The sequence below is a fragment of the Tauraco erythrolophus genome, chromosome 6 (genome assembly GCF_009769465.1).
Source record: "Tauraco erythrolophus isolate bTauEry1 chromosome 6, bTauEry1.pri, whole genome shotgun sequence".
NCBI classification, from domain to species: domain Eukaryota; kingdom Metazoa; phylum Chordata; class Aves; order Musophagiformes; family Musophagidae; genus Tauraco; species Tauraco erythrolophus.
In genome coordinates, this window is record NC_141470.1 from 9,330,617 (window position 1) to 9,452,512 (window position 121,896).

General features: G+C 42.4%; 2 protein-coding genes across 3 annotated transcripts; one reads left to right on the plus strand and one right to left on the minus strand.

Moving 5' to 3' along the window:
• The first annotated feature begins 16,132 nt into the window (after positions 1-16,132).
• Positions 16,133-66,741, plus strand: LOC104373015 (uncharacterized). Its single transcript, XM_086612848.1, has 50 exons — positions 16,133-16,205; positions 20,117-20,185; positions 21,105-21,170; positions 21,585-21,846; positions 22,255-22,369; positions 22,978-23,068; positions 24,179-24,288; positions 24,501-24,717; positions 25,645-25,770; positions 26,245-26,362; positions 27,190-27,328; positions 28,407-28,517; positions 29,092-29,161; positions 29,966-30,103; positions 30,188-30,352; positions 30,808-30,902; positions 32,126-32,252; positions 34,086-34,341; positions 35,660-35,712; positions 36,093-36,193; positions 38,132-38,283; positions 38,717-38,855; positions 38,943-39,056; positions 39,571-39,750; positions 41,024-41,263; positions 41,978-42,134; positions 42,420-42,548; positions 42,921-43,047; positions 43,995-44,038; positions 44,127-44,331; positions 45,779-46,352; positions 46,908-46,945; positions 47,264-47,642; positions 48,015-48,541; positions 48,848-50,288; positions 51,045-51,861; positions 54,421-55,249; positions 55,631-56,371; positions 57,689-57,892; positions 58,538-59,133; positions 59,587-59,751; positions 59,961-60,205; positions 61,157-61,331; positions 62,494-62,537; positions 63,074-63,196; positions 63,303-63,401; positions 63,786-63,908; positions 64,247-64,292; positions 64,706-64,817; positions 66,498-66,741. Exons 1-50 carry the CDS (start codon positions 16,133-16,135, stop codon positions 66,739-66,741), a joined length of 11,511 nt encoding a protein of 3,836 aa, XP_086468974.1.
• Positions 66,742-82,036: 15,295 nt separating this feature from the next.
• TOLLIP (toll interacting protein) lies at positions 82,037-117,987 on the minus strand. Of its 2 annotated transcripts, XM_086612975.1 has the most exons (7): positions 117,913-117,987; positions 108,803-108,952; positions 96,999-97,181; positions 94,812-94,964; positions 93,356-93,446; positions 89,400-89,420; positions 82,037-83,685 (listed from the first exon to the last, which is right to left on the minus strand). In XM_086612975.1, the coding sequence occupies exons 1-7, from the start codon at positions 117,943-117,945 to the stop codon at positions 83,471-83,473; spliced, it is 846 nt and encodes a 281-aa protein (XP_086469101.1). In that variant the 5' UTR covers positions 117,946-117,987; the 3' UTR covers positions 82,037-83,470. The 2 variants fall into 2 exon arrangements, with proteins under 2 accessions (XP_086469101.1, XP_086469100.1); XM_086612974.1 differs by lacking the exon at positions 89,400-89,420.
• Between the last annotated feature and the right edge of the window lie 3,909 nt (positions 117,988-121,896).

Consider the following 121,896-nt stretch of genomic DNA (forward strand, 5'->3'; position numbering starts at 1 on the left):
GTTTTATTGGCTCAGCTGGCATAATTGGAAAAATTAGGCAAGCTTTTTGGCACAGAAGCCCTCCAGTGAGCTTCAAAAAAAGATAACTAAATATTTTGTCGTCAGAGAATTATTTCTTGGATAAGTCTACCTAGGGAAGTGGTGAAATCCAGCCAAATCCTACTCTGCTAGCGCATCCAACTGAAGGCAGGATTTGCAGAGTCAGGATAGAATTTGGTGCACAGTCAGCTTCAGGAAAACATTTACATCATTGACACTTGAAGGAAAACCTTGCATTATTGTAGCGATATGTTTAAAGGCTTGCTATCTCCAGGTACTTCTATTCCACTACAGACACTCTAAACAATTAGTGCTACTACTGTAATATATATATGTTGCTAAATGTAAAAGAGACTTGCAGGACTCGCTCCCACCAGCTCTACTGGTGCAACGTTTTTTTTTTTTGCTTCAAGTAGAGCGTACTGTAGTGTTTCATTAACATGTGTCTACACTGCAGACAAAACACATACATATGCAACAACCGTATAGACAAATTCTAAACAAGCAGTCAGTATTTTACGTGTAAAAACATCCCAGCAAGGCTCCTGGGTCTTGAAGGATTGTTCCTAGCAGAAAAGATTGGTTCCTTTGGTATTTACATTGATGTGTTTGAAGTGGTGTTGGTTGCTTGTTTTACTCAACCTGGTTTCATGGCAGGTTGTTTCAGGGTCCTCCATTTTAATCCATGCGTGTGACACCATTAGCTGCTGGTAGCAGACAATGTCCTCCTCCTAACTGGATAAACTGCTTTGCCCTTGAGTTCTGCAAAGGTTGAGACTAGTTGTCATTTTATCCATGATAATAAATCTCCTATTCATTTTGACAAAGACTTAGATGTTTAGCAGGCGTCACACAAACTGAATCCATGCAGAGCAAACAGTCAGACAGAGACTGCCATTGTGGGTGAGTGGCATTACCTTCTGCCTTGCACCTAAAAATGTCCTTGAGGTGTGGTCTTGGCTCTACCCCAACACAATGCACATGCTGACAGACCAGCGCCTTGTAAAATAATTCCTGGTAGATAAAGTAAATTCAAATCAAAAATGTACTCTCTGGTGAAAAGATCAATATAAGTAATCAAGACATTCTGTCTGGAAGCCATGTGAAGGCTACAGGAACACAAAACAAGGACTGGGAGTTTTGGTTGAAAATTTTCTGTAAATATCATGCAAGTAACATTCCTTTATAGGAGGGAATGAGTAGCAAGGAAAGGGCAATCCTACACTGTCTACTCTTTCTCTCTGTTTTTTCTTTTTTTTTTTTCTCCCCTCCATTGTCTGTTGTTTTTTCCTAGTTTTCTGATTGCATTTCATGAAGAACACTTCCTTTTTGGGCTGTGGGGTACTGGTTCTTAGCTGTCAGTCACATTCTCAGGAATTTACGAAACTCTCAACTCATGAATAGCCACGTTGGAACAACTGGGATTACTCATGTCTTTAAAGTCAGATTCCTCTTAATATCCAATTCCATTCGACATACTTATTGGAAAAGGTAGTTTAAGAACATATGCATTTCAGAATAAACTAAATGCTTCCTTTGGTGTTAGTGTTACCCTAACAGCGAAAAACCCACTCACATGGACCAGGACTTTCCTGTGCTAGGCACTATAATACACTACGGTCTGAATCAATTCTTTGAAATATATACATACATGTTTTGCCAAACTAGCTTAGAGCATTTTATTTACATCTCTTTGCATTGTCCTATTATTATTTATCTAGATATTTATTAAGTCACAGTGGTGTTTGTAGTAGAGTGGCATAGAATTACTCTCTGCTGTGCTGTACAAACATGAAATGTGAGAATTCTTAGATAAAAGGTAATATAAAGACACGGAAGAGAGGAGAGAGAACAGTAGTAGGCATCTAAGGTTACCTGTGCTATTTATGAAGCTTAAAGGAAACAGATACGTGCTTGAAAAATGGCATTTTTCTCGTCATTTCTGCAGTAGTGTGGCCCCTGATCTGCTTGTTTTCGGACAGTAGTCACTGTTCCTGGAGTGAACAGCAGTCAACAAACACAGGGGAGGGATCAAAGCTGACTAGAAATTGAAACTTTTCTTAAACTCCAGCAAGCAATGTCATTCAAAGGAGACTCTGAGATACAAGGATGTCCGCGCACCACCTCTAAGACAAATAAAACTCAGAAGCATGACGTCCTTTCCATGACTTGCCCAGAACAATACAGAAAGGAATTCTTTATACCAACTTTTTTAACTCTTTCAGTCACAAAGGCCAGCCAGTATCTTTAGTTGTGTCTAATTCGGTTTACCTCCAAGGTCTGGAGGTGAAAATATTTATATTATCCCATTCATTTTTTAACTTGCTGCCTCACACGCATTCTCAGCTTCCTCACTCAGCCATATGTACCCACTTTCCTCTGCATTCTGTCTCCTTGCTCATTCTTTCTAGCTATTCTCCCTTTATGATCCCCAAGTCCCGCTTTCTTCCTCTCCCTTCTCTCCCAGTCAGTGCTCCACTTTCCATTTCCCCTTGGCTTCTGTAAAAGGAAGCCGTCACACTCGTAGTCCAGTAGCAGCAACAGCAAAGGGCAAAACAAAAAGGGCAGTGAAGTGTTGTGGTTTAGGCTGACCAGCAACTAAACTCCACACAGCCACTCGCTCACTCTCCTCCACTCCCCGGGGATGGGGAAGAGAAATAAAGGGGAAAAGTGAAAGAGACCTGTGGGTTGAGAGAAGAACAATTTAATACTACTACTACTATATGAATATATATGTGTGTGTGTGTGTGCAATGATAAATATACACAAACAAGTGATGCACAGTGTAATTGCTCACCACCCCTTGACCAAGGCCCGTCCTGTCCCGGACTAACGATCCCAAAACAGATAAATCCCTGAAAACAGAGCGAGAGAGAGAGCACTCCAGGAGCAAGAGCCCCAGAAGAGCAAAGGCCCTTCTTTCCAGCTGACCTTCATTTTAATACTGGGCATGGCACTGCATGATATGGAATACTTCATTGGCCAGTTTGACCCTCAATCCGAAGTCTAAGTTCAAATCATAAGGAGACCCATGGACCCTTTGTCCTGCTGTGCTCCCCCCTATCCTGTTGTGCTCCTGCACACTGGCAAGAACGTGGCAACTGAAAAGTCCTTGAGGCCTCAGTGCCAACTATCAACATTCTTCTCAGAGCAAGTCTCAGACTAAAACCAAAACATGGAGCTCTTCTAGCTGCTAAAAAGAAGAGGTAACTCTGTCCCAGCTGAAACCAGGGCAAGAAGCTCATCTGCTGGCAACAGCTGAGCTGCAAGAGAAAGTCATGAAGAAAATGAAATTGGTCAGTCTTCAAGGTGTTTTAACTTCTATTTTAAGTTTGTTTCTTCTCCATACTGACTTCAATCATGATCCATATGCCTTTATAGATCCATTTTCACTTAATAACAACAGCAGCAATGCCACAGAGACAGGGAACCCAAAGGCATCACATCAGGATCCCCTGAGCCACATATTTGTGGAGTATAGGAGGATATTCTTCAGAATTATCACTTTGTTCTTGCTCAGCTCTTTCCTTGACATGCTATGTTGGCCACTGCCACTCATAGGGTATTGGGTTGGATGGACATTTCCTCCCATCTACTGAGGTCATTCTTATACTAAATAAACAGACTGGAAGTAGTTCTTATCTGGGTAAAACCAACACCAGCTTACCTACTGTTCTTGTTTTACATTAGTGTTGGGGGGAAAAACAACTCCAACATATGAGCAAAGCAAGCATGTAATTATCAGAAAGGTCTGATTCTGTTTCCCAGTATCTAGTTTACTTTTCTGCTGAATTACAGAAAGATTAAGAGTTTGATTTGGCATCCATTAAATGCTTTACCACACAATAGAAATACCAGGATCTCTCTGAGCTAAACGTAACACCTTAGGATGGCATCAGCAGTTGTATGAAAAACTTCAATTCTGGTAAATTCTAATGAACAGTGTTTTGCTTTTCAAGTGTAGCCGTCAAGACAACTTGGTTTTTTTAAACAGAAGCAAGATCTCCCCCAAATTCCCTTATGCTGCAACACATTGATTTGTTAAATGATACATCAAGCAATTTATTCTTTTGTTACACTCTGAACAGTTGGATCATTCTGTTTGAAATATTTCCACCTCCTCCTTCCAAAAGTACTTGGCACAAGTAGAGCAAAAGCCTGTAAAATGTCAACTAAACAATTAAATCTTGACAAAGTCATAGCAATTGGAAGGTGGGTCTTAGCATAGAAAATGTTGTATAATCACATCTGTCAGTGCTATAAGGGAAAGATATAAGATAGATTCAGGAACAAATCAAAACTAGAGTCAGACATGTTCTAGCTAATGTATGATATTCAAGATAATAATTCATGTCAGCTTCCACGATTCCACATTATACATTGCTTTGGGATAGGAAGCATTTTGCCCACTTAATAAGACAGCATGGGAAAGGATACAATCATTATCAAAGTATACATATTAAAGGATTAGTAAAATTCGTATGAGCTTCCATAGAAATCTGTTCATTGATTTTTGTAGGAGGTGAATAATGTTTTACATATATTAAATTCTTACCCAGCTGTGAAGAATACAGAATATCTAAGGTTAATCACTAAAATACAAGTGCAAATTCTTAAGTTTTAGTAAATTGTCATAATTCAAGAAAAATATAAATTTTCATATAGCTTTGCCATCAATTTCATTATCTGGATCTCTGGATCACAGAAAAAGTATCCCAAGACAATTCTTTTTCCAATTTCTTCACTAAATCAATTCAGATAATCTTCCTGTAGGTAAGCCCACAGGAACAACTTCCGCACATTCACACTGGAAAGCCATTGAACAAAAAAGATCTGAGCAAAATAATTTTAAAAATACATTTTGGTGTACAACTGACTAAATTACATGCATAAATATACTTACACTCCTTTCTCTTTATGAGCAAACATTAGCTAGAATAGTGACTAATCAGCAGGTACACCCGAAAGAACAACCATGAGAGCTTCCTGACATTCTATTCTATTCTCCTTGGTTTCAAAATATAACATACCAACAGTTTTGCTCCATTCAGAACTTTTACATGGTTTTGATCCACAAATATCCTAGCAAATAATTCTAGAGCCAGGTGTCTTCTTGGGTACAGCTAATGTCTCTGACATACAGAATGAGCTCATTCAGTTCTTTCATGAGTAGTCAGACTGGAAATTCTTTCCCAAAGTCCTACTTGTCTTTGATCTTAATGTGTAAGCATGCTGCTTCTATTAGAAGCAAAGCTGCACAAAATGGGAAAACCCACTGGATTGTCCAGGGTGTATATACAGCATGCTCTGTTGTTGAGACCACCTTAGCCCCCACAATTATGGGGTGTCTGATGCTAATCCAACGATGTTTTACTACCTACAAAAGTACTAAAAGTTTCCCTCTCAGTTGACATCATTATGTTCAAACTGAATAAAATGGAAAAATTCCTTATCAACTTGAAAGGGAGCAGAAAGAAGTCAATTTATCTCTCAAATGTGTAAATTGTGCCTAGAAAGTCCTTCAGTTGGCCAAGTTTGTGGTTTGAAACTTTAAATATTACTTTGATATTATCATTTGAAACGTGACAGAACCACTGTACCAAACTCAGGGCTGCTGTGACACTGACCTGTGAACCACAAAGGATAGACCTAAGGCATTGCATATGCCTCCATGTATGGAAGGACATGGCAGGGCAGATGTCTGGCTTCATCTGAGCATTAGTCCATACAGTCAAAGCAGAAGGTGAAACACTGCTTCCATCCATAGAACAAGAGAGGACTAGTTCCTTTGCTCAGATTAGCACAACCTGAAGGATACTTTAATTCGCTCCTATTGCCAAGATATAACAAAGTCATTGCAGGTGGAAGAGCCCATTCATACTCTATGCAAAGTCTGGGAAAAAAAGTTAGCATTTTTAATTAGCAGTTTTCAATAATTAGGGTTTTTTACTCCAGTAGCAACCAGTATCAAGTTCCTATCATACTAATATGTAAATGTAGAATTTGTTAGTTCCTTCTTGAGATGTTTATGATAAAATCATTTTAGCCAGGCAAAGGATAGAAGGGAAATCAGACACACAGAGGAATTCTACACATTGGGATTCTGCAAGGAAATCATAAAGATGAAAGTAAATCCAAGGACTCCTGACTTTCAGCAGACTGCCACAGCCACTTTTGTAAGAGATTATAGCCCCACCAGATTCCTGTTAATGATCACACTGCTACTTTTATTCCAAAGTAGAGCAAATTTATTTTGATATCTTTTCTAATAACATTTCTTCCAATATACCTCAAGATTCTTACTGTGAATTGTGTCTTACCCACGTTCCTACTCAGACAAAGACAGAAATACCCAACTTTTGTTTCCTAAGTACTTTGAAGTAGTTTGAAACAGTTAAACTACCCTATCAAGAGAAGAGTTGAGAGAGATTAACAGTTTGTTTAAAACACTTCATCTTAATCCTAAGAACTGGGTATATGAATTTAGATATTATGCTCTACATAGAAAATGAGCTACACTATCACAGGACAGTACGGGTATGGGCTACCTTAAGAAAATGTAATGAAAAGATCTGTATTCTCCTTTTTTCATTGTGATGGGAAATTTTAATTACTTCTACATGCAATGCTATTTAATAAGCTACTTTGATATTTACCCATGACTTACATGCTATCAAAAGAACAGAGTTAACAGGTTTGAGTAGTTACTTGAGGGATAATAAGCTGCAACTGGGAATTGTTGTTATCAGAACTGGAAGACACATCTTTATGGAACACAAATGTACTTCTGCTTCTCTAATTTCTCTACTGGTATCTCCTTTTATACAAATATTATACCCCTCTCCTTTTCTCCTTTTCAGAAGGGTGAGACATGCTTCTGTAGCCAGAAACAGTGATAGAGAAGCGGGGCTGCTTCAGGAGGACATGGCAAGCCTGTGTCTAAGGATCTTATTTCCATGAGAAAGCATGAGATGCTCTTGTGTGGAGGGGTTTATGAAGCAATAGGCGGGGTGAATACTGGAGTACTAGGAGGCTCTGTGCTGTCTGTAGGTAACATGGGGATTGAAGAGCTAGGCACAGGAGTGAGGGCTTCTGTAGAGCATGTAGCTGAGGTGCATGGAAACAGAGCAGCAAAATAAAAATAGAGTGGTGGAGAAAATTCACAGCAGCTTGTAGCCCTTCATAACATTGCCTGCTGTTTCTTGACAGAGGACCAACAAGCTCAACAATGAGACGGCAGCAAGATTTTTATTCCCAGGAACTGGTTTTCATATTGTAGGATTGAAACACTTCATACCTTAACCCACAAATGTGAAGAGATCCTATGTGCAGTGACATGAGTTTCATGAAGAGGCTGTGATGGGTAGGTGTTTGGATGATGACCTTCAGGATCTCAGACCACCTCTTCAGCATTGCTTAACCTCCTGTCTTCACTAAGCCACTTTAATACCACACCATCTGCATTTAATTGATGTTCAAGCTTCTTATCTGTAAACAGGGTAGCTGTCATTTGGCTATGACATACAAGAACATAAATGAGACCAGAATCTTGCTCATTATGTTGAAAAAGCTGCAAGAATAGTTTTTACTGCTCTTTGCAATATTTCTACAGATCAGTCAACACCATTATTGAATGCGGTCCTAAAATACAGTTTAGTCTGGATGAAATAAAATTGTTAAAGTTGTGGAGACTTCCTCCTTCTTTACAGATGTATGTCACAGAAATGAGAAGAAATGAAACCTGGTTCATTTCAAATTCTCTTTGGGAATTTGAAACTAGAAGTGAAGAAACAAACCTCCTTACAGTTATCAGGATCATGTCCTTCAACAGTTGCAATATATTCATTACGGTGAACTAGTAGAGCAGCATGCTTGTACGTGCATACACCAAAAGGTTATGATGTGCAAATATTAACTAGAACGGGTAACTTACAGTCTCTCCCAGAGCAAAGCCTGACTTCATGAGATCCATCAACATTGTGCTTTGACTGCCCTTTAAATTCCATATGCAAAACGGCAATTAATTTAAACCAAGTTTGAGTTGCTTTGCGTGGTTTTTTTTTTTGTTTGTAAGGAGCAATACTTAAAATTAAAACCCACTTCAGCCATAAAAGAATAATAGTAATTAATACAGCTCTATTACTCTGAAATCTTTTGCTGCGATTGGAAGCAGTCAAACAGTGCAGTCAAAGAAACATGAAGATTCTTACTGTGAATTGCGTCCTATCTACGTTCATACTCAGACATAAGCAGAAACATCCAGATTTTGTTTCCTAAATACTTTGAATGAATTACAAGTGGTTTGAAACTCCGTTCAACTGCTTACCTACCCAGCATTTGTAGGCAGCACTTTGCTGTCCCACAGTGCTTGCTTGGTCTTAAAATGAAGGATGATGCTTCAGTCTGGAAAGCAGAAGCTTGCTTACCCCTATTCCTGCCTAGCGTCTTTGTCTGATTAGACTGCAGCAAGAGAAGCAACACCAAATTCACATCCATTCTTTGCCTCTCTTATTCTGTTTGCTGGCTGCAGAACATACTCAGAGAGCAGGTGCTCTCTCATCAACAGGCTGAATTGTATTTGAATGGCTAGTCCTTACTAGTGTTTTGACACATAACATACAGAGAGCACTGTAACAGGGTAATACAGCCACAGCTACACAGCTCACAGCCCCTTTCCCCCATGGATATGGCAGCCCTTGTGATGTCTTATGTGAAGGACAATGCCTAGAGATTCAGAAAATGTTACTTTTAGGAAGAATTTGATGGAAGATGACTATATATAGAAAAAGGAATTAAACTAGAACATTGATTCCCTGTCCCTGGGCAGGCAGAAGTGTATTTGACAATCTCATGGTGATTTTTAAACATTGAAGAGAAGCTCTGAAATTGAAATAGGAATGAGTAAGGAAAAAAGGACTGAAACAGAATTAGTAAGAAGGGGAAAAGGCTTACAGGTACTCCTGCAGCATCTAGATGTGCTACAAGAAGACAAGGAGGGCTTGTATCAAGTTCTAGAATCTTCCTCCAAAAAATTTCAAGCTGCAAATATATTATCTATAAAAGGTGTGTTTTTAATTAATGTACCCAAGAATTTGGTAAAACAATAGATCATAAACCACAAAAAAAAAAAGACTAATTTCTATAATTGTCAAAACTTTAGAAAATAATCAAATTCATGATGGATAATCTTGCACAAAAGGGCGATGAAATTTTGGAGCCAGGTTGATCACTGACCTGTGTCGCTGTGGGGGTCATAAGAGTGCCAAGGCAGGGGCAAGGGAGGGAGTGGGCATGTGTAGCCAGTGCAGGGGAAAAGGAGGTAGCGGCAGCTCTGCTTTAGATGGGTTTGAACTTCCTAGGAACCACACCTTAACCAATGTTAAGGAACAAGATACCACAGAGGAGAGCAACAGGAGGAACTGCTGTGCTTGTCTGCACTGACTATTAGCATCAGTCATCCCAAAACAGAGGGACTCTGTTGCACTTGGTATCTCACAACAAAGCTATCTATGTTCAGCTTTTATTTGCGAATTGGGCTATTCCAGGAGTTAGCCTGTGTAAGAGTTTTCTCAACATGTAGATTTGTCTCATACTCTCTATTGATGATGGAGAGGGAAAGAGGGAGCAGAAGAGCCATGAACTGAATTGTTGCACTGTTATTTGTCTGCTCAGGATGGATGCCAGGTAACTTCCATTAATCTGAAGAATAGGACAACCAAGGAGTTAAGGGATGATAAGCTTGTCTCCATAGGCAGAAGACCACCTAAGACTCTAAACTCAGTCATCACTGCAGACAGGAGTTAAACTTAGAGCCTGGTCCCCAAATACAGTCTTCAGACTGAACTACCAATATGGGCATAAACTTAGTCTGTCAAACACTGAGGATATGTGCAGCACTAATAAGCATATTCAAATCGGAACAGTTTTTCATGGAACAGATGCAGAAATGACTCATCAAGTATCACTGAGAAAGCCTCACAATACAAGGAAAAATACATCAAAATGTATTCCACAGCAGATTCTGAAGTTGGCAAAGAAATGCAAGAAAATTTGAGAGCGCTTTGGAAAAAAAAAGAATGCCTAAAACAAGGGGCTACATGAAATTACTGGGGCAGGAGAAATAATTATGCCAAGCTTGTGGAAAAGAAAAACAAAGGAAAAAACGAACTATACCTAAGTCTCCCATCAAGGATTCAAAAGGCCAGATTTGGCTCATGTATGTTACCAGTATCCTCCTGAATAAGCAATTTGTGAGCTGAAGAAAAGATACACAGGCAAGGCAAAAGCACAATAGCATATAGGACAGTGCATTCCAAAGAGATAACAAAGCATCAGTGGCAATATAAATCCAGAAAGGCATATGCAGCACTACGCAGAAAAGGAAAACAAAACTGAAATCCAGCCAGACGATTCAAATGAGAGCTATAAACACCACCCTAACCAAGCAAATACTGAAGGTGAAAGTCTACCAGCTGAGTTTTCAGACAGCATGTACAATAGAAAAGTTATGCTTTCAGCTGAATTAAGTGCACGATGGACCTAACGACATTAAATCTGGTAAAAATTATTTACCCCATACATATATTTTCCCAACTTAAAAAAATAGCATCCAACAATCAAAAATACTGAGATAAGACAAGGCATGGCAGCTTTCTGGAAGCAAAGCTATTAAAAGTTTTTCCAGATGCTTTTAAAGGATGTCAGTTAGATAAAAAAATTATTCAGCCAGTACAGCTGAGTACTGACATAGCTAAAGCTCAGGAGCAAGAATTGCAACAAGAAAGAAGGTGCTGAGCTCACCTAGGTTATATAGCAACCACACAGAAGTCAAGCAAGCTGTGTGCCTAAAAAGAGCTGTGACATTTGAAAACCATGACACTAATGACCGTACTTCATTAGTTCCATCTGAAAGGGGCAGAAGCCATTGTGGTCAAGGTATTAGACGTGAGTTTCATTTACTTTTCTTGCATTTTTCATTTCCCTTAGTTAAGGTGAGCAGAGCAAGACCTCTGCTCCCCCTGCCTGCCAACAGTTTAAGATACCAGTTACAGGCTCCTCTTCCAAATCCTTTAAAACAGAATCAAGAAAAGGGAAGACAGCACAACTGTGCACTTAAGGTCTCACTCTGTAATTAAGGAACTATGACTAACGTCACTGACAAAGGAGACAAATTACTTCATTTCTTCTAACTTTCACTGCTCTTAGCTCTCACTTGTTTTCCATTTAGACAATCTAATCTCCGCAGCCAGTTTTCTTCCATGTTCCACAGTATCTTGCATAACCAGTTCTAAAGTTACTATGACAATCTAAAAAGCGATAACAATCATATACAACACAGAGCTCATCAGCCATTCACTGTAAGAGTTTAACACTCTCTCCACGTGCTTTTCACCACGAGGCTCTGTGCAGTTTTGTTTTCCATGGAGAAACCTCTCTGAGATTTCTCAAGTGGTGTGACATATTATACTAAGCAGATGAACTGCATCATATATTCCAAGAACCAGGGAAAAGAGCCTGTGGCCAGATTGTGTCTGCTATTTTCTTCCACAGTGGCAGTGCACATACTTATTAGAGGGAAGATAACAGCCACTGAAAAAAGGGTGGAGAGTGAGCATGAATCCCCAGATATGGCTGGAAAGCAAAACCCTGGTGAGTCCCCAGTAAACTGATGGGAGGAAAGAATGGTTGAGGCTATCAGAGAAAGGTGAGAAAAGCATGAGCAGGGCAAACCAAGGAGAGCAACTAAACCTCTACAGAGCTAGATGGAAAGAGTGTGCCCGATCCTCTGCTTGAGTTAATGCCAACTTAGTTTACATTAATTGCAGACTGTAATTACAGTATCTTACTTTCCACACCACAATAAATACTCTCTTCTCTGACCAATCCAACATTCATTCATCTTCCCAGTTCACATGGCAAGCAAGGACTTCACAGATCTGAGGCACAATGTAGCTTTACCTGAGTCCCAACTATCTCTGGTTTATCATGCTTGCGAGGAGGCACAAGTTCTCAACACCAGTGGAGCTGTAATTTGAACACAGAAAGCAGACAAATTTTAGTGTCATTAATAGCCTTAATACTACCACTTCCTAACTTCTGAATGCTTGCCTTTGCCAGTCTCATATTACATGCTCTGCTTTCAGGTTGTAATTACAGTATTTATAGTATACATCCACATTTTATCTGGCATTTGAAATTTTACATTAAATTGGTGTAATGAATGTCTCAAATTTTGTCCCTACTTCTACGCAAGAAACCAAGAAGAAAAGGTAGAATTTGAGACATTATATCCATTTTCAGAATTATGGGTCAAATAACACATATATTGGATTTACTGTTACAAGAGGTACTTTTAGTGACCAATCCATTGGCACAGATTTTTGAGACAAGATCAAAATAAGAATCACAATAATATTTGTCAGCCAGATCCTTGGCTGTTGTAATTAATTTCCAATAACATCCTATGAAATGAGCTGGTCTATATCAACTCTACAGATCTATCCTAAATTAATTTCCATGTTATTTGACACTGAGATGTCAAGATAAGCTTCTGGGTTTCACACGGCACAAAAACTGAGAAAAACAGACAAAAATGCAGGAAAGAAACAAAAATGGTTTCAATACCTCCCTGAACATTCCTTCCTGCAAACATGAGTGCTTTATTTTAGTGCCAGGCAATACCAAAACCGTGGTCCCTTAGTGGATTCCTGGTGTACATTAACAATAAAGAAAACTGCTTAAGTTTCTGTTATTAAAATACTTCAAAACTTGCTTCTGGGGGTTCTTTGCCCTCATTCAACTGAGGAGCTTTCTCCCCTCTACCTGCGTAGGTAGGCTTTTTTCAGTGTACCATCTCAGAAACTCAAAAGTCCTCCAATGACTTTTTTTTAATCTACAGGAACCACTTGAAGCAGCCACACACGTGACCAATGAACACGTTTACTTAAACCCTTCTGTTTTTTGTGATACACTCAGCTACAGACATGCTTCCCCCAGCAATCAGTAAAATCTTACAGCCTAACAACTTTCAAAACTTCGTAAGCCATCTAACAGAATGACCTGAACTTCTTCTGTACCTGTTTTGTTATTATGAATTTCACTCACTCCTTGTGATGGAGAGGGAGGAAGAGAAAGAGGCTGTATAGTTGGGCAAGTTGAACTCTAGAAGATCATTTGAATGTCACTGCTCCCTAGAGATCAAAAATTTCAGCCTGAGGAGTAGCAATCATAACAACTCCAGAATATGTAAAGTTTTGAGAAAAATCTTTTGAATAACACCTTCAAATACAACTGGGACAGCCTTCACAACAGCTATACAATACTATACACTGACAAATACATAGTGAAGTATCATATTCAAGTTTGACATGCATTGTTCCAGTCACAAAGAGTTATAAAGAGTGAAAACTAAAACCATCTTAGAAGAAGAAAGAAGTGTTTGATATTAGCGCCCTACTTAATGACAACTCCAGTAAAAGAGACAGGGCAAAGGAAAAAACAGCCTTGACCCCCCCGACACATCTAGTCATCCCAGGTAGAGACACCCTCCTCACCTTCACCTGATGAGTATCAAAAGCACTAATTGCCCCCTCAGAGAACCCCTCCCTTTATCAGTAGTCCCTTGCTCTAGTACACCCAATGGGAAACAAGAAACTCTCTCCAAATGTTTTAAAGTAACATAAGAAGATCCTGGTATTCTGTTGTTCCCCTCATGCAGACATGGGTGTATCCAAGAAGGGAAGGAAGCTCTGCTACTTCTGACTGTCACACGTAGCCCATTGCTAAAGGTATATGCACATTGGTTGCAGAAAGTCTAGTTTGTTGGGTGGCTTGTTTAAATGCTGAAGTTAGTCTAGTGTATATTTATTTAATATAGCTAAATGGCCACGTAAATAAGATATCATTTGCCTTCTCTATGTACAGATGAATTTATATTCATTATGAGTACTGGCACAGAATAAAGCAACGTTCTACGGGCAGGAAATTCAGTCTTTTCTTTTCTCCTGGTCTGCTGAAGCATGAAGATATAACTCTAGGGTGTGTATAGAGCTTACTACTGATTATGAAGATGTAACTTCATTAAACATCCTGGATGCTTTGACGGGGAACATGTTCCATGCTATAGCAGGACAATATGTCAACTTAAGTACCCCAACCTTGCCATAGTAAGCTACCACCAATTTCAGTCCAAAAATCAAACCCAGATAACGCTTCATAAAGGAACTCTTTTTTATTTATTTTATAATACAAATGAGTGAGGATCTAATATATTCAGTGCTAAACAAAAGTGGAAATAAGGGTTGAACTGAAATAAACCAAAAAAGAATGACATTGTTTAGTTCAGTACCACCTGAATGGAATATTGTATTATACTCTCCTATTCTTTTACAGAAGTATTTTTAAATTTGTAACTGCAGAGTTGGATTTTGATAAGAACCCAAGGGAATTAGGCATTCAGCTGTGATCACATTTTACAATAGGACACCCTCTTAACTTTGTCTCCTTCCCCCGCTTCAGCAGAAATGACCAACATCAGTACAGACTGCTGAACTGAATCTTGCCAGACATGCAGAAGATAATACTGTCCCATTTTACACAGAGAAAGTCCCTTCTGCATCTCTACACACCCTAGTACACATCTTTTTTTTTTTCACTTCTTCTCCTGTAGCTCCCCCACCCTCTTGCTAAATCCCCCTCTGAGCAGCGGCTCTCATTCCATTTCTCATGCAGAGGATTTTTTGACCCATCAGCTACCTCCATTCTTGTAAACTGACAGGAGGCTGAAGATGAACTGAGGGCAAATGTTTCGTGTATAACAAGTGCTGGACTGTGGATCGTTTTTTGCAAACTTAGCAGTTTTAAGAGTGGTTTCACTAACTTTGAATATTTTTGTCCATCTTTTACCATATTAAAGTAAGGTCTGTTGACCTTACAAAGAGACAGGAATCTGCCCAGAGCAACTCATCCTACCCATCTCCAATGCCAAGCTGAAAAAAGAAGGACGAAGTCACGCGAAGTAGCAATACTGTCTGTGTTTATTGGAGTATACATTCATTCCTGCTTTTGAAATTATACTCCAGTAGAATTGCAAAAAACTAATGTTCAGGAAAAATAGTATGTCAAACATTTACTGGCAAGCCTTAATAGGCCTGACTCATTGCCTGTTTCTCCAATGCATAGCCCTCATAACTCCATCGATGTGAATGGAATTACAAAGGAATGATACTGAAACAATGTGATCATGGTCGCAGGCCATAATTAACCTTTTTTTTCTCCTACAAAGCTGGTGTAAGGCTGTGTGACTGTCTGCAGTTATTCCTGGTATTTTCTACAAGAAGGCAAAATCAGATTAGGCAGAGAATTGAGAAGTAGATTTTAAGATTTAAGCCCATGTCTAATAAATGTAGGATACAGTCTAAGTGAAACTGCCTTAATGTTCCTCAGATAGAGGCCTAATGCTTCTCAGTGCCACACAGAAGGATTTCCATGGCATACCTTCAGTGTGACCATGTGATAGTGCAGAAACCTTCAAAGTTATTAGTCTGTTCTTTTTACAAGAAGATTAGCTGTCCCAAGAGGCATGGAGTGTTCCTAATGCTGGGTCCCGATGTACGAAATACTCCACACCTCTTCAGACTTCAGATATTAGCGGAGATTTTTGCCAAGGAGCTGCCTGGCATCAGTTAAAGTATTCAAAAACATAGAATAGTTACTTGCATTCCATCTTCACAACTGAAAGCAATACTAAATTAAATTTGTTCCAGGACCTGTTATTTGTGGAGGAGGAGTTATGTTTTATTTGCAATCATGTTATATTTCTTTATTAGACTGAACCTTAACAAAATATGCGTATGTATATGTATATACTCCTCCCAAAATGCAAATACCATTGGTCAGTTTCTGAGGAAGCACAAGCATCCTCTGTTTACCTGCTCATTTGCTAAAATCCCGCAAACTCCACCTTTCTAGGCTCTCTGAATCAATCTGGGACTGAAGCCAAAGCCATCTACTATATAAGACAGACAGAGCACAGGTGAACTACTCCTCCTGACCAACTTTAGACCCAATATCCTTGTGCCAGACTCCCCTCAAGATGGGGTTTGGCAGGGGGATATGGGTACCAGAATGGGCTTTCCTGTTAGCAGTTTGCTGTGTCCATCCAATAGGTAAGAAATTATCTTTTTTATTGGGAAAAGAAAAAATACTGTTTAGATCTAGTAATATATTTTAAACAACTATACTCGTTTTATCATTTCACTTATCAGATGGTTGCATTTAAACAATATACCTATATCTTTTTAAAAAAATTTTCATTAAATATTTAATGTCTATCTCTTAACTGGAATTATTTAATTCAATATTGCCTCAAAATACTGTACATAACTACATGTGGAAGGTAGCCTGAATATCAAATAAAAAAGAACCATTATTCATGTCCTAAAATGTCAGGTTTTCAGTATCTCTTATGCCTTACGAAAGTATTTTATTCCTGCTGCATTTCGTATTAGGATTGATTATGAATGTTAGGTCTTTTATGAAATTTCAAACACTATATTTCCAGTTGCTAGATCAGACCACTGGTCAATCTTTTTCAGTATCTTGTCACCTACCAGGACCTAATACCAGATCCCTCAAGATTTCTTCCAGCTACTTTTGAAAAAAAACCTAGAAGGGAATATTCATGTGGCAATGATTTTCAGTAACTAATTGTACATTGATATTACCCTATACAAAATATTCGTACAAATTACTGGTACTGAGTGTGAGCAGGACTGGAAGATCTATCTGACACATGCAATCCATCATTTGGTATGAGTTTTTTTATCCTATCAATATTATATCCATCAGGGTTGGTCTTAATATGAGTAGCCCTATTAAGTCAATGGAACCACCCAAATTGAAATTACTTGCCTGAGTACAAGCTTGCTAAGTCAGTCCCATTCATATACAATAATTACTGCCCTGTCTGTTGACATCTTTAAATCTTCAGATTGCCTATGTAAATTTATCTTGCATATAATTTTCAAAACATTGACGAGTGCAAATATAATTATAGGCTACTTTGTAGTTTGTGAATTAAACACTAAAACACTGGCAAGTTGTTTTAAGCACAAAATACAAAAGTCACTTAAAGTTTAAGACTACGCTTAGAGTTACACAAAGTCAGTCAAAAGCATCTTCAGCCATTCATTGAACAAGGCAGTTATTTGATAGTGCAATGCTAATCTGATAAATTGCTTTGAAAAACGAGTAGTCGTTAGACATTGTCGAGCAAACTCCTCTCTATTTGAATTGCACTCTGTGGAAAATATTTTCAGATGTTCTGCGTGACTAAAGAATGGCCCAATCTCGTGTTATTTCCACAAACATTCTGTGCCTGACTTTACATTTTGGGTCAGATACTAACTTTTATAATTGATTGTAATGATAATTGCATACGTGGATTGGCAGCTGGATATAGACTTAGCAAGGTGCATCCAGAAATATTCTTAATAATTAGGTCTGTTCCCAAATTGTCAAATAGTGAATTATCTTGATTATTCTCATCACTAAGAGATACTTATTTTTATAATGGTCAACAACGTGGCATTGTGCAATTGCTAAATAAATCAATGCAGCTAGAATTTCCTTGGAAATTATGTATTTGCTAAGTAAACAAAAGTCCCTGCTGTTTCCTTGAGAAAAATTAACAGACCAAAATACATCTATATACTATTCTGCTCTGTTACAAAGGTTCTCATGCTAGAATAAACATTCCATGACTCTGTTTCTGCTGAAATTCCTATAGATGTGTTAGGTGAGAGCAAATTCTGGCCAGTTATTAAGACTTATAGAGGCATTTGTCTCACCTGATCAGCATCAATTTTTCTCATTTGATCAGTATCAATTATAATTATATGAATGCATTTACTTAATGATATTATCTGTGACACACAAAGACTAACAGGAAATGGAAAACGGTTAAACTCTGTCCTAAGTTACTTCTTTGTGCATCACTAGTGGTCTCACATAAAGTTAAATGAGAAAAGAATTAAAAGCTGAAGTCTGAAAGAAACTGCAGACACTTGCAGCAACTTCTAGATATGGTGAGGCTGCCCAAAACCCTCTTCTCCAAAGCCAGGAGTCTCTTGGGGACCTCTTTGGGAGAGAGGACTTGAATCCCTTCAGACAGTCATCTTTCAGCTCTGGGATCAAGTACTCAAGTACTCAATCTGCTTACACAGCAAGAAGTTAAATTAGAAAAATAATTAAAAAAAAAAAAAAATAAAAAAGGTGCTCCTGATACAGCTATTTTTAAGGCAAAGGTAGTTGCCCAGCTTTCATGGGGGTATCCAGGCTGAGTTCTTAAGTGGAGGCAATGCTGAGCAAAGAATGCAAGCACCAAAGGGGACTGGAGTTTCTGACACACCTCTGCCTTCAGCATTTCCCCCTCTTCCACCAGCGCGGCTGCCTGTTCAGTGAGATGGGTGTTATGCACCCAGTTCTGAATCAGTGAACTCTTCCCAAATATTGTATAAGGAAAAAGGGGGCTTAAATTAGGACTAAATTATATAGGCAGTTCCTCTTTGAATGAGAAATTCTCTAGACACCTAGAGTGCTCATTCACATAATCCTGATAAGGATTCAGATATTAGTCATTTCGTCACCTAATCCTTTGGGGATTTAGACTTGGTAAGTTACAGGTACATTATAGGACACATGTATAGGTATAGTCCCTGCCCATGGCAGGGGGGTTGGAACTAGATGATCTTTGAGGTCCTTTCCAACCAAAACCGTTCTATGATTCTATGTTAGTCAACATGTTCCAAGCACAGTTGTCACATAGTGACAGGATTCAGTCCTTCACAAAATAAAGTGGTAGCCATTTTTCTCTTACAGGAAGTGCCTGCCATATTTACTTATAAAAGACAAGAGCTTAAAGCACCAACCTAGGAGCTCGGGGTCAGTCTTTTTCTAGGCATGAAAGAGTTGAGGTCAATATCTGTCATCTCTCAAAAGTCTCTGCCAATACCTCCTCCAGTATGGCATTGCTGGGCCATGCATGGAAAGGAATTAAAAACTTACTTTGTCATGATAGAGAGGAGAACTCATTTGGAAGACAGTTCATGTAGCTTATCCAGTAGCCACTTAACTGGAGGTACAAAAATAATCCTTGAAGCAAGGCACAAGAATAGAATCATAGAATCATAGAAGAGAATAGGACAGTTTTGATGTAGCTGAGTGCCCTCATCATGTGGTCACATGATCATGACCTATTTTTTATCTCCTTTGTCACTGCCCCACTGTTTTCAGCCCCGTGTCTCAGCTTCAGGTGGGGCAGCAAGAACCCTTGGTCAAACTTACAGTATGATGCTTAAGGTTTTCTGGAGAGAAGATGTGAGTTTGAACCATCTAAGAGTGAGAAGAGGAATAGAACAGGAAACCTGGTTCTCTTGGTTACTTCTCCTGGGTTACTGTTCAGGCTGTGGGCCCTTGTATTATCACTTGGAGGTACCTTCTTGCATCCAGCTGTAAAGCAAACCTAGATCCCCGATTCAGGCTTTAGATTTGCTCCAAAAGAAAAGGCCCTATGCTTACACACTGAAGAAACTGGCATATGAACTATCTGCAGCCATTACTGGATCAAGCTCTAAGCTCCTTGTTTCTTTTAACCAGTTCTGTGCCTTTTCTTATTATTACCTAGCTACCACACAGCAATATTAATAAATTACTCTCTTAGATTTCATGAATTCTTCCTGTAATTGTTTCACATATTAGAGAGATTTAGCGCAGCAGTGAAATAAGGGCAGTGATCCAGCCATTAGAATCCCTTGAAGTGAGTTTTAAGGGAAACAAAGAAAGCAGATATACATGAAATGTTATTTGGATTTCAAACTCTTTGTAATAGATAGTCTCTTTCTATAATTACATTTTACCTTTTTTGGGAGTCTGTTTCATCTTTTCCAGTGTGATAAAGGACTCTCCCCTTTGTCTTACAGGGGTGTATCTGAGTCCTTTGATCTTATCTAAAAACTTTGCTCTGAAAGTTCAGATTCAGGACATTGTACTTAATATGCTTTTTACAATTTCTTCACAGGAGCCCAGAATGAAACCCAACAGGAAACAGGAAGCCAATACACTGAGGTTGTTCAGCAGAAACAAAACAGTATGTTCATTTGTACTGTGTATTTGTACTTGTATTTATTTGCTACATCTCTACTAAATAATAAAAATGCCTAAAAAAACTCATTAGCATATTGCTGGTAATGTCAAACAAAGATAATTGTGTATTAACAAGCCTCTATCTCTATAAGACTAGTAGTATCTTTATTAGATACCAATTACTAAACACACACAATATGGGTATTTTGTATAACAATAGGTAACTAAGAAAACAGATGTGTGTTTGTAGAGGCTGTATGTAATATGTATGTTCATGAATATGTATATATAAAATCAAAGTGGAATATATGTGCAGGATGTTTAGTTCCTTAGAAACAAGGAAATGAGACCACTTTGCCAAGCTGGTGTTGGGAAATCAAGATGGCAACCCAACTTCATCAATTTTTACCATGTAAAGATTTGTGATCATCCTGTACAATGGATTCGTGGTCATTTCTAAGGGTTTTCAGCCCCTTAACAGAGAAATATTAAACAGAGAGCAAAGAGGATAATTAAAGTCTTTATTCCCTCCTCAGAAAGACGAGATGGAATGAGGAGGCTACTATGCTACCAGTAACAGGCTTAGTACTGCTTAACCCTTTGTATTGTTCAGTGTGTCTGAAGCCCTCCAATATGCAGAGCAGTGAACTTTTGTCTTTCCTAACACAATACAGAGTTTCGTAAGTGTCAAAAGGTAGAAAATGTAGATCACCACAGCTGAAAGCAATTTCTTATGATTTAACTATCCTGATTTTGAATTTTAGTACACACTTTTAACCTGATCCGTGGCCTGCGTAAAACAAAACAGGCTTAACATTGTTGCCTTTCACCCGGCATATCAACTTTCTAGTCCTTTCTAGGTCAATGTTAGGTGAAAATTTTGGTATCGTTATGCTAGTTTTTGTTTTCTTTCTTCTTTCTATCTTCTGCAACAGTTTCATCTAAGGTGAACATCATCCAGCCAATGCTGACAAATCCACTAATAACACGTAAGTGAAGGAAATGAAATATATTCAATAAGTATTTCATTTTACGGGATGTAGACAGAGGAATCTAATACAAATAGGGAAAGGCACTGGTAAAGAAAGTCACAGATTATTAAGAGGAGAAAGAGGGTGATTAAGAAACATAATATTGAACTGTTATCTTAGCTGAAATGTGGACAACTAATAAAGCTCTAGCTGAACATAACTATAACCATTTATAGGGTATATAAGATGTGTAACAGATATGAGTGAAGAATGAATACAGTTTTATAATGGATAGATGGACAGAAAACAACAAATGGAGGTAGGCAGGCAAAAACTATTCAATGACAAAATGAAGCCTTGGACAAGTTGATTTTCACTATGTTAAGGCTAAGAATTTTAAGTCATTCTTTTACAGCTAGTTTTAATTCACAGCTTCCAATCCTGCTCACAATGGCCGTGTGTGCAGCACATGGGGCAACTTCCACTTCAAGACCTTTGATGGAGAAATATTCTCCTTCCCTGGGCTCTGTAATTACGTTTTTGCATCCCATTGCAATGCTCTCTATGAGGATTTCAACATCCAGATTAGGCGCACGGTGGTGGAAGAGGCTCCAACAATCAACCATATCACTATGGTACTTGAAGGTGTAGTTGCTGAACTAACAAAAAATGGTGTCACGATCAACAGCAACAGGTAAGTTCATTCATAACACTTGTTTGGTAATCATGGACTTTTTTTTCAAACTTACCAAGCATTTTAGTGTATTTGGGGGGAAAAAATTCTGTGTTCTTCAATAAATCTGACAATTTTACCAACATAGACAACGAATAAGTTGCTATTAATTCCTTTCACAGTAAATCAATCCTTTTCTTAAAAATTACGTCAAAAATAAAATTTGGATGAAAAACTCCAAGAGGTTCAATCCAAATTCAGATCCATATTTGATGATGATGGACAATTTTATTTTTTAATTGCTTTTCTTTCCACACAACTGCATTATTTTAGAATCCCTACATATGTTGGATGCCACGAGCCATTTTTTTCCTCTTTTTCAAATATCTGGATCAGAAAATACCTAGTATTCTTTCTGCCTTTTCCTAGAGTTCAACTGCCATACAGCCAATCTGGAATTACGATAGAGAAAAGTAACATGTATGTGAAAGTTGTCAGCAAAATGGGTGTTGTGTTACTGTGGAATGAAGGTGACAGTATCCTGGTAAGAACTGCTTCTGCACCTGTCTACACCTTCAGAGACCAGAGCTAATCTTTGATTAGGCCAGTCCCTACCTGTTTAGGGGGTTACTATTGCCTTCTCATTTCATAATGTTGAGCAATTCTTTCTTAGTAGAGATAGATTTGCAACCCTGTAGTCCTAAAGAAAATTACATGGATTTACGTCTAGCAGACGTCTGCTTAAAATAGGGTGAAAAATAACTTTCATTATATCATTAACTTATTGACATTGTGATAGGGCCTACTTACCCCTTCAAACATAATTTTCTAGAGGAATTTCACTCTCTTGGGACTTCACTTTTCTTCTGGATTTGGTTTTCTTTCTGAAGCATGGAGAGAGACAGACTGAGAGCAATATAGCTATTACAGTGAAAACTTAAGTCTGCATCAATAGCTTGGATTCTGCATTGTAAATCAAATCCAAGCCAATTCTTCATTCTATCCCTCAGGTTTAAATTAGATTGCTAAATAAAATCACACAGATCTGACGAAAAACACTTAGAGGCAGCAGGTGCAGGTGGTGTCAGTGGTCTTGAATATATTTTAGAATGTTTATACTAACTTCTACCAACTGACTGTCCATGGTTTTAGATGGAATTGAATGAAAAATATGCCAATCAGACCTGTGGACTTTGTGGAGACTTCAATGGCCTTCCAATTTACAATGAGTTCTATTCAAACAGTAAGTTTTTAAATAATCAAAATCATTTTCCGGAGCCTCCAACACACTTTTTTTTTTTATATTCTTTTAACTCTAACATCATCAGCATTCCTCTTTCCTTTCCTGTTAAATGATTTACCCAGATGATTCAATCTCTGTTGAAAAATATGTAGTACAGAGATCAGATAATGTGGTTTAATACTTTAAGTACAAATATAGTACTCATTCTAACAACTGATTGCATATTTTTTGTATGCCATGGTTTTATTTACCTAATCAGTTAACCCCATAAAAAGGAGCCAGGTTTTCACCAATAACATAAATAACTGTAGAAATATATTCAATAAAACAAAAGGCATTGTCTAGTCAGTACATTTATTGTTTCAGTTCTGTCTTAAAATTGCTATATCCACATTTGCCTACTGAATTGCATAATCATAGAGTCATAGAATCATAGAATGGTTAGGGTTGGACGGGACCTTAAGGATCATCTAGTTCCAACCCCCCTGCCATGGGCAGAGAAATCCTCCACTACACCAGGTTGCCCAAAGCCTCATCCAACCTGGCCTTGAACACTTCCAGGGATGGGGCATCCCCAACTTCTCTGGGCAACCTGTTCCAGTGCCTCGCCACCCTCAATGTAAAAAATTTCTTCCTTATATCTAATCGAAATCTGCCCTCTTTCAGTTTGAATCCATTGCCCCTTGTCCTATCACTACACGCCCTCGTAAATAGTCCCTCTCCATAATAACAAAGATAATCTTTGTTATCTTCATCATTCTGTCTATTCCCAGCTTGAGCTTCTTCCTAAACCTTGTCTCACAGCAATCTCCATTGTCCAAATCCCTGTTTAGATTCTTTTCTCTCTTCCCTGCATGGACTCAATATAATCTGAAAATAGTTTGTTACCTTTAGGCTGAGAATTGTTTTCTAATGTTTACTTTTTCCAGGGTGTTGTGCAAGGTAAATTGAGGCAGTGATGTAGTGCTTCCTTCGGAAGGGGTGACTTAAGAGAACCAGCTGCCTGGGCCAGTCTTGAACAGAATTCTTGAGAGGAGAAAAAGATAACAGGCAGTTGCATTGAACAAAATAAACAAACCCAAACTTCATTATTAAACTTCTTTTGTACAGATATTAAGATGACAGTCTTGCAGTTTGGGAACATGCAGAAAATGGATGGGCCAACAGAAGACTGTGAAGACCCCACTTCTATCCTGCCAGCTAATTGCACTGATAATTTGGTAAGGATCTTCTGAGTATTCTTTTATTTTTCTTTCAAATTTATCTGTACCCTTGCACAGCTTCAGATGGGTCAACAGGAAAAGCCCTCGGGTGACAGCAACTTAAAGAGGGATCTAAGACTCTATCAAAGAATAATTATACAGAGTAAAAATGCTAGAAAATTGCTCCTTTCTGTTTTCTGGGAGTTGTTTGTGCTTTTTTTTCTCCCAAGGATGACATATGCCAGAAAACATTGACCAGCTCTGCATTTGCAGAGTGTAATGACCTAGTTGATGTTACAGAGTACATTACAGTTTGCCAAGATGACTTGTGCCGCTCTGAAGAGTCTAAAAATGCCTCATGTATCTGTGACACCATTGCCGAATACTCCCGGCAGTGCGCTCATGCTGGTGGGCAGCCTCTGAACTGGAGAACCTCAAAATTGTGCCGTAAGTATCACTAGTGATAGCCTTACCTTATGCTCAGTAACTAACAAACAACAAGCTCTCAAAAGATGCTGAGGACGCATCAGAAATTACAGTCAAGATTGTGTGAAAACTTCAGCAAGAGAGCTAAGACTTTTGATGAAACCGGATTAAACACTACCAAAGACATGGATACTCTAACTGAGAGTCAAAGTGTTATTTAATTAACTGGGACAGTAAATGGAGTAAACAAAGGAAAAAGAAAGAGAAAGAATGAGGAGTACTTGCTTGGTTATATTCCTGCTTCTCTCCTTTTCTCATGGTGGCTACAGAATTTTTTATTCTCAATTATTAACTGATTGGGTCTTCACAGGTGTTTGGCTGGTTAAGCACTGATTTATCTCCTCTTGCATGGTAGTGAGGAGTTTGCATCACTGTAATCTTCATAGAGATTTGCACTGAATTAAGCACATACTAGATGATGCGGTGTAGCTGTTGATAGTGTCGCTAGCACTTGCTCCAGAACAAAAGCCCATGAAGTACTATTTGCCCTTCCAATGGTAACCGAAATATGCAAATATACTAAGATTTAGAAATTTAAGTCTTACATTTCACTAGCAATACAGGTGTTCATGAGAAGGGTAGAAACACTACCCTTCTACTGTTTCTTCAGCAGAAACATAGGCCCTGCTGTCTTTGTGGGGTCATTACCTTGCTGCCCGCTGAAATCCAGTCATTGAGCCAGTTCAGCACCAGACAGTCATGGAAAATACATCTCAACTGTAAAATATGGATCTAGGTGACTAAATTTGCAAATTTTGAGAGCAGGAAGTTGGTCTGTAGTTTAGTGTGGTTTTGCAGCTAGCTGAAAAAATAATACAGATGTTTTCATATACAGTGAACTAGAAATACTTTTGACTGGAAAAAATCTCTCCTCTTTTAAAATTCCAGCCAAGAAGTGTCCTTACAATATGCAGTACCACGAGTGCAACTCCCCCTGTTCTGACACCTGCACCAATCCTGAACGATCTCAGTTTTGTGAAGAACACTGCATGGATGGCTGTTTCTGTCCCCCAGGCAAGTTCTTATGTGCTCACATCTCTGATCTCAACGAACAACAACAGCTGACCTGTAGGATTTAGGCAGGTTCCATGGGGTTTAAGCCTCCTATATTTGCACTTTTCACAGCTGCAAGTGACAAGCATTTTTCATGTCTCAGCTCAGAAAAGATTTCTGAATTAATTGCCAATACATGTGCAATATTCAGAAAGCAGGGAAGCAGAACAGCAAACAGATCAAGACCAGTCTCTCAGCAAGCCACCTGTGTAACAATAAGTCCCTCTTTCATAGCAGGTGGAATTTAAGAACACAAAGGCTGAATCCTTCACTGTGCAAACTGTCATAGTCCTGCTGTCCTCAGCATAGGTATGTCCATTCATGACAGCTGCAAATCTGTCTCTAAGAAGATATTTAGGATTCGTAACAAACAAGCACGGTGTATAGGAAATGCCTCTTTAATTGATCAAGGCTTTTTCTCTTTTTTTAATCTAGGGACTGTATTTGACGACATCAACAATTCTGGCTGCATTCCCTATCAGCAGTGCTCCTGTGTTTACAACGGCAACACCTACGCTACAGGAACTTCTTTTTCAGAGCAGTGCCAATCCTGGTAACCTTTCTTACTTTTCTAACTCACTATTTCCTCTCCTATATTTAAAGAGTTTAATGGTTTATTATATGCAATTGCATCATTGGTAATTGATATGTGTATTTAACTGACCAACGCAGTTCCAAAATACTCCTAAAGAACATTCTTTGGTTTATTTATCGACAGCCTTAACTACCTTTGCACTCTAACTCAAGGTGATCAAAGCAAGGATTTACAATGTTTAGATTTCTCACCAGTCAATTAAAATGCTTCCTCTTTGTTTATTCTGTTCAAACATTTGGACTTCTCTAAGGGAGAACGAAGTTGCAGTCATTTATGTATTTGCAAATATTTGTCTTCTCTGGAGACAGCAAGGGATGACACAATACAACCTTGGTTTCATAATTATTAGTCCTGTGCACTACCACATCTCCTTAGAAAACAGAAAACACTCTGCATCAGCAGTATACATGGGGTTACATTTCTGTGAGTTTCTGATACATTCGCGTAACAGAAATGAAGAGATTTTAGTGCGTCATTGTGCTTTATGTTAGCTGCAAAAAAACAAGCAATCACTCATCCAATACCTGGTGCTGGTGAGTTGACCTGTCCAAAGAAGGAAAACAAACAAACAAGCCAAGAGAATGCATACCAGAGCCATTCCTTTTAATGCGTTGCATCGCGTGTTCACAATGTTTTGGAAAGTTTTAAAACTAGATTTATCGTGTGTCAAACTACAGCTTGAAGGGGAAAACAGCAGCAAAATAGCTGAACCTAACATCACTGTAATTCCTTTTACTCTGGACCACTGTTACTGATTTCAGCTAACTTTATTATCTCTCTTCCAGTACCTGTAATGGAGGCCAGTGGAGTTGCCAAGACATGTCATGCCCAGGAACATGTTCAGTAGAGGGAGGTTCACACATTTCCACATATGATAAAAAACATTACGATCACCATGGAAACTGCACTTACGTCCTTTCCAAGGTGAGAATCAGGTATTACTAGGTCATAAACCCTGGAACACTTATAGAAAGAAAAGATGATCTCAATCAACACTTTCAAAACTTACTTCTTTGACATACAGATGTTAAATTGCCTCTCACTTAGCCAGATGTTTACTAGAACATATGCTGCCATTCAAACAACAATCATCACTTAACTATTTACATGTCATGCAACAGTATGGGATTTACTGGGGAATTTCCAGTCTGTGATGTAGTAATGGCTGAAGAGCATTACCTTTTTTAAAAACTTGCTTAGTCTACATTCTTCAGTGTGATTAATGCAGCTTTCTTACTGAGCTGCATAATTTTTGCAGTGTTATGGTATTATATAGTATTAGGTCAAATGGTGCAAGTCTGAAAAATTACACTAACAGTTCTGGCAAAAAAAAAATTGTTAAGAATAATATTTGTATTTCATTTCTGGGAAGTTTAAATACAGAAAAGCAGTTGATCAATGTTGATCAATGAAGCTTAAATACAGAAAATCAGTTGAAAATCAACTGATACATTTCATTTAGGTTTTGAACATTTTTAAACAGATTTAAAAATAAGTCAAAAGAAATAGAAAAAATAAAAGTGAATTATAATCAAAATATTTAATTACAGCAAGGTACAAGTGAAATGTTTTGATCATTCAGGGGCTTTTTCTGTTCTTTGCTTTCTTTTTTCCCAATTTTCACATTTCAGTTTAAAAAAAAAACCTGCATGTTACTGTTCTGAAAAATATTTTATCTCACATTTTTGTCTAGCATTTATACCAGCTACAGAAAGATGAGAAAGACAGTAGAATTGAATCAAACATTAGGAATAGGCATGAATAAAAACTCTAAATACAGATATTATCAATAAAATGCAAAACCAGATCTTAATTCTCTCATTATTCCTAATCATTACTAAAGGCAAAACTGAATGTGAGGCCAAAGAAGGCCTGAGATTTGGGAGAGTATGGATCTCCTCCAGAAATAGAAATATTTTTTCAGATTTGAGAGAAAATTTTATAGGGAAAGCTTCCGTAATCAGCCTTTCACAAAATAACTGTTGGCTTTTTTTTTTTTCAGCACTGTGAAGATGAAACATTCACCATCCTGGTAGAACTACGCAAATGTGGCAAAACAGACACTGAGACATGCTTAAAGACAGTGGCCCTCAACATAAACAAAGGACAAACTGTAAGAATGCAAAATAATCATGGGAAATGGCTACCAAAATTATGGGGAGCGAAGAGGCCAAGCCTTAGTCAGGGAACTGCATTTCTCTCTCTAATGGTCAGCATATGCAATAAGCACGTATTATTTTTAATCAAGTGAAAATAAATTGGTTTTGTTACAAAAATCAGATCAGCCATAAATTCGGCTTTGTGGAAGTTCATTAAGAAAAACATTGTACTCACAAAATGGAAAAAAGCTATTTTCTTTGCCAATTGGATGGAAAAAACATAAGCTTTTAGGCTAGAAACTAAAAGTATAAGAGTAAGGGATGTAATTCATTACAAAGATGCGTTCAAAGAAATCAAGATGATGTAATTCCCCAAAGAGATAAGAAAGTCTCTTTAAAATTAATTCTGCTGTGGCAGGGAAAATTAGTGAAGTGTACAAAGTGGAAAGAGGGAGGAGGTCAGATCACAAAGAACCATCCTTTTATTTAATGTCTTTTTAATTAATATAATTGGAGTCATCAGCATTATTACTCTTTGCACTGTAGCTATCCTTCATACAGTTGCCTCTTTTTCCTCTTCCTTATCAGCTCATCGAGGTCAAACCTGATGGCAGCGTGTCTGTGAATTCAATCTACACCCAGCTGCCCATCTCAGCAGGTAGTTTTTTCTCTAACAGTCTGTGAGCAATAAGCTCAGAACTTCAACTTCACACCTGTTTGTTTTCTTTAACTATGGAAGATAAAAGGACTGTGAGTTGTTCTGAACCTGAATGTTCACATCTCAGTTCTCTTTGGGATATTTCCTGAGTCACACAAGTGCTTTTGAAGTAGAAGTGGGAAGTTTGGTATCATAAAGAACTGAGAGACAGCACCAGCACAGGCAAGAGTTCAAACAGAAGCAAACAGCATTTACACTCTCCTGATTTGATCGTTGTAAGGTTTAGTTCCTTCTCACTGCCTGAAAGTGAACACAGAAGACATCTGTTACCTCTTCTTTTTTTTTTTCCTTAACTTACCGCCCCTCTGCTCACACTTACTCAGACAAAAATTTGATTTTTACTCTCTTTCTCAGTAACTAATGATTCTATGCAATACCTCTGACTGCCAGATGTGCTTATTTTCCCTCTCTAGCAGAGATAAGGGCTCCAATGTATGCCATACAAGCTTAGAAACAAAAATAGAAGTATTCTTTTTAACACTCAGTGCCATACAGTTTTTCCTTCTTATTAAGGAGTAATCTCCAACTGCTTAATGTTGAGAGAGCAAATAAAGTTAACAACTTGGTAGCTACAAGCAAATTCTGAACTGCAAATGTTGATTTATGTTTCTGATTCATTTTCATAAAGATGGGCTTCATTTCACCTCAGAATTTGCAACAATTGTGATAGAAATTCAAGAATGATGCACTGTTTCCAGCATTTGACCTCATTCAGAAAGTGATCATTCCATTTTTCATCTGTAGCTAATGTCACCGTGTTCAGACCTTCATCATTCTTCATCATCATGCAGACGAACTTTGGCGTCCAGGTTGAAATCCAAATCAAACCCATCATGCAAGTGTTTGTGCGACTGGATCCTGTTTTCAAAGGCCAGACCTGTGGTAAGTGAATAAAACAGAAGAACATCTTGCTTAATGCCTTTTTTCTACTACGAGCAGTATAAACTTTTCAGTGCTTTTCAACAGGTCTCTGTGGAAATTTCAATAATATCCAAACTGATGACTTCAAGGCCATAAGTGGAATAATTGAAGGAACAGCAACAGCATTTGCTAATACGTGGAAAACTCAGGCTTCATGCCCTAATATCCAGCAGAGTTTTAAGAACCCTTGTGCACTCAGCATTGATAATGGTGCGTGCTTCTTCAAATTTTTTCTAGGTTTTTTTTTTTTTGCTTATTGTTAAGGAAAACACATCTGTTGGAAAGTAAAGATAAGAGAATAAAGACCTACACACCTGGTAACAAATAAACAAAATGAAAGCACTAGGGATAAGTAACAAAGTAAATGAAGAGTCATAAAACATGACTGTGTGGTCATTGAAAACAGAGAGGATGTCTAAGCTGACAACTTGGTGTCAGAAGAGTGGATTGCAGGAGTATCTTTGGAAATCTTTCATTCTTCCCCTTCAGCAAGTCCTCTTCTTTGGGTTTAGGAACCTTAGCCCACAAGCTGACTGAAGAAAAGACAGAGGAGGAAGAGATTTGATTTAATTTCATAACTAGCTTCATAGACCGGGGCAGTGTGTTTTTGTGACTAGTGAAATACCAAGAGTAATGTCCATTTGTACTGTTTGTTCTCTTCACAGAAAAATATGCTCAGCATTGGTGTGGACTACTAACTGACAGCAAAGGACCTTTTGCTGATTGTCACTACGCAGTGAATCCCTCTGTTTACCACACGGTACTTTGCTAGACTGTTTTTCCCTTTAGAAATGACAGAAATAGGATTGTTACAATCAGCTATCAGAAAAGGACTGTTCCACACGTGCCTCTGGTCTTATGCAACGCCAATATTTTCATTTCTGTACTGCAGCACTTCCTTCTTTCAACGTGTATTTCTGTTTGTGTTGTAACATTACCTTATTTCAATTGTCAGTCTTGGCTTCAAGATCCTGACTTGCTTGCAAATGAAAAGGCAGTTATTTACTCCCGGACGGATATACATATATAGTAGGAAGTGTATGTAAAGGCATGTCAAATGCTTGTTTGAATATCAGTGAATTGTTGTCTCATCAGCCTTATATCTCATTAACAATTACTTGGCACAGAAAACCAATTAGCTAATTATCATCAATCTGCTATCAATGTGTTGCCAATCTTTCTTCTCACTGAATCACCCAGGCATGGACGCTGGTGAAATGACATGTCTAGGCTGCATACTGAGAATAGAGCTTTGCATGCTACTGTGCAGCAAACTCATAAATATGGTTCAGAGGACCTTGAAACTGTTAAATGTGCAACAGGCTTTAAGACCACTACTTCCCAATAATAACTGCAGACATCGACTGAATTTCCATTACCTTCATTCTCCTCTGCCAGGAAACTTTGACAAAAACTGGAAGGTGATAAGTTATGTTAGTGTTGTCTATGAGTGAGCACATCTGAAGAAGGATAATGCATAAGACCAGAAAGATAACGTACATTTTTTTTTAGATGGACAATATTAAGGAGTGGAGCATCTCCCTTATGAGGAAAGGCTCAGGGAGCTGGGTCTCTTTAGCTTGGAGAAGAGGAGACTGAGGGGGGACCTCATTAATGTTTATAAATATGTAAAGGGTGACTGTCATGAGGATGGAGCCAGGCTCTTCTCACTGGCATCCAATGATAGGACAAGGGGAAATGGATACAAGCTGGAACATAGGAGGTTCCGCTTAAACATGAGGAAGAACTTCTTCCCAGTAAGGGTAACAGAACACTGGAACAGGCTGCCCAGAGAGGTTGTGGAGTCTCCTTCTCTGGAGATGTTCCAAACCCACCTGGACGCATTCATGCGTGATCTGATCTAGGTGGTCCTGCTCCGTCAGGGAGATTGGACTAGATGATCCTTTGAGGTCCCTTCCAATCCCTAACATTCTGTGATTCTGTAATATCACCAGCACTGAGACTTTTTCTTTGCATTCTTAGAACTGCATGTTTGACACATGTAACGGTGAAAATAGTGAGGACAGTCTGTGTGCAGCCCTGTCTTCTTATGTGAGAGCTTGTGTTGCAAAAGGAATCCAGCTTCATGGATGGAGGACTGATGTCTGCTGTAAGTAGTCTTAACTATTCCCTCTCGTAAGAATTCAGGTCAATAAAAACTGCTAATCAGAAATTACTTTACACTGATTTCTAGACAAATATAGCAAGTGTCAAGGAAGGGATTTTGTTAAGTGCAGTCCTGGAAGTAACTAGCAAGAATAAATATGAATAGGTGGAAGACATAGCTTGCTTAGGAAAGAGACTGGTGTTATGGAAATGCCTCCACTTGTTTCCGCGCAACTTTGATTTTCACTATAACTTCATGTATCACAAGATATTGTAGAGAAAATGTGACACATTAGAATAACAGTACTAGTAACACTAACCAGAACATTTGAAAATGAAAGGTCTCTGAAGCTGTATGCTGGGTTCCACTGATCCAGTAGGTCTGTTTTTACCACAAGCAGATATTTAGTGAGACATCTTGTCTCATACTTCAAAAGGTTTAGAAGTCTTGGCCATGAATGGCAGCACTGCATAACACCCTTGTCTCTAAATCAGAGAGACATGGATTTGACGGATGGACCACTCAATGGATAAGGAATTGGCTGGATGGTCGCACTCAAAGAATTACAGTCAATGGCTCGATGTCCAAGTGGAGGCCAGTGACAAGTGTGGTCCTCAGGGGTCGGTATTGGGACTGGTGCTGTTTAACATCTTTGTCAGAGACATGGACAGTGGGATCAAGTGCACCCTCAGCAAGTTTGCTGTATGGTGTGGTTGACACACTGGAGGGAAGGGATGCCATCCAGAGGAAACTTTACATGTTTGAGAGGTGGGCCCATGTGAACCTCATGAAGTTCAACAAGGCCAAATGCCAGGTCCTGCACATGGATTGGGACAATCACAAGTACAAATACAGACTGGGTGGAGAATGGATTTGAGAGCAGCCCTGAGGAGATGGATTTGAGGGTGATGACCAATCAGGTTGGTTGATGAGAAGCTCAACATGAGCCGGCAATGTGCGCTGGCAGCCCAGAAAGCCAACCGTGTCCTGGGCTGTATCAAAAGAATTGTGGCCAGCAGGTTGAGGGAGGTGATTCTGCCCCTCTACTCTGCTCTTGTGAGACCCCACCTGGAATACTGCGTTCAGCTCTGAGGCCCCCAACACAAGAAGGACATGGAGCTGTTGGAGCAAGTCCAGAGGAGAGACACAAATATGATCCGAGGGCTGGAGTACCTCTCCTATGAAGACAGGCTGAGAGAGTGGGGGTTGTTCAGCCTGGACAAGAGAAGACTCCAGGGAGACCTTACAGCAGTCTTCCAGTATCTAAAGAGGGCCTACAAGAAAGCTGGCGAGGGACTTTTTGCAAGGGCATGTAATGATAGGACAAGGGCCAATGGATCTGAACTGAAAGAGGGGAGATTTTGATTAGACACAAGGAAAAAATTTTTCACTCTGAGGATGGTGAGGCACTGGAAGAGGTTGCCCAGAGAAGCTGTGGATGCTCCATCCCTGGAAGTGTTCAAGGCCAGGCTGGATGAGGCTTTGAGCAAACTGATCTAATGGAACGTGTCTCTGCCCATGGCAGGGAGACTGGAACTAGATGATCTTTAAGGTCCCCTCCAACTTAAACCATTCTAGGACTCTATGAAATGGAGGTTTCTTTTCAAAATTTCATTGGAAAAAATATTTTCTTCTTTGCTTCTATCACTCCACAGGTACAGTAGCTTTTCAGGTCTAACTCTGGCAGTATTCAGAAATACATTTATATAAAAGATGCAACATAGGCAGAGGAGTACAGTATTGTTTACATGTTATGTCTACTGCAAATGGTTTCTTTTTTCCTACAAGAAATTATCATCTGGAATTAACAAAGCTATTCTATTTTCCTATCTCAAGCAAAATACACCACCTCATGTCCCAAATCCCTAAGCTACAGCTACAACATCTCTTCCTGTGAACCCACTTGCCGGTCTCTGAGTGAGTCTGATGTCACATGCAACATTAAGTTTGTCCCAGTTGATGGCTGCACGTGCATAAATGGAACCTACATGGATGAGAGTGGCAAATGTGTGCCTGCTAATGAATGCCCCTGCTACTACAGAGGATCTCCCATACCATTTGGAAAAGTTGTCCATGAAAATGGGTTTGCATGGTAAGTGAATCTTTTGAAAATACTCAAGCATTAGTATATGTATTTTCTCATTATAATCTGCCTCATTAAACTAATCTTACCCTGCCTTGCCTAAATTTCAATACAAGGCACTCTCATTTTTTGCAATTTTATTTTCAACTTTTAAGAATGGTACATATTCCCCTGAGCTGGAAGGCAGAGATGAGAAGATGAGTGAAGCCCCCATAATCCAAGGGGAAACGGTTATCAAATTGCTACACCACTTTGACATAAACAGATCTATGGGACTGGATGGGATCCACCCAAGGGTACTGAGGGAGCTGGTAGAAGTGCTCTCTGAGCCACTTTCAATTATTTGTCAGCAGTCCTGACTCACCAGGGAGGTCCTTTTTGGCTGGAGGTTAGCAAATGTGATACTCATCTACAATAAGAGCCAGGAGGATCTGAGGAACAACAGGCCTGTCAGTCTGACCTCAGTCCCAGCAAGGTTATGGAGCAGATCATCATGAAGGCCATCACATGGCACATACAAGACAAACAGGTGAACAGGCCCAGTTAGCATGGGTTTATGAAAGGCAGGTCCTGCTTGACTAAACTGATCTTCTTCTATGACAAGGTGACCCGCTTAGTGGATGAGGGAAAGGCTGTGCAGGTCCAGGCTGACCTGGACTTTAGTAAAGCCATTGACATCATTTCCCACAGCATTCTCCAGGAGAAACTGGCTGCTAAGGGCTTGGACGGGCGTACGCTTTGCTGGGTAAAAACTGGCTGGATAGCCAGGCTCAAAAAGTTGTAGTGAATGGAGTTAAATCCAGTTGGCATCCAGTCACAAGTGGTGTTCCCCAGAGCTCACTACTGGGGCCAGTTCTGTTTAATCTCTTTATCAAGGATCTGGATGAGGGGATCGAGTGCACCCTCAGACAGTTTGCAGATGACACCATGTTGGACATAATGATCTTAAGGGTCTTTTCCAACCTACGTGATTCTATGATAGTTTCCGTTTGATAGAGCAATTTTATTTAGGTGCATTTTCTATTTAATTCTATGATTTTCAAGCATAAAATTATGACAACACCAGCCAGCAGAGATCTTATGAGAAAATAAGTAACAAGCAGAGACATATGCTCTTTTCAAACTATGATTTTTCCTGTTAAGCAGTAATGGATATCATATGAAAGCAGCACTGGTAGTGGTATTAAGGAAAATTCTTTCCTGAGACTGCAAAATAGCACTCTGGAATTCCTCTGAAAATTCTGAAACTTGACAAGAGAGAAATAGTTCTCAGTCCTTAAGCATGGTTTGAGAGAAAAAAAAATACATGTTTTTCCCTCTCTTACAGCACTTGCATCGAGGGAAGACTGAATTGCATTGGAACACCTGATCTAACTCCAGGTAAAAAAAAGTCTTCAAATTATCTTTTTCTCTGTACCAGGTTTTGGACAGAAATAGTTGATAGAATTGATTTTTCTTAACGGATTTTCAAGTAATAGAAGTATTTCTGATTTACTCACAGTTACCATAAAAGGCAGCAGTGAACTCGGATTAATCATAAGACCTCTTTTCATAAAATTCTTTTTTGTGAAATATTTTGATTTTTTTCCTGGTAATTCAGCGCTCTGAAGTGAATCTATTTAGCAGACTGAATAGGGACAGCAATCCCTACTAACTGAAACAGGCAATTTCCAAATAATTTCTAGATGGTTTTAATGGCTACAGCTGTGGGATAAACCCTGTGCCATTTCTCACTGCTCCCACTTCTTTTCTTCCTCTAGTCTGTGAAACCCCCATGGTCTACTTCGACTGTAGAAACATGACTGCAGGAACAAGCGGAGTAGAATGTCAAAAAAGTTGCCAGACTCTGGATATGCATTGTGTAAGTATGTCATGGCTGGATGAAATTATGCTTCTAGGTTTTGTCTGTGCTCGTGGTGCTAAAGTAATTGACCTATCTGATCTACTCCAAATCTACAACACAGATACTTTGTTCCTGTAGCAAAACCCTAAAACCATGTTAGAAAGCATTAACAATGGGACCCTTAGACCAAAATATAATAAAGTAATACCAATTTAATTCATCAGATTAGTGTCTACCTTTCTTCAAACAGTAATTAGTAGTGAAAATACCTAGGGCTTTGCCACACATTTTACTTCCTTAGGAGAAAATTACTGGCTATAAACTGGCTAGGAGAAATCATTCTCTCTCATACCATAACGCAATTGTGAACTTCTTGCACTTCTAACTGTATTACTCCACCTAGGTCCATGGTAGTCACATGCCATTTTGCAAGGAAGTACCATGTAAGATAACAGATTTCAGTTTAACTCAACCAAACTGAAAAAAAAAAAAAAAAAAAAAAATCAAGTTTTCTTCTTTTTAAAGCTCCATTCAACCACAAATCCCCCACTTCAAAGTGCAAGGCTCCTTCAGCTAGCACAGAGCAAGACTTAAGACGCAATGTATTTCCAATTTCCCAGACTCCAGCAGAGGAATCGGGATTGGCACATGTGGCGGTTCAGTCACCATGCGACCGCTCGCTCACTGCTCCGCTCAGTGCGGCCGAGCGGAGAAAAACGTGACAAAATGCCCGAGGGTGAGATGGGAACAGGGAGGGAGCACCCACCGACCGCGGCCCCGGGCACAACAGACTCGGCCTGGGGACAAAACCAATTTATTAACAGTTACTTGAGAGGACAACAAGAAACGAAGCCAGATCTTAAAAACAACACCTCCCCCCTCCCGCCTTTCCTTTCTTCCCGGCTCTACCTCCTGTTCCAGCGGTGCAGCGGGATGGGGATGGGGGACTGCAGGTCAGTTCATCCCATGTTGTTACCGCCGCTCCTTTTCTTAAAGAAGGAGGACTCCTCGCACTCCTTTCCCCTGCTCTAGTGGACTCTTTCCTCACGGGACTGCCCACAGACTTCTCCAACATGAGTCCTTCCCGCAGGATGCGATCCTTGCCCATCACATTGCTCCGGCGCGGGCTTTTCCCGACAGAGTCACGGCGTCGGTTTTCGCACAGACTCCAGACGCGTCTCCGTTTCGATGTCGGTCCCATTCCCTACGCCCTCCCTCAGGCTCAGCCATCTCCGCTCCAGCGCGGGCTCTCCCCGGGCTGCGGCGGGTCTGTGCCCCCCCGAGCCGGTCACGGCTGCGGGGGCCGCTGCCCCTCACGGCGGCCGAGGGCGATCCCGGCTCCGGCACCTCCTCCCGCCCGACCCGCGCTGACCGCGGCCCGCGGGGCCGTTTCTCTCCGCTCTCCGCCCGCTCCGGATCCCTCGGCCCGGCGGCACCGGCACGGGGCGCCCCGAGGCTCTCCCAGCGGCGCCGCCGCGGCCATCTCCAGCCGACCCGCCCGGGGGTGGGGAGGGGCCTCCCCCGCCTCCGCTTCTCCTCACCGCGGGCACAAAAACGCGTTTTCGGGCTCTTTTGTCCCCGTCTTCCGTAGGGCATTCGCAGAGGCGCTGGTGGCTCGACCTGGCCTGAGGGGATGGGGGGTCCGACCTGGGCAGGGACCGGTCCGACTGGCTTTGGAGCCCGGGAAGGGACAGGGGGTGAAGCCCCTCTCCTGCCACCAGAACCGTTCCACATAAACCCATCACAGCATATATAAAACATTTGTCTTTAACAGATTTATATTCTATTAAGTCAATGGCTAATAACTTCCTTTTTGTTCCATTGTGCTGCAAGTACTCTCCCATTTAAGCTGGGCAGCAATACGACCATATAAAGACATTTTATGAGCATTTAATCTTCCTTTTTCTATTGTGATTCTTTCATTCTGAAATTATACCTTCCTCTTGACTTTTCCAGTATAGCGCACAATGTATATCTGGCTGCGTGTGCCCAGCTGGGCTTGTGCTAGATGGGAAAGGTGGTTGTATTCCTGAAGCAGAATGTCCGTGTATTCACAATGAAGCCATGTATCAGCCCGGGGAAAAGATCAACGTTGACTGTAACACCTGGTAAGTATTTCCTCTGAAGTAGCATTCCTGGTTCCATCATTTGCCTTTCCAAAGATCTTAAATAGCACAGCAGTGAGGAAAGATTTGGATTGTACATTTCATCAATTGATGGATCAGTTGGAGTTTTGGATTAAACAGTACGAGCAGGTTTCCTTCTAATGTAGGCGCATAGCCAAAGCACAGAATGGGAGGAAATCTTAGGGACTATAGTGTTCATTAAGCGTTATCCTGTTTTGCAGCTAATGCGTTCAGAGCAGCGGAATGGAACTTTGCTTTAATTCTTTACACAAAAAATGTAAAACTCTGTTTTAACCCCAGAATCAATATAAAATTTACCAGGGATGAGTTGCCAAACAAATACTGAGTTGTTGGGATATGTCTACGAAACACAATGAGTTATTTTATTGTTAAAATGTTTTATTCTCATTCCTAGTGTATGCAAGAATAGGAAGTGGGAATGCACTAAATATCAATGTCTGGGCACTTGTGCTGTTTATGGAGATGGTCATTACAATACCTTTGATGACAAAAGGTTCAGCTTCAATGGAAACTGTGAATACACACTAGTCCAGGTACTGATAATTAGCAATAGTAAATGAGATGTAACCTTGATCGTGTCTACAAAAATAATATATTTAAAAATGTGATTCTCTACCCAGGACCACTGTGGGAAGAGTGGCACAGCCAATGGGACATTCAGGGTTATCACTGAAAATATTCCCTGTGGTAACACTGGGACAACTTGCTCAAAATCTATCAAAGTTTTCTTAGAGGTAAGAAGGATTTGCATATAGACCAGTTTTGTTCTCTATCTGTTTAGGGTTTAGGAGAAGCCTAGATATCCGTTGCTTCAAGGAAGTTGGAAAAATACTATAAAAAGCGAATCAACTTATAAATAAAGCTTAAATCAGATTCAAGATAAAGATTTGGTAGAGCTTCCCAGCTTTCTATCTTTTGCATTTCTCACCCTATCTTATACCTCAGGGAAACAAAATATTGTCCTTATCAGAAATTTAGCCTATCATGTCAGAAGATTATTTTGTTCTACGCAATGTACTTCCTCTATGACTACCAAAACACCTTTTTTTGACCTATGCCATTTAAAATCTTTTTACTACAGTTCAAGGAACGTGAGGTTTGAACTATATAGTTTTGATTTATTACATTTGGATTATTTGTTTCCATTCTATAAACTATTTGTAGTACTCTTAAAAGCAGAAAAACATGTTTAGGAGCACAGCTGCAGCTATCGAGTTGATTTCTAATCACCTTTTGCTCCTGTTTCAGAGCTACGAACTGATACTTAGTGAGGAGCATGTCAGTGTCGTAAAGAGAGGACAAAATGATGAGGTGCCATACACAGTTCGCTATATGGGTATGTACTTGGTAATTGAGACCACAAGTGGACTGATCCTCCTCTGGGACAAGAAAACCAGCATCTTCATCAAGCTCAGCCCTGATTTTAAGGTGCGGAACTAGCAGTTAATTGGTCGTTTACAGTCCAGATTTGGACGAGGTGAGAATTTTGTTGAGACCCTGCCAAGATCTCAAACGGGTGATGTCTCTAGCATTCCTGCAGGACATGCCATGTTGTTTTTCATTCCTCTGGTGCCTCAGGAAGCCATGACATCATCCTGCTGCTGTTCTGAGCTCTGAAGGCAGCTTTCAGTTCCTGTTTGGCCTAACAGAACTTGAGTTGGTAAACTCCATTTTTTGGACTTGACTTCATTAAAATTACCCACTGAACCTTGGAAAAGGTGATTAAAATTACATAGCTACATGTGTAGAAATCAATTGAGTAGTCTCGATCTTGAAAGTAATCCATTGTTTCTGGTTCCTATTGACGCACAAATCAAATTATCATACAAGAACAAGGAAGTAAAATATAATGAGTTAAAGCCTCTTGTAAAATCCTACGATGTATTTTTCAAGCATATATCTACACAAGCGATATTGGAAAATGTATTCATGTTGTCATACTCCTTCTCCTATATTACGATATATAAGTACTAAAATCTGCAGTAAATGAGGAATTTGCTGTCTCGTTGTATACCACAGTGACATTTCAATTAGGCATACAAATTGGGCGTAATTTAGAACTAGAGACACAAATTTATTTCAGTATCGTAGATTCTTTTGCTGCCTCACTCACTGGCACTTTATAAAAATAGTAGTAATATGGAAAGTATGCACCTTAGATTCATAGAGAAAGCATAGCATCTATTGTAGCCTATCACAGTTTTACAGATCCATAAATTTAAAATGAGGGAGATTTCTGGATGTGCAAGGAAAATATAATTTCTTTTTATACCTATGAGCAGTCATAACAATAAAGACTCAATGAGTAGACTATGTGGCTGGACTGGTAGTATTTATGACAGCTTCGTAAGGCTGTTTTTCACATGTACATCTGTTATATAAAACAAGGCTTAAATGAAAACTTAGTCGGCTAACTGTGATTCCTCGTTTCCTTGTTAAAGGCATACTTCAAAAACAGAAGCTTACAATGACGAAGATGGTTTTGTTGTTCAGATTTTAAAAAAAAGAAAAGTCAACAGCAGTGTCCTTCTAGCCTTAGTGGTTGTGTTCTGTTGGTGAGGAAACAAAGGATGAAGATGTTCAGGAATGTTAGACTGGAATGGCACCATTCCAAGAGCTGAATTTCCAGTATTCTTTCAGTCTCAGATGTTGTTTCAAGTTTTCTCACATCCATTATTATTTTATTTACTTTCTTTTGCAGGGTCAGATTTGTGGCCTCTGTGGAAATTATGATGGCAACGGCATCAATGACTTTACTACAAGGAGCCAGTCTGTGGTAGAGAATGTCCTAGAGTTTGGAAACAGTTGGAAAGTTTCCTCTACATGTCCTGACGCTTACAGCATGAAGGACCCATGTTCTACCAACCCTTATCGAAAGTCCTGGTCAGAGAAGCAGTGTAGCATCATCAACAGCAACGTCTTTGCTGCCTGTCACTCTCAGGTATTACCAGGGCAGAAGTTTACTGTGTGAAGACTAGGTCTGTGTGTTATTGAAGCTGCTATCCTCAAATATTTTAACATGCATGCCTAATTCATTAGCATGTTTCACTTTGAATTGTGTCAGGAAAACTCCAGTCTGAATCCCACTCAATGGGACAGATTTATAGTCCCTACCTGTAAGAAATAAAAGGACATCTAGTTCATAGGACAGATTGACCTATTATGAAAAAGTAATAATTTCATCATTACTATGTATTTTCTTGTAGTGTGACTTGAATAAAAATTCTCGTGTGACCACGTACAGAACACAAGCTCAATGAAACAGTAACATAGTAATGAAGTATCAGCATAGCCTCTCTCTGACACTAAATACGTGCCAACAATGCAGGGTAACTGTGCTCTTCCTATTCCCTTAGTTCTTTCCACTGTCGGAGACTTTCATTTTCAAGTGCAGTTGTGTAATATTGCTTGGGAACATGAATCTAATCTTCTGTTAGGATGCAAGTCTAGGTGTCTAAAAATCTGCCAATATGTGCTTTGCGTGTATCATCTGGCATCACCTCTGGTGTTTAACAGTGTATATAAACAAAAGAAAAAGAAATTGCTGATGTAGGCCTTTCTTCTGACAGACTACAGTTTTGAGAAAATTACCCTAGCAAAGCTAAGAAAGAATTTAGAACAGGATGTATAGTATTACATTTCTTTTTAATAACAGATTGAACCAGCAGAATATTACCAAGCATGTGTGACAGATGCTTGTGCATGTGACACTGGAGGAGACTGTGATTGCTTTTGTACAGCTGTAGCTGCCTATGCTCAAGCATGTAGTGAAGTTGGTGTCTGCATAGCCTGGAGAACCCCATCAATCTGTCGTGAGTTTTATGTCCTAAACACTTCTTCTGCAAATGTAGTTAAATGTACAGTTCCTCGCTGATGTCCTTGAAGGCATGCTCTGGGTATCTTACATACGTGCGTCATAACCTCACCGTGTAGACTTCTCACACTAAGCTGTTTTTGACAGTCGGACAATTTCACCTGTTTATTCATGGGTTTCGAGACTGTTCAAGCAGCGTTGCAGGGATATGATGAACAGACATGAGTCAAAAAAAAAATTATTTTTTTTTTCTGAACATGTCCACATTTCTGTTTCTCCTCAGCACTGTTCTGTGATTACTACAATCAACACCAGGAATGTGAATGGCACTATAAGCCTTGTGGAGCCTCCTGTATGAAGACCTGTAGGAACCCAAGTGGAAAATGCCTCCATAATTTGCCAGGTTTAGAAGGTAAAAAGAGCTGCAAGTACCTTTAAGTGGGTACATTTTATTATATGTTTAATGGTCTTTAATTGAGTGTATTTCCCCCATCAGCTGCATTTGCACCATTCAGTTCTCCTCAACATCATTGCATCCACATGAACAAAGGCAGAGTATGGAAATTGGAGCTAAAAACATCTCTAGGACTAAGCCCTTGTGGGTGGGCTCTGCTGATGCTAGTATTCTGCATTACTTCCTAGAATTATTGGGGAAAAAATGAGTAATAAAAATTATGACTATTAAAAACAAGACCTGCAAAAACATTCTGCACAAATAAAACCTTTCTGACTGTATGTCATTCCCACTTTTTCTACCTTTTGTATGCCCTTTTCCTTCCTTCAGGCTGCTACCCTAACTGCCCACCAGACAAGCCATATTTTCATGAGGATCAGATGAAGTGCGTTAGTCTCTGTGACTGTTATGATAATGAAGATGGAAAGATACATAAATGGGATGAATGTCTTTTATGGTAAGACTTAACACACCAGCCTAATCATATACAAGGAAAAATGATCAAAACAGCAGTGGGAAATTGCGTGTTCCTGTTACATGACAGGACTAGTTTATGCTGCCTGTGTAAAAATGATGTCTTAGTATCTAACGCCAGTTTTCTTACTACATTAGTAGTGAGAAGTTCCTATGTGATTTTATGTTCTGTTGAATTTGTTGCTGATTATGTTGTAAATCCTCAGCACAAGGATACAACAAGAACACTAAGTCCTTTGTGACCAGGCTTTCTCTGTTTCCTATTCCTATGGCAGGAGAAATATTATTTCAGGAATACAGATAGCTGATAGGGGTCTACTTCCAAGGACTTTATTACATACTTATACTGCTCGTACTATTTAGACGCTTTCCCTTTTCAGACTGCTTTTTGTACAAAAGCATTCCAAGTGCAAGGAAAGCATTAAGGAGGAAAGAAGAAAGAAAGAAAGAAAGAAAAAGAAAGAAAGAAAGAAAGAAAGAAAGAAAGAAAGAAAGAAAGAAAGAAAGAAAGAAAGAAAGAAAGAAAGAAAGAAAGAAAGAAAGAAAGAAAGAAAGAAAGAAAGAAAGAAAGAAAGAAAGAAAGAAAGAAAGAAAGAAAGAAAGAGAAAGAAAGAGAAAGAAAGAAAGAAAGAAAGAAAGAAAGAAAGAAAGAAAGAGAAAGAAAGAGAGAAAGAAAGAGAGAAAGAGAAATTCTTCCTTAAGATTTCTACCTGTAGCTTTGCATAACATTTCGCTTCACTTCGCTTTATAAGTTTGGGTTTAATATAAAGAAAGATTTTGGAAAACAATTGCAAAAAAGAAGCCAACATGAACTGGACACTCAAGGAATAAACATGAATAAAATATTTTGATGCTAGTATCTGGCAGAAAGATGACTAATAAAAGATGACATAATAAAAAAAAAATGTTTTTTTCTGTTTTGTGTTTCAGTGAGTGCACATCAGAAGGTTTACAGTGCAAGTTCGATGATAAAGGTAAGACAGCTAAGAAGAATTATTAAGAAAATGAAATACTGGATATTATCTTTTCATAGATGCCTGACAATAAACTTCTGAATTACAGCATGCCACTGCATTTATGGAGGGTACAGCTATAAATATGGTGAACTCATCTACAATACCACAGATGGATTTGGGTGGTGTTTCAGTGCAACATGCGACGTCAACGGAACAATAAACAGAAATATCTTTAAATGTGGCATGTTTCCATCAACCCCACCAACTCCATCTACATTTTCTACAAGTCAGTCTGCAACTACTGCTTCAGGATCAACCCCATTTACATTTTCTACAAGTCAGTCTGCAGCTACTGCTTCAGGATCAACCCCGTTTACATTTTCTACAAGTCAGTCTGCAACTACTGCTTCAGGATCAACCCCAATTACATTTCCTACAAGTCAGTCCACAACTACTGCTTCAAGATCAACCCCGATTACATTTCCTACAAGTCAATCTGCAACTACTGCTTCAGGTATGCATGAATACGCTTTAAAATAATTGAAAAATCTGTGGAAGGGAGTGAAAATTGCCTGAAAGGGAGAGCCTTGCATCAATTAATGGCATATAATTTTATTTGAGACCATTGATTTCTGCAGGAGCCACCAATTCATCTGACAGCTTCAGTTGCTAAAGAAGACCGTAATCAAGGATGTAGAAATGAGTACAGCATTTCTTACAAACTCAGCTTCCACTGCTTCACCATGGTTCTTCCAGGGGGAAAAAAATAATAGACCTTATTAATCATTGCACCCTGGAGAATCTCCTCATGTCCCTGCAAACAAAATTAATGCCATTTTTTAAATTACTGACCATATATGCACAAACTGAAGATAAGAAATCTAGTTTGAGAAAATTCTTTGGAACTTCCTAACTGTGTTTAATAACCAAATCGACAGTTTCCTTCTACTCTTGCAGTACATTTCTGCATTATTCCTGCCTTTAAATTATTATAGTGACCACGTAATTCTGAAAAATTGTGAGAAATATTTGCACAAAATTATACAATACTACAGCAAGAACTAAATATTCCACTTTAAGTCTTCTGCTATGTAGCATTCATTTGAAGAAAGTGGTATATATTCCACAAGGTTATATTCGTAATGCTAAGAATATGAAAAGAAATCTATTAAAATAAGTAGAAAATACTTATTCGATCATATATTTCATATATATTGTATATATGTGTACTATATTATAATATAGATATGTTCTATATAATAACATAATATACAATACATATGCCACAAATATATTTTTTAAATTTTATATTTAGGAATATATTACGTGTTACAATATTAAAATAAGTAGAAAAGCCTTCAACCTGTAAAAATATTTCAAAGCCTGTGTGGTATGCAGTTAAGTGTAAATAAGTACAGAGATAATATCGAGGAGAATAAAACCTCCTCTTACTTATACAATGGAAAATGTGAGATCACATTATCCTATTTATTGACATTTCGCATAAAAGATATCTTATTAGATATATTTAGCTGTAATTTTTAATAAATGTCACAAAGTGCCACTAGAAAAACATGAGATCAGAACCTGCATTAGAAATTAAATTCAAGACTGTAACAGCAAGTGCATTAAAATTAAAATACCACATTAACGTATACAGTATCACATACAACACTAAAATGTATGGAATATGAATAATTTTTTCCTGGCACGTCCTTCAATAAAAACAGACAAGACAAATTTTCTCCTCTTAATTACAGAAACGACAACCACACCACCAGTGAAAACTGTATGTGTGAAGAACGTATGTGCATGGTCAGAATGGTATGATAGCACACAGCCTGAAAACAAGACAGAGAGTGGAGACTATGAAACATTCGAAAATCTCAGAAGTGCAGGAAAAAACGTGTGCAAAAACCCAAACGGTGTCCAATGCAGAGCCAAAGAACACCCAGATACAGAAATAAGCAAGCTTAACCAAACATTACAATGCAGTCAAAGCAGGGGATTGATCTGCAATAACAAAGACCAGCAATCTGGGTACTGCTACAATTATGAAATCAGGGTATCATGCTGCAGCTACAAACCATGTTCAGAAATACAAACTACATCACCAAGAACAACAGAAGAACTCACAACAACTACTGTAAAATCAACAACGTTAAACACTCCTGTAAAATCAACATCTTTTACATTACAAACAAAGATAAAACCTACAACAGAAACAAAAGGAACTCAAGCACAAAAAACTGAAGTAACAACTACGTCACCAAAAACCACAGAAAGCACAACTACCCTCATTGTAACATCCTATACGGCAAAGACATCCGAAGTCTCAACAACAACTGCTGCCTCACCAACACAAGGCACAACCATCATCACTACCACCAGGAGGGCCAGCAGCATCAACACCTCTCCCGCTCCGACACAAAGCACAACCACCATTACCACACCAACACCAACAGAGACCACCTCAGCCAGTAGCACCACCAGCACCTCCAGGACCACTGCTGGAAGCACTACATCATCCACAGCCACGTCTGCAACAACAAAAACCTCAACTGTGGCAACAGAAACTCCAACATCACGCACTACTGCGTCCACCCTCATCCAGTCCACAGTGACGACCTCCACTGGCACCACGGTGATCCCCAGTACCACTGCCCCATCAACACAAGGCACAACCATCATCACTACCACCAGCAGGGCCAGCACCACCAACACCTCTCCCCCTCCGACACAAAGCACAACCACCATGACCACACCAACACCAGCCGAGACCACCTCAGCCAGTAGCACCACCAGCACCTCCAGGACCACTGCTGGAAGCACTACATCGTCCACAGCCACGTCTGCAACAACAAAAACCTCAACTGTGGCAACAGAGACTCCAACGTCACGCACTACTGCATCCACCCTCATCCAGTCCACAGTGACGACCTCCACTGGCACCACGGTGATCCCCAGTACCACTGCCCCATCATCACAAGGCACAACCATCATCACTACCACCAGCAGGGCCAGCACCGCCGAGACCTCTCCTTCTTCGACACAAAGCACAACCAACATCACTACCACCAGCAGGGCCAGCACCACCAACACCTCTCCCGCTCCGACAAAAAGCACAACCACCATTACCACACCAACACCAACCGAGACCACCTCAGCCAGTAGCACCACCAGCACCTCCAGGACCACTGCTGGAAGCACCACTTTGTACACAGCCACATCTGCAACAACGAGAACCTCCACTGTGGCAACAGAGACTCCAACATCAAGCAAAACTGCCTCCACCCTCGTCCAGACAACAGTGACAACCTCCACTGGCACCACAGTGGTCCCCAGTACCACTGCCCCACCAACACAAAGCACAACCAACATCACTACCACCAGCAGGGCCAGCAGCACCGAGACCTCTCCCGCTCCAACACAAAGCACAACCACCATTACCACACCAACACCAGCCGAGACCACCTCAGCCAGTAGCACCACCAGCACCTCCAGGACCACTGCTGGAAGCACTACATCGTCCACAGCCACGTCTGCAACAACAAAAACCTCAACTGTGGCAACAGAGACTCCAACGTCACGCACTACTGCATCCACCCTCATCCAGTCCACAGTGACGACCTCCACTGGCACCACGGTGATCCCCAGTACCACTGCCCCATCATCACAAGGCACAACCATCATCACTACCACCAGCAGGGCCAGCACCGCCGAGACCTCTCCTTCTTCGACACAAAGCACAACCAACATCACTACCACCAGCAGGGCCAGCACCACCAACACCTCTCCCGCTCCGACAAAAAGCACAACCGCCATTACCACACCAACACCAACCGAGACCACCTCAGCCAGTAGCACCACCAGCACCTCCAGGACCACTGCTGGAAGCACCACTTTGTACACAGCCACATCTGCAACAACGAGAACCTCCGCTGTGGCAACACAGACTCCAACATCAAGCAAAACTGCCTCCACCCTCATCCAGACAACAGTGACAACCTCCACTGGCACCACAGTGGTCCCCAGTACCACTGCCCCACCAACACAAAGCACAACCATCATCACTACCACCAGCAGGGCCAGCACCACCGAGACCTCTCCTCCTTCGACCCAAAGCACAACCACCATCACCACACCCACAACACCAGCGCCCACCACAGAAACAAACTCTACTGCCACCACCACCAAGATCACCACTAGCTGCCCACGGAAATGTACATGGACACAGTGGTTTGATGTGGATTCACCTAGCCCTGGAAGCCAAAATGGAGACATAGAGACCTTTGCAAAAATCCGAGCCGCAGGGTATACACTGTGCGACGCGCCAGAAGATATCAACTGCCGTGCTATAGATTACCCTAATCGCAGTGCAGAGGACCTGGGACAGATATTTGAGTGCAGCATTGAAACGGGGCTGGTGTGCCAAAACAAGGATCAGATCGCAAAATATCCCATGTGCTTCGACTACGAAATCAGGGTGATGTGCTGTGACCGTAGCAGCTGCTCGACAACATCAGCACCTCCAAGCACCACTGCAGGCTCCTCCACCACAGCTACTGAGCCAGGAACCACCACTCGGTCATCGCACACTCGAACGCCCTCCACTACCTCCACCTTCGTTTACCCAACAGTGACGACCTCCACTGGCACCACAGTGGTCCCCAGTACCGCTGCCCCACCAACACAACCCATCACCATCAACACTACCACCAGCAGGGCCAGCACCACCAACACATCTCCCGCCCCGACACAAAGCACAACCACCATTACCACACTAACACCGATCGAGACCACCTCAGCCAGTAGCACCACCAGCACCTCCAGGACCACAGCTGGAAGCACCACATCGTCCACAGCCACGTCTGCTTCAACAGCAACCTCCACTGTGGCAACACAGACTCATACGTCCTCCATTACTGCGTCCACCCTCCCTCAGCCAACAGTGACGACCTCCACTGGCACCACGGTGATCCCCAGTACCACTGCCCCATCAACAGAAGGCACAACCATCATCACTACCACCAGCAGGGCCAGCAGCACCGAGACCTCTCCCGCTCCAACACAAAGCACAACCACCATTACCACACCAACACCAGCCGAGACCACCTCAGCCAGTAGCACCACCAGCACCTCCAGGACCACTGCTGGAAGCACCATATCGTCCACAGCCACGTCTGCAACAACAAAAACCTCAACTGTGGCAACAGAGACTCCAACATCACGCACTACTGCATCCACCCTCATCCAGTCCACAGTGACGACCTCCACTGGCACCACGGTGATCCCCAGTACCACTGTCCCATCAACACAAGGCACAACCATCATCACTACCACCAGCAGGGCCAGCACCACCAACACCTCTCCCCCTCCGACACAAAGCACAACCACCATGACCACACCAACACCAACCGAGACCACCTCAGCCAGTAGCACCACCAGCACCTCCAGGACCACTGCTGGAAGCACCACTTTGTACACAGCCACATCTGCAACAACGAGAACCTCCACTGTGGCAACAGAGACTCCAACATCAAGCAAAACTGCCTCCACCCTCGTCCAGACAACAGTGACAACCTCCACTGGCACCACAGTGGTCCCCAGTACCACTGCCCCACCAACACAAAGCACAACCAACATCACTACCACCAGCAGGGCCAGCAGCACCGAGACCTCTCCCGCTCCAACACAAAGCACAACCACCATTACCACACCAACACCAGCCGAGACCACCTCAGCCAGTAGCACCACCAGCACCTCCAGGACCACTGCTGGAAGCACTACATCGTCCACAGCCACGTCTGCAACAACAAAAACCTCAACTGTGGCAACAGAGACTCCAACATCACGCACTACTGCATCCACCATCATCCAGTCCACAGTGACGACCTCCACTGGCACCACGGTGATCCCCAGTACCACTGCCCCATCAACACAAGGCACAACCATCATCACTACCACCAGCAGGGCCAGCACCACCAACACCTCTCCCCCTCCGACACAAAGCACAACCACCATGACCACACCAACACCAGCCGAGACCACCTCAGCCAGTAGCACCACCAGCACCTCCAGGACCACTGCTGGAAGCACTACATCGTCCACAGCCACGTCTGCAACAACAAAAACCTCAACTGTGGCAACAGAGACTCCAACGTCACGCACTACTGCATCCACCCTCATCCAGTCCACAGTGACGACCTCCACTGGCACCACGGTGATCCCCAGTACCACTGCCCCATCATCACAAGGCACAACCATCATCACTACCACCAGCAGGGCCAGCACCGCCGAGACCTCTCCTTCTTCGACACAAAGCACAACCAACATCACTACCACCAGCAGGGCCAGCACCACCAACACCTCTCCCGCTCCAACAAAAAGCACAACCACCATTACCACACCAACACCAACCGAGACCACCTCAGCCAGTAGCACCACCAGCACCTCCAGGACCACTGCTGGAAGCACCACTTTGTACACAGCCACATCTGCAACAACGAGAACCTCCACTGTGGCAACAGAGACTCCAACATCAAGCAAAACTGCCTCCACCCTCGTCCAGACAACAGTGACAACCTCCACTGGCACCACAGTGGTCCCCAGTACCACTGCCCCACCAACACAAAGCACAACCAACATCACTACCACCAGCAGGGGCAGCAGCACCGAGACCTCTCCCGCTCCAACACAAAGCACAACCACCATTACCACACCAACACCAGCCGAGACCACCTCAGCCAGTAGCACCACCAGCACCTCCAGGACCACTGCTGGAAGCACTACATCGTCCACAGCCACGTCTGCAACAACAAAAACCTCAACTGTGGCAACAGAGACTCCAACGTCACGCACTACTGCATCCAACCTCATCCAGTCCACAGTGACGACCTCCACTGGCACCACGGTGATCCCCAGTACCACTGCCCCATCATCACAAGGCACAACCATCATCACTACCACCAGCAGGGCCAGCACCGCCGAGACCTCTCCTTCTTCGACACAAAGCACAACCAACATCACTACCACCAGCAGGGCCAGCACCACCAACACCTCTCCCGCTCCGACAAAAAGCACAACCACCATTACCACACCAACACCAACCGAGACCACCTCAGCCAGTAGCACCACCAGCACCTCCAGGACCACTGCTGGAAGCACCACTTTGTACACAGCCACATCTGCAACAACGAGAACCTCCACTGTGGCAACACAGACTCCAACATCAAGCAAAACTGCCTCCACCCTCGTCCAGACAACAGTGACAACCTCCACTGGCACCACAGTGGTCCCCAGTACCACTGCCCCACCAACACAAAGCACAACCATCATCACTACCACCAGCAGGGCCAGCACCACCGAGACCTCTCCTCCTTCGACCCAAAGCACAACCACCATCACCACACCCACAACACCAGCGCCCACCACAGAAACAAACTCTACTGCCACCACCACCAAGATCACCACTAGCTGCCCACGGAAATGTACATGGACACAGTGGTTTGATGTGGATTCACCTAGCCCTGGAAGCCAAAATGGAGACATAGAGACCTTTGCAAAAATCCGAGCCGCAGGGTATACACTGTGCGACGCGCCAGAAGATATCAACTGCCGTGCTATAGATTACCCTAATCGCAGTGCAGAGGACCTGGGACAGATATTTGAGTGCAGCATTGAAACGGGGCTGGTGTGCCAAAACAAGGATCAGATCGCAAAATATCCCATGTGCTTCGACTACGAAATCAGGGTGATGTGCTGTGACCGTAGCAGCTGCTCGACAACATCAGCACCTCCAAGCACCACTGCAGGCTCCTCCACCACAGCTACTGAGCCAGGAACCACCACTCGGTCATCGCACACTCGAACGCCCTCCACTACCTCCACTTTCGTTTACCCAACATTGACGACCTCCACTGGCACCACAGTGGTCCCCAGTACCGCTGCCCCACCAACACAACCCATCACCATCAACACTACCACCAGCAGGGCCAGCACCACCAACACATCTCCCGCCCCGACACAAAGCACAACCACCATTACCACACTAACACCGATCGAGACCACCTCAGCCAGTAGCACCACCAGCACCTCCAGGACCACTGCTGGAAGCACCACATCGTCCACAGCCACGTCTGCTTCAACAGCAACCTCCACTGTGGCAACACAGACTCATACGTCCTCCATTACTGCGTCCACCCTCCCTCAGCCAACAGTGACGACCTCCACTGGCACCACGGTGATCCCCAGTACCACTGCCCCATCAACAGAAGGCACAACCATCATCACTACCACCAGCAGGGCCAGCAGCACCGAGACCTCTCCCGCTCCAACACAAAGCACAACCACCATTACCACACCAACACCAGCCGAGACCACCTCAGCCAGTAGCACCACCAGCACCTCCAGGACCACTGCTGGAAGCACCATATCGTCCACAGCCACGTCTGCAACAACAAAAACCTCAACTGTGGCAACAGAGACTCCAACATCACGCACTACTGCATCCACCATCATCCAGTCCACAGTGACGACCTCCACTGGCACCACGGTGATCCCCAGTACCACTGCCCCATCAACACAAGGCACAACCATCATTACTACCACCAGCAGGGCCAGCACCACCAACACCTCTCCCCCTCCGACACAAAGCACAACCACCATGACCACACCAACACCAGCCGAGACCACCTCAGCCAGTAGCACCACCAGCACCTCCAGGACCACTGCTGGAAGCACTACATTGTCCACAGCCACGTCTGCAATAACAAAAACCTCAACTGTGGCAACAGAGACTCCAACGTCACGCACTACTGCATCCACCCTCATCCAGTCCACAGTGACGACCTCCACTGGCACCACGGTGATCCCCAGTACCACTGCCCCATCAACACAAGGCACAACCATCATCACTACCACCAGCAGGGCCAGCACCACCAACACCTCTCCCCCTCCGACACAAAGCACAACCACCATGACCACACCAACACCAGCCGAGACCACCTCAGCCAGTAGCACCACCAGCACCTCCAGGACCACTGCTGGAAGCACTACATCGTCCACAGCCACGTCTGCAATAACAAAAACCTCAGCTGTGGCAACAGAGACTCCAACGTCACGCACTACTGCATCCACCCTCATCCAGTCCACAGTGACGACCTCCACTGGCACCACGGTGATCCCCAGTACCACTGCCCCATCAACACAAGGCACAACCATCATCACTACCACCAGCAGAGCCAGCACCACGGAGACCTCTCCCCCTCCGACACAAAGCACAACCACCATGACCACACCAACACCAGCCGAGACCACCTCAGCCAGTAGCACCACCAGCACCTCCAGGACCACTGCTGGAAGCACTACATCGTCCACAGCCACGTCTGCAACAACAAAAACCTCAACTGTGGCAACAGAGACTCCAACGTCACGCACTACTGCATCCACCCTCATCCAGTCCACAGTGACGACCTCCACTGGCACCACGGTGATCCCCAGTACCACTGCCCCATCAACACAAGGCACAACCATCATCATTACCACCAGCAGGGCCAGCACCGCCGAGACCTCTCCTTCTTCGACACAAGGCACAACCAACATCACTACCACTAGCAGGGCCAGCACCACCAACACCTCTCCCGCTCCGACACAAAGCACAACGACCATTACCACACCAACACCAACCGAGACCACCTCAGCCAGTAGCACCACCAGCACCTCCAGGACCACTGCTGGAAGCACCACTTTGTACACAGCCACATCTGCAACAACGAGGACCTCCACTGTGGCAACACAGACTCCAACATCAAGCAAAACTGCCTCCACCCTCGTCCAGACAACAGTGACAACCTCCACTGGCACCACAGTGGTCCCCAGTACCACTGCCCCACCAACACAAAGCACAACCATCAACACTACCACCAGCAGGGCCAGCACCACCAACACATCTCCCGCCCCGACACAAAGCACAACCACCATTACCACACTAACACCGATCGAGACCACCTCAGCCAGTAGCACCACCAGCACCTCCAGGACTACTGCTGGAAGCACCACATCGTCCACAGCCACGTCTGCTTCAACAGCAACCTCCACTGTGGCAACACAGACTCATACGTCCTCCATTACTGCGTCCACCCTCCCTCAGCCAACAGTGACGACCTCCACTGGCACCACGGTGATCCCCAGTACCACTGCCCCATCAACAGAAGGCACAACCATCATCACTACCACCAGCAGGGCCAGCAGCACCGAGACCTCTCCCGCTCCAACACAAAGCACAACCACCATTACCACACCAACACCAGCCGAGACCACCTCAGCCAGTAGCACCACCAGCACCTCCAGGACCACTGCTGGAAGCACCATATCGTCCACAGCCACGTCTGCAACAACAAAAACCTCAACTGTGGCAACAGAGACTCCAACATCACGCACTACTGCATCCACCATCATCCAGTCCACAGTGACGACCTCCACTGGCACCACGGTGATCCCCAGTAGCACTGCCCCATCAACACAAGGCACAACCATCATCACTACCACCAGCAGGGCCAGCACCACCAACACCTCTCCCCCTCCGACACAAAGCACAACCACCATGACCACACCAACACCAGCCGAGACCACCTCAGCCAGTAGCACCACCAGCACCTCCAGGACCACTGCTGGAAGCACTACATTGTCCACAGCCACGTCTGCAATAACAAAAACCTCAACTGTGGCAACAGAGACTCCAACGTCACGCACTACTGCATCCACCCTCATCCAGTCCACAGTGACGACCTCCACTGGCACCACGGTGATCCCCAGTACCACTGCCCCATCAACACAAGGCACAACCATCATCACTACCACCAGCAGGGCCAGCACCACCAACACCTCTCCCCCTCCGACACAAAGCACAACCACCATGACCACACCAACACCAGCCGAGACCACCTCAGCCAGTAGCACCACCAGCACCTCCAGGACCACTGCTGGAAGCACTACATCGTCCACAGCCACGTCTGCAATAACAAAAACCTCAACTGTCGCAACAGAGACTCCAACGTCACGCACTACTGCATCCACCCTCATCCAGTCCACAGTGACGACCTCCACTGGCACCACGGTGATCCCCAGTACCACTGCCCCATCAACACAAGGCACAACCATCATCACTACCACCAGCAGAGCCAGCACCACGGAGACCTCTCCCCCTCCGACACAAAGCACAACCACCATGACCACACCAACACCAGCCGAGACCACCTCAGCCAGTAGCACCACCAGCACCTCCAGGACCACTGCTGGAAGCACTACATCGTCCACAGCCACGTCTGCAACAACAAAAACCTCAACTGTGGCAACAGAGACTCCAACGTCACGCACTACTGCATCCACCCTCATCCAGTCCACAGTGACGACCTCCACTGGCACCACGGTGATCCCCAGTACCACTGCCCCATCAACACAAGGCACAACCATCATCATTACCACCAGCAGGGCCAGCACCGCCGAGACCTCTCCTTCTTCGACACAAGGCACAACCAACATCACTACCACTAGCAGGGCCAGCACCACCAACACCTCTCCCGCTCCGACACAAAGCACAACGACCATTACCACACCAACACCAACCGAGACCACCTCAGCCAGTAGCACCACCAGCACCTCCAGGACCACTGCTGGAAGCACCACTTTGTACACAGCCACATCTGCAACAACGAGGACCTCCACTGTGGCAACACAGACTCCAACATCAAGCAAAACTGCCTCCACCCTCGTCCAGACAACAGTGACAACCTCCACTGGCACCACAGTGGTCCCCAGTACCACTGCCCCACCAACACAAAGCACAACCAACATCACTACCACCAGCAGGGCCAGCACCACCGAGACCTCTCCTCCTTCGACCCAAAGCACAACCACCATCACCACACCCACAACACCAGCGCCCACCACAGAAACAAACTCTACTGCCACCACCACCAAGATCACCACTAGCTGCCCACGGAAATGTACATGGACACAGTGGTTTGATGTGGATTCACCTAGCCCTGGAAGCCAAAATGGAGACATAGAGACCTTTGCAAAAATCCGAGCCGCAGGGTATACACTGTGCGACGCGCCAGAAGATATCAACTGCCGTGCTATAGATTACCCTAATCGGAGTGCGGAGGACCTGGGACAGATATTTGAGTGCAGCATTGAAACGGGGCTGGTGTGCCAAAACAACGATCAGATCGCAAAATATCCCATGTGCTTCGACTACGAAATCAGGGTGATGTGCTGTGACCGTAGCAGCTGCTCGACAACATCAGCACCTCCAAGCACCACTGCAGGCTCCTCCACCACAGCTACTGAGCCAGGAACCACCACTCGGTCATCGCACACTCGAACGCCCTCCACTACCTCCACCTTCGTTTACCCAACAGTGACGACCTCCACTGGCACCACAGTGGTCCCCAGTACCGCTGCCCCACCAACACAACCCATCACCATCAACACTACCACCAGCAGGGCCAGCACCACCAACACATCTCCCGCCCCGACACAAAGCACAACCACCATTACCACACTAACACCGATCGAGACCACCTCAGCCAGTAGCACCACCAGCACCTCCAGGACCACTGCTGGAAGCACCACATCGTCCACAGCCACGTCTGCTTCAACAGCAACCTCCACTGTGGCAACACAGACTCATACGTCCTCCATTACTGCGTCCACCCTCCCTCAGCCAACAGTGACGACCTCCACTGGCACCACGGTGATCCCCAGTACCACTGCCCCATCAACAGAAGGCACAACCATCATCACTACCACCAGCAGGGCCAGCAGCACCGAGACCTCTCCCGCTCCAACACAAAGCACAACCACCATTACCACACCAACACCAGCCGAGACCACCTCAGCCAGTAGCACCACCAGCACCTCCAGGACCACTGCTGGAAGCACTACATCGTCCACAGCCACGTCTGCAACAACAAAAACCTCAACTGTGACAACAGAGACTCCAACGTCACGCACTACTGCATCCACCCTCATCCAGTCCACAGTGACGACCTCCACTGGCACCACGGTGATCCCCAGTACCACTGCCCCATCAACACAAGGCACAACCATCATCATTACCACCAGCAGGGCCAGCACCGCCGAGACCTCTCCTTCTTCGACACAAGGCACAACCAACATCACTACCACTAGCAGGGCCAGCGCCACCAACACCTCTCCCACTCCGACACAAAGCACAACCACCATTACCACACCAACACCAACCGAGACCACCTCAGCCAGTAGCACCACCAGCACCTCCAGGACCACTGCTGGAAGCACCACTTCGTACACAGCCACATCTGCAACAACGAGGACCTCCACTGTGGCAACACAGACTCCAACATCAAGCAAAACTGCCTCCACCCTCGTCCAGACAACAGTGACAACCTCCACTGGCACCACAGTGGTCCCCAGTACCACTGCCCCATCAACACAAAGCACAACCAACATCATTACCACCAGCAGGGCCAGCACCACCGAGACCTCTCCCGCTCCAACACAAAGCACAACGACCATTACCACACCAACACCAACCGAGACCACTTCAGCCAGTAGCACCACCAGCACCTCCAGGACCACTGCTGGAAGCACCACTTTGTACACAGCCACATCTGCAACAACGAGAACCTCCACTGTGGCAACACAGACTCCAACATCAAGCAAAACTGCCTCCACCCTCGTCCAGACAACAGTGACAACCTCCACTGGCACCACAGTGGTACCCAGTACCACTGCCCCACCAACACAAAGCACAACCATCATCACTACCACCAGCAGGGCCAGCACCACCGAGACCTCTCCTCCTTCGACCCAAAGCACAACCACCATCACCACACCCACAACACCAGCGCCCACCACAGAAACACACTCTACTGTCAGCACCACCAAGATCACCACTAGCTGCCCACGGAAATGTACTTGGACACAGTGGTTTGACGTGGATTCTCCTAGCCCTGGTAGCCAAAATGGAGACATAGAGACCTTTGCAAAAATCCGAGCTGCAGGGTATACACTGTGCGACGCGCCAGAAGATATCAACTGCCGTGCCATAAATTACCGTAATCGGAGTGCGGAGGACCTGGGACAGATATTTGAGTGCAGCGTTGAAACGGGGCTGGTGTGCCAAAACAAGGATCAGATCGCAAAATATCCCATGTGCTTCGACTACGAAATCAGGGTGATGTGCTGTGACCGTAGCAGCTGCTCAACAACATCAGCCCCTCCAAGCACCACTGCAGGCTCCTCCACCACAGCTACTGAGCCAGGAACCACCACTCGGTCATCGCACACTCCAGCGTCCTCCACTACTACCTCCACCCTCGTTTACCCAACAGTGACGACCTCCACTGGCACCACGGTGATCCCCAGTACCACTGCCCCACCAACACAAGGCACAACCAACATCACTACCACCAGCAGAGCCAGCACCACCAACACCTCTCCTGCTACAGCACAAAGCACAACCACCATTACCACACCAACACCAGTCGAAACCACCTCAGCCAGTAGCACCATCAGCACCTCCAGGATCACTGCTGGAAGTACCACTTCGTCCACAGCCACGTCTGCTTCAACAACAACCTCAACTGTGGCAACACAGACTCATACGTCCTCCATTACTGCGTCCACCCTCCCTCAGCCAACAGTGACGACCTCCACTGGCACCACGGTGATCCCCAGTACCACTGCCCCATCAACACAAGGCACAACCATCATCACTACCACCAGCAGGGCCAGCACCACCAACACCTCTCCCCCTCTGACACAAAGCACAACCACCATTACCACACCAACACCAACCGAGACCACCTCAGCCAGTAGCACCACCAGCACCTCCAGGACCACTGCTGGAAGCACCATATCGTCCACAGCCACGTCTGCTTCAACAGAAACGTCCACTGTGACAAAACGGACTCCAACATCACCTACTGTTGCCTCCAGTGTCTCTCAGTCAGGAATTACAAGCACCTTCGTTAGTACAGATATTCTTCCAACATCTCTTTCTTCTACTGGACCAAGCACTGACACCACTGTTTTTACCACAGTGTTCACTAGCAGAAGCAGCCCAGGTACGTCTACCTGTCAACCAAGGTTACAAACATCTAGTTCAGTGCAAGAACATTAGTACCCTTGTCTTGTCTGTCTTCTTCCATTATCATCCTCATTTCTTCCAAAAGAGAAACCACCTTTTCACCTCTCTGTCCTTCTGCTACTTGTTTCTAAGTTAGTCAACTGAGCGCACCCCAGAGCTTTATATTTCTTATCTTTTGCTCGTGATAGACAGTGGTAGCTTTGAAAGTTTTGAAGACATTAGAGCTGTATGTCACAAGATTTGCTGAATCCCAGACCATATTCAGCATAGATCTAAAAGATTTCCACGATCTCTACCTAGTAGTAGATCAAACATTTCAATGCAATAAAAACGTCCGCCTGTTTTGCTGGAATGTCTAACAGTCCTCTCCAATGTGTCAAAATTATGAGATTGAAATGCTGTAAACTAAAGCATGTCTTTTGCTCAGCAGTAGCTACAAGTGGTACACCACCATCAAGTCATGTTACAACAAGCACTTCTGCAATCTTCAGTTCCTCTCCCAGCGTATCTGTCTCAACAGGAGAAAGTACATATGTTACATCAAGCAGAACAACTCCATGTTTTTGTTATGTGTTTGATAATTTTTTTTCTCCTGGTAAGTGTCTTATTTTATGGTTATAAAAATGCTCATAAGCAACATAACCCCATAATACTTTATTCATTGAAGATAACCACTCAAAATCGTCTAAACATAGAACTTTTTATACACGAATACGCTTTATATTTTCACAGTATTCTCATGGGTTTTTTTTCCCTAAGTATTTTAATGGATCTTTTCATTTCTTCTCCAATTTTCCTCTACAGGAGAAGTGGTATACAACAGAACAGATAAGGCTGGCTGTAATTTTTATGCGCTTTGCAGCAAAGAATGCGAAATCGAACCATTCCAGGGGCCGTGTCCTTCGACAACTCCTTTCACTACAGTCCCCTCAGAAACTACAACACAAGCTGCATCATCCACAGAACCTGTGTCTTCTGTCTCACCAACCACTGCGTCACTCACTACTGCAGTAGAAAGAAACTGTACTGATGTCAATCCTCCACGAAAGGTGGGTCCTCTCATTATTTTTTAATATATCACCATGGCAAAACCACACCAATTTCTGTCCTCTAACAGCCATTTTCCATCAACTTGTATGTATTACAATAACAAAGTTGGTCATGTTACAAATAACGTGATAGCACACAATTCTTCAACCTGGCAGTATCCAGGCTCTTCAGTAATTTGTAGATGGAAAAGCTCATTAATGCCATGTCAGAGATCTTTTTTATTAAAAGTCATTTAAATGTCATGGAATTAAGTAGAATCATAGAATCATAGAATGGTTTGAGTTGGAGGGGACCTCAAAGATCATCTAGTTCCAACCCCCCTGCCATGGGCAGGGACACCCTCCACTACACCCAGGTTGCTCAAAGCCTCATCCAACCTGGCCTTGAACACTTCCAGGGATGAAGCATCTACAACTTCTCTGGGCAACCTGTTCCAGTGCCTCACCACCCTCAGAATGAAATTTTTTTTCTTATATCCAATCAAAATCTACCCTCTTTCAGTTTAAATCCATTACCCCTTGTCCTATCACTACATGGCCTTGTAAAAAGTCCCTCTCCATCTTTCCTGTAGCCCCCCTGGAAGGCTGCTATAAGATCACCCCGAAGCCTTCTCTTCTCCAGGCTGAACAGCCCCAACTCTCTCAGCCTGTCTTCATAAGAGAGGTGCTCCAGCCCTCGGATCATCTTCGTGGCCCTCCTCTGGACTCACTCCAGCAGCTCCATGCCCTTCTTGTGTTGGGAGTAGACCAGCTAGTAGACTAGCTATGAAAGTATTAAAATCTCATTTGTCTACACAGAAGAATATTCTATGATTGTTCTCATCTTGTCTGCTCTTAAGGCCCGAAATAACTCTAATCTGAACTCCCTATCAATTTTGAGAATCTATCTCAAATTGAAACAGAACAAGGGTGAGAGAGCACTTAAGAATAAATCATTTACATGTTTTTCAGCCTGGAGAGAACTGGACAAGTGAATGCCAGGAATGTGTCTGTGACCCTGTCACTGCTACTGTACAATGCCAGCCGCTGCCATGTCGAACAGTTCAGAAACCAATTTGTGACCTAGGATTTGTTCCCATGCCTGTACTACCAGTAAAAGATCCATGTTGTCCTGAATTTGAATGCCGTAAGTATTAAAAATACATTTATAAATAGCAGGATACATACTCTGGTAAATTATATTTGCATGTCTGTTAATATCTAAGCAAGTTTTTCAAGTATCACAATAACAGCAAAAGCTTCCTTAAATTGTTCTGGCTCAGCGAATATGCATCAATTTTTGGCTAAATGTGCATTAGAAGTTTATTTAAAAACAAAATGTCATTTTCAGTGAAGTTTGCTGAGAGAATTAGAATGGGTGGGAGAGCAGGATAATACTTTGAGCTTCCAAGTGGTCTATGTAGCTCAACTATCTCTGTATCTGTAATCATAAAGGTTATTAATGCATTTTATTTAATGTAATTAATGTCATATTGGAGCACATTAACATTAGCCTCACTGTAGCTAAACTAAGGGGCATAAACATAAGAATAAGCCAGCAGAAAGTTTAAGTTTACTACAAAAGCAAGTAACGTGAAGCAATAATACGAAGTGAACTGTAATCAGTAACTGAATTGTCAATGTCTGAGAAATAATAGTTATACTTACACTGATGTTGAATGCTCCTGAAAATTTAAAAATTCATCAGTTATATATGTTTACAGACATATTTTTAATATACATGTATTTTTATACACATATATTTATACAAAAGGAAAAAAAAAAAAAAGCAGCCGTAAATTAAGCCCAAAACAGGAAGGTCAAAACAAAGGAACAGGCAAGTTTGAAATAGTTCTGTGCAAGATATGAATGGGCTCTACCATGTTGTGAAATTATTTATATTACCACGGTAATAATACCTTTTTTCCACTCAGAGTCAATCTTCCATCCAAGCCATGTTCTGAAAGGTCATAAAAAAATCAGTAACAAAGGCACATTTTAAGGGTTCAAAGAGGAAATAATTGATTTAATTTGAAGTGAACCTGATATCAAAAGGGAAAAAAAGGGATTTTCCATGCATAGCTTGAGTTTGAAGCCATTCCTCCTCAACTCTTCCAGCTAATTTCAAAAATGAAACTGTACTTAAATATCCAGCTATACTACATATGAGGCCTAAACATGTAGAGGGGATGGAATTCAAGTTTTCCATAATCTTTGTGTTACTAACAAAGCTTGATAACATCTTGACTTCTCAGGAAGTCTCACAATTTGAGTTTACTTCAGAATTTTTGTTTTGTTTTGTTTTTCAGAACGAATACCTGACATCTGTGTGATTAATGGTACAATGTACAAGGTGAGAATGTTATGCTTGCAGTGGTATATTTCTGGAAGTGAAATGTATACCATTTTGACCAAAACAAGCCTTTGTGAAAGTTCTTTTCCCAGTACATGTTTTTTTCATCTCTAGCCCTTAAATGGAAGGTGGTTTTTTTTCCTAACATCAAAACCAAAATTGTCATAGAAGAGTTCCTTGACACGTAGCATAAAACAAGAGTGTACCATTTTTAGTGATGTACTTTCTTTTTAAACTCCTTCCCACTTCTGGAATTAATGAATTTTGCAAATAAGCTGAAGAATAGCCCAACCTCAACCACTCTTTGAAATAAGCCCAAAGAACCTTCAAAAACAAAGCTAAGATTCATTTAGTTCCCTCCTAATGTGCGCTTTCTTGCAAGACATAAAGCCAAAAACTTCACCTTCAAAGACAGTTGAACAACTCGGTCACGCTTGCGTTTCGGCAGCCTTAATGGTTCTCATCAATGCTTTCAACTCTGCCTATACCTTATATAGAAATTGTTACCATTTGATTTTTTTTTTTCTGTCTTCCAGGCTGGAATGTCAGCAGTAATCGATTCATGTAACAATTGTACCTGCAGTTCTGAGAAAGATCCAGTGACTAAGGCAAATATTGTGCATTGTGAAAGAGTTCAATGTCAAACATCTTGCCCACTGGTGAGTTCAGATTCTCTTAGCCGCCCAGTCAGGCCATGATTGCAAGAAGACTGGAATTCTCTGTCAACAACTCAACATACTTTCTCTTTCATCTCCTTGTGAGTAGGGTCAGCAATATATGACTGGTGATGGAGAGTGCTGTGGGAAGTGTATTGAAGTAGCATGCGTAATCAAACTAAGTAACAACACTGTTCTCGTGCTCAATGTAAGTATTCCCTTCATTTTCAGATCTCTGTCAGCCAATAGAGGTCAGAACAGCTAAGAGTTAACTCATGTCCCCTACTAGTAAAAATCTAATTAATACCGAAATTATTCTGAAAACAACACATCAGATTTCAGTTACTTGAAATTATAAATTCTTGATATTTGTGGTTAACAGGGCAATCGTTTCTAATTTGTGGTCTGAGTGTTCAGATCCAGGATTTAAACTTTCGAGCTAGCCACAGTTTGCAAAATTTTGCTTTTGCCACTTGAAAGAAGTTCAGAAGCATCGGTCTGAAAACTTAATTAGCTCAGACATTTTTGAAGTAATCACACTGTACTTGATCAAAATAAAAAAAAAATGTTTGCTTTTCTTATAAAATCTTAGGTTGATGACATCTTGCAACTTGATAATTGCAGCCATTACAAATGTGAAAAAATTGAAGATCAATTTGTTGCAGTCCAAACTAAAAGAATATGCCCTGAGTACAACCCAGGAGAATGCGATCCTGTAAGTTTTTATCAGTTCTTCATTGATTGAATGCAGTTTCAAGGAACAAGGAGGGGGGCAAGTAAGAATACAACCAATCACTTCCGCTAAAGTCACAGGAATGTCTTAAGAATGAAATTAATCTTGCTCTAACTTTAGTCGTAAGAAAAGGTTAGTATTTTTGCCTGAGGCTACAAGGATTCAAGACTTCTATGGTGGGGACGTTAAGTCACCCATTGTTTCATTCAGTGTTCATCACAGAGGAGCCTTCTGCCCAGTATCAGTAATGCAAACTCACATTCTTACTCACTGTTGCCACCTGTGCATTAATACAAATCCTCCTTTTTACCTTTGCAAAGGATGAAGCAGAGACTACTGCCGATGGCTGCTGCAAAATATGTAAACGTAAGTAATGCTGTGTCCATGTTTTCTGCTCGAAGAGCACTGTATTCAATCTCTAACTGTCTTAGAATGGATGGAAGGATTCTTAATTCCCCCAGTTTTCACTTATTCTATTTATGAAGACCTTGTGTTTCACTGCTTATTCAAAAGGAAAAAGCAGATTTGTTTTCCTGATACTGAATATCCCAAAGCAAACCACCAATGCTCAAGCCTCTCCATTATCTTCCAAAGACACCATACAGCTGAGATCAAAGAATAATAACCTGAAAACTCCAAATACGTTACACAGTATCCTCCCTTGCTGCCACATACTGTGGATTCTCAGACATCATGCACTTTGAAACTGTTTCAGCATTCATTAAGTTCTGATCTAGCAATCTGACCTATGCTTCCCTCCCTCCCCTCTTTTTATGAAGCTGCAAACTGCAAACCTCACACAGAAAAAACTGTGATCCGCTACGATGACTGTGAATCTTCTGAAGCTGTTGAGCTGGCATATTGTGAAGGAACTTGTCCTGGCTCCTCAGTGTAAGTTCCAAAAACTTAATTTAGCATCACTATGGCTTTCTTTATTCATACCGATCTCTCAAGTTAATCAATCGACCAAGGGTACTGAGGGAGCTGGTAGAAGTGCTCACTGAGCCACTTTCAATCAGCAGTCCTGGCTAACCAGGGAGGTCCTAGTTGACTGGGGGTTAGCAAACGTGATGCTCATCTACAATAAGGGCCAGGAGGATCTGAGGAACAACAGGCCTGTCAGTCTGACCTCGGTCCCAGTGAGGTTACGGAGCACATCATCATGAAGGTCATCACATGACATGTACAAGACAAACAAGTGAACAGGCCTAGTCAGCATGGCTTTATGAAAGGCAGGTCCTGCTTGACTAAACTGATCTTCTATGATAGACCTGCTTAGTGGATGAGGGAAAGGCTGTGGAGATTGTTTACCTGGACTTTAGTAAAGCCATTGACACGTTTCCCACAGCATTCTCCAGGAGAAACTGGCTGCTCAGGGATTGGACAGGCGTACACTTTGCTGGATAAAAAACTGTCCTGATGGCTGAGCCCAAAGAGTTGTGGAGAATAGAGTTAAATCAGGTTGGCAGCCAGTCACAAGTGGTGTTCCCCAGAGCTCACTACTGGGGCCAGTTCTGTTTATCAGTGATCTGGATGAGGGAATTGAGTGCACCCTCAGTCAGTTTGCAGATGACACCACGCTGAGTAGGAGTGTTGATCTGTTGGAAGGTAGAAAGGCTCTACAGAGGGATCTGGACAGGCTGGATCGATGGGCTGACACCAATCGAACGAGGTTCAACATGGCTGAGCACTGGGTCCTGCACTTGGGTCACAACACCACCTTGCAATGCTATGGGCTTGGGGAAGGGTGCCTGGAAAGCTGCCTGGCAGAAAAGGACCTGGGAGAGTTGGTCAACAGCCAGCTGAGTATGAGCCAGCAGTGTGCCCAGGTGGCCAAGAAGGCCAATAGCAACCCGGCTTGTGTCAGAAATAGTGTGGCCAGCAGGACTGGGGAAGTGGTTGTCCCTTTATACTTGGCACTGGTGAGGCGGCACCTCAAATACTGTGTGAACTTTTGGGCCCCTCACTACAAGAAAGGCATTGAGGTGCTGGAGTGTGTCCACAAAAGAGCAGTGAAGCTGGTGAAGGGTCTGGAGTACAAGTCTTAATGGGGAACAGCTGAGGGAACTGGGGTTGTTTAGTCTGGAGAAAAGTAAGCTGAGAGGAGACTTGATTGGAGGTTGTGGTGAGGTGAGTGTTGGTCTCTTCTCCCAAGGAGCAAGTGATAGGACAAGATGAAACAGCCTCAAGCTATTTAAAAGACATGTAGATGTGGCACTCAGGGACATGGTTTACTGGTGGACTTGGCAGTGCCAGGTTAATGGTTGGACACAATGATCTTAAGGGTCTTTTCCAACCTACGTGATTCTATGATCCCAGAATAGCAATAAAGGTAATGTGTTTGTAAGATTCCATTGAGTGGAATCAGGCTCGATGAAAGCAAGGACAGTTTCACTATTGAAGTGACAGATAATTAAAATCACATAATAGGTGTGTAGGGGAGGAAGGAAGAGAAGATATTAAAAAAACACTCTCAAACCCCCAACAAACCCCAAAACAAAAGTCACTGGGAGGTTTCAGTGTGTTAGTTTTTGATGAGAAGACATATTTTCTTTTCCTGGTGGAACACAGGTATTCTTTTGAAGCAAATCAGATGCAACAGAACTGCAGCTGCTGCCAGGACTCCAGCAGCCAAACAAAAGAGGTGACCCTGACTTGCCAAAATGGAACAAGCATCAGTTATAACTACATCTACGTGGAACAATGCCAGTGTGTGAATGCATGCAGCTCGGAAACCTCTGCATCGTATGACTCCCAGTCAAAAGAGTCTGCAACATATAGTTCCCAACTGAAAATGAGCAGAAGAAAGAGATGATCATTGGAAAAAGAAAACAGAGACCCTAGAGAAGCTGGAATCATGTTTTCCCCAGAATAACTTGTGCTCCTCCTGTAGCAGATTTTACGTCAGTTTCTATTATCACCTTTTCTCATTTCTTACTTGTAAAAAAAAAAAGTAAAATAATTAAATCTTGGTGTTTTATTTTGAGTTTGTTTCTGGTTTTTTTTAAGTGATACAATATTAAAGGGAAAAATACATGACTGCATAAAAGACCTTTGTGTAAATTATAAAAATATGCAAATATGTTTCCATTCAATCACAAAACTGACATTTTGGGAAAAAAAAGTTTAAGAGGTCTCTAAACATAAAACCAGAAAACATTGGAGCTACATTGCACTTAAGTCTTGTGCCTAGAGAAAGATTTATTGAGTACCATTTTTATGAGCATAACGGTCCTTCCAGGCATCTCAGTGACAGAGAGAAGACTGTTTTCTCGTTCATTTTTTCTCTTATTTGATCAAAAAAACTTTCAGCATTTTTCAGTTTCAGTGGCCGTTCAATACCCATCCTTATTATCTAAATGACAGAGTCCAATGGCATCAGGGAGTTTTCTATCTTAGATGGGCGGTATATTCTCTAGCAGCCTTTGGGAATGAAGACACTCTCAAAATCCTTTTCCTGGATGAAGTTAAATTCCCTCACCCAGGTCGAAATAGCTCTACTCACTAGCATAAAAGGTACAGAGATAAAAAAACCCTCTCATTAGCTCACTCTATTCTAGTTGCCAAGATGGTGGGACAACAGGCAGGCTCCAGTTTGTTTTCCCTGTAATTAGTGGAGAGGTCCAGAAGACAAGTACAAAAAAAGAGGAAAGGAAAACTTTATTCATCACTACCATTTCATGTTCTAGTTCAAAAGATATATGGCTGTGGAAAACAGCATTTGTTTCTTCAGTTGAAGACACAAATCTATATATGAATGAAAGCTTTAACTAGTTGAGGAATACTTAAAGTGAGGTCAATGAACTTAGTAAAATCAGAAAATTCTCCTGCCCATCATTTTAACAATATTCACAAATCAGTTCAGGATATGTTTTTTAAAGCGTGTGTTTGTCTCCTGTGCTACTGAAAAGATTTTGAATGGATTTGCACTAGTCAGAAAATTGGTTGCCTTTTCCCATCGTAGTTCAGCATGTTTACCTGAACTGTTGGGAGCATTTACCTTACCAGTAGCTGTTATAATACAGAGCCTGAAATCTGCCCTGAAGGCTTGGCTGAAAAATAAAGGAGGAACTGTCTGATCAAATAATCACACATTTTATACATGCTTGTTTAGAAGTGAAATTCAATCGTGAATGAAATCAGTAGAGCCTTATGTGTTGGCCTTCACAGGCATGACCTGGTATCATGAGGATTAACCCGTGGGGAGAAGTAGGCAGGTTTGTGAGCTTCACGTTTTACTGCCGAGCTCCATCTCTTGGCTATCTAAGGCTTGAACCACAGCAGGTACGTGGGCTCCAGGCAGGGTTAGCAGCTATGACATCAGAGCGGACAGCTGTGTCCTCCCTGCACCTTCTCTGACCCAGTCATAAGCCACTTGTCACCGGGAACCTGGGCTAAAGCCAGACCAGCTGCGCACCACCAGTTTTACCACTTCTCCACTGCATCCTCAGACCCTCAACACCAGGTATCGCTATGAGGAGACAACCAGACACTTCTGAACTGTCACCAGCGGCTCAAGCAGTTTGACAGCTTCAGCACAGTTTCCCAGGTTTCTGGTTTCCAGAGGGTTTAGCACTTTGGGCATAGCACCATGAAAACAGAGAGAGCCTGATGGGATCTAGAACTGTACTGCAGAGAAAAAACAGCACTGCTGGTGCTAGGAGGCATTCCTAAAGGAAAGGCATTCCCAAGGGAGAGGCATTCCCATAGGCCAGCTGTGATGCAGAGCTAGCAACACCAGTCTAGGCAAACCGCTGCCTGCAGAGCTGGCAGGTCAGGGTGCAGACTGCAAAAACCCAGTAACACTTACGTGACGTATGAAAACCAAACATCTGTGAACACTCCTAAAGTTGGCTTTGAGTTCAGACTGAAGCCAATGACATTTGCCTGCTTTTCCCCCTCCCACCCTAACTCCTCAGTCCTCATATTCCGAGTATTTAGTATCACGTTCACCAGTTACAAACCTTCCCCAACATTTTCTGATGTGCAGGTTTGGCTCAACTATTTTAAGCACTGTATTAAGGTGTTAGCAGTACGTTCCAGTTTGAGTCTTAAGCTGCCCACTACTGGTTATTATTTGCTTCTCTAAAGAAAACTAAACCAGGAACTATTCCCTTAATTCTACCGGAAACATTAAGCCTTGCAGAGTATGTTCACCCATCAGTGATCAATTATATTAGCATCTAGAATTATTTTTTATTTTAAATTCTCAAATTATGGGAGATGTAGAGGCTATTTCTCAAAGCTGAACACCCCATTATTTCCAGGTAGCTGATCAGTTACCTATGAGTCTAATTTGAAGATGCCATCGCAATCCTCAGTGATCATGTACTGCGTTCATGGGAAAAAAAAAAAAATCAGCACCACAATACACTGTTTTGAAGAGATAATCTAGATTAGTGGGTTTTGGGGGGTTTGGGTTGTTTTGGTTTCTTTTCTTCGATAACCAGCCCACTGCAAAACACTAGAAACCACTGAATTTTCTCTGCTCTCCTTAAAATACAGCTTTCAGTTTGGTTGTTTTTGGTTTTTTTAAGGGAAATCTATTTTTATACCTTCTTTCTCTCAAGTCTACACAGAAGAAAACCCAGGGGATCCACACTTTAAGTAAACAGGATTCAGGAGGAGACAAACATGTAGATTTCTCTTTGGAGCAAATGCTATACCATAATTACAAGTCCAAGGAATGTCTAGTAATTACTTTAAAGCAGAAAAATTAGCTATATAGGAAAACACGAAGACATACATTTGTTTGATATACAAGAAGTTACCATTTATGCTAAAATATATCTACCTGCTGTGTACTATATCAAGCTCCTCCGAACTTGAAATGACAAAATGCATGTACGCCTTAATTTTATAGCGAAGTTTCCAAACACGTTAAATGTACACTCATAGCAGCCAAATAGTTCCAGTTCTAGAACTATGGATTAATAAATAATATTTAAAGCAAAAAACAGTATATAATACAAAATGCATCCTGAGCCCTTTCCTGGCATTTCAATGGGGCATCAAATTAATCGGAAAGTTCTTTTTGTCCTATGATATTTACCATAATCAAACATGCTGATGCTTCACTAAAAGTTACCATAGAAAAACTTTTACCCACATCAGGAAATAGAGCACTCATTCTTCTGTTTCACCAACTAACCAATTTCAGGGACTACTGCATTAGAGAACGTTATGTAGTGATATGCATACACACGGTGAAACCACCCAGTTATTGCCTTTTATTGATGTGGTGACATAATGCCTTCTAAACAAAACCGTCGACCTGATTGAGAACCTTAAACAGCTCATCGAATAAAACGTCCCATTGTAAATCAAAACATTTACAGGTTTTACTGTCTGATGATTTAAACTGGGCAAATGTGAAGGTTACGCTGTTGTTCTGTAAAAGTCAGCGTATTTGTGGAACTGTAATACTTAACCACATGAAAGACATTTGTTAAGTTTTAAATTAATATCTATAATATATACCCAGAGTTCATCAGCTGGAGGACAATTTAATATCACTGAACAAACTAAATTGGGTAAGACATCTGTACAATGTTCCCACACAGGGCCCTTTACCTCCCAATCCAAATTAATAACCTGTGCTTGCTCTAGGCTTTCCAAAACAGAGAACACCAACAGCATTCAATTAGGCGGAGGGCTGGAAAACAGCCAAATAGACTAAAAGCAATTTGAAAGATTAGATGAAACCAATTACCCTGTAAACTGGGAAACAATAGCACCAAATTATTTTGGTTAATAAAGAACAGCAGGCCCCTATTTATCAATCTTGCCCTAAGTCTTAAGCATATTTTGAAAAATTTTCATTATATAGAAATACTAAACAACAAAATAAATACTCTTCCCTTTACACTAACATTTCTTTTTCCTCCTCACCGTTCAGTAACTTTTCCTGTTTTCTCTTCTTTTGAAACAGCACCTCCAGGCAGTGATTTAAGGAGCTATTTCATTGATTTTAGCTTCTGGCTTCCTCTGCTGATATTTGATAGCACTTCCCATGTGTTTAATACTTTATGACTACAGAGTTTGATGTGTTGATTCATGTCACCTACTTGTCTCCCAAAAAACACATGGAGTTTCTTCATTGTTAATTTTGCCACTACGCATAACGCAATTCCATCTGTCGAGTGAGCAGAGACTCTGTCTTCTAAGAGGCAACGTGCTTCCTGGGAATGAGTTACACCAGAACAGTTTTATGGATACTTTTACTTCTGTATCTCCTGCTTTCACACTTTCATTTCCTGACCCTCAAGATCATGTTGCCCACAGGAGGATAAGTCGCCGATTTGGCTTATTAGGATCCCCAAGTACTGTGCCAGTAGCTAACAGAAGTTCACTTACCGTAATCCTGAAGATAGGAGGTATGTGTGAAAGGGCTTGCCCGATGTATGACTGTCATACAGAGCCCTGACATTTTCATGATTTTGGGGATCTAGAACTTTATGAGGAGTTGGCTCCAAACTGAAGGACATCTCCTTTCTACACAATGCCAGAAGGCACCATTAAAACATGGTATGCTGACCTTCTTTAAACGACCAATCATACCCCATTTAATTTTGTTACAAAAATCATAGATACACTAGCTTGGAATCTAAAAATTAAGATATTGCAGACCTTGAATCCATTTTTACTTATTCTCTTTCTACAGCCTCTGCCTTTTCCGCTCTAGAGAAGTAAAAGATTCTTAGCTGGATTTTGCCTCCAGTAGAAAAGGACTGAGAATTTCTTTTGCATAAGCTTCCTTCACCCCATACAACCCAACTCACATAATAGCACAAACAAGCATTTTTACTTAAAACATAAAAGCAATAATCAAAGAAACAAAAATACCATGTTCTAACATCTAGTATCACAGCAACTTTGTGGCTGTTTATAGAGACAGTCACAACATTGTCCTTATGGTCATGCTGTTTGCTGACAGCTGACTGTACCACAACACCAAAGCAATTAAGCTCCCCTGATTTTCCCAGCTGCTTTCACTGTTTGTTTTGCTCCCTCCACCGAAGATCCCAGTAATGGATCACCTTCAGTATAAAAATATTCAGATCAGCTCAACAGGCTGAGGCGTTCCTGAGGTACATTTTAGCACTTCTGCTACATCTCAATAGAAGACACAGATCATGTTAAATTCTTTCAAAACATTCACTCGACATGAAGGCTGAGTCCTGGTCCTCGGGTAATAAGGCTCTATATCACATGATTTAAGTCCTGAAGTATGTCAGAAAGTATTTAGCTGCTTTTTGCTTCCGTGTTGTGTGAACATGCTGAAACCTTAAAAGACACACAAATCATCCTTCCATTTCTTTTAAAAAGAAATGTGCTCCAGAGAGGTTATCAGATTTATCTTACTGACTGTTTCAATGGAAGTATTTAAATTTATTGTTTTAAAGTATTCCCATAATACTCTGTGTCATAAAAGAAAAATAAAACCATTATTTCTTTTGGCACCATCCTGCTAAAGTTTTCTTATTGAGACACCCACATTTTAGTAGTTTCAAGAGACCTTTTTCAAACAGGCAAAAATAGCACTTGAAAATATATTATTTAGGATGAAGAGGGAGAGTTCTCAATCCTCCTGCTACAGGCCATGTGCTGATTTTTTAATTTGAGGTGAAAAAAAAAAAAATTATCTCCCTTCACAACAACTTGTTACCAGTACTATAAAAAAAATCCAAACTGGGAACCTTAAAGGATTATTTTCTGTGCCATGACCTCAGTACCAGCTTCTGCCAGCAGCAGCACACAGGTTAGACTAACGGATAACCTATCCCTGATCGTAGGACTTGAATCAAATTGAAACACCCAAGTGAATGTATATTATAGCTTTATATATGTTGCCAATTAACAACTAATGAAATGCAGGGTTGATGAATAAAAGACATCTGAAAATATAACAATAACCGAAAGCCTCTCAACCTCCAGTGCTTACCATGTGACCTGTAATGAAACTGAGCCTGATCTAAACCACTGAATTCAGTAAAAATATTCCTGCTGATATCAGGAGGCTTTGAATCACCTTGCATTTATGGAAAAAGGCAGATAACGTTGTTTAAATTACACTAAGCACCTCGCTGCTCCTGAAACTGCAGCCTGGTTCTTCTGACTGTAGTGACTAGGTTTGCCAGTCAGCTGCCACGAGACAGGGTTTCTTTTAAACACTTCTCACGCTTGTCGAAAGCGTTGCCAATGGCAATTCATTTCTTGCCTGCAGACGCCTCTCTTCGCAAGGTTCAAGTGCATGTCGCAGAACATGGACACTGTCGTGGGTTTTTTGGACTGAGGGTCGAGACAAGAACCGAGAGGGAGCACTCACCAACCATGGTCCCGGGCAAAACATGACTCAGGCTTTCTTCTTAAAACAAAATAATTTATTAACAGTTACTTAACAAGAGACACAAGGGAACAAAACCGGTTACTTGAGAGGAGAAAGAGAAAACAAGGCCCGATCTTAAAACAACGCCTCCCCACCCCCTACTTCCTTCTGTTCCTGGCTCTACGTCCCTCCCGGCGGCGCAAGGGGACAGGGAATGGGGAGTGCAGGTCAGTTCATCCATGTTGTTAACTGCCACTCCTTACTTAAAGGAGGAGGAGCCTTTACAGCATTTTTCCCTTGCTTCGGTGGATCCCCTACTCACGAGGAAAAAAGTCCCCAAACTTTTCCAGCTTAAGTCCTGCCCACAGGATTGCAATCCTTCCCCATGGATTGCACCAGTTCGGGCTTTACCAGTCTCGGCCTCTTAGGGAGCTGCTGCCACTCGCGTCGGCGTGGGTCGTCCCACGGTCTCCAGATGCCTCCACGACCTCGTAGTGCATCCCATGCCCATTATTAACAGTACCTCGTCATGCATCCCCTGCTCCACGACCTCTCCTGAGCTCAGGCATCTCTTCCCCGACGTGGGTTTCTCCACGGGCCACGAGTGGGTCTCTGCTCCGCTGAGTGCACCCTGGCTGCAGGGGGGCTGCCTGCCATCTTCACACCGATTGCAAGGGAAACCTCAGCTCCAGCACATCTCCTCCTGCTCCATCTTGACTGACCTGGTCATTGTGGTTGTTTTCTCTTAGATCTTAATCCCCTCTGGGGGAGCTCGGTCCAGCGGGCACCCCGGGAGCGGGGCGCTTCCCGAGCCCCCCATGCAGCTCCCCCGGCGCCATCTTGAGCACATGGTGCCGGCCCGGGCCCGGGCAGTCGCCCAGCTGAGAGCGAGGGCAGCGCCCTCCTGCTCTCTCCTCGCTCCTGAGCAAAGAGCCCTTTCCCACCTCTTTGTCCCAACTTAAATAGGGCAATTCGCAGAGGCGCCGATTTGGCGCAACCCCCTGGGGGGGATGGGACTCAGATCTGGTGGCACAGGGAGCAAATCCCCTCCCCTGCCACCAGAACACCCCCCCCACACATCAAACTATCACAGACACCTGACTGTTTCTCTCCTCTCTGCAACTAGGCTAAGCGTGTTTTTGCAAGAGAACATACTACTTGCCCCATACTTTAAGATGCAGGTGTGTTTATGGAGAACATCAGTGCTGTGAGATAGCCCGCTCTTGGTATTACACCCAAGAGCGAGGTAACATGCAACAGGAGGACATGGGAAATCCCTTGCTGACTGTGCATACAGAGAGTGTAACAACTCAAAAACGGGGGACACAATGTAAGAACCTCTAAGCTGTATTCGAACCTGCCCTTTGTAATCAGTTAGAAATTTTTATGGTATTCAAGGAGATTCAAACCTACACTTTGTAAAAATAACTCAAGTAGTAATTTTTTTCATAATATTTAGGATATTTGAGATGAAGAAAATTATTGCTGAAAGAAACCTAAATATTTTAACATTTCACCACTGTAGAAAACACTTGAAGTGAAAAGACAAAAAAGTAGCACCCCACTACCCTACCAATCGTTTAAGAGTTTCTCCGTGTTTTCAAACACCATTTGTAAATTGATGGGTGTTTCAAACTTAATACAAATTTCTGTGCCATTAAAACCACACTGTTACAGCCTTTAACGTTTTGTATTTTATTCAGTAGTGCTATGGCTGTGCTGGAACTGCACATCTGCTTTCTGGTGTTCAGTGTTCTTCAATGCCTCACTACCTGCAAACAAACAAATCATTACAAGTGACAATCAAAAAACATAAGACAGGCTGATTAACAACAGACTGGCTACAAAAGGTTTTAAGCTTGGAAATATCTACCAGAACAAGTAGAGTGGTATTTTCATTCTTCAAAATGATAGAAAATGAAATGATCAAGCCCAGATCAGGAGTCACTACAAAAGTCAGCATTGCAAGTTCATTAGAAGTAGGACAAATGTATAAATCAACCTCTTTTTATAAAGCTCAAAACCTAGACACCTGTCCTGAGTTTGGCTGGGATAGAGTTAAGTTTTCACAGGAAAACTAGGGCGGGGCACAGAGCATGGGCAACTGATCCAAATTAGCCAGGGGGCTATTGGATACCATATGACATCATGCTCAGAATATATATTGGGGGAGCTAGCTAGGAAAGGGGCTAGATCAGAGATTCCAGGTTCTGCATGGTGAGCAATCGTACCACCGGTTTCGTATTGGTTTTTTTATTGGTATTATAGTGGTTATCGGTTTGCTTTTTTTGCACTGTCCTATTAAACTGTCATCCCAATTCAACGAGTTTTGCCCTTTTCTTCCAATTTTCTCCTCCCATTCCACCGAGGAGGAGGAGTGAGCAAGCAGCCATCTGATAGCTTAGCTGCCAGCTGGGCTGAACCATGAGAGTCCTTTTTGGTGCCCAACGTGGGGCATGAAGAGTTGGGATAATGACAGATCCCACTGGAGGATGTTAAAATTTGTTATATGAGATTATTGTATTAGTGAAATAGTTGCTGGTCATAACGTTGTTTCATCGTTCTCATGGTGGTTTTCCGCAACTCCTTATATGCCCTGTGTATTCACTGAGGTGCTGTTTATCACGGCTGGGAGAGGGCTCAGGGCTCTCACGGTGCTGTCCTGTGTAACACCCACCGAACGATAAGGCAACAGCGCGGGCTGCGAGGCCGAGCTCGTTGTTTACGTGGTGTTGGCATCATGCCCGTATCTCAAATTTATCAGTAACCACGCCCGACCTATGGGGAAAACAGGGGGGGATACTTTCCTCCGTTTTTTCACCCCCCACTTTCCCATTCAGGCTGATTACAACAGCCTTTGAGGATTTTGAATGTCCTGAGAGAGTTCTCGCCAGTGTGGTTTTATTGCTTTGTCTCCCAGAAGTGTTTCAGGTCCACTTTGGGGTTAAACAATTACTGAAAAATATCACACAGAGATTCACCCTGAGGCTGGATAGTTACAAGTGGCAGGGTGTGTGGGAGAACATGGGCAAATGCCTAGGAAGGTGGGCACCTCCAGTGTTTTGGAACTTCACCCCTGAATCCTAAAAAACTAGTAGAACAGTTGGAAAAAGTATGCCGTCACCCTGGCAATTCCAGGGAGAAACAAGTCAGTGCAATGTGCTGGGGACCGGCCCGTGGGTACCGGGCCCTGTTCAACACTATTCAGTGCCCTCAAAAGGAAGAGAAGATCCCTGGATCTGACGACAAAACAACAGGCACTGTGTCTACTCCAACCCCCGTGACAGGCACTGCGGCTGCAAGCAGAGAACCCACCTGTGCTGGCATCAGTCGCCCCTATACAGAAGAAGTGCACAAAGAAATCAGTTTGCTTAGTGAGGGATGAAGGTGAACCAGGGCCATGGTGAGAACAGGAGGAGGAAGAGGCAGAACCCACACATGAGACAGTAACCACCCCATCCCTATCCCTGAGTGAGCTGTGAGATAAGTGAAAGGATTGCAACTGCCATCCAAATGAGAACATTGTTACCTGCTGGGATAAGAGAGCTGGTAGCTTGAAATTAGAGGGCAGGGAAGCTGGGCAGCTGGGATTCCTGTCTAGGGAAGGGGGCATTGACAAGATGATTGGAAGAAAACCGTGAGCCCTCCAGCCTCTGGAGGTGACTTGTCAAGCATGAAGGAAATGTACCCCTTCCAGGATGATATTACATGTCATCCAGGCAAGTGGACCACCATGGACACTGGTATCCAGTACCTGAGGGATAGCAGTGCTGGAGGGGATTTACAATGATCTGAATAACAAGCAGTTACGCACAGATCCAGATGAAGTCCAGTGCGATCAACCCATGTGGCAGAAACTCCTACAGAGTGCACCAGCACTGCACGCCAACTTGTTGGCAATAATGTCCTGGAGAGAAGGTGAGGAACAAATGGTACTGGACTTGGCTGGTCAACTCTGGCAATATGAAGGAAGTCATTCTTCCTCTCTACCAGCCTGTGTTGCGGCTGTGGAGAAACTGTCCCAGGACTTCCAGCAATTCGAAGAGGATATGTCGCACTCCCCACCTGTGTGGACTCAGATTTCAGCTATTAAAAGTGTCCCCTTGTTCAAAAGGGAGGATATAGAGGGTACACACCGCAGGGTAATCTGTTTATTCCTGCATGAGCACAGAGAGGACATGAGGAAGTGAGATGGAAAACTTACCTTGACCCTAAGGGCATGGGTGCAAGAGTTGAAAGGAAAAACAATCACAAAAGGGGGTTCTTCCAGGAAAAATGCCACTCCAGTTTCCAGCAGGCAGATCCCCAGACAGTACAGAAGGGCTGATCCCATTTCTGATCCTCTTGAAGGGATTTCTAATTCATTTTTACAAAAGGTGAGCAACGAATACTGTAACCAGGACTAGAGGGATCCTGCCTCCAGCCAGGTGCAGGAAAGGGATAACAGGGTTTATTGGACTGTGTGGATTCAATCGCCTGGCACATCAGAGCCACAGGAATATAGGGCTCTAGTGGACACTGGTGCACAGTGCACCCTAATGCCATCGAGCCATAAAGGGACAGAACCCATCTGTATTTCTGGAGTGACAGAGGTTCGCAAGAGCTGACTGTATTGGAAGCTGAAGTGAGTCTAACCAGGAATGAGTGGCAAACACACCGCACTGTGACTGGCCCAGAGGCCTCATGCATCCTGGGCACAGACTGCCTCAGGAGGGGGTATTTCGGGGACCCAAAAGGGTACCGGTGAGTTTTGGTATGGCTGCCGTGGAGTTGGAGGAAACTGAACAGTTGTCTACCTTGCCTGGTCTCTCAGAGGACCCTTCTGTTGTGGGATTGCTGAGGGCTGAAGAACAACAGGTGCCAATTGCTACCACAACGGTGCACCGGCGGCAATATTGCATCAACCAGAACTCTGATCCCATCCATGAGCTGATTTGTCAGCTGGAGAGCCAAGGGGTGATCAGCAAAACTCATTTCCCCTTCCACACTCCCATATGGCCAGTGTGCAAGTCTAATGGAGAAGTGGAGACCAAGAGTAGACTGTCGTGGCCTGAATGAAGTCATGCTGCTGCTGTGCCAGATATGCTGGAACGTCAGTACAAATTGGAGTCAAAGGCAGCCAAGTGTCCTTCTCGATCCCTTTGGCAACAGAGTGCAGGCCACAGTTCGCTTGCACTTGGAGGGGTGCCTAGTGCACACGGAATCGACCGCCCCAGGGATGGAAACACAGCCCTACCATTTGCCATGGACTGATCCAGACTGCACTGGAACAGGGTGAAGCTCCAGAACATCTGCAGTACATCGACGACATCATCGTATGGGGTAACACAGCAGAAAGTTTGAGAAAGGGAAGAAAATAGTTCAAATCCTTCTAAAGGCTGGTTTTGCCATAAAACAACATAAGGTCAAGGGATCTGCACAGGAGATCCAGTTCTTAGGAATAAAATGGCAAGATGGGCGCCATCACATACCAACGGAAGTGATCAACAAAATAGCAGCTATGTCCCCACTGACGAGCGAAAAAGGAACACAAGCCTTCCTAGGCGTTGTGGGGCTTTGGAGGCTGCACACCCAAGTTACAGCCCAATTGTGAGCCCTCTCTATCAAGTGACCTGGAAGAAGAATGATTTTAAATGTAGTCCTGAGCAACAGCAAGACTTTCAATAAATTAAACAGGAGATTGTTCATGTGGTAGCCCTTGGGCCAGCCTGGGCAGAACAAGATGTAAAATGTGCTCTACACTGCAGGGGAGAATGGCCCAACCTGGAGCCTCTGGCAGAAAGCACCAGGGGAGACCTGAGGTCGACCTCTCGGGTTTTGGAGCCAGGGGTTCTAAGTGAATTCTCTGAATGCTCCAAACAGCGGTACTTTCATAGTTCTCCCACACGTGGAAATACAGATGTAGCTAAGTTCAATTTCAACCTACTAGCTTTCCACAAACTCACTTTTATCATCTATATGCAAATTTTACTTCAAAAGTTATGGTATATCATAAGTACAGTCTATTTGTTCTTACAAAATTAATGATGCTTTTTGGCAAGATAGTAAAGAAAATCCTTCTAAAATACAGAGCAGTATGAAAATAGATTAACTTGGGTTTCTAAACGAGCTTCCTGAAAATCTAGGAGAGAAAGCCGAAGTATTCAGCAGGCCATGACTTAACACCGCAGCAGAGAATACTGTCAATATGGGTTTTCATTTTTCCTACTATCATTTTTCCTCGACTATCATTTGTTAAAAAAATTAACTCCAGATAAAAAACACCCTATGGACTGGACACTAAATCCTAAAATCTTAGCTTGATAACACAGACTAGCAGTTGATCAGTGATGACTAAGCATAGCAATGCTGTTAAACTAGAGGACCTCAGAGAGCTTTGCAGTCAATCACAGACATAAAAAGAGATGCTATGTAAGCCAAACCTCTAAAACCCATTTATTAGGTATTAGCAGATAAAGCCAGCTCTTATTGTAGCTAAAATAGCACATAACAAGGTCTATTTCATAACTCTTCACTTAGACACCACTCATCTAGAGTTCTCAATCCCTTCACACACCAGAGCTTTTCCTCCACACCCACACACTGCTCTTCACTCCTCCCTCACTCTCCAACGTTGTCCTTCAAAAAATGCAAGCTCACTACTGCCTCGTTCTGTCCTCTAGACCTGCAATGCTGTAACATTATCTTGAGAAAGTAGCAACTAGAAGAGTTAGAAAAAGGCACCTACCTAGAAATGAATGCTTAAAATACCTTCTGAGCTTTTACTGTACTAGTCCCACCACTTGATCGCTTTAAGAACCAGTGTAACTTGTTAATTAATGTGCGAGACTGAATAAAAGACAGTAACTGATACTTGAATTCTAGGTCAGTCTATAGACAAAGATTCGAATTGCGGTGCTCTCCAACAGAGACAGAATACACTTTCATTTAGAGGATACATTTATTAAATTAGAATGAAAAAGTTAATGTACTTTAGAGTGCAAGAAACACATACGGACACTGGGCCTCAATACAGAGAAACAATGTCTTCAAAATTATTACAGCAAAAAACATCCTCTGCATGGCATTACATATCAACCAAACAATCAAGAACATTTGTAAGGGGAAAAACATTCAGTACCATCAGCAGATGCAAAGAGCAGCAGAGAAGAAAGTAGCAAGGATCTAGCTAGACAAAAAAATGTTCCTACCTGTAGTAAGTTTAGGCTCTTGGCAGGACTCAAGCTAGTACTAAGAGCGCCAACTTCTAGCAGACGCCAGTCTTACACAGCTGGCTTTGGCTCCAAGCTGCCTGAAGCTGGTGAGCAGAAGAGCAGCATCAAACACAGCATTATCCCATTAGCGTCTTGTCAAAAGCTACAATCATAATGAGTGACCATTTGCTTGTTTTAAAATCATGACACAGACTTTCAGTTCCAACACCTTAATTTCACAGACCCTAGAATAACTAAAAACTCCCTGCCTTTTTTGATCTCTCTCCAATTCAAACCTGACAATGAACAGTTTGACTGAGAGGATATGTATGCTGAAAAGCTGAGCAGGCTTACGATCAGTGTTTTGTTCTTTTCAACAAGATAAAGTAGCAAACACATCTTAACATAAGAGTTTCAGCTATAATGCTTAATTAAATCAAGACAAAAAATTCCCAGAATGATATTTAAGTACAGTGAAACATGCTGAAATCCACCTACTGGCATACTGCTCCTATATATATATATATATCTCGTCTTGAACTCGTACATCTACTCTGTTTTGCATCACACTTGCCTAGAACAAACCAAGCAACCTGAAGAACAGGAGCCTCCCTCAGAGGCCCAGGGCCCAGTTTCTAAAGAAACCTGGCTAACCTAACGTTCGCACTTCCCCCTCTGGTGGTTAGGATTGAAAGGTGTTTATTCTGTGCTTGAAATTGAGGTTTAATAGGATGCAGTACAATTTACCAGCCGTTAAGTTGAACCACGATCGCTTGCTTTTATAAAAAGCTGCATTATGGATCCCAACGTTTTAATATAAAAATTTAAATATATACATTTTCCCTGAATTGTTCCATCCCTAGCAATTCATGCCATCTGTGTAAAAGTTAGAGCAAGGGACTCTTCCTGGAGATACCTAAGCATTAAATCCTTACCAAGATTTATCCTTTTGGGTGACAATGTCACAAATCATGGCGCTATAAAGACCAAATGCCTCTACACCTATACAATCACAAAATTTACCATGATTGTAGGGAAGCAGCAAGACCAGTTTCTTGAAGAACACCCGCTTTATTTTAGAAAATAAAAATGTGGTGACTCTACAACTAAAGCACACAGAATCTGTAGCCTTGAATCTCATTATCGAAAAGCCAACTGGAAACTACATAAAGACACTTAAGCTTTCAATAGTAAATTTAATATGATAAGGGACTCATAACAAAAATTCAAATCATATATTATGAAAAGACAGCTTAAGAAGGTCAAAAACTGGGATGATTTTTGGTGCTGTATTTTAAAAGTTTCAGTATCACTTTTAATCATAAAAAAATAAATATACATGCTCTACTGCCAGTGCTACCTAAAGGCTTCTTGAATGGGGGGTGGGGTGGGGGGGTGGGTGGGTGTGGAATTAAAAATCAGCTTTTCAGCAGATAGAAAGGAAAATACTTGAAGCGTGGGCCATGAAACAAAGTACGAGGAAGAAGAGAATAGGGGTCCTTTTTCCCTGTTCCAAACCTGGCTTTAATGTTCTCATGAATCACCCAAGAGCCTAGATTTCAAGTGTACATTCATTCCAACTCTTGAAAATACAAAGGTCTATGGCTATTGTAGAAAATATTTGAAATCAAACATTAAAAAGATAAAACAGCAACATTGCACATCACTGGAAAAATTAACTGGTGCATACTATTTAAAGTGCATTACTTCACCACCTACAAAACAGACACCGCAGAAGTTTAACTGGTGTCTACTGTAAGATTCTGCAGCTCCAAAATGAACTGTTATCTGGAAAAATAACACTAACAATAAATACAAGCAATCTCCAACCTCCTCTGAGGATCAGACTATAACTCGGATATGTTAAATTTTCTCTCACAAAGAATTTATTTTCATCTGCATCAAATAGTAACAATTTAACTACAGCAAGTCTATCAGGTCACTGAGCAACTCATAATGCCATTCGAAGATTTTGAAGCTACTTTTTGTACTTCTCACTTCAGATTACAGAATATAATCCAAAAGTTTTTCCACTAATATAAAGCGATAATTTTGCTGAAATATAGATGTAAAGAAAGAAGCCTTACAACCAGATCATAGATTTCTGCTTTTTTTAATATAAGATAACACCTTAAATAATTGTTTACGGCTTCGTTAATTTACCAGGCATAAAAATCTTTCATTCTGCACTTATCCTTTGAAAAAGCCATAGAAATGCAGAAGTAGCAGCTGGAGTGCAATTAACTCTGGGAGTACACTAGGGCTCAGTCGTGTTCTTTGCTACAGCAATAGATACTGTACGAGTTAGAAGTTACCTGTTAAGATTTTCCAGATACAGAACAACACTATATGGGAGGATAAAGCCCCAAATGCACGTCAGATAACATATTGCTTTGGTGCCCAACGACTAGACTGAATAGAAGATGCTCATTACAAATATCAACAGTGCAATCTAAGAAATTTTAGCTTAATAAATTAATAGTCTTCAATCAGACACAGTTTAATGTATCACAGCAATAACTAAACACCACAGGACAAGGAAAGGGTCTTTCTTTTAATTTCTGGCAGAAATAGGCTGCTTGGTGAAACTAAAATAGTTTAACAAACCAGTTATGTTTAAAAAGCAAACCCTCTCTGGAAAACACCTTTTTTCAATCTCACAAACAGTAGTAAATCCTGTACTGCATAGAGTTACTTCGTAAGAACAAGTTTATGAAAAAGGAGAGAGAAAGAAAAAAAAAAAGCAGCATTACTCCCCACCCATCGGAATACAGCCACACAGGGCATAGCTGAGAGTAAAGATGCTTCAACGCTCTATTGTAGGACATGAGCTAAACTGAGTATGTACAGATCGACAAAGAAAGTGAAAAAGATCCAAGTGTCCAAGGAGAAAAGGGGTATAATCTTTCACACAGGATGCACTAACAGAAAGCTGCTGGGAAATTCTTCCTCTAGCTAAATCCCTGGCTTGGCAAGTAAAAATAAGTGGCATCGAGGACAGGGACTATGCAGGAAGTGGGGATCTATGATTCTTCAGCCATCTGAAGCAAGGAGTTGATAGCTGCATCCTTGTTCCCCCTCTGAGCTTCTAGCACTGAGCGTATTACTTCCTTGTCCATGTTGGGAAACATGTCCTGGATAGATTTCAGGTCCTCTTCATTACACAGGTGCTGAGGGTTGACCGCAGGAGGTGGTATTGCCACTGGTACCATGCCTGGATTACAGACTGCAGGCATCCCTGCAGGCAAAACACAGGAGAAAGACCAAAACATACATGAGTGGAAAAAAGTAAAAATCACTGATTTTAAAGACAAGAAGCGGCTCATGACTCACCCCAACCCACCAACTTCAGCATTTTATTATTTTTTTAACATGTAGTCCAGGAAAAAAAAAAAAAAATAGAGTGCAGAGATTATTCCTAGACTGTTGCAATCAGAATACATTTTTCTGGAAGGGGTTGTCTGCCCAAGTTATGTTCCAGAAGTGGTAAACTATAGTATGGCAACAGGTACAGCTCAAAATTACGTACAACTTGCATTAACCAGGTTTACAGACAAATCATTAACCAAACACTAAGCCCACCACAGAAAGGTGCAGTTGTTTTCTTCCTCCTGCTCCCATCATATTTTAGTTCCTGGTGTATTATGTTGTGATGAAAAGATGGGTTTACATCAGCAATACACGTAACTGATATTTAGAAATTCAATGAATGCAATCTCCATTGCATTCAAAGGAAGCAAAATACTGAGGTCTACTAGGAGACTGGACCACGCTAATAGGCAAATTTTAAGCAAATGTTTTTGCCTCGTTAAAGTTCTGTTCAGTTCAGTCTCCAGTCACAAAATGGCAAAAGAACCATTTCTCTTATGCCTATAGGAGTACACACTGCTTCTCCCTGTCCCTCTGCCAGAGAACAAAATTCATCTCATATTTGTAATTAACTTCTTGTATGTCTCTGTAAAATCAAAGAATTGTCAGTTTATAAAGTTTTAGAAAATGAGTTTTCTAATTCCTGTTAAAAGAAATTACTAGACAAAAGTCCCTTTTTAGCACTTAACAGCTTCCAATAATCAAGCTTAGATCTACTGCTTGGTTTCACGACCATTTTTTTCATAAAACTGAAACCAGGTATAGTATGAGTCTTTTGTTGTCACTTCTGGAAATGGCATATTTTGCTGCTTCTCTGAGTAGCTCCCGACTCCTGATTATCTTAGTCCCACACCTTTGTGTGCCACTTTTCCAGTTCTGCTGTATTGTTTCTGAAGTAGGGCAAGGAGAACTACCTGCATCTAGATGCAAACACGGCACCGCTACATACAGCAGCACAATAAAGTTTTTGTATTTGTTCTCTATTTGCTTTCAAGCATTTTATCCACTGTTTCAAATAATATTCACTTCGTATTTTCATAGAATAGTCCACAGGAATTCAAAGATCTTTGTATGTAGTAATGATCAAGACACCATCACCAAATATGTATTAGTTAAGATTTTTCTTTAAACACAACACTTTCACATCAGCCTTACTATGTGATTTTATTTCCCATTTACTATAATTAGATCCTTCTGCAACTTGCTGCAGTCAGATAAGACTTAGAAAACTGTTAAGAATTTTTGTTTTGACAAATTGTCTATTAGTCTCCCTCCCTTGATTAGTTTTTATAAAATTATGATGCACCCCACCAAAGGCTTCCCTCTGTTAGGAGATGACTCATCACTTATTTTATCCGTTCATCAGCTTTTCAAAATAGCTTTAAACCACAAGAGGACCGTTGTTGTATGAGAATATTATATGACAGGAAGAGTCCTTAGTGAAAACCACTTTAAAAAGGCAGCTGAGGAGGTATTACACGTAGATCACAGTATTCTTACCCACATACTAACACACCTGTAATTTCTAAGGTATGAGCTTTCCCTACGTAACTGTCACCTCCTCCTAAACTTTACCTTAGTTAGCTAACTTTACTTTAGTTAGTTATTTGTTTTAAATCAGCTCATTCTAATCTCCATCAGTTTTAATCAGTTTATGCAACAGGAAAAACAGTTACTTCAGAATTGTTTTTAAAAAAATTTCAGTTTGCTAACCTCCAGTCCTCTGAAAGCAAGACTAATTAAGCAATAGGTTACACACTGCATTTGGTAAAAAAATTCCAACATACAAGACTAGGAGTAAGTGTTATCTTACTTGCATTTTCTCACTGATCATCTTAACAATTAGTGCTAAACTCTGAAATCATAATCTGAGGCTCCTTCTCCATAAAAAGTATTCCTTTCTAAGAAGGACAAAAGGAAACACTTTATTCCTCCCCCTGTTATGGTCTCATATTCCAGCTGGGGTTTTTTTGTACTCCCTTACATATTTATATCTTTACAGTCACTTAATCACCTAAATGATTCTAGGTTTTCTGCTTCTTTAAAATAGTTATCAACTTCTTACACATTTGATCTTTGAAGGCTTCATGATCCAACCTTATTACCAGTTTAGATTTAATACATAATGTAACTCTCTCACATCCCCTCATTTGGGCAGACCTATCAGGTTTTGGTAGAAATCTACCTTACTGTTTTACTGCAGAGATTTTTTTAAGATTCTCCAGGAGTGTTTTTTTTTTAAAAAAAAATTGGCATATTTACTTTGAGCAGCTAACAACTTTTTTTATGTAGTTTTTAGTTCATCCATTTAGCTTTCTTTCTATACAACATATAGAACAATATAAAGCAGGTCTACAACCTCATTTTCAAGTGCGCCTCTTTGCAGCCTCATCTCTCTTAGCATAATGACCAAAGTACTTAAGTGATCAAACATATTGCAACTGTATTCTACTACTTCTATTCAGACTTCATATCTCCTTAAAAAAAGGCAAAGAGCAATTTCAGCACTTACCTTGCCTCTTCAACCTGTAACTATTTAATCAGAAATGTCTATGCTCACTTTAGCTTGTTCAAATATTTTTGCATCCCAGGGATTATCTTTTTTCTACTAGCTTTAACAATGCTCTGTTGAAATTCACACTGAAGGCCGGATCAGCTAAACCCATCTTAACTTACATCAGCTCTGGCTGACAAGTTACTGTAGTCAAATACAGTTTGACTGTATGCATTGCAACCGTCATTTTACCTAATGTACTCTTCGCTATTTCGTTCCTCAACTCGGACTTCTGTCCTGTCTGAAGGGATGCATTACTGAATTGTAAAGACCTCCATACTTACCGGTGTTCTCCAATTTTGATTTTAAAATTCCCCCTGTAGTCATCTAAAGTTTTACTAGAGGCAAACCAGGCAAATGCTTTAAGTCTAATGTACAGGCTGCATCTGTTCGAAAAGGTTCCTGCTGGCAACTAAAGAAATGTCTCTCTCACCATAAATGTATACCTACACACTGGAACTATGTCTCTGTCCAGCCATCTGCATCACACCACTACCAAGGCTATCTATCACCTCTTCCACAACAACCTAAACTTCAGCTCTAGAGCTTCTTGTGACGTTTGGATCATGTTCCTGGAATTCTGTCTGGCAGTATGTTTGAACATATGGCAAATCAAACCATGTGTGCACCCTGGAGACAAACCACTGTGCAGTCCTCACCAACACTACAAAAACACTTTATCCAACAATCGTATCCAGCAGCGTTTCAGACTGCCTCTTCTATAGCTTCAACAAGCCTCAACTCATTCCTCATGCTTCCTACAAACAATCTAGGCATTTGCAAGAAGTGAAAAAAGATGTACAGCCTCAAAACATAAAGTTGCAAAGTATCTGAAAGAACAAAGCAATAGAAATCATGTTTTACTCCTAACACAAGCTTCCTAATGTTCTTCAGTAAGTCATCAGCACCCTAAGATTATCCAACTATCAGCCTAAGTTGCGTAGGAACTGTCCATACGAGAGAACAGTTTAAAATATAAATACAAATGAAACACGAGGCTCGCGTCGACTACCACAGCATCTGACAGCCTACCAATAAAGTTTCAGTGTCTTGTCAGGGTCAAAAAAAAAAAAAAAAAAAAAATCAAGATCACACAGTTTTTCTTACTGCATTCATCAGAACAAGATAATTATGAAGTCAGACATCTGCACAGGCAGTATTCAAGAGGTATTTTCAATCTAAATACTCAATTTTAGAGACAAGAAATTTCTTGATAGTATTTTCAAAATCAATTTTCTCAGCTCTTACAGTTCTAGAATTAGTTTATGCAGTCTACGACTACACTGTATACAAATGGAAGTTTCTATCTCAGTGATTTTTAATACACACCTCCATGATGAATGCTTACTTTTCATGAAACTCAGCATTCAAGCTATACAAATACCAATTTAAAGAGAATCTTGGTTTTTTTTGCTTTGTTCCACACTCAGACTAAAAGCAACCATGATTTCTGATTTACAAAATCGTAAGACTTAAGCATAAACTTAAAGAACTATGCACTAAAATTTAGCAAATATACATCTATATATATTTGCAGTCATTAGAGAAAGTTATAATAAACCTCAAAACTATCAATGTTCAGTAAAAAGCTGCTTTACATATTACGCATATCATTTCACCAACAGGTGAAAACTGAAACTAAGCCACAGTATAATTCACTAGCAATGGAATTGCACATTCCTGTGTTGCTCTCAGATATTGTGTAAGCGTTAAAAAGCAGGAGAATGGAGCACTTTTTTCCGTTCCAGTGAAAAGGCAGTGGCAAACATGCTGGCAAAAGCAGTGACATTCCACCACACGAAACAACACGTACGATAGCAAGTCGATTGCTACAAGCAGCAATGGAAGCACCAAAGCAGAATTCACAGGGTAAATTTTTCTAACTGCACACAAGGCATTACATACTTATTTTATTTTGTGTTCAGTCAAGGACCCTATGTTTAATTTCTTAATGCATCACTATTCTGTCCTGTGCACAGACCCTTTCAGAGTAAACTCAAGAACCTTCTCAGCACAAACTCTTTCACCTAAAGGAAGGAATCAGTGTCACCTTTTTTAAAATACACAAATAGGTCTTGATGACAGTTGCTCCAGAGGAAAAAAAAATAATTACTGCAAAAACATGCATGCCATCATCTCAATTTTTTTAAACATTGCTTCTTTGCAAACTATTAGAAAAGTAAAGCATATGGACCCACAGAAAAATTCAACAATTCCACTGCTCTGAATAAACCAAATATGTTGCGACAGCCACATCAAGTTTTATTTACAGCATCTTTCTGAAATTCAGAGCATCAAGAAACGACATTTTATCTCACAAGGAGTAATTCTAGAATTTTCTGAACATACTTAATTGAAGACCAATGCTTTTATCAAAGTTAAGGATGTCACAATATCTTTGCACAATACAAAATCAAAGTTGTCATAGTAGAGTAAGCCTAAATTGAAGGAAAATCAATTTCCTGTAACGTAATTCGCCTTCTGAGTTTTAGTCAGATGCTTAACTTGACATGGACCTAAAACAGATGTGCATGAAAGACACACTGATGAAAAAAAAAGTGTTATCTTTTTGAAAAAAGGCTTATTTGAAGATTAACAGAAGGCAATTGGCAGGGTGTCTTAATGTCATTGCACAATCGAGTTCTTCACTGTCAAGTTGACAAGAAGTCATGACATTACCTGCTTCTCCCCAAACCTTGCGGCAGGCAGAACAACTGCAAGATTAAAGTTTCTCTTCTAGGAAACCAGTACTATCCCCTAGAATAGCTCACTGGCATACAACGGTTTCAGAAGAATATTGTCATGTTTTATCCATCAACACCATTATCACCAAATGCCTTTAAAGACTTTCCAGTGGGTTAGAGGGGCTTTAACAATTTCCAGGAGAAGCATTAAATTGTTCCATTGTGACATCCAAGTGGCAATACCTTGTGATACAGTCTGCTGTGACAAATAAAGCTTTTTGGATGAGTTCATGCAGACTCTTGAGTCAATGAGGATGAGAGTGAGAAAAGAGCTTGGAAACTTACCCAGAGCAAAGTACTCAAGCCCTAAAGATAGGTGAAAATGAAGGGGAAAGAGGAAAGGAATAAGACATGGGAAAGAAACATTAATCTATTTTTAAAAGGAAATGAATTATTTAGCTCCCAAAGGTGCAAGTTGGATAAACTGAGGCAATTGGGTAAAACCTAAACTACCTAATATCGAAACCTAAAAGCTGCTAGGAGTCAGTCTCCCAACTAATGTGCTACAGTGCTCTGAACAAGTTTCCGAAACGTGCTATTTTCACAGAAGTAACAATTAGAGGAAATGTTTTCAAAATAAGTAAGTCACCAGGTGTTTGCAGCAAGGATTGTATTTTATAGCCCACAAAGGACAACACAAATCCATGGTTTTCTGAACAAATACCAATAATATCACAAGCTAACCCATGAAACTCAATACAGACACATAAAAGAGCAATGTACATATACACACGACTTTGCCTCAATGAAAAATTATATTCTGGACACTGACAGGGTCCTGAAACACGAGTTTTTAACCTACTTTTTACACAGGTGTTAAGTACAGATAGATTTCCTATTTATCCCATGAATTCTTATCTGATAAGAAATATAGTCTGCTTATTGAACCAACTTTTTTTAGCTTACTGTCTTTGATACACAATCAAGAAGATCAGCTTGGACTCTAAGCAACTAGTATACCACAATATTCTACAGCCTAAATTAAGCAATGTTTAGAAAAAGAATCAAGAGGACATGGTAGATAAACTCAACTTTCAGAAAAACAACAGGACTGACAAGTTCAAATTTTCCCAAACCCAATCCATAGATACATCATCTATGACAACTACAGTTTGTAGCCACTAGTGCTACTGTCAGAATTTTTATTTTTACATTAATTAACACAGTGCAAGAATATTCTATGGCTATCTCTGCTGTCATCACAGGTCTATAACCATCAAACGTGGGGAAAAGAGCATTACTTGTGTTGGCATTTTAAGCTTCATCTGTTTACCACAGTGACTTACTGCTTGCCACTACTATTTCCCTCAGCTTGTAGGACAGAGCTAAGTGTGAGAGGAATTAGTTGCTTCGACCTTAATTAGAAGGTTAGTTACATATACTAAGTTTTGAACAGAACTTTTCTGCTACAGAAAAAAGAGCTTGGCCTTCATGACACAGCTAAACTTGATTTAACACCATCTCTCTTTAAATGCAATTCTTTTGGACAGTTAACAAATAACTGTTAAATCATCTGGATAAGCATTTTAGTTCACTCACTGTATTACCATCATAGGTAAGACTTGGATTCTAACAGTCTTTCCCAACAGCAGAATCTCTTCCATTTCAGATGTAATAAACTATTCAGTGCTGCTCTTCCACTCTTCTGAAGGAAACAAGCAGAACTTGCTTATTGACTACGTTCATTTAACTGGATAGGTAAAACCTGAACTAAGAAGATGGGAAGAAGGTAAACACATTCCTGTGGAGTGCACTGACATCCTACACCATTGCCCTTCTTGAAGTAGTCTCAAAAAGAGAGAAAACCCTGTACATTGGTCCAAAGAAAATATACCAACAGAGTTTTCCCAGAATATCTTCAATGAAGTCAGCTGAGCAGGGAAGCTCAGTAGTTTGCATATACCTTTCTGAAAGAGTTTATGGAACCCAGGAGGAGCATCTAGTTCAGTATATAGAAAACATTCTAACAATACTCCATGTCTTCCAACATGCACTACTATTTCTCTTTATAATTTGAATTATTAAGCCATACAATTAAATGTATGAAACAGTAAAAGTATTCTGAAGTCAAGTCACTGTCAAAGCCCAAGCCTAACCATCCATCTAATCATTATGAGTGCGTCATTGATTAGTGAATAGGCAAAAGCTTTAAAACTCAGTGCTTTGAGAAATTTTGATGGTGCCCAGAGAAATTCTAGAACAGCAGACACAAAGCACAGTAATATTAAAAAAACCCCACAAAAATATCAAAAATAGGTCAATGGTGGCTTGTAATAAGTTCAGCACTTATCAAGTCAAGGAAGTACATTCAAGCTTTCCCAGAAGAAAAGAAAAATTCACATCAAGGGGTGGGACTTTACAATGTTCTGAAAATACAAGTCATAGAATCAGGAAGAATTTATAATACAGATTATCACAGCAGTATTAAAACAAACATGCTGGATCTTTGCAGAAAGGCAATGCTCCGACACACAGATCAATAAAATTGTTACATAAAGGCAAATTCTTATATGGTAAAATGTCAGATACTACTATCACTTGCTAAATATTAGTTATTTCTTAACTTGTCCAAGTAGATTTAATAAGTATTACTGAAGATATTCTCAAGATAAAAATAAAATTTACAGAACACCAAGATCTGAACATCAAGATACACCACTGTACTTATTTTGCAACTTTGAAGGTCTAGTATCAGTTTTATCTGTTCAGTTAAATGTCTAGTTTCAATTATACCTGAAACCAGTTTCTTCTTCATTTCTACTGTTTGGCTGGCACAGTAATTTTGCAATACGAATATTCTCATTTTGATCTGTTCAAGAAATTCTATAGCACCTTCTATTACATTAACACATGTACTACTCCAGCTATTGAGGGTTTTTTTAAACCATGTAAGATAACTATGCGTGAAGTTCGCTAACTGCTTCAGTATGTAGGGATGCAACAAGCCTACAAGCAAAAAAGCTATGGCATCTAATTTAAACTCAGAGAAGCTACAGAGCAGTCTGGCTTACCACAATGGACTCACTCACAGTTGAAACTAGTTCATTGGCAAAGCAAGCATGACGTAAATCCTGATAATTAAGCTATAGAGATAAAAGTGCTTTAAACAAAGCAAACTGCATGTTTTCATCAGGCAAGAAAGCAGGTAACCAAACTGTTCCATGTTTTGCTCTACCTTAATTCTATAAAAATGAAACAGGAGGTATGATTCTTTAAGTTATATATCTCGTCTTCCGTTGAGGAGGTTTGTTTTTACAGAGAATGAAATTTTAAATTCAATCAGGAATTGAGTCTTTAAAAAAAAAATAAAGAAAAAAATCTGTTGTGTCAGCCCTTAGCACTGCAATTACATCCCACGCATTCTATCATTCAATGTAAAGAAATTCGAAATATGTAAATTTATACCTTCTTTTCCCTAAAAAGTACATATATTACTGAATAAATGTCCATACAACAAACCGGAGCTTTTAAGAGAGGCAAGTGAAACACACAAAAAACCCCAACTGAACTTTACTTATCAGTTATCTAAGGGGAAATTCAAGCTTATTTACATACTTTAAACTTTTTGTCTTTGATAGAACAATTACAAAACCTAAGTTAACACAACTTTTCACTCAAGTCCAAAACTTACTTTGCCCAGACCAAGAGAACTGACAATACCTGCTTTAGCTCTTCTTGATGTATTTACGGAACTACCTCAGAGCTTCCCAACATTTTCATTCACTGTGCTCACACTTCACGCGGTGTAGCGAGTTTCCAACAAAGTGTCTTCAAAGACCACGGAAGAGTCAATCCCTTTACAGGCTGTTTTAGCTGCAGTTCTGACAGCACAAGTTATTTGGTGCACTTTCTGAACTCTGAACGCATGGACAGCCACCATTTAAATAAGCACATGCTATATTAGAGTGCAGCCTGCTAGATATTTGGTATCCAGTGACCTGACATAAGTCTAAAATAAATGCTCAAAAAGAGAAGCCATCAAGCTACTTGTTCCAACCTGATATTCTAATCCATTTAATCAAACTCATGCAGCTACCTTAAACAAGGTAGAAGACTGAAAACAGATATACAATTAATTCACTCAATCTTCTTCTCCCAAAAATATATCATGGGAAAAGTGGTTAAGGACAAAACCATTTATAGTTTCCTTCATGTTCCAAAAACCAGGAGAAATTTGGCAGTTATTTCTGCAAAACCTTTCATCTGGAAGTTTTAAGAGTCTTCAAGGAGAGAAAACATACCTGCTATAGGCACATATCCAACTCCTTGCTGATACACAGTGGGCATCAGGACCACTGGCTGGGGTTGCATCATCATGGCAGCTGGCAAAGACTTGACACAAAAAGCACAGATTAGAACTACTCAAGAAACAGAAAAAACCTAAGCCAGCAAATAAAACAGTATTTGCAAGCAAATTGTCACACTGCAAATCCATTACAATATGACTATAGTACGTGCTAATTTACAGTATACCAAATGTCTGGCAAATTAACTGAAATACCACCCTTCCAAATGACAATTAAAATTTGCCTGTAAATTAATATAAACACATCATGTCAAACTAGCCTTTTACAACAGTTTGATAAATTTTGTCACTGAAATTTTGTTACTGAAGTAAATTATTTTAAAATATGGGTTTAATCAGCTTTCATGCTTTATTCTTGTGAACTGAATACACAACATATTCATCATAAACGAAATCTTAAAGCAAACCTGAATTTTATTAAAAGCAGTATACTGCTCCTAGAAGCAAGTTTTAGTTCAAATCAATTATTTTTGAGGTAAAGCAGTATTTTAAACAAGATCTCAGTTTAACTCCATTCCCCTTTACTACCAAAATTCCTGTTCAGTTTGATCCTGGAAAATATTAAAAGGTCAGATTCTATGTACAGCACATCCATGGGCAGACAGTTTCAAAGGTTAATTATGATCCCATTTCTCCTAGGGGCAAGAGAACAACTGTTCAGATGTGAGGCAGAATGTGAATTTCAAACAGCAGGGTTGTTCCTAGTTGTGCACTCAACAGCAACTCGGAACTTTTGATGACGAACAAGTGTAGCAGGAAGCATTCAGGGCTGCACATGCTACACGTGCTATCCAACAGCTACTTCAGACAAACGTGGCAGATGAGAAAATAGTCCACAAGCTACTAAATGGACCAGTCTTAGTCAGTTGTTCACAACCAGGAGCACCAAATGAACAAGAGCAAAGTGAAAAACAAAGTCATCAGAAAGGGCACTCAAACTATCCAAGAAAGGTATAAGACAGAGAAGAGTTTCCATTATTTTTGCTTTTAAATTGACATGAATTTCTAAAGATTTAAGGAAAAAGAAATAAGTTATTGCTGGATTACACAAAGCTATTATTACTATTATTAAGTTAGGAATCACAAGGGACTATTTGGCGGAGGATTTCTTTTTTATACTTCTATTAGCACAGGAATAAGCTGCATTTTTGTAATGGTAAGACCAGATAAATAAATACCCATTTACCATCTCACCAAGAAATACTTACCGCCTTATCTAATATTTTTGACTGCTACTCCCAAAGTTAAGTATAATTATTTTGAATGCTAACACACACCAACACGCAGTAAGGTACAACAGAACTACTTCTACTTCAGTCTATAGTATCTCCCTCCCACTACCCAAGAAGCTTCTCTCTCCCCTTCCTCCTCCCACCCTAAAGCTGGCTTACCGTGTACGACATAACCAGATTAATCATTCCTTCCTTGTCATCGCCCTGCCTTCCGCTCAGGCTATACCATTCATCCTCCACATTTCCTTGTTTCAGAGACTCAGGAATTGTAATGTGCGTCCAAGCGATGCGGTCATCCATTGAAAAGGCCCGCTGGAATGTAATTTAAAAAATATTAACAAGCTAATCGTCCTGGAAAAAAATAAAACCTTAAAATTATTCTTGATTAACACTTCCTTCAGTTTTATGCTATTTCATTCTGCCACTTTTATTTTTCAGTTATTCCTTTTGAAACTACTAAAGTGTTGGCAAACATTTCCAACAAGGATGAATGATGCTTTAAGTGGAATTATAGACTGATTGCAGATATTTAGTAATAAGAAATTGAAAACCTGAAGCAGAACATTTCTAGAAATACAACATACTAATATCAGCATAGCCTGTGTGAATCTAGTGACATCGTATCAGAGGCCACGAAATAATATAAACAGCTTCTGTTTACACCACAAGGATAGGCTGTGAATTCCAGTAATTCAGGAGCAGATCCAAGTACTGATCTGCCAACCCTGTTGCAGCAATGAAACAGACACTTCAACCAATCAACTAGGCTACAAAACAGCAGCCAAAAGCCTCACTTGTGTAACGACTACACAGCTGCTGCAGCGTGGAGTTTTACTACACATAGTAAGAGAGGCAGCAATCCACAATGCCACAGGGCATTTTGGTAGCAAAGAGGAGCTTAAACACCACTCAAGATATTTTTGCTTCTGTTCCTTTGCAGGGATCCCTACTAATGCCTCTTATCAGCTACCAAAGGAAAAGTAACAGCTCTGATGTTCTCGAGGAAGAATGAAGCCTCATGCATTGCTGCTCCTGGGATTCCGAAAAATTTTTATCTCCCAGATTGCACAGCTAAGAAACAGCCTTTGGTAGCTGTGATAGTTTGATGTGTGGGGGGGTGTTCTGGTGGCAGGGGAGGGGATTTGCTCCCTGTGCCACCAGATCTGAGTCCCATCCCCCCCGGGGGAGGTTGAGCCAAGGCGGCGCCTCTGCGAATTGCCCTATTTAAGTTGGGACAAAGGGGGCGGGATAGGGGGATTTTTGCTCAGGAGCGAGGAGAGAGAGAGCAGGAGGGCGCTGCCCTCGCTCCCGGCTCCCGGCCGAGCGGCCGCTCGGGCCTGGGCCGGCGCCATGTGCTCAAGATGGCGCCGGGGAGCCGCATGGGGGACTCGGTAAGCGCCCCGCTCCCGGGGTGCCCGCCGGGCCGAGCTCCCCCAGAGAGGATTGATATCTAAGAGAAGACAACCACAACGACCGGGTCAGCAAAGATGGAGCAGGAGGAGGTGTACTGGAGCTGAGGCTTCCCTTGCAAATCGGTGTGAGATGGCAGGCGGCCCCCCTGCAGCCAGGGTGTACTCGGCGGAGCAGCGACCCACTCGTGGCCTGTGGAGAAACCCACGTCGGGAAGAGATGCCTGAGCCCAGGAGAGGTCGTGGAGCAGGGGATGCGCGACCAGGTACTGTTGATAATGGGGCATGGAATGCACGACGAGGTCGTGGAGGCATCTGGAATCCGTGGGACGACCCACGCCGACGCGAGTGGCAGCAGCTCCCTAAGAGGCCGAGACTGGTAAAGCCCGAACTGGTGCGATCCATGGGGAGGATTGCAATCCTGCGGGCAGGACTTACTTTGGAAAAGTTTGGGGACTTTTTCTTTGTGAGTAGGGGATCCACCGAAGCAAGGGAAAAATGGTGTAAAGACTCCTCCTCCTTTAAGAAAGGAGCGGCAGTGAACAACATGGATGAACTGACCTGTACTCCCCCATTCCCTGTCTCCCTGCGCCGCTGGGGGGAAGACAGAGCCAGGAACGAAAGGAAAATAGGGGGTGGGGAGGTGTTGTTTTAAGATCGGGCCTTGTTTTCTCTTTCTCCTCTCAAGTAACCGGTTTCGTTCCCTTGTCTCCTGTTAAGTAACTGTTAATAAATTGTTTTGTTTTATTAAGAAAGCCTGAGTCATGTTTTGCCCGAGACCATGTTTGGTGGGTGCTCCCGCTCGGTTCTTGTCTCGACCCTCAGTCCAAAAAAAAAAACCACGACAGTAGCTCAATCCTGTTTTGCAAGGTTTTTCCCAAACCTCAGTCCAAACAGGAGATGGGGACAGGGGGAAGAAATACATAACAGTTCTGACCTCATCAAAAATCTCTAGATAAAAAGAGTCCACACCGGGCGGAACAGTGCACTGAATAACTTTGTTCCAGCGAGGGTTCTTGGCTCCATTATGTGCTGTTGGAGTTTCATACACAGCATACCCCAGCCGTATTCGACAATACGGATCCATGCGGGTCATTCCGTAGTTCTTTGCCAGTTTTGCCTGGAAAGAAAAGAAAGCCTGTAAGTGTTAATGATGTTGATGTTGTATTTACATCAACTTAAGTAGTTATTTACTATTAGTTCACAAAGAGAATCAAATATTGAACAAAGGATGACATTCAATTATGAAGTAGACAGAAAGAAGAAAGGAAAAAAACAAAAATCAAGAAAAACAGCATTCAGATTAAAACATAAGCCAATGACATCATTAAGTGTTCAGGAGACTGCCGTGGTTTAGCCCGGCCAACAGCTAAGCCATCACACAGCTACTCGCTCACTCCTTCCCCCTTGAAGGGATGGGAGGAGAATCGAAGAAAAAAGGTAAAACTCGTGGGTGGGGACAAGAACAGTTTAACAGGACAGCACAAAGACAGAAGGGACAACACCACCACCACAAATAAGAGAACAATACAAAACGAGTGACAATTGCTTACCACCCAGAACCTGACACCCAGCCCACTCTCCATCTGCAGTGCCCCTGCCCTGGCAAGCTCCTACTGAGCATGACGTCATATGGTGTCGAATATACCCCTGGCAAGTTTGAGTCAGTTTTCCTAGCTGTGTCCCCTCCCACCTTCCCGTGAAAGTTAACCCCATCCCAGTTGAACCCAGGACATTATCCATCTCTTATTCTATACCATCTACATCATGCCCAGATCATACATTTTTCAACTGACCATCACCACTTTTCCTGCCTTTTTTTTATATATATATACACACACACACAGATATCATTCCCTTAGTCTATGAGTCATCACTCCAACACATCCATTGAGTTCATCTAATCCATGACATTGGGGCTCCATCTGCCGTAACAGTCTTTCAGGGCAGGAGAGATGGTGTGCGGTGTTAGGTTGTTGCACACTGCACCCGCGGCTCTCCACTGGTGTATCTGGCATGATCCACGCCCACAGTGCTGCACAGGCAGAAGATGTTAATCTTGAAGAAGCTGCTGGACGCCAGCTGCCGAAGCCAGTTCTAGTTCTATCATCACTGCACTTTGCTCCATTTCATCAAAGTCCATCCTTCATTAATTTGGGTGATTCTTACAGTAATACCATTGATACCCGCAATGATGACACACAGCAGCAGGATTATCTAGCAACTAATGTAATACAATTTAATTCACTGGCTATTCTCTCCCAAAATCAAATCCCCTTGAGGTACACATCAGACTTCTCCAGCCTTCTGCATCACCCACCAAGAGCACCCAGGGCCTTGAGCAAAAGCAATCCCAGGAGTGGATTTGCCTTTGCCTGAGGCAGGACTAACCCAGACCGCCTTCCCCAAGATATTCTTCATGCACACTACAGGGACTCTGTCCCCTTTTACAATATGTGGGAGTTTTGATCGAGCAGGGCCAGCTCAACTGTCAGATCCTCTAGTGTTAACTAGCCAGGTGGCTTTTGCTGAGTTTGTATCTCAGTGTTTCAAAGTTCCACCACCCGTTGCTCTTAGTGTGGTTTTTAGCAGTCCCCTGTATTGTTCAATTTCCCCATGGTGCACGACACGGGACATGATACACCCCCTCAACGCCGTGTTCTTTGGCCCAAGTGTCTATGTGGCTGCTGCACAAACGAGTCCTATTGCCTAACTCAATTCTTTCTGGGGTGCCATGCCACCATAGGACTTGCTTCTCAAGGCCCAGGACAGTGTTTCAGGCGGTGGCATGGGCTGTGTTTCCAGCCATCCAGTTGTTGCTTCTGCCCTTGTGAGCACATGGCGCTTGCCTCGGCAAGTTTGTGGGAGTGCGATATAATCAATCTGCCGGCCTCCCCATATTTATACTTTGACCATTGTCCTCCATGCCAGAAAGGTTTTAAACGCTTGTCTTGCTTGATGGCAGCACGTCTCACACTCATGGATAACCTGTGTAATAGTGTCCATAGTTAGGTCCAACCCTCAATCACAAGCCCATCTGTGTGTTACATCCCTTCCTTCATGGCCTGAGGTATCATGGGCCCAACCAGCTAAACATTTTTGCCCCGTATGTTGCCAGTCCAGATCCACCTGAGCCACTTCAGTCCTAGCAGCCTGGTCTACCTGCTGGTTGTTTTGATGTTCTTCAGGGGCCTGGCTCTTGGGTATGTGACATACCTTCACAACCAGCTTTTCTACCCAGGCAGCGATATCTTGCCACAACGGGGCAGCCCAGACGGGTTTGCTTCTGCACTGCCAGTTGCTCTGCTTCCACTGCTGTAGCCACCCCCACAGGGCATTTGCCACCATCTGTGAGTCAGTGCAGAGACAGAGCACTGGCCACTTTTCTCACTCAGCAATATCTAAAGCCAGCTGGATGGCTTTCACCTCTGCAAACTGACTTGATTCACCTTCTCCTTCAGCAGCTTCTGCGACTCATCACAAAGGACTCCACACAGCAGCTTTCCACCTTCAAGGTTTTCCTACAATGCAGCAGGACGCATCCATGAACAGGGCATATTACTTCTCATTATCTGGTAGTTTATTACACAGTGGAGGCTCTTCAGCACGCGTCACCTCCTCCTCTGTTAACATCTCAAAATCTTTGCCTTCTGGCCAGTTTGTGATCACCTCCAAGATTCCTGGGTGACTGGGGTTTCCTATTCAAGCTGTTTGCGAGATCAGTGCGACCCACTTACTCCAGGTGGCATCAGTTGTGTGATGTGTAGAGCAGACCCTCCCTTTGAACATCCAGCCCAGCACTGGCAGTCGCAGTGCCAGAAGGAACTGTGCTTCAGTGCCAACCACTTCTGAAGCAGCTCGGACTCCATATGCTGCCAATATCTCCTTTTCAGCTGGAGTATAGCAGGTCTTGCATCCTCTATATCCCTGTCTCCAAAACCCGAGAGGTCGACCTCAAGCCTCCCCTGGTGCTTTCTGCCAGAGGCTCCAGGTCAGGCCATTCTCCCCTGCAGTGTAGAGCATTTTTATCACCTCGTCCTGCCCAGACGGGCCCAAAGGCCACTGCATGAACAATCTCCTGGTTAATTTATTGAAAGGCTTGCTGTTTCTCAGAGCCTCATTTAAAGTTGTTGTTCTTCCAGGTCACTTGATAGAGAGAGTGTACAATTAGGCTGAAACTTGGAATATGCATCCTTCCAAAACGCCACAACGTCTAGAAAGGCTTGTGTTCCTTTTTTAGGGATATGACAATGCTCATCAAATCACAGAATGGTTTGGGTTGGAAGGGACCTTTAAAGATCATCAGGTTACAAACCCCCTGCCATGGGCAGGGACACCCTCCACTACACCAGGTTGCTCAAAGCCTCATCCAGCCCAGCCTGGAACACTTCCAGGGATGGGGCACCCACAACTTCTCTGGGCAACCTGTTCCAGTGCCTCACCACTCTCACAGGGAAGAATCTTCTTTCTAGATCTAATTTAAATCTACCCTCTTTCAGTTTAAAACTATCCCTTCTTGTCCTATCACCACATGCCCTCATAAAAGTCCCTCTCCAGCTTTTTGTAGGCCCCCCTTTAGGTACTGGAAGGCTGCTAGAAGATCACTCCAGAGCGTTCTCTTCTCCAGGCTGAAAAACCCCAACTCTCTCAAGCCTGTCTTGATAGGAGAGGTGCTTCAGCCCTCTCATCATCTTCATGGCCTTCTCTGGACGCACTCCAACAGCTCCATGTCCTTCTTGTGTTGGGGACTCCAGAGCTGAATGCAGTATTCCAGGTGGGGTCTCATGAGAGCAGAGCAGAGGGGCAGAATCACCTCCCTCGACCTGCTGGCCACGCTTCTTTGGATGTAGCCCAGGATACGGTTGGCTTTCTGGGTTGCCAGAGCACATTGCCAGCTCATGTTGAGCTTCTTCATCAACCAGCACCCTCAAGCCCTTCTCCTCAGGGCTGCTCTCAATCCATTCTCCATCCAGCCTGTACGTATGCTTGGGATTGCCCTGACCGGTGTGCAGGACCTTGCACTTGGCCTTGTGGAACTTCATGAGGTTCGCACAGGGCCACCTCTCCAACCTGCCAAGGTTCTTCTGCACAGTATTCATTCCCTCCAGCTTGTTGACCACACCACACAGCGTGGTGTTGACAGCAAACTTGCTGAGAGTGGCACTCAATCCCACTGTCCATGTCGCTAAAAAAGATGTTAAACAGCACTGGCCCCATTACCGACCGCTGAGGAACACCACTCATCACTTGGACATCGAGCCGTTGACCGTAACTCTGCATGCGACCATCCAGCCAATTCCTTATCCACTGAGTGGTCCATCCATCAAATCCATGTCTCTCCAGTTTAGAGACAAGGATGTCACACAGGACAGTGTCAATTGCTTTACACAAGTCCAGGTAGATGACATCAGTTGCTCTTCCCTTATCCACCAATGCTGTAACCCCATCACAGAAGGCCACCAAATTTGTCAGGCACCATTTTCCCTTAGTAAAGCCATGTTGGCTGTCACCAATCACCTCCTTTTTTCCCCAAGTGCCTTAGCATAGTTTTCGGGAGCATCTGATCCATGACCTTGCCAGGCACAGAGGTGAGACTTGTGGTTTTCCAGGACTTCCTTTTATCCCTTATTAAAAATGAGGACTATGTTTCACCTTTTCCAGTTGGTAGAGAGGAAGAATGACTTCCTTCGTATTGCCAGAGTTGACCAGCCAAGTCCAGTACCATTTGTTCCTCACCTTCTCTCCAGGACATTACCACCACCAAGTTGGTGTGCAGTGCTGGTGCACTCTGTAGGAGTTTCTGCCACATGGGTTGATCGCACTGGACTTCATCTGGATCTGTGCGTAACTGCTTGTTATTCAGATCATTGTAAATCCCCTCCAGCACTGCTATCCCTCAGGTACTGGATACCACTGTCCATGGTGGTCCACTTGCCTGGATGACATGTAATATCATCCTGGAAGGGGTACATTTCCTTCATGCTTGACAAGTCACCTCCAGAGGCTGGAGGGCTCACGGTTTTCTTCCAATCATCTTGTCAATGCCCCCTTCCCTAGACAGGAATCCCAGCTGCCCAGCTTCCCTGCCCTCTAATTTCAAGCTACCAGCTCTCTTATCCCAGCAGGTAACAATGTTCTCATTTGGATGGCAGCTGCAATCCTTTCACTTATCTCACAGCTCACTCAGGGATAGGGATGGGGTGGTTACTGTCTCATGTGTGGGTTCTGCCTCTTCCTCCTCCTGTTCTCACCATGGCCCTGGTTCACCTTCATCCCTCACTAAGCAAACTGATTTCTTTGTGCACTTCTTCTGTATAGGGGTGACTGATGCCAGCACAGGTGGGTTCTCTGCTTGCAGCTGCAGTGCCTGTCACGGGGGTTGGAGTAGACACCGTGCCTGTTGTTTTGTCGTCAGATCCAGGGATCTTCTCTTCCTTTTGAGGGCACTGAATAGTGTTGAACAGGGCCCGGTACCCATGGGCCGGTCCCCAGCACATTGCACTGACTTGTTTCTCCCTGGAATTGCCAGGGTGACGGCATACTTTTTCCAACTGTTCTACTAGTTTTTTAGGATTCAGGGGTGAAGTTCCAAAACACTGGAGGTGCCCACCTTCCTAGGCATTTGCCCATGTTCTTCCACACACCCTGCCACTCATAACTATCCAGCCTCAGGGTTGATCTCTGTGTGATATTTTTCAGTAATTGTTTAACCCCAAACCGGACCTGAGACACCTTCAGGAGACATAGCAGTAAGAGCACGCTGGGTAGAAGACTCCCAGAATATTCAAAACTCTGAAAGACTACTGTAATTAGTCTGAAGGAGAAAGGGAGGTGAAAAAAAGGGAGGAAGAATCCTCCCCGTCTTCCCCACAGATTGGGCGCGGTTACTAATAAATTTGAGAGGTGGCACCCGGGAACAGGCACGATGACAATGCCTTATGCAAGCACCAGCTTAACCCCGCGACAGCGGTGTTATCGTACTGCAAGTCGGTATTCCACAGAACAGAAAAACGAGAGTCCTGATCCCTCTCCAGAGGTGATGAACAGCACCACGGTGAATACAGAGCATATAAGGATTTACATAAACCATGTGAACAACCAAAACAACGTTATGACCAATGACTGTTTCACTAATAAATGCAATGTATGACAAATTCTGTTTTCATAAGCTCCAGTCAGATCTGCCATTATCTCAACCGTTCAAGCCCCATGTTGGGTGCCAAAAAGGACTGTCGTGGTTTCAACCAGTCAGCAGCTAAGCTATCAGACGGCTGCTCGCTGACTCCTTCCTCCTCGGTGGGATGGGGAGGAGAATCGAAGACAAACGTAAAGCTCGTGCGTTAAGATAGGGACAGTGTAATAGGACAACACAAAGACAGAAGGGATAATAACAATAACATTAATAAAAGAACAATTCAAAATGAGCAAAACAATTGCTCACCACCCGAAACCCAATGCCCACTACAGAGTATGATGTCATATGGTATATCCCCCTGGCTAGTTTGGGTCAGTTTTCATAGCTGTGTCCCTTCTCAGCTTCCCAGGAAAATTAACTCTATCCCAGCCAAACCCAGGACAGAGACCTTGAAAAGGGAACCTCTTTTTAATCCACCTCTTGTGGAAAATACACATCTTTACCATAGCTAAAGTAACTTACTTCATACCAAACTAAAAGATACACGATTGCAAGGAAGTAGTAACAAGTTTAATTTTTGCCTAGGTATGTGCTCTCCAACATACAATCATAAACTTAATGTGATATATAGCCTATCCTCTCTCACTCAAGTACTTTTAAAGGATGAAATACAGAAATCCAGCAACTTCAAGAATATCACACAATACAAAAGCACAAACTGCAAAAGCAGTTCAATTGAGGTAAAATCTAGTAGATCATACTTTTCAAAGTGATTAAAAACTTATTTAATTCCGTATTTGCATTTGATATTACTTAATTCAGTGGACAATTTAAGTTTCACATTACTATAAAGACAGATGCTGTATAGAATCAGGATATATCCAACATACTTTTGCTGTAACATCAGAGGAATAGAACAAAACAAGCTGATGACAGTCCTGAAGGCAACAGTAAGTGCTGTTGCATAGCTATGCCAGCACAGAAATGGGACTTTTTGAACATGCTGTTTCTCTGACCCGTGCTAAGCATCCTACAGTTCTTTTTATAGTAAGACAAGTGACAAAGTATGGTGCCTAGAATGCCTCCCACTTACAGGACATTTAAAGAACTGGAACAGTTGAGGCTTGCATAAAGATTTAGTCACAAAGGCTGTAGCTCTGGCCTGGAAAGCCCCTTTCTCCTTTAGGGCGCATGCTGGTTCAGTAATTCATACCTTACAGCTGATGAGAAAGGTCTCAAACTGTTTCTTGTAAATGTGAGATTAACAATTAAAACAGGAAAGTTGGCACCTAAATTATGCATTCTCTAGACTCTGAAATCTTAAGCAGTTTATCATAAAACTTCACCAAAAAGAGCATATAAATTGCCTGTCTAGTAATTTAAGAGGACACAATCAACTGTGCTTAGACAAAATTACCACCATTCCTATACGTCTGCAAGAAAAAAAGTGCAGTAAATTACCTTACTAAAAACATTTCCTTATCTTCCACCAGTCTCTTAGTAACAGAACTAAGGCACACTTTTCTACAGACTTTATCAACACATATTTAAATACAAAAGAGTTTAACTAGCTTTTCATGTTCCACAGGTTAACTATGCCATGGTAAGTCTCCCATCCAGAATGCTACAGGCCTCAATACGCAACCAAGATTCCCACAGCATTCTTGCACAGACTCCCAGACAGGTACAGGAGACCATCTCTTGGGACACCACAGGGTTGTACTGCCATTCAGAGGGACCCTGACAGGCTGGAGAAGTGCACAGACAGGAATCTCAAAGTTCAACAAAAGAAAACGCAACGTTCTGCCCCTGAGGAGAAATAACCACATGAACGACCATAGGGTGTGGGCCAACTGGCTGGAGAACAACTTCGCAGAGAAGGATCCAGGGGTCCTGGTGGACACCAAGTTGAAAATAAGCCAGCAATGCACACTTGCAGCAAAGGCAGATAAAGAAAGATGATCCCTTCTACTCAGCACTGGGAAGACCGTATCTGGACTACTGTTCTCTTTAGTTCTGGGCTCTCCAGTACAAGACATGGTCATACTTGAACAAGCCCAGTAAAGGGCCACTAACACAACTAAGGGTTTTGCAGAATCACAGAATAGCTGAGGTTGGATGGGACCTCTAGAGATTGTCTAGTCCAAGCTCCCCGCTTAAAGCAAGATCAAATGCTCAGGCAAGTTCTGAGTGTCCCAATGCATGGAAGCACCACAATCCCTTTGGGAAACCTGTTCTGATGTCTGACAACTCTCACAGTAAAAAGGTTTTTCATATATTTCAGCAGAGTCTGCTGTATTTCAATTTGTGCTCACTGTGCCTCTTGTATTTACTCTAGATAGCACTGAGAAAAGCCCCAGTGTCTTCTTCATAAACACCTGCTGGCAGGGACTACTTGTTGATAAGATTCCCACAAAGACTGTTCCCCAGGTCTCCCAGCCTTTCCTCGTATATAACATCCTCCTCAATCCTTGATTAAGGGACTGGCCTGGGCAAGGGTAGGTGTTGGATGAGGTTTGGACTAAAACTCCAGAGGTTCCCTCTAACCTCCACTATCCTGTGATTCTATAACAAGTAGCTACTTACAGACATGGCATCAAGAACAGCCATTAGGTTTTATTCTTCAAGCAAGATAATTTTTTTTTCTTCTCTGCACAAGTACCTAAAAATAAACACAGGCTGTACCTTCTCGAATATTGTATTCGAGAAGTCGTGGCGGTCTGGCGAGGTCCCCGATGACTGGAAGAGAGGGAACATAACCCCCATTTTTAAAAAGGGGAACAAGGAGGACCCGGGCAACTACCGACCGGTCAGCCTCACCTCTGTGCCTGGCAAGGTCATGGAGCAGATTCTCCTGGGAACCATGCTAAGGCACATGGAGAGCAAGGAGGTGGTTGGTGACAGCCAACATGGCTTCACCAAAGGCAGATCGTGCCTGACCAACTTGGTGGCCTTTTACGATGGGGTGACAGCATCGGTGGAGAAGGGTCGACCAATGGATGTCATCTACCTGGACTTGTGCAAAGCTTTTGACACTGTCCCGCACGACATTCTTCTCTCTAAATTAGAGAGTCATGGGTTTGATGGATGGACCACTCGGTGGATAAGGAATTGGCTCAATGGCCGCACTCAGAGAGTAGTGGTCAACGGCTCAATGTCCAAGTGGAGACCGGTCACAAGTGGCATCCCTCAGGGGTCCGTGTTGGGCCCGGCCCTCTTCAACATCTTTGTCGGTGACGTGGACAGTGGCATGGAGTGCACCCTCAGCAAGTTCGCCGATGACACCAAGCTGTGTGGTGCCGTCGACACGCTGGAAGGGAGGGATGCCATCCAGAGGGACCTTGACAGGCTGGAGAGGTGGGCCCGTACCAACCTCATGAAGTTTAACCAGGCCAAATGCAAGGTCCTACATCTGGGTCGTGGCAATCCCAGGCATAAATACAGACTGGGTGGTGATTGGATCGAGAGCAGCCCTGAGGAGAAGGACTTGGGAGTACTGGTGGACGAGAAGCTCAATATGAGCCGGCAATGTGCTCTTGCGGCCCAGAAGGCCAACCGCGTCCTGGGCTGCATCAAGAGCAGCGTGGCCAGCAGGTCGAGGGAGGTGATTCTCCCCCTCTACTCTGCCCTCGTGAGACCTCACTTAGAGTACTGCGTCCAGTTCTGGAGTCCCCAACATAAGAAGGACATGGACCAGTTGGAGAGGGTCCAGAGGAGGGCCACGAAGATGATAAGAGGGCTGGAGCACCTTTCCTATGAGAACAGGCTGAAAGAGTTGGGGCTCTTCAGCCTGGAGAAGAGGAGGCTCCGGGGTGACCTTATAGCGGTCTTCCAGTACCTCAAGGGGGCCTACAGGAAAGATGGGGAGAGGCTGTTCAGGAGGGCCAGTTATGATAGGACAAGGGGTAATGGTTTTAAAATAGAGGGAAGTAGGTTCAGGTTGGATATTAGGAAAAAATTTTTTACTATGAGAGTGGTGGAACACTGGAACAGGTTGCCCAGAGAGGTGGTGGATGCTCCATCCCTGGAGACGTTCAAGGCCAGGTTGGACAAGGCCCTGAGCAACCTGATCTAGTTGGAGATATCCCTGTTCCTTGCAGGGGGGTTGGACTAGATGACCTTTGAAGGTCCCTTCCAGCCCTAACCATTCTATGATTCTATGATTCTATGATAAAGACCAGTATCAGCTACATAAGTTCACCCATCCAAACAGGAATCTGGTTATTTCTGTACATAGTGCCTTAATGTGAGATATAAAACTCCTTTTTGAACACTGTACTGTCTTCCCCCTTATCTGCTCCAGGAACTTTTGCCATCTATACTGATTGGATCAACATCCTGTGACAAAAAGCACTTTAAACTGTCCAAGCAAATAACCAAAGATGAACAATCTATGGAGTAGCATACAAGCTGCTAGAAACTGCTAGAAAGTTGAGAGACACAGCATGTTTGATAAATGTTTTGTTTCCTTATAGGCCTGAGGTTCAACCCAAATCATCTATTCCTAGCTCTGGAAAAAAATTGTACTAAAGCTTCTTCCACTATGCTCTAAAAGTGGTAACGCTTTTCTGCCATTCAAAGTTGCAGGAGAAGCTTTCAATCCTACACTCTCTGAACACAGACTGGGAAACTCATCAGAACTAGAAGGAAGGCTGCAACTGAACACAGTGAATGAGTTTAGTGCCTAGACCTTAGAAGCAGTAAACTCTGAAAAAGCATTACCCCCAGTTTTCGAAGGAAGGGTATCAGTTGTGAAGAAGCAAACTGTTTGCCCAGTGAAAAACACAGAAAGGAAGGATCAGTGCCTCTTTTCCTGAGGGATCCTGAATTGGTTTACTCTTCAATAAGGACCTCACCATGCAAGCTGTAATCATACCCTTACTGTCCCAGGCTTGGTGCTAAATCTCTCTTTGGTATGTTCTTAGAGAAGGACTTGAAAACAGCACTTGGAAATAGATGAGGTGTGTTAAGATGAAGGACAGCTGGTATGCTACCATAGATAAACAGAACTGTGTTAAGATAGACAAGTTTTAAAACCCGAAATCTAATGCCTAATGAATAAAATAACACAGTATTGCCAGGAGATAAAAGAAAGGATAAGAAGGGAAAAGAGGAAGTAGAAAATAAAGAGCTAGGACTATGCACTTGTGATTAATACGAAAGCCTACAGAAAGCACTAGGAAAAACAGTAAATGCGTTAGCGGAAACAGGGATGGAACAGAGCAGTCACTTAAGGAAAAATATGTAAGGCAACTGCAGTTCCCAACAACATTCTCAAAATTGTTAATATCTTCCACTATTAAGTGTTTCTACAGGAAGCTTTCTTAGCAGAGGCTTTTAGAGAAAGCTGTTCCCTGTAAAAAACCCACAAGGTTATTTGATTATGTGCACCATGCACGATGCAGCTACGAAACATGAAACTCGACAAAATGCTGATGTACAGAAACATGAAGCTACAAAAACTTTAAAAATTACTCATTCCCTATACACAAGTAATATAGTCACTCAAATTCTAACAAAATCTTTTTGTGGTCATCAATTAAAAAAGATGAATTGTATTAATTAATAAAAATTACTGAATTGTACAAAGATGGTACAACTTGTACCTGTACTACAGTAATGCTGAGTCTGCCTACTGTACCCATTGGTCCTCCATACTGTAGCTGCTGAGCCGCCTGGGCATCCAGATGGATTTGCTGCTGCTGCTGGGTTGGGGTAATGCGAAGAAAATCTTGAGGAAGCTCTCCAACGTATACCTTAAAAAAAGAAAAGAAAAAGGAAAAAAAAACCTTCAAACTTGAGTCTTCCACTTTCATAATTAAAAAGAGAGAAGAACATAAATCAAAGTTTAGCAAAAACATCCAGCAGAATCTGGTCTGATTTTAACAGCGTGAACAAAGAACTAATTAAATTACAAAACTGCCAACTCATGTTGAGAATGTTCTTTCAAAAACACTTTCAACATAAGCTTCTGAAAAAAAAAAGGACACGCAGAGTCAAGGCTGCTCTGCAAGCAAACATTTAAGTAGTCTGCACAAAACTCAAAGCTACCAGGTTTTGCATCCCGTTCGGATACAAGACGTGATGGCACCCAGCTCTTTCACTTATTCCTCACTCACGCTGCATCCATTCATTCCTGCGACACGACACAGCACACTGGTTTATTTGAGAGGGTCCCTTCCACAGCCACCTTCACAGCAGATCACAAAGCCAATGTCTCCTACGAACCAAAACCTTCGATATAACTACAGATCCTTCAACATAACAAAAATGCTTTTCCAATGTGAAGCACGGACAACCTACAACTAACGTTGAGACAATGTGGGGATAAAATCCCACCACACTCAAAACAATAACAAAGTTAACTAAAAATTTGGTCTATCATAAGAAAGAACCACAATGAAAAATTCAAAGTAGAAAAATGTTCGAGGAGCTCAGTCACATGTGCCAACATGAATCAGCAGTCACCATATATTTTCTGTTACCTTTACGGTAAAAGAAGGAAAGTTTCTACCTATTTCTTGTCAATTTCATTACTGTCACTTCAACAACTCAGGTTGTTTTTAGGTTTTAAATCCTCAGTGAACATTATCAATAACGCATTTAGAGATTATATCACCACATTAAAATAACAGGCATACTATAATAATAAATTTTAAAAGGCAAATAAAGTGGCACAGAAGATTTATAATTCAGCTGTACTCATTTCTGTTGTCTATATTTAACACAGACCCACTGCATCCCGACAAAAGCCAATGTGATTTCTCACGTTGCAACCCCAGTAAGATTACTCCATTGCACATTTGGCAGATACATGCCTACAGAATAAAATTTAAGTTCACAGGCCTCTAGGACATAGCTTTTGAAGATTAGGCAGCACTTGCACGTCAAGATTGCATCTCAGAGTAGAATTGCAGCTCTTGCCAAATCACATTTCCAATTACTACTGCCATCTGAGAGCCTCAGGATCCTGCCAACAGTAGGTGTTACGTGCCATAAAGGAAGTTTATCACAAAAGCTAAGGAAGAAGTACTGAATGCCTGCTGCCAAGTTATTGGGAGTGAGGGAGGGAGAATCAGATCAGTTTTGCTTACAAGATAATCCATTTAGGAAAGATCAGAAACAGCACCAGAATTAGCAAGGCAATGGCATTTACACCATAGCAGGTCCCCTCCAACCCTTGACCTCCAGGAAGCTTCAAATCTAGTAGCATTAGCATCTCTAAAAATAGACAAAGATCTCTCATAGTCCAAAGTGGTGGCTGCAGCTCTGAAACTCCATATGTGCAAGCTCCCTCTATCAACTTCCCAGAAAACAGGATAGCATATTTTATCTCCACCATTTTAACATGGACATTGGAAAGTTTAACTCATTCACAAGAAGTGAGAAGTCTAATAATATCTTTCACTTTTTAAATTTTAATTTAAGTCACCCAAATACTGCTCCAAAATAAGATACATAAACTAGTCTCTGTACCGAGGTCCAAAGGGACAAACAAAATCTGCAAAGGAGACCAAAGTTTTCTTACAGCATCTAAGCTGATGTTAGGTCATTCAGTTATCCCAGAGAAAGCTACATTCTTATCCCGGGATTGCAGAGCAGACATACACGGAAACTGAAAACAGCTAGCGCAACTAAATTCTCAAAAGACCCAAGTGGTAAACCTCTCCAAAAGGAAAAGTGGGGAACAGGAGATGCACACACTCCCATCATAAACGTTGAGCTCTGACTGAGATCTAGTACACAAGTCCTGTAAAATAAAATATCTGTTAATAAAAGTACTGTTCCTTGAAGGAACTTGAGATGCTTATTGAGGAAAATACATCACTTAGTAAACTCTTATGCTAATTACCAGTTCATTCCATATTGATGAAGACAAATCAGTAGTGCAATGTTTTATCTGTAAAGAAAACAGGCTAGTTTATATCTTCCTGAAAGCACTTAAAAGCAGGCACATAATTGCCACCTCCAAACCTGAATCAAAAATAAAGTTAGGTAACCAGAGTTCAAATATAGTTTTTGGTTTTAAAACAAGGAGAACCCAAGCGACAAGCCTGTATCGCTGATCGTACTCAACAGGCACTTCCAAACAAACGCACTTCCCTCTAACAACATTTAAAGAAGGTGAAATTCAAACCCACTCTATCATTAACTGTAGAACAAAAAATTAATTCCATTTAACATTTGAATTTTACTTGCTTTCAAGCAAGACGGCAATATGACAGTGCTATGATAGAACAATTCAGAAGATAAATGTTGAGCAGGCATTCATAAAAAATAAGCCTGCCTTGTAATTACTTCCTAATCAACTTTACTGACAGCATTACATATCAGAAATATGTATTCTCTAGAAACAGAATACAACTGCCCTTCCTATCTACTAAAATCACCCAAGAGCTAGTTTTGAGGCTCTTCAGAGTAAAACACTGCAGGTATAAAAACTGTATCTCAACTTCTTCAAGTTGAAGGCGATGTGATGTGCAAGCTGGGCTGTCCCAGTCTCACTTTCCTGCTTCTTTTCACCCCTCTTCTTGTGACACGTTAAACGGTGCCAAGGTAACTGTAAAGTACGCTGGCGCAGAGGGCTGGTCAGAAGAAAACGAAATGAGGGCTGGAGGCAAAGGAATGACAAGGGAGTCACTGGGATCCTTACCTTGCTCACTGACCATGTCAGTACTGGTAGCTGCATAAGGAGAGAAAGGGAATGCAGAGCCAAGGACAACCACAAATGCCCTGACACAATACCTTCAGGGAACCCTAACTAAAGTTTCCACACTAGCAGTTACCAAGAAACCCTGATACTAGGTTTCAAAGAAGTTTAATGTTAAAGAGCTTTAAACACCTAGCTACTAAAAAAAGTTCTAACCATTCTCCTTTAAATGGTTTTACTGTTTTTAAGAAAGAATAAGTGAGTGAATGAGAAAGAATTTTGAACTGTTATTCTGCTTTGCATACTGAAAAAAAAAAAATGGGACTAGATAGGATACATCCAGAGGTCCCCATAGAGCTCACTGGTATTTCTTCAAGGCTACTCTCTATCATCTTTGAAAGGTCATGGAGATTAGAAGAAATCCCCTATAACTGGAGAAAGCCAAACCTCATACCCAGCTTTCAAAAGGGCAAGAAGGAACCTAAGGAACCACAGGCAGGTCAGCTTCACTTGAGTTGCTAAGAAATTTGCAGAGCAAGTCCTTCTGGAAGCAATTTCTAGACACATAAGGAAAGAAAAAAAAACAAACAAGAGAGATCAGGAACAGACAGCCTTTAAAAAGAAAAAAAAAAAGCACCTAATGACCTCAACTGCCTTCTACAATAAAATTATTAGAATCTGTGAATAAGGAGAGGGTGGTAGTTATCAAAGCTGGGTCATTACAATCTAAGTCGGTAGACCACTGGATAGATGAAAAACTGTCTGGGTCACTAAGCTCCGAAGTAGAAGTTCAGTGGTTAATGACACTGGAGGCTGGTTAAAAGCAAAGTTTCTCAGAGGTCTGTACTGAGACTAAGTTATGTGTCTAATATTTTTCCTTATCAGTAACCAGAGGTGAAGACAGAATGTATCCTTATCAGTTTTGAGTACGACATCCAACGTGGGGGGGAATGACTGCTATACTTGAGGACAGAACCAACAACCAAACAGAAGAATTCCCTGGCAGGAATCTCATTAAATTCAACGAGGGCAAACTCCTGTGCTTTGGACAGAAAAATCCCTGGCACCAGTACAGACTAGAGAAAAACCAGCAGGGCAGCAGCTCTACAGAGAAAAACATGTGGATGCTGGTGGAGAGCAAGCTGGACATGAATGAGCAGAGCACTTCTGCCACAACGAAGCCTAACAACATACTACACTGGATCAACAAAAGCCTAGCCAGTAGGCTGAGAAAAGTGACTGTTTCCCTTTACTTGGCACTCATCAGACCACATCTGGAACACTGCAACCTGTCTGGGGCCCAGCAGCACATGGAACATGGTAAACTTGAGCGAGCCCAGAAAGATCCACCAAGATGGCCCATGAAAAGGGCTGTAGCACAAGACTCCTCACAAGGACAGGTTGAGGACTTGTTTAGATTAGAAGAAACCTAGGATGTGCCTCAGCAGCTTTCCAGTATCTCTGAGATGGTCATTAAGAAAACAGAGCCAGATTCTCTTCTGGGATGCAAGACAAGAAGAAAGGAGATCTCAAACTGAAACAAGGGACGTTTGACATTAAATAAGGGGGAAGGGCGGGGGGGGAGAGGAATCACTGCAGAGGCAACCACAGACAGGAACAAATTGCCCAGGAAGACTGCAAAAACTCTCAGAGGTTTTGAAGACCCTGATGGACAAAGCCCTCAGCAACCTGGTCTGAATTTTTAGCAAGATGTTGGACTAGATGGCCCCCTGACATCCCTTCTAATCTACACAACTCACGTTATAGCATAACACATCCCCAGTCAAACTCCTGCAGAACTGCAGTCAAAGGCTCCAGTTCAGAATTTCAACTTAGAGATGAACAAAGGAAAGACTATAACAGTAATTAAGTTTATTACATTTATAGATTTTTTTTCTGTCTTTTTTTTGTTTGGTTGGGTTGGGGTTTTTTTTGTGTTGTTCTTTTCAAATGTCACCAAAATAAAAAAGCACTGCGGACCGCAAGGTACCAGACATTTCTTCTCCCATTCTTATGATTTTTTCCTGTTGCCAGAAATTTCCAATCTCTCTCGTCACTTCAGTTGCTTCCATATGTCTACCTGTAAAGGCTTTATGATCCTATAGTCATCTCCTTAATATTATTTTCCTTTTCCCCTCCAAGTACACCACCTATATTTAGTCTTGACTAAATATTTTGCCACAAGCTACTGCCTCTGGATTTTCCTAGCACATCTAAATTTGCCCAGGACATTAACATGTAAGTATTTGCAAAATATATTCCACATTGCAAAAGCACAACTGCCAATAAAGAAAAAAAAAAGTTGGTTTTACTGAACAAGAAATCAAAACAAACCATTGATTACAATAAAAAAAAAAATACCTTCTTCACAAAAACAACGTGAATTCCTGCTAAGTAGGGCAGGAACTATTGTATGCAAACATGGCTTCAAAATTAAAGATAGAATGAGTGTCCATAAACATCTCAAATTCAGGAAGCGCTTATAGCGTATTTGAGCTATAGAGATTTAGTCTGCACTCAATGTAACAGGGGGATAACGTTTGGAAAAGCCATAGAAAGCTCAAATAAGGAAACAGATGAATTCACATTGGGATTAGCATTAAAGAAAAGGATAATTGCCATTAATTCCAGGAACAGGCTTCTGATCTTTTCTACACTGCCACTAGACATAACAATAGAGATCTTTCTTTCCTCTGAGTCTTGGTTAGAAGAAAATGCCACTGGATCAACAGAAAATAAGCCAGTTGGTACCTTAAGGTACTTCTTTTACTTGTCAGAGAGCAAGAACTTCAAAGGATCATCAGTGCTGCCCTCAACATTTTCTGTCGCAGGAACATGCTCCAGAGAGCAGATCACAGCACTTCAAAATTATTTCACTTTTTCTTCGAAACACTCAATGACATCTTACTCACTCAACTTTTTAAATGACTTCTGAAGCCCAAATTGATTGCAACAGTGTGTCTTTATGACACAGTAAGAACCAAAATATCTAATAAAATAGCCAATTATACCTAGAATCATCACCACAATTATTTTGGTGATGGGGCTTTGTATTCAAAATTGGTCATGTGACAGTGTAACACGTATCAATACCGGACAATGCAAACACAAATTGCTTCTCTGTCACCTTCACTCAGAAAAAGATAGCAAAGTTTTGAAGAGTCTCAAAACAAAACTTCAAATAAAATCAGAGACAACAAGACTCACATAGTTAAATTATAGTATTAGGACAAGAAATGAGAAACAATCATAAACATAGCCTGCCCATTATAAGACTTCCAGTCATCAGAGTACTGATTACTAGAGAAATTAGGAACAGAAATCTAAATAGTCCCAGCTTGGTACTCGATCTAATTCTGGAGGACCTGACATATTTGCCAGCAGGGTGAATAATCACGGAGATTAGTTTTGGATGTGCTTGGCTAGCTAAGGAATCACAAATATAAGGTTTTGGTCTCTCAGACTTAACCTGAAGCCTAATCAAACTGTTCATTAATCTCTCTCACTTGAAAAGGTATCATTTAGCAGCCCTCATATATCAGCCATAGTTTAGATTTCAAAAGCTGTTTTGTTCTCAAAAGATGACGAACCTTGAAAACATACTAATTCCGTAACATCCTGAAAACAGAGAAATCTATATTCTAGCAGAATATTTACCAGTAACAGACAAGATGATTCCAGTTCTGTTTAATCTGAAAAACTAAACAGGAACCAGAACTTTTAATTGCTCACCAAACAAGCATCATCACAAACCAGAAAGCACAGGTGTAAGAACAAGACTGGCAACATAAAGCAAGTATGCTTTGGTTTCTTAGCTGCATGAAACAGCCTTGGCTATTTTGTTGCCTGTTCAAACAGAAACACAACTTCCCTGCAGCACTAAAGAGAAAATGTCTCCCAATCCTTTAGCACCATTTAGTGGCTACTCCTTTGTAATGCAGCTGTATATATAGAAACAAGTAGAATTCTATCTTCTGCTCTAGAAAGAGCTAAGAAAGGCTGGCACATACCACGTCAGCATCCTCACCAGTGAATGTCAGCTTAATATTGCAAAATTTATTCATTTGTTTGAAAACATTCAAAACTCTAAAGTGGTTAAGACAAGGAAGAAAAGCAACACAACGTTAAGAACATATAAGAAAAAAAAGAAAAACAAAAACCCAGAGAGTAACAGTTGTAAAAGATAAAACAGCATACCCCCTTCCATTTGTCAGGCTTAAATCAAGCAAAAGATTGCCAGGAGGTTACACGGGAGTACCTGGGTAATTCTAAAATAAAACATCTAGAAAAATAACACTCCAAGCATTGAGATGCAGTTCCTTTAAAACATTTAAGGAAGACTAGGCAGTTATGACATTAAAACATCTGCAAGATAGGCATGCCCAAGAGAGTTCTCAGCAAAATCTTACCTCAACCCAGGAAGAGGATTTCACCAAGCTAAAACAAGCAGATACTGAAAGTACTCCACTCAGTACCAAAAAGGTGTTTAGCACCACAGGCAATTAAAGTTGGTGTCAAAAAGAAACGCCACTCCGTTTCAGAGATAGAAACATCTGCATAATTCCATCTCTCCACAAATCAGCACTGCAATCAGGCCTACTGTTCAGCTTCAGCCAAACCACTTTATCATCAGTTCCTTCTACCAATTCCCTCAATCTCTCCAACCTTCTCTAAACATAAACCACAGGATAACTAGATAGATAACGAACTAGTTAGTTTTAAACAAACTCTGACTATTTTTCAGGTACTTATATTATTCTGAGCTTTTTTTGAGCAAAACCTGTTACATACTGACAGAATTCTCAATTTGAGTGCTCTCACAGCATCAATTCTCAAACACCAAGCCTTTGGGGATAGTAACTACCTAATTCACCACAGATTCAACCAGAACAGCAGTCGTTGTTTTTTTCAAGATATCATCAGGAGAGAATAAAAAACTTAATTTGCTCGTTCGACCTTAATTGTCCACTCAAAACTTTTATTCCAGCAAGAGAACTGCCATCACAATCCATTGTAAAAGGATTCTGGAAGACCAGGCAAATAATGCACTTTAAAGAATTAAATTGATGATCATATAATATTACTGACATGAGATAACAACAGACAGCAATGCAGTTTTTGAAGACTAGCGGTTTAATAATTCAATCCTCTGGTCTTCCTTTGATGAAAGAAAAAGAAGTACAAAAGAAGTAGCTGTTTCTAGGAAGTAAAACACAGCAGTTAAAATCGGTTGTTTAAGAAAAATCTTACTTTGCCGGCAGAGCAACATCGTGTTGCCAATTACTACCAGATCCTTCCAGCCAGGAGGAACGGACAACCACAGCACGTCGATCGAGAGCTGGTGTTATACCGCAGTTATACACCACAAGGTAAAACACCCCGGTGTGGGGCAAGATTATCGCACGGCAAAACCAGACAACAACACATTCCCAATAAACAACCAACACTAACTCCCAGAAGGTTGTTAAAGCGGTTTTAAGGCTGCTCAGCTCCTCCTCTGAACACATACGCCTACGGACAAGCACTGAACGCGTTTTTCAGCACATTTCACGTTCCAGCTCTCAGGCAGCAATTTCAGAGGCGGGTACCTGAACCTGCCCAGCCCGGCCATGAAAACACAAAGCTCTGGTGTTAAAGAGGTTAAGCTCTGATTTAGTTGAAGCCGCCCGCTCCTTTGAAAGGCCGTTAGACAACGAACGGGCCGAAGAGCCTCCTCAAGCCCGACACGCAGGTAGGAGGGACTGTGCCCTCCCCTTTCCCAAAGCCTCTTGACAAGGCGGAGAAGCGGTGGACCCTCCTTCCCCGACCCCCTCCCCCCGTCTCAGGGCAGCCAGGAGAAGAGCGCTCTTCCCTCTTCCCTCAGCCACGGGCGGCGAGAGGGAGACAGGAAGGGCGAGTCGCCCTCCCGCGGCCCGCTGGGAGAAGCCGGGCCGGGGGGGACAGGCCGGAAGCCCAGGCCCAGAAGGGTCGGCCCAAGGCGGGCCTCAACGGCGCAGCGCACTCGCAAGAATTAACGGGAGACACCTCCAGAGGCCCCGCGGCGGATCCTGCCCCGGCGGCACTCACCGGGCCCCGCTGAGTGGTGACGGTGGTCGCCATGGCGCCTGCCTGGGGCCTACACTCACTCGTCCGTCCGTCCTTCCGCCCCGCCGGGCCGGGCCGCCGCCGCTACCGTTACGGCTCCAACGGCCGCCGCCAACCGCCGCTCCGCGCGCGGCTCCCCCAGTCAGCTGACCCCGGCCCCGCCCCCAGCGCCGGCGGCGGCGCCTTCCTCCCCCGCCCCTCCTGGCGGCTCCCACGGCCGCGCCGGGCGCATGCGCCGAGCGCGGCACGCAGCGGGCTCCTCGTGCGCGTGCTCCTCGGCGGGCCGCGAGGGGAGCGCGCGCGGGGCGGCTTCTGCGCATGCGCGCTTTCGCCCTGCGGCCGCCGCAGCAGCGCGCCATAGCGCTGCGGGGGGCGCTGCCGCTGGAGCGGGGGCGGCGGAACGCGGCGGCGGGAGGGCGCTCCGCCGCTCCCGGGGGGAGCTGCCCCCTCCCACGCGCGGAAGGAAGCCGGTAGCGGCTCGGCGTGGGAATCCGCGCAGCGCTCCCCGCGGAGTTTTGCGCCGGGGGGTGCGCGGTGTGCAAGTGGGTGACTTCCTGCCTCGCCCGGCCCGCCCCCGGGACCGCCGGCCCGGCGTCCGTGGCTGTCCGAAGCGGAGGCGGTGACCTCCTGCCGCCCCTCCCGGGAGAACGAAAGCGGCTTTAATGTTCATCCCAGATACAATCTGATCGCCTCACAGCCTATTTAAATAACGTAACTGTTTCCTGTCGTTGGGATCCGCCGCACGAATTTAGCCCTTAATTAAAATTCTAGCACAGATTTCGGCAGCTGGAAATAGAACAGTGCAATTAGGAACGCTCCAAATATAGCACCAGCTTTTTTTTTTTTTTTTCCCCATGCTACCCTAACATCTACTTGGAGTGGGAACGGCCTCATCTTTTTCACTTGTGCCTTCATACTCAGAAAAATGAGTACTCCAGGATGTCATTGATTGGGAGCCATTGAGCGAATGTAGTTGACGCCAGCTGTGAGCCAGCCAGCAGCTGAAGAGAAAGGCTGTATCGTTCACTCTTGCCCCTATCGATGGTTCCTCTGCTGGAAGCAGAATTCAGGTCAACCTACAAAACCATTAAAGCAGCAAATCATCCTTCCCCTGTTCCTACCGCTAGAAAAGAAACCAAACCTGAAAAGAGACGGATTTTTTTCCTTTAAAATTAAAGGTAAATGCTTTTTTTTTTTTTTTTTAATTTAAGTCTCTAAATAGTCTCTTGACAGTTTGGTTTGTTTTTTTTTTTTCAGGGAGGAGGGGCTAAGTTTCTCGGAGGAAGCTAAAGGCACCAGCTTTTTTTCATTGCCTCTTGTATAGGCCTTTCAGCAGATAGTGCACTGTATGAAGGGGCAATGCAATTTGAAATTAAGCCAAGTGATTAAGACCATTCAGCATCTTAGAAGGTCAGACATGTGCCCTGTCTGTACAAAGCTTGTGTACTGATAAATTCGTTCATAACAAATACTATCCAGATGTAGCTATCAGGAAACTGTCCACTTCTTCCTGCTGTATATACGTGCAATCAAGTTGCAATGATTAAATGATGGATCAGGTTCCTTGAGCCAACATGGTTAAAACAGTAAGTAAATCCCACAGAGGTAAGGGAAGAAGATCCGTGCTTACCTCCATAATCATACTCTTGACATCATGAGGGCAGGTTGGAGGGTAAAGAGTGTTAACATGCCCCGTTACTGTTCTGAAGCCTGTAACTGCACAAGCAAGGAAATTAGCTTTAGGTAAGTCACAGGCAGTTACGGTTTTACTTACTGTGGATTTCAGTCTGAGACCTGGTCTAATCACAACAACTTCAAAGAGATTAGGGCGTGAGAAAACATTAGTGTATCTATAAAATTTACATCAACGGAAAAAGGTAGTAATACTAAATCGGAGATTCTTGAGGTTTGTTTTCCTCATACAGAGATACGCAGTGACTAGAGTGCCTTCCTGACAGCGCCACCATTTTCTAACTGCAGCTTTTATCTTCCTGTTTTATTATTATTCCCAGGAAACCCACACAGAATCTCACCACTTATTTTTAATCACAATTTTTAATCTACGCAGTAAAGGATCTGTTGTTAAACAAGGCCCCACTCTCCCTAGGGTAGGTTAGTAGCTGAAGGCCTGGAAACTCTACAAAAATACCAGCTTTGCCATCTGGTGGGCATCCACAAGAACAGCAAGTAGCCCTCGACCTGGAGAGACAGGTGTTTTTGTTTCCCCAAGTGCGATATCACCACAAATAGGGAGCACTGGTGCAAAAACATTAGGCGAGGCAGCTGATGTCAATGTAGTAATTAAAGTGGGAATGTAAGCCATGGGAAAGGTGAGAGAACAAAAGTCATAAAACCCTGTTATTTGCAACATATGGGCATCATTAAAAAAAGGTTGAAAAGTAATTAAAGAAGCTGTAATGACAATAAATTGCATTTATCTTGTAATAAAAATTTAGATGTCAGTTTCTCCTGTATCTTTCTTTCATTCTGATTCGTAGTCTGTTCTTCCCAGTTCTTCATCTGTCCCTCCCAAATCTCCTCTACCCAAACCTCTTCTACCCAAATCTGCCCATTTTCCATTGCCCTGTCTGTTCTTTCCTGTATGCTTCTACCTGTTTTGCTTCTCCTCTCTATCCTCCCTTTTGCTTTGACACTCCGTTTCATCTCCTACATTTTTCTGTTTAACTTTGCTGCCTACAGATTTGTCATAAGGCCCATATTCCCTGAAATTTCACCTGGAAATTCACTTTTTATAGCCTCATCTCCTTGCTCCCAGCTACTGGCTGGGTCAGAGGCAGTCCATGTTTCTGAGCTCTCCATGCTGCTTCCTTAACACCAGACCCAATGCCAAAGATGACTATTACCTTTGCCGAAACCCTTGCCTAGTGGCGTCACTAATTTTTTTTCTGTAACCAGTTGCCTATTTTTATGAAATAAAACGAGAGCTTAATATATATGAAGACATTAAGTAAAAACTGATTGCAACTGGACAGCAGGTTGGAGATGTGTAGAGACAAACAAATATACGTCTACACAGTGTGGTTGCCTGAAAATTATCAAATGGGCACTGCTCCCTAGGCTGACCCCAGAATCTGGAAGTGTAGGTACCACCTATGCTTTTCTCCATAAAAATGGAAACGAATGCTTCATGAGGGGGAGGAAGGGGGAAGGACAGTAGTGCACATGATGCTGTCCTCACTGAAGAACAGTTACAGCAGAATTCCTGCCAAATTAATTTTGTGCTTGTTCACAAAACCAGCAGGGACACTTCAAAGGTTGTGGAGAGTGTGATGCTATGAGGGAGGGAGGGAACGTGAAGATTAGTGGGATAGTGTCTAACTTTTGGTAGGTGTTTATTTAGCACTCAGCATTGGGGTCTAACTCTAAAAATGAAACCTGTCAGATCTACAAAAATGTGAACAGCAGCAAGTAGTGTGATGAGAGGAATATATTTGTACCTCTTTAACAGTGCCCTTTTAGGAAGGTCAAGCCTCCCAGTTTATTTAGGTAAGACACAGAATAGCATCCTTCAGTTAGGAAGTGAACTTCAAACTGTTTGTTAGCTGATCTTTTGCCCAGGCAAAGCTCACAAGTGAACTGGGTGGTTACATTTTATGCCCATTTTTTATGTCAATAATGGGTATCTGTCATGATACTGAGGGAGTTCCCACAGTCATTTAAACCCCATTTGTTGTGGCTTACAAAGGCAGTGAAGTCACAGGAATGTGTTTTAAAATGCACTCTTAGCTGAACGAAAGTTGGTGCATAAAAGCAGAGTAACAAATCATGGCTGCGATTTGTTTAGTTCAGAGATATTGATCTGGCCCTGCAGAGACTGAAGAAGGATCTCGCATGGAACTAGCAAAACAGATTTTGGGTTAAGTTTCATAGGTATTGCAAGCATAGAAGGATATTGTGGGAGGCCTGTGCATCACTTACATCACTGGCTTGGGTCTTGGGCAAGAT

Excerpts from the sequence above, each read along its gene's own strand:
- LOC104373015 (XM_086612848.1), top strand. The coding sequence starts at position 16,133 with ATGGGGTTTGGCAGGGGGATATGGGTACCAGAATGGGCTTTCCTGTTA. Across the intron at positions 23,069-24,178 it reads CAATGAGTTCTATTCAAACA|ATATTAAGATGACAGTCTTG; the intron begins GTAAGTTTTTAA and ends TCTTTTGTACAG. Across the intron at positions 26,363-27,189 it reads TCAGAGCAGTGCCAATCCTG|TACCTGTAATGGAGGCCAGT; the intron begins GTAACCTTTCTT and ends TCTCTCTTCCAG.
- TOLLIP (XM_086612975.1), bottom strand. The coding sequence starts at position 117,945 with ATGGCGACCACCGTCACCACTCAGCGGGGCCCG. Across the intron at positions 108,953-117,912 it reads TCACCACTCAGCGGGGCCCG|GTATACGTTGGAGAGCTTCC; the intron begins GTGAGTGCCGCC and ends TCTTTTTTTAAG. Across the intron at positions 94,965-96,998 it reads ATCTAGAGATTTTTGATGAG|CGGGCCTTTTCAATGGATGA; the intron begins GTCAGAACTGTT and ends ATTACATTCCAG.